This window comes from Pseudoliparis swirei, chromosome 18 (genome assembly GCF_029220125.1).
Source record: "Pseudoliparis swirei isolate HS2019 ecotype Mariana Trench chromosome 18, NWPU_hadal_v1, whole genome shotgun sequence".
NCBI classification, from domain to species: domain Eukaryota; kingdom Metazoa; phylum Chordata; class Actinopteri; order Perciformes; family Liparidae; genus Pseudoliparis; species Pseudoliparis swirei.
In genome coordinates, this window is record NC_079405.1 from 24,105,342 (window position 1) to 24,249,520 (window position 144,179).

The 144,179-nt window shown below is 42.9% G+C and overlaps 1 protein-coding gene across 1 annotated transcript; it reads left to right on the forward strand.

The window, feature by feature from the left end:
- The first annotated feature begins 20,599 nt into the window (after window positions 1–20,599).
- cntn3b (contactin 3b) lies at window positions 20,600–75,924 on the forward strand. Its single transcript, XM_056437971.1, has 23 exons — window positions 20,600–20,618; window positions 26,606–26,736; window positions 29,088–29,223; window positions 38,495–38,670; window positions 42,324–42,422; window positions 45,589–45,792; window positions 47,870–47,972; window positions 48,357–48,541; window positions 49,376–49,512; window positions 50,892–51,021; window positions 51,643–51,793; window positions 53,740–53,867; window positions 56,103–56,278; window positions 59,188–59,305; window positions 64,980–65,138; window positions 65,291–65,440; window positions 67,038–67,108; window positions 68,028–68,262; window positions 68,698–68,807; window positions 70,490–70,676; window positions 71,497–71,609; window positions 71,720–71,885; window positions 72,419–75,924. Exons 2-23 carry the CDS (start codon window positions 26,682–26,684, stop codon window positions 72,508–72,510), a joined length of 3,081 nt encoding a protein of 1,026 aa, XP_056293946.1. The 5' UTR covers window positions 20,600–20,618; window positions 26,606–26,681; the 3' UTR covers window positions 72,511–75,924.
- Window positions 75,925–144,179: the final 68,255 nt, after the last annotated feature.

The following is a 144,179-nucleotide window of genomic DNA, read 5'->3' on the forward strand; positions in this document are numbered from 1 at the left end:
CTTTTACACACGCCGCTTCGCTCCCCCCGCTACAAAAAAGGCTGGAAAAATGGCAACATTAGCCCCAAATGTGATAACATGTCTGGATCTGAAAATTAATACATGCAAAAGAGCATAACCCAGGGGAGAGGCAGTATAGATGAAACGAGCCACTGACCCAGATACAGTGAAAATGTGTACAGAACCTTTAATATTCTGCCCGTAATGACCGCATCTGACTTGACACGCAGATGACCTGATTCATAACGATGCTCACGCCGATCAAAACCAGGTCAATCTCACATCTTCTCACACACACACACACTAACTTCCACAACATGTTGCCGGTGTGGCCGTTTTTCAGCGTGAGTGAAGAAGATATAGCTTTCTAAAAAATTATATAGATTTTTTTTTTTACCGCAGATGTAATTAAAAACATGAATTATGGCCTTTGTTCCATATTGGTATTGATGTGCACGCTTGGCTCACTGGTGTGGCTGCAACACTAAGTATAAAAGGGACCGTAATTAACATCTTAATTTCACCTGCGTTAACCCTGCAACGCGAAGGGCCAACTTCTCACGAACTGCAAGTCAAGAAATAAAGATGTGGAGGAACAACTCTTTCCAAGTAGCAACTCGTTCCCAGTTGCAACACTTTCCCAGTAGAAGCTTTTTCCCAGTAGCATCTCGTTCCTAGTAGTAACTATTTCCCAGTAGCAGCTCTTTCCCAGTAGCAACTCTTTCCCAGTAGTAGCTCTTTCCCAGGAGCATCTTGTTCCCAGGAGCATCTTGTTCCCAGTAGCATCTCATTCCCAGTAACATCTCGTTCCCAGAAGCAACTCTTTCCCAGTAGCAGGTCTTTCCCAGAAGCAACTCTTTCCCAGTAGAAGCTTTTTCCCAGTAGCATCTCGTTCCCAGTAGTAACTCTTTCCCAGTAGCAGCTCTTTCCCAGTAGCAACTCTTTCCCAGTAGCAACTCTTTCCCAGTAGTAGCTCTTTCCCAGGAGCATCTAGTTCCCAGGAGCATCTTGTTCCCAGTAGCATCTCGTTCCCAGTAACATCTCGTTCCCAGAAGCAACTCTTTCCCAGTAGCAGGTCTTTCCCAGAAGCAACTCTTTCCCAGTAGAAGCTTTTTCCCAGTAGCATCTCGTTCCCAGTAGTAACTCTTTCCCAGTAGCAGCTCTTTCCCAGGAGCATCTTGTTCCCAGTAGCAGCTCTTTCCCAGTAGCAACTCTTTCCCAGTAGCAGCTCTTTCCCAGGAGCATCTTGTTCCCAGTAGCAGCTCTTCCCAGTAGCAGCTCTTTCCCAGGAGCATCTCGTTCCCAGTAGCAGCTCTTCCCAGTAGTAGCTCTTTCCCAGGAGCATCTCGTTCCCAGTAGCATCTCGTTCCCAGTAGCATCTCGTTCCCAGTAGCAGCTCTTTCCCAGTAGCATCTCGTTCCCAGTAGCAACTCTTTCCCAGTAGCAGGTCTTTCCCAGGAGCATCTCGTTCCCAGTAGCAGCTCTTCCCAGTAGCAGCTCTTTCCCAGGAGCATCTCGTTCCCAGTAGCATCTCGTTCCCAGTAGCAGCTCTTTCCCAGTAGCAACTCTTTCCCAGTAGTAGCTCTTTCCCAGGAGCATCTCGTTCCCAGTAGCAGCTCTTTCCCAGTAGCATCTCGTTCCCAGTAGCAGCTCTTCCCAGTAGCAAGTCTTTCCCAGTAGCAGGTCTTTCCCAGGAGCATCTCGTTCCCAGTAGCAGCTCTTCCCAGTAGCAGCTCTTTCCCAGTAGCAACTCTTTCCCAGTAGCACAGGAACAAGGCGAGTGGCTCAAACTGCGACACGGGTTTCATTGAGTTTCATTGTGAAGGCGTTTATTTTTGGGTATATTAAGATATATTATTAAGATATATTACGGCTCCTATCATGATGTGTTCAATATTGTTGAAGGAGATTCTTTAATCGCAAAATAAATATTACCGTATTATTAGGTGAATTATGACCGTTCAACTTCCTCACACTCGCTCTAAGCATCTTATGAAACATCATTTAAACGACTGATGCCAAGATTTCTTCATCAAATTTCAATTTATTACAAATTAACGATTTTTTTATCATTTGAGTTATGTGTGTTTTTATGTACATAACCACGATAGATGACAATAAATAAAAAGCAAATGAATAACATTTAGAACGGATTTCACTGACTTCTAGGTGGTTGAAATAATTGTTTAGGACAAAAAAGTAATTCTTGAGCCTTGCTGCCAATTTTAGTTTTAAGAAGAAAACTGGAGTTTGCTTCGACAATTTCAATCTCTTTATTTCAACTGAAGCTTGTTATTGTCCCTTCTCTCAGCGCTGCGCCAACTCCAGGTGAAAAGCTCTTTTACAAAGTGTTTTCTTCCTGCGTTCCATCTTCACAATCTCCCTGCTCGGAGGTGTATAATGGCTAATGTTTTCCAGACAGTCTAATTTGTTTTCCATTTTATCTCCATCTTTATGCCTCCCTAACCTCCCCCTATAACCCGGAACCTTTTCTTTCTACTTTTTTGCACTTAATAGGGATTCACTGTTTGATCGGCATGACTCTGCAGCACTTTATGAGTTCAGTGGTCATAAAAATGTCACTGAAGTTCATGTTCAGGTCAGTGAAAGCCACAATATCACTAAAGAGTTGGACATATTTCAGCTTCGAGCTTGAGTTTCTGAAAACGGATTCTTGTCTCCGAAGGAGTGGCTCAGTAATACTGTAGGAGACAGGAATGATAAAGATCACGAGTGTGAGGAGCTTATGCTTCCCTACAAAGGAAAAGTGCCGAAACATATTGGATAAAAAAGAAAATACGACCAGAATCTTTTCTGAAGTTTTCTGAAAATTAAAACCAGGGACACTGACAGTTTGGCGGTCAATAAATCGGGAGACATTTCTGGTTTTATTAATTTTTGATGCATATTGATGATTAAGATTATCGTGAGAGATGATGTCGAAAATTGGGAACTAACTAAGTAACTTTCATTCTTAGAAAATCCTAGTTTACAGAGCCAAGGTGAGTGATGCTATGGTAAACTATTGTTCTCACAATAAAGGTTCAATAGTTTGTAATGTACACAGACCAACAAACAGTCACACTATGGCCCCGCCCCCTATTCTTCAGGACGTAATGTCATGATCCGTCATTCATCGTGGAGGCTCGCACGTTTTCTTGTGTCTTCGTTTGACAGAAAGACACAACTTGTGTTTGAAACCCCGAACTAAACCAGCAGTATACACTGATATGGAAAAACAGCTAAATGGCAGGAAAAAAAACTGTCGTCATTATTTGGAACACACAGGATTAGTCTACCTCGTCTACTGTAATCAGACAACGCAGAGCATACATTAAAAAAAAAACACATGCTATTTTATCACGTCTGAAAGTTTTAAATTTAGAATATTGTCAATTTTATGGAACTTCATGGTGAATTGAAAATTTGCTCAAAGATTTTTTAGAGTTGAGGAGCTCTACAACCTAATATTTGTAGGGGTATCATTATCCCCAGTTGCTGTAACAGAAAAAGTATTTTGAGGCACATTTTTTCCAGTGGTTTTATTTGTACATTCTCCCCTCCATGAGTTCTTATTTCCCCATGAGATGTTAGAATAGAATTATTCTCGTCCTGCCTGCTTTTTGTGGTCGTATATAAGAACTTTCGGCCCCAATTTCCAGAATGGGACATTGAAAGCCACAAACAGCTGTTTTATGCTTTCCCCAGCTGATTTGAGCAAATCGTTCAGTATAAAAAAAACTTATCTATCCTCTGATAGTTCTATGGTCTTATATGATTGCCCATACTCATATATGTAGGCCTATTATTTCATTGTGAAATACCCATGTGGTTATTTGCCAATGGTAAATGATGCTTTGTTTCGTTACCACAATCTTGAGATCTCAAATAGTGTTTGGGGTCACCCTAGTATGAAGTATTCCTTTAAACTGTTTTTTTTTTAAATAAGGCGTTCTATTTGTTATGCAATTGGTCGGCCGATCTGCAAAAACGTCAACTTTGTTTTCTTTTTTACGTCACTGGCTCTTATTTCTGCCGTTCCAGTGGGATAAAGCATTATTTATATGAAGAGTGAGATTTTCCAGCCGAAATTTGTGGTTGCTACATGGAAGCATTCTGCACAGTAATGAAAAAATAATGAGACTTCCTGCCTAAGGGCATCAAAAAACTATGAATTAACAAGCTTCAACATGGCCAATGACAGAGTACACCCATCAGCCAGTATACGTTTCCTCGTAAGTAATTGTGTGATTCTTTTGCCACAGTGTTTATTTATGCATTTATGCATTTATGCATGCTCAGAATAAGAACTATTTATTGTATTGTGCATGCAACACAATTACATGTGCATGACTAGCACATGTTCCAGCATCCATTGTGGGCAATTATTGGCTTATTGTTGAATAATGAATCACAATGAATCAAATGTGTAGAGCATAGTGTTATCTTTCACTTCGGAACAGCCTGTTTTTGTTTTCTTCTTCTCAAAAATAATGATGATGGTTCCTGATGCTTCTTTGACTTCGTCATATTTTTAACAGAGGTCATAATAAGTATAAAAAATGTTTTAAAAAACCTTTCCATAATCACGTGATGAGCTCTAGGGACTGTGACGTCCCAGATATATCCGTTGTTTCTATTTTAAAAGGCTAGTAGGTCATGTGCCTCTATCAAGGCACGTTGAAGCCGTGGAGCAACGAGATTTTTAAGGCAGGTATTTAAGTCTTTGTTGATCGCCCGGCAACCGCATGGTGTCGACCTCCGCCAAGAGAAAAATAGATGAACACGTAACTGTGTGAAAATCTTAATACATTTTTGTATTTTTTTAACCATCAGGCAAACCAGATGTGGATTAGTGAGCTTTAAGCTATTTGTCTGCTGGTTGTTGCTTCATTTCTAGCGCATAGAAGTTAGCGTGGTATCATTCCCATTAAAATTGACAAATTATGACATTTTGTCTCTCAAAATCTAACTATTTAAAAACTGTATGTTAACATTAGTACACACAACATGCAAAGGGTTGCCTTTGGATAATATAATGATTGTTTGTCAACCACCTTTAGAAAAAACTAAACATAAGTTATTTTGTCAGTGTGCACAGGCTGCCGGCTAAATTGTTGACTGTGAAACATTCTCTTGCAGTTATTGTGTTTTGCTATCTGACTGTCTCAATGTGATCTTTTTATTGAATCTGCATCTACACTGAAAACGTGCTCTTGCATCGTTTCTTCGGCATCACAGCTAACCCCGCTGACGGCTTCTGTCAGAAAGAGCCGCAAGCGTCATAGCAACCGTTTTGACAACAACACATTGATTGACTGTCACACATACAGACAACTTCAGTGTGTTGAATTCAGACATGTTTTTTTACTGGGTGAGTTTATTTGTTGAACATGACAAACATCGAAGCTGAAAACTAGTATAAAGTCAAACGTTCCTCTTTTTTTTCAAAATAATTTCTTTTGCTTCAAGGAGTAGCTATTTACTTGTGTTAGCCAATTCAACGGTGCGCTTGTTAAAGCAGCTCCGAAGGTCCCGTGAAGTAATCCATCACCAATATCCGAATAAATGTCCATGATTGTCCATGATTCACACCAAAAATGTTCCATCATATAGATATATATGTGAATATATGAATATTTGGGATCGGCTGTAGCTCATGGGGATAAGTGGTCGTCCCATAACCACAAGGTACCCTTGCATGTTGAAGTGTCCTTGAGCAAGACATTGAACCCCCGGGCGCTTCACTGCAGCCCACTGCTCCTTAATAACTAAGGATGCGTCAAATACAGAGAACAATTTCACCCACGGGGGGATCAATAAAAGTGTACATTTTTTCTTTTGTCTTCTGGCACTTTTCAAGCATTCCAGATTCAAAGATGGACATCATTTTTTATAAATATAATTCACAGTATATATTACCCAGCCTTTAAGACAAAATAAAATTTCGAAAGTCAGGCTGTAGCCGGAGGTGATCGAGCTGTTCACTTCTCCCGTCTTCACATCCCAAAACATACATTGGTAAATAAATGAGTGCCCCACCCCCCCCCCTTAAAATGGGTGTTGCAGACGTCTGTATCTTGCTAAGTTTGGCAGCCTTCTATGGAAAGCCAAACAACAGGATAGAAAAGTGCTTTATGATAACAGAAGCCAATGCAGGTTGTCAGCACTTTGCCAAATGTCGATGTAAAGATGCCAAGATGCTGTCTCAGGTTTGAACAATGCCGGTCTACACAAAGAAGGAACAGATCAAGCATGCACACACTCGATCATTCAAAACCCACGGATGTCAAATCAACGCCGTCTCTTGCAACATTAGTGAATAATCAACACAGTGCCAAAAATGTTTCCACATCTTTCAAATATTTGGACTATTATTCAACTGTCAAATCCCATCAAACCTTTTTAGAGTAATCAACCTTCATTGAAGCGTAGTAAAAACAACCTTTCTCAGAGTTTACATTGGTGTGTTTGGGCCAACATGTTCTGATGACATCACACCGAGTGTGGAGAAAAGCTCAAACATCTTTGGAAATACAATATCGTGAACAAGCTGAAGGTCTGACTCGAGTCTTCATGAATCGCTCACTCAGCCAAAAGTTAATTTGAGTCATTAGATAAAGATTTTTGTATTTGTTCCACTTAATTAGTTTGATAATACGTTAATCGATGCAGTTTGGCAAACCCAGAGACACACAGACACTAATGCACACAACTTATTTATTCTGTCAGCAAAAACTCCATTCAAACCGTGCAGTGTTTCAAACGTGTAATGAATTTGTATGTATTTTAGAACTTTGTCAGCCAGACATAGCACTAAAAGTATTTAATTGGCTCTAATTGCTACAATATTAATTTAGACAAGACGCAGCATGTGAGGTTGGTAAAAATCCCATCCAGCCCCCGGACTATGAGCACTGGCGTCCCCCAGGGATGTGTGCTCGCCCCACTGCTTTTCTCCCTCTACACCAACGACTGCACCTCAGGGGACCCGTCTGTTTAACTCCCCCCCCCCCCCTTCCCCTCTTACCATACTCAACAGCACTGTGTCTGCAGTGGAGACCTGCCTCACGAGCTGCTGATCCTGTTCAACTCCGCCATCATCCAGTCTGTGCTCTGTTCCTCCATCACTGTGTGGTTTGGATCGGCCATCAAGCAGGACAGAGTCAGACGACAACAGATATTCAGATCTGCAGAGAGAACTATTGATTCCAGCCTGCCCTCCATCCTGGACACTCCAGAGTCAGGAAACGGGCTGGAAAGATCTCTGCAGACCCTTCACACCCTGAACACGAGCTGTTCCAACTCCTCCCCTCAGGTAGGCGCTACAGAGCACTCTACGCCAAAACCAGCAGACACAGGAACAGCTTCTTCCAACCGGCCGTCACTCTCAACACTTAATCAGACACCTTAGTCTGCACTAACATCACCAATGCATTGCCATTGTTGCTGTTTTTTAAAATATATTCTACATACCTGTTGCTACTCTGTTGTCTTTAATGTCATTACCTTCGCATTGAAAATGCGGAAGGTAATGTTTTGATCGCCGTGTATTTATTTGTATGCGTGCGTGCGTGTTATTCGCATAACTCAAAAAGTATTAAACCGAATCGCATGAAATTTGGTGGGATGATTGGTTATTATCCGGGGACCATTTGATTAGATTTTGGGATCGATCGGGTCAAAGGTCAAGGTCATGAAAAGGTCAAAATCTTATTTGTACCATATCCAATTTGTATCCAATTGGCATGCAACTAATGCCAACATGTTCATAATGCTATGCCCAATCTTGTGATATGCGAAGGTTTGCTCTCTCCCGAGTGCCCGTTCTAGTTATATATGTATCTTGTTATTTGTATATTTCATGTATGTACGACGAGAGTCAAATTCCATGTATATGCACACTCGAAATCTATTGTAGGGCCGACATTAACAACGCTTGACTAACTTCCAAGTCAGATCAGACTTTAATTATTGGATCAGACTTCAAATGGTAAATGGATATCTGATCTCCTTAAATCACTCCAGTCAGGACTCTCAGTTCCCAGAATACTGGGCTCCGGACTGTCCCGGAAGTGACAATTAATTTAGCCAGCCATAGGGCCCTTTCCGATCACACTCGTATAATAACCTCCCTGTGGACATCAAACAGTCTGATTCAAGATTACATTTTTCATTTGAGGCGGCATTGCAGCGTATTTCCATCATACATTCATTCCGCCGCAATTTCCTCATAAATTGCCTTTCTGTAATATATTTTGTGATGAGGAGTATTCTTTGCAAAAATAGCTAACATTTTTTACAAGGTTATTTGTATTCTTATTGTACAACAGGGTTGCACAACACAATGCAGTGTGTAGTCCCATTGTACAACATGTCAAAAAACAAACACACAAAAGAAAACAATATCATATTTGGGGAGTGGGGAATGAATTAAGGATCCTCACAGCCTGAGGAAAGGAGGTGCTCTGAAGTATTGTGGTCGTGCGGCTGATACTTCTGTATCTCTTGAAGGAGGAAGGAGGAAAACCAGTGTCACTAGCTGGTCAAATATTATAAAACAAGCAGATATTTGTGTCTTAATCGCCTTTTTGTTAGTCCAATTCAAAAGTAGTTTCAAGTATTGCGCCACACCCTTCCGGGAATGTATTTTTCCTGTTAGCTTCATACATATTAATTGTATTCATGACTCTTCATGGGCTTCTGACCAAACACAAGAACCCCACGTTCCCATAATATTGTAACGTCTTTCAAGATGTCATGAAAGTCAAATGTGCAATGGTCTTGGCAGAATTTTTCGGTGAAAGGACAATGCCAAAAAAATAGATAGCTGTAAAACGGTTTATGAATATTAATCACAGACAAAGCAATGTGTTTTTTTATTTATTCAATATGTAGAATCCTTAACCTTATTCCCTGTAACTTAATTCACAAGGAAGCATCCAGACCTTCTTAAATTAGATATAGAAATTACAATTTCAGATATGACATATGCAATAAAGACCACCTTTCTTTTGAATAAGACGTGGATAACAATATTATTTTTTCCTGTCAGCTGGGTTGGGATTCTTTCTACTTTCTGATGTCCAACAAGAGATTAAGCAGTGAAAACAATGTGCCTCTGTGGACCAGCCTCCTCCGTTGTCTATCGTGCTTGTGCTGTGTTAATAAATCAATTTTATTTTAAAGATCTAAAAGGAAAAAAAGGATTTAACAGTGTCTTCGCGGTCTATTGCCTTCCTCACACTCTGGCCCCGCTTCCTCACAGTGTAGCATCCGTGCCAACTTTTAGTTTCATAGATTTTTTTCAACTAAGATGCTACTTTTAGTGCATTTAAGCTCATGTATTTTCTTTCCACGTTTGCTGTGGCAAACATAAACCCCAGAGATAAACCCATTTTCATACGATGCATAACGCATTTACATTTGCATTTTAATAATCATGTCACAGCTAAATGATGTACCCTTGTCTTACTCTATTTACCAGTTTGTCTGGTATTCAAGTGCATTTAATGGAAATATTTAAGCCATTCCTGACTTTAAAAAATGGTCTGAAAATACATGACATATATCAGCTATGGCCAACGTGTTGGAGAAAAGCAAAGTAGGCCCAATTAGGTTTGTGTGTTCCACGTTACAATTATACACATACAGCATATATCATGAATACAATTACCTCAAGTATTGCACCTCTCTGCGTTCTATTCAGATATTCTTCTACAGCAGTGTTGATGTAACATGGGAATGCAACAATGTTGGTTTCTATTTTTCACACTTTTTTCCCTTTTTCTCCCCGACTCGTTCAACCTTTGACAAGTTCACGGCGAGATGTTACCCACATCTGTTGGCTTTTTTTTCTTCCTTTGCAGCACAGACCCCAAAGTGCACCAATAAAACACAAAGTGTTATTCTCGCTGGTGGATGTTGTTATGCCTCCAACTTTTAGATACACTGGCAGTAACAACAATGAAAGCCGTACTGTAAGCTGCCAAGCCCGCAGCCCAGAGAAACTCTGCAGAACCTCAGTCAAAGCTGTGTATCTCACTGGGAAGCACTGAACACCTCCAGGTGAAGTTCATCTTTCTGATCACTTTCCACTTTCTTTTTCTAACTTCTCTCCTCACACAGTGTCCTTTAAGAAAATGCTTCGACTCGAATGGAACCGCGAGACATTTCCGCTTTATTACCTGAACTGCTGCCGCCCTTAACTGCCGGGTAAGCCAAATGCCTTTAGTGGCAAGGCAATGTTGTATTTATTTTTTACTCGTACAATAAAAAACAATGCAATCTTTATATATTTATTTATTTTCCTCACCGCGAACGACCAGGTAAAACTGTTCAATCCCAAGAAGGAAAAGAGTGCCAACCAATACTAATCAGACGTGTAGCGTTTACTATTCCATGGACTCCCTTTGCTCAAGCAGGCGCTGCTGCATGCTTCAGGTTGCTCCTTAACGGGAAGTGTCGTGTTGAAGTGCGGCGAACTTCCAGCTCGCCAGCCTCGTGACCTCTTTTGAAGTAGTTTATTTGTCTTCAAATCTGATTTGTGATCTGTTCATGCCCACAAACGACTCCTTAAAGCAGTGGTTCTTAACCTGTGTTTGATCGAACCCCAGCTGTTCGGCGAGTCACTCTCTGGGGTTCGGCAGGGGTCAAGACACACAAAGTACAGCCCGGTTCACACGAGCAATGTCGGGCCGTTTTTGTCAGTCGTCAACAAATTGGCTGCCAACATTTTGGCAGAACCTCATTTTTCTTCGCCGTGTTATGCGCCAGAAGCATTGCGAAGTCCATGGACTGACGTGAATGGAATAAATAGACCAGAGGGAAAAATTCGCCCGACACAATCAGCGTTGAGATGCTCCGCCCCTCTAAACTGACGTCGTGCCGTTGGTGAATCTAACTAGCTGCTGCTACTCTAGTAGCGCTGGAGGCAGCAGTTATTCAGCGAAAGTCACCAAGCTGTGTATGTATACATATATATCTATATATATATATATGATATTATTGTTGTGAACCCAGGCACAAGGGTGTACACAACAAGAATAAAGCGGAAATAGTGGTTATTTATTCCATGGCGGAAATTATAACTGTTTCCACGGAGTAAAGCCACAGAGATAAGCCACGCCCCCTCTGAGGTGCGAATGAAGCGAATTAACCACAAATAGTCGTGCGAGTAAAGCGTTGCGAAAGCGTGAACGCAGCATTAGATTAAAAATATTTAGATGCTTCGTTAAAAATGTGTAACACAAGATAAATTCAGCCCACTCGTATTATTCGTGATGGCCCTCATTGGCCCTCATTGGCTGCAGCGGATCACGCCACATTTGATATCTGCGCTGCAGGGAACTTGGTGCGCTCGGTCGTCGACTTGTGGCTGTTGTGATTGTGCGTCATTTGTGAATTTCTTTTAATCTTTCAATCATACTATGTCGAGCAAAACAAGAAAGTGGTTGAACGAATATGGATTCACGTATATAAAGGAACGTGATGGGAGTCAGCGTACCTAGCCAAGTTGAGCAATTCTAGTCTAGCACCGGAATAACTAAAGGAACGCTTTCTCAAGCTGATGCATGATGGTTCAGTACGGCCAATAAGGTTAAGGGCAGCACGGTGGCTCAGTGGTTAGCACTGTCGCCTCACAGCAAGAAGGCCCTGGGTTCGAATCCCAGTCGTTCCAGGTCCTTTCTGTGTGGAGTTTGCATGTTCTCCTCGTGCCTGTGTGGGTTTACTCCGGGTACTCCGGTTTCCCCCACCATCATAAAGACATGCTCCGCAGCCTCACCCCGGTTCGTATGGATGTGAATGAATGTTGGTGGTGGTCGGAGGGGCCGTAGGCGCTGATTGGCTGCCACGCTTCCGTCAGTCTGCCCCAGGGCAGCTGTGGCTACTGATGTAGCTTACCACCACCCGGATGACTGTGTGTGTGTATGACTACTGGACTCTGTAAAGCGACTTCGGGTGACTTGAGAAGCGCTATATAAAATAAATGATTATTATTATTATAAGGACCACTGCCTTAAAGAATTCCTTATGTTGGTGCAACAGCTCTTATATCAACTCAACACGTTGTTGTGGTGATGAAAGAAAACACGGAGAGGCACGCCAGAGGTACCAAAGTGATGCAATTTGCCTAAAAAAACCGAACCTCTTATTGCCAGAATCATAACTCGATCCAGAACACACACTGTGCATGCGGAATCAGGGATTTCAGTGCTTCCCGTCAAGGAATATCCAATTAACCTGGTGATTTGAATCATGCTGCTATATATTAAGATGTGATATGAGTAAGAAATGAGGCCTGGGTATTTCCAACATTACTAACCCATTCTCACTCATGGTTTGTCAAATGCCGAGGCTTGATCGGTGCCCCGGCGCTCCAGGCTTTCAACTATAACTTCAATGTTAACCCAGTTTTAGACAGGTGGCAGGTGGGACACGTGGAAGGGGTCAAACAAACAGAGGACATTCACCCAGGAGACTGCTGTTAGTGTCCCGTGTGAAACCGTGTCAACCTTGACTCTTATTTACCTTTTGTTGTACTTTATGGTGCAGTGTGCAGGAATTGGCTCCTGCGAGGTCGTAGATTGCAACAAACTATGGACTATGTTGCGGCCAACGCGAGAACACAAATGGCCTTATGGCTCCTTCTAAAGTCACAAAAACACACCCATTTTCAGTGTCAGGTGATTATACAGTAAATGAAACATACTTAATATATTCTACTTCTGCCAATAGATACCTCGAAATGCTTTGTGTGTCATCTGTTACGCAAGAAATATACATATTCTACATAAAAAACACTTATTTAATACAAAAACACTCTTTTTAAAACCTAACCAAGTTATTTTGGATAAATACTAAATAAACCTATGTTTGAAGTGGCAACGCCTTCTCCGACCGATCCAGACCTGACGTTACAGGGCACAGGTGTCAAACACAAGGCCCGCCAAGTCATTTTATGTGGCCCTGCGACAGCTTGAAAGACATATGATCATCTTTTCTTTTAAACGTTTTCATTTTTTTTAGAAATTAGTATTTATTATTTTGTAATTTTTTATTTTGACGTTAATTTTTGTATGCAGCGGAGTGCCGTCTGTCCACTCTCCTTCATGCTGCGTTCACATCAAAAGAGAAGCGAAATCTGAGTTTATTCGCCGGACTACTTTCGCGCTAGAAGCACCGGAGAAGAGGCGTGGCTTATCGCCATGAACACAGTTCATTACCGCCGCCCACCACGGAAGAAATAACCACTATTTGTACGTGTTGTGCAATGCGTCAAACGTCGGACCACCAAGCCCTCGTGTCCGGGTTCATAATATTAATATTATACATTATATTATCCGTGGCCGCACACAGCTTCTCCAGGAACTGCTGTCTGGATGATTTTTCGATGGCCGCTTCCAGAAGATAAAATTATCCCCCATAGTTTCTGATTCAGGCGGAGCATCTCAACGCTTGAGAAAGTGTTTCCAATAGCCGCACACACAGGACGTGTCGGTGATCCCTGCCAGCAGCGCCCTCGAGTTTGACCAGAGCACACTGGGGCTTGTTTAACGAAGACATCCCATCACTCCAAGCTCAAGTGAACCATATATCTGTATTTGTGTATTTCCACATCGTGTGAAAAGACAATAATGAAGCAATTTAATCGAGGAGCACATAGTTCTACATCATGGGTAGCCTATTCAGTTAAAATGCCACGAGTTCCATTTAGAGAGAATTTCCTCATACACAAATGTCCGGGACGTAATACAATATTTACTGTCAGTTTTCAAATTGGACTGGATAAATTCTAAATGTTACATACTCTAATTAAATGAATATTCTGCTCTGGTTTTCAAGTAAAATAAGTATAAATATTCATAGGAATAAATCACAGAAATCTTTTTTTTAAATGTGCATCTTAAAATAAAGTACGGAATTGCCCTGCAGCTTTAAATTCAGTTCATTCAGTTGTGAAGTGATGTCGCCCAAAAGATCCACGATATTACATATGTGTCATGTTTTAAAAAGATAAATTTGTGTGCAGGGACTTTCTTTGTGGTTATTAAATCCACTTCTTTCAGCTCTTTAATCCTCTGTGTTAATATCATTGTAGGATATTAAATTACTGTATTAGGATTCTGATCATATTGGGCTCTTAGGTTTATTTTTCTGTTAAAGTGTGTACATTTGATCGGGTACATTTGCTCAAACAAATTATGTATGCCTTTTCCTCGTTTGTAGTGGCGCTTCACATCGCCGCTTTTAGAAATCCCCACGGTCCCTGAACATATGAGCCGTACTGCTTTGGAGCTGCCTCTGGGAAAGCTGAACATATCAGAGTCTTTCCATTCTCCGTTATTAAAGACTTTGGTCTCGCTGTCCACTTTTCTCTTCTTGGATATAGTTATGATACTTTTTAGATACTTTTCTTGGCCCATGTGAAATGACTTCTCTGACTCTCTCTCTCTCTCTCCCGGTCTCTCACGTGTGCATGTGTCCATCTCGCTCGATACTTATCGGAAAACACATATTTGATTGGCCGAGTAGCATCACGTGAGATGATTCACAACGCGTGTTCTTGGTCCGTGTGTTTCCTGACCGCTGAGTGCCGTAAAGCCTAGAGAAGCTGTAAAATATAAGCGTTCCGTCAAAATCTGATAATCCTCAATTATCTATTGGTCCAGGTCCAGATAAAATGTCATCTGGGTCCGGATCGTGGTCCGCCTATCAGTGACCCTCGTCCTAAAGCATGATGGGTGGGGGGGGGGGGCGGGGCTATAAAGAAAGAAATTCATCCCACAATTCAAGATTCAAGATTCAAGATTCAAGATGTTTTATTTGTCACATACACACACAGGGTGTGCAGTGAAATGAAAGTGGCAATGCTCAGCAGGAATGTGCAAGGGCAACAAGTACACACTATTTACAAATAAAAAACAACACAATATTTACAGTAAGTGTGTGTGTGTGTGTGTGTGTGTGTGTGTGTGTGTGCCTAAGAGGGGCAGTTGTGTGGGTCTATGTGGGGGTCCTGGTGAGGTCGGAGTTCACAATCCTGATGGCCTGAGGAAAGAAACTCCGTCTCAGTCTCTCTGTTCTTGCAGCGTGACTACGGAGGCGCCTGCCTGACCGCAGCAGCTGAAACAGTCTGTTGTTGGGGTGGTGAGGATCCTTCATGATCCTGCCGGCTCTGGTTCTGCACCTCCTGGTGTACAAGACTCTTTCTCGACTCCTGAAGTCTTCACAGCATTTTCTCTTCTGTTTTACATATAATTTTTTACATTTTTAACAGAACTTAGTCATCCAACCATGAAACACTGATATGCACCTCTATCCATTTATATAGAGAGATATTTTGGGTTTGTTATTCCATGAAAATGACTGAATATTATTTGTTATAGTGCCCGATAGATGCCAGATCATGGCTTTTAGACAAATGTACTCCCTAATGAGAATAAGAATATACGACTCATTCAATAACGACTATACCATAAGCCCGTGAATACAGGAAGTGAATACCAGGCAAAAACAATGTTCGGTTGAAAGGGTTAATAACCAGCCATATACTTGTTTTCTTTTCTGCCTTCATCAAAAAGGTGACATCAGTTACGTAAAATATTTTTTGAAGGCAAAACATTGGTGTACGGTCTTATGTGGCCAGATTCCTTTACCAAACATTCATCTTTCAGGCCTATTAAGTCTCAAAAGTTGGTTTACACAACTTTGGGCATCGCTGAATATTCCTTTTTGAAATGTACAGCGTCACCCCAACATTTAATTGTAAGAGGGAATTTTCTTTGTGTCTGTCGAGGAGCTCTGTGACCGACATCATCTTTCTCCGGGAGACTTAAGCGGGACTTCTGCTCTGTGAAACGGATGCTCGTACGTGCAGAATGGTCTCATTACTCATTCCGCCGCCTTCGTTACCCCCTGGGGGTGAAGGTGGATTATCTGCAGTGTGTGTGGCAGCCTCCCGTCCCTCCTGACCTTGAACTGCCATATTATTTATTTTTTTACCCCTCTCCCCCCCCATTCCTCCATCCCCCACCCCTTACTCCCGCACACCTCTCCACAACCAATACGATTCCAAATGACCTTAATTAATGGCATTTCACCTCGTCTGTATTTTCCATCAGTCCCTCCCAAAACCCCCCCCCCCCCCCCCCCGGAGTTCTCCCGGTGCACAGAAACATTAAATATTCATATCTCCGTCATTTTAATATTTAAGTCAATCAAATGGATTGCAGCAGATAAAACTAACAGCAATTATCTATGCAGTGATAGGGAGATTTATTTTGTGCGCTGAGTGACAGTCGTGGAACTTGGTGCCACATGTCTGCCTCTTCTTTGCATGTTTAAAGAAAACAAGTGACGACAGTGCGTCTTTCAAGGCTCCCCTTTACTTGAAAGAGAATCGTTAGCACAGCTTGCGAAGCGTTTTGACGAAGAGATTTCTCCTTTTAACAAAAAAGTGACACGGACCCGTTCACAATGGCTGACAACTTTAGAATTATAATTGTGGATCGAGTGGCTATGAGAGCTAAATATCTGGCTCTATTTCAATTGAGATTTAAAAAGGTGCAATGTGTCAGATCTGGGCTGGATATTTTTTAAATGAACTAAAATGATCAACAGATTGTGAACTGAGTTCAGTCTGGACACGCCCACATATCGTGTTGCAGAGATATCATCGGAAATCATCATGCTAGCCGGCTAGCCCCGCCCCCTCCTGTATTATCACTGGTACCTTGGAAAACCGTGGATCAGTCGGAGCAATCATCCTTCAATCAGAGGATCGGCGGTTCGATCCCCGGCTCCGCTAGCCTACGTTGATGTATCCTTGGGCAAGACACTTAAGCCCAACTATGCTCCCGTAGCTGTGCATGAACGTATGTATGAATGTTAGCTCCTCCTGATGGGTAGGTAGCTCCTCCCACCACTATGTGAATGGGTGTGAATGGGTGTCACGTAGTGTTAAAGCGCTTTGAGTGGTCGGAAAACTAGAAAGGCTCTATACAAGTAGTCCATTACCGTTTACCATAAGCGGTAATAGCTGCCGACTTATTATAAATGGCTTGTCAATAATAAATTCAAGGTCTCTGTACATTTTGATAGTTTGAATTTGGATCAGATCCAAAGTGGCGGAAACAAGAAACAACTCGTATTGTTGTTGTTTGGTCCTCGTTGCATTTCACTGATTATCGCTCTGCTGTTAGTAATTGTAAGAGGTGGAATGCTGCCAATTATGATTTTGTAGTATGTGGAATTCCACCCTGCACCTTTACCGATAATCATCCTCAGGTGTTTTATTCCACGATTGTTTCCGTCTCCTTGGACACAGGACGCACTGCAGTAGATCAGAAAGACCGCGATGTCCCATTCCCCCTGAACTTCTCCACGTGTCGTAAATCAGAGCCGGGCTTTTGACCCCTGTGTGCTTCTTCTCCCGTGAGTCGGGGTGTACGATGTCTCCATCGGGACGAAATCGTGGTCAATTTGGTCAATTGACCCCAGAAAGGAATGGGCAGAATCAATTATTTAGTAGAATGATGAACGATATTGGTTTCCGGTATCGGATGTATTTCGATATGATGGTTAAAAGGTCTGCTTCACTTATCGACGGTGATAAATCAGCGACCCGCTCGACATATGGAGCTACGTAACTCAGACTATATTAACTTTGGCCACTCGGGGCTCTTGGAATCCAGACTGGTGAGCAGTGGCGTCGCAAAATATTGGGCCCCCTGCATATGCAGGCCCAGTGAGGACCTTTTTTTATGATCCATTGTCACGCCTGTACAAATTACCAAATCATCAAGTTAACATGCATCTGTAGTTTTCAGGTCTCCAGTATATCCACAATACAATTGGCGGAAAGCCATCCTACTCTGCCACCTACTGCACACAGAGAAAGGATAACTATATATGTCATAACATAAGACTTCACTGGAATCATGTTCTTCACTTGAAGAAGGAAACGGCAATTGTGTCGTGACACAGAAGGAAGACGACTTGGAAACTTAAAGGGCACAATACCTATATATATATATATATATAAACACAGTGGCCCATATTGGCTTTGGTTTCTGTAAATCTCCGATGTTTCCACATTTCATATCAACATGACTTGGTTAGGTTTGATAATATATCATATTGTTGGTTAAAAAACTTGTTTTTTAAGCTTCTGCTCGAAAAAAAACATACCCAAACTATCAAAAGGGTGTATCTCCTCTCCCACAAGGCCTATTTGAATAATGTTGGTGTTATAATAAAAGTAAACCCTTGTTATAATACTCCAGATGTGTAAATATTAGCCTATATGTTACTGGTTAAGTGAAGTGAAGATTGCACAGAGGTTTGCCTTGTAAAAATCACTTATTATTATGACTATCTCTTTGGAATGATGCAGCTGAAAGGTTTAAACTTCTTCAGAATCCCAGCACAATATATGAAGAGTATTTCTGCAAAATTTGACATTAAAAAACTTAAGCAGAACCAAATTAGAGCCTTGTTAGTGAAGATAGTTTCGACGAGGTCTCCAAAATGGGCATTTGGGCACATTGGTAACCATCTGTGTCATTTGAGTTGTCCCATGTACCAAACTATATATATAACTTTTATATTACAAAAAAAAACCTGACTCCTCCCTCCACGTGCTTCCAGGGACTTCGTTTGGTCCAAGTAAGAAGAAAAAAAACATTCCCTCGAAACACAGCTGGCAATAGTTGCATTGGAATGTGTTTTGTTTGCTTTTTTTTAATTAGAGATTTTTATAACTACATATTTAGAAAAGAGTGGCCTAAGAATTTACTCATAATGCTAATAACGGAAAAGTTCCAGAAAAACTCAGATCAAGAAAAACTTCTATCCCGGCCGTGGTGAGTGGACCCAAACTGTAAAAAACAACCAGACAGGCGATAATAATCCACCGTATAGATTCATCAAGGCAACAAGCCACGTCTGTCACATTCTACATTGATTTTGATCCTGTAAATAAATATTGATAAGTGCATCTTTAATTAAAGAAGACCTGGAATCTAATAGATCAGATGTGTTGCATCCATATTAGCCCACGTGTTCACGAGCAGGGGGCAGAATGCCCTTGCAGAACTAATGAACAATAAGTAAAACATCTGTTTTTGGAATAGTTGCCTGTAAATCAGTTAACTTTATATTACCCTCCTGTGTCTGTACTTGTCGGTGCAGCAGTGCTCCTCTCACTCTATAAAGGGCTCATGGCTTAGGAATACAACTCGTGGACTCATTCGACAGCTAATAAAGACGACTCCTATATTTAATATTTCATTTCACATGTCACTTTCACACACATTACACTTCAACGTACACTTACAGTACCGTATCTATACAGCAGTTGTATCTGTTTGTGCACTTTTATTTTATACCATTGTAAATGTAATGTTTAAATCCTTGCACTATGTTGACAGTTATTTGTCTAATCTACACAACAGCCGCCAAGTCAAAGTATTCTTTGTGTCTAACATACATATTATAGAAAATAAATGTTTCTGATCCTGATTCCTGAGGTGTGATATAGTCAATGCATACACATACAACGCTTTTTTTGTGGCTGAGTTTTCTTTTTTTTGTGGCTCAGTTTCTTTTTCTTTGATCAGCAGAAGCTGCCATTCACAAAATCTACTGCAAAAAAAAACCCAACTGCATAAGTATTTACCACCCAAACACTACAAGACGATGATTGAGAATGGACATCCCCCCCCACACCCTTTATGCCTCCCTATTCCCGATTCCCAGTAAAATTCCCTCTCGATCTGGGCTATTGTATCACGACAACATAATATCCCCGAGAACAAACGTGCACCCACTCCAGCAGCAGAGGAATGGCAGGTGCCCACCACAGGCGGGTGGCGCATTACTGTGCCGCCGAGATGGGTGTTTTTTTCTTCTTCTTTTTTTCCTTCTCTCTCTCTCTCCCTCCCCCCCCCCCCCCCCCCTCTCTCTCTCTTCACGCGTCACCAGTGGGCGCTTCTTTTCCTGCGTACAAAGAGAGCAGAGCCCGGGGATGCGCACAATGTGAAGTCTCTCTGCGCTCAGAGGCTGTCGGCTGTCCTCCTCTCTGCTCTTTTTTTTCTTCCGTGGCAGCATCTCGTGGAGAGCGTAAACACACGAGGAAGGTTCTCGGGGAGCATCCGCGGTGTGCAGCGCGGCGCGGCGGCTGCGCGCATCGTCCTCGTGCCGGCAAAACAAAACAACAACAACAAACAACAAAAACTCACTGTTTGTGGAATTTCTAAAGCTGCCCGAGCTTCGTCGTTAGTCGTCCCATCTTTCCCCCCCCTTTTTTCTCCTTTTCTTTTTTTAAGGACGCAGAGACGCACTATAGGACGGAGCAGCGCGAAGTGCGGAGCGTCAAAACGCGGCCGGACCACAGAGCGACCTTCCTCCTCCTCTTCTTCTTCTTCTTCTACTTCTTCTTCTTCTATTTCTTCTTCTGTTTCTTCTTCTTTTTTGGGCTTCTGGTGAGGACGAGAGTTGCATTGAGCAATGTTACCCGCTCACTAGAGCCACGAACAACGCGTCTACGGACACTGGAATTACAATCAAAGCAGTTTAATGAAGAGGAGAAACAAATCTGCAACCTAAAAAAACAAGTACGTATCCATCCAAGAAATCCCCACTGCGCGTTATGTGCCTGCCTCTTAACCGTTATGTTTATTATGCAAGGATAGCTCAGTTATTTATGTTGGTTTCTGCAGAGAGAGCATAAACAAGTTCATTTGAATTCACTTTTTCTTTTTAAAAGCCTCATCCCTGCAGGATAGATGGCTTCATGGAGTGGTCTGATAAAAAATAAAAAATAAATCAGAGAAAAATGGGTGGGGGGAGGGTGGGGGGGATTGCATACTGCTCGTGGTCACACTATGCATGATGATGATGATGATGATGATGATGATGATGATGATGATGATTGCGAGTCTCAAATGATTCGAGTAGTCCTACTGGGATTGGTACCGCCGGGGCTCGTTTCCCCTCATCTAGGACAAAGTCCATATGGTGCTGCTCTGCTCAGTCACACAGAGAGGCAACGACATCAGGGGGCTGGAGAGAGAGAGAGGGAGGGAGAGAGAGAGAGAGAGAGGGAGACCGAGAGATAGAGAGAGACAGAAAAGATGCCCGTCTAACTTGTTTAAACCACTTATCTCAGTGTCTGCGGAGGGAAACAGTCTGACTTGTGTTTCTTTCGGGTTTTTATTTGTCATCTAACAGCAACGATTATGATACTTCCTTCTGCCGAAAGAATTGTTCTCAAAGATCTCACAAGGATATAGTTGGAGCCAGAGTGATATTATAGAGAAGTCAATGCAAAACGCTCTGCTTGCATAAATATATATGTGTGTTTTTTTTCTTTTTTTTCCTTCCCCTCTGGAAAAGCAAATATTTGGCCACCAGTGGTCTGCACACAAGTATTCTTTTTCTCCTTCTTTTCTCCACCCAGCTGGAAAAAGAAAGAGAGCCCACAACAGTGAGAGGAAAATGCTCAGAGAGCTCCATCTTCAAAAGCATTCTTTATTTTATGTTATTATTATTATATTCAGCCGGGATTGTAATCGCTCTCCCCTCTATTCATGTTTATTTATAGCTCCCTTGCACACATAATTTGAGCGGTAGCCAAAGGAGAGGTGAAACATGTCTTTGAAGCCATGCAGCAAATTATTCCGTAACGGAGCATTTGTAGCACCATTTGCTTCGAACCCCCCCCCCCAGATTGAACCAGAGTAGCAATTATTGTTCAGCCATCTCTTCTGAGAAAAGCTGTGACATGGATTGAATAGCAATATAATATGAACAAAATAAATAAAAAAGGCAAAAAGCCTCCATCTGAGGGTCTCCCGCTCCTCATCCTTGACCCCTCCCACCACCACCACCACCACCACTACCACCCCTCCCAGTTATGTGTTTGTGTCTGTATCTGGGATGAGGATCATGGGGGATGTGGTGGTGGGTGGCTGATGATGGGGTTGAGAGATGGATCGTCGCTGCTCCCCTCTCTTTTAAGTGCACTTACTCTCCTGCCCCCCCCCCCCCAGCCTTGTTTAACATGGGGGGGGGGGGGGGTCCTTCCAGGGATTTGTGTTCTTTCTTCATTTTCGCATGAAAATACACAGCTGGTCTCAGGGTCTGCAGAGCCTCCCGCACCCAGATGTTGCACTCCCGCTGTGGTTAAACAGATATTTTACACACGCATGGCCGAACGTTGCGGTGACACTTTGTGCGAAAACATTTCCTATTGTCGTTTTTTTGGGGCTCGAGTGACATCTCACGAGGTACATGTCCAAGGGGCTGCTGTGTGTTTGGGTTTTGTTTCCCCAGCCTGGGAATGAAACCTCAGGGGGGAGAATACACACGTTCAACCGACCCCTAAAGGAATGACCGTTGAGAACAGCAGTCAGGTCACATTTTGTGTGTGTTCTTTTTTGCGTGTTTGCAACCTGAATACTTTTAATTCATAATGTGACCCAAGTCACTCACCTGGGAGAAGGCACAACTTGTGATGCAACCGGCGGAGAAACAATTACCCCTACCCGGCTAAGTCTTCTCACTCCACAAGTATTTTGGCTGTGGACATTAAGCTTCTGCCTTTTTATTTGTTCATCACTTCACTTTGTTTGTTCAGTTTATAGTTTTTGCTTCTTCTCTCCCCTCATTTCAATCCTCCCCGGCTCATGCTAAAATAGACTTAGTGCCAGAGTCAACCTCCGAAAGGAGTGAATTAGGAGGCATCAGTGCACGGTTGATTCACGGGAATTCTTCATTCATCGGCCCAAAGCACAGAGCGGCTGTGTATTCAGATCGAGTCCGCCCCCACACCCCACCCTCATGGGGTGCATGGCGGATCCTCCACTCCCAGGATCTCCTGCAGAGCGCTTTAACAGAGACAGCCACGAGAAGGCGATAACTGTGTGCGAATGAATGCATCAAGTGCCGGAGTGAATTCATATAACCATTGTGCCACTGGTATTCAATTTATTTTTCTTCTTCTCCTTTTTTTTCTTCTGGCACGCATGATGTGATATATCTTGATCTCCCCCCACTCCGTGCACCTGCTTGTGATCTGAATACAGACCTTGAGCGTGCACACCCCTGTGATAGAGAAAACTGTCTCCTTTTCCCCTCCCTCCATCCCTCTCTTTATTGGATTCTTTCGCAATTATGCTGCCCTCGAGGGTTTGGGTTTGTGTGTGTGTGTGTTGGGGGGGGGGGATGCATGCCTTTAACCAACTTTCCCATCAATTATGTGCCAAAACAACAGCCCCACTAACCAAGAAGGCATCTCATTTACTCTGGAATGTGTTTAGTCCAATGACTTCCATTCGGTTTAGCTTCTGCGGAGATGAAAGTGCGATGCCTCATTACATTTTGGCAGAGCAATCTTTTGCTCATCATTTTTCGGCTGGGAAAGAAAAACGGCCGCCTCACCTTTGTGGCGTCATAGCCCATGAGAGGATTTTTTTTGTGGTTTTCCCTGCATCCACTGTTCTTCTTTTGTTTTTAAATCCTGTTTCTTTTGGATTTGCTAAAGCTTTTCGCTTATATGCTGCTCAAGGTTTTGAGCTTTTTGAAGGTCAAAAGTAAGAGAATTTCTTTCTTCAATTTTTGCAGCTCGGAAATGGCTTTGGTGGCGTCACGAGACACTTAAGCTCTCCACCGAGAGCCACTGCATAGCTGTGTGTGTGTTTGTGTGGGGCGGGGGGGGCGACACACCCTTGCTACATAACGTCTGGACAAACTGGCACATTTATGTGTTGCTTTTTTAATCAACCGTTAATTCAGCCTACGTCTTTTCTCTAAAAAACTGAAAATGTCACTGCAGGTTTTTAGTTTTTTTTAACAGACTGCAGAAAATGAAGCTGTGCTCTGGGGGGGAAAACATTCATCATATCAGCACAGAGCTGAGTAACACCCAACTTGCAAAAGATAGTCTTTTTTCGAGGAGATTTTCTTCTCGGGATCTTGGGAGGCTTTTTTGGACGGGTGGGATGTGATGACGAGGTTGGATCGTCCACAAAGAGGATGTCAGTTAATGCTGCACTCAAACTGAGGGAAAAAAAATGCAGCATCCTTTTTCTCTTTCACTTCTCTTTCGCTCCAGTCGAATCTCTAACCATTTAATCCAATGTGATGTGTTTTTAAAAGTGGCAAAACGCCCCCCAAATTGTCAAAGATGCCAGGAAATACACTCTGGAGCTCGCTGTGACTGCAATTACACCAGATGCGGGACAATTACTGGCACTAGGACGGTGGTGTTAAGCCAACACTGGGCATCAAGTTGTGATCAGGCAAATGGGATGAACCCCAGCCCCATCTCCATGAGATTATGTAGTCAATGCTTTCCATGTCAAAACCCAGATCACAATCCTGTAGTTACTAGTTGGTTTAAACCAAGCGAGTGGTTTAGTATGTTTTAAGAGTTCCAAAACTAGCCCAGGGTTAATCCGCATAACAGGGCTGTGTTGTAAGGATGAGGGCCTGGGTTGATATCTTAATCCGGGGAGGCGTATCAGTTTCCACTTAGTGTGATGTAGGTCAGGGCATGAGCAAAGCCCCTCCTGTGCCACCGATACTGCACTTACAGTCTCTGGGGCTCTTCGTGAGAAAAATGTAATGGGCGTTGAGGTCATTGACGGGATATCTGATGCAGGTGAGTGTGTCGGTGATGGGGGTGGGAGGAGATACCTGTGAGGATCACATCTTCCATCGCAATATATGTTCACGTCGAGATGAATTGAAAAGACTGGAGTATCTTTTTTGTGTGGCTTGTCTCTCTTGCAATACTACTTTAAAGCAGTTCTACCAATTTATGTTAAACAATGCACCAACACAGCCAGATATATCCAGCAAAAGCGTATCATGTTCCCATAATGTTGGGGAATTTAGCCGGGTTGAATTGAATAAAAAAAAGAATGGTAAATATCAGAAGCTCAGAGGTCGATATATCTTGACTTTAGTCATACTTGTATGGTTCAAGTGCCAAAACCGCTGGATCCTCAATTCCCAATAATCGAAATTGTCTACCTCACACCAGCAGCATATTAAGAAATACTTCTTTCAAGTAGCATTGGGGAAGTATCAGTCCATCGTGAACACTTTATTTGTTTATTACTTTTGCGTATAGGTGCAGTGCAGTTCAAAGAACGTCACAGATGACTCTCAAGCTGGATATAAGAAAGAAAAGTTCTGCAACAACAGAAATGACAACAAACAAAACAATTAAGTAATTTGACAATGTATGACCATTGCAATAAAATGAGAAAACATGGAGTTAAATGGAATTAAAAGCTATAATAACATTAATAGTAAATCAGCATGAAATACAAAGTAGATTAATTACATAACAATTAAATAGAATACCATTTCACTTATAAGTGAATACAATAATCAAAGGCCTGGGTCATAGGTAGGTTTTAAGCTTATAAAGAAATGTATTGCTTACCGACATCACTTTACCAATGACTCAACAAAAATAAGTTTTTACTTTCCTTTCACCTTACTTTGCTTCACTCAGCACAAAGCCTGCATCGATAGATTTTGCAGTTTGGTCCTACTGGGACAAGAAACGCTGCATATCGGATGAATCCGAAAAACAACCCTTCCTTAGTTCGAATGCATTTGCCCCCAAAGTAGCTCCGGAGCCCATGCTTGAAAATTCATGCTGCTCCCTGTATTCGCCGCGCCTCTGCTGCCTTACTGTGAGTAACTAGCTGACGGGGATGTATGAGGCAGCTGCACTTGACAGAATCAACAAACCTGACCTTTAACCGCCATTATTTCTTTATTTCTTTACCCCCACCTGGAGATAAGCAGCAAAGAGATTAGCAACTGGAAGTAGCCACTTAGACTCTGTGTTACTCTCAAACCGGTTACAGCCCAACACGGTACTCTTCCGATGACCGTAAGGCTTATGACATCGTCGTCTTTATAGAGATGACACGCAACAGTTTTTGCAGGCTGAGTAGCAAACTTGATGTGGTAAACTGTTGGACTGACCCTTTTAAATTGCTTGCTGGAGAAGGTACAGGGTGCCTCGCTGGCAGGGAGACGTACCATTTGTCTTGGTTTCCTACAACGCCTTTTTTATCGCATCTCTCGATCTTAGAAAGTGATGCGTCTGTATCGAATAGTCAAAAGTCCGTTAGCTTACATTCAGTCGGCGACATAAACCTTTGTTGAAGTGAAGTGGCATTTCGTGGCGTCTGTCAGCTTTTATTCGTAGTCAAATGGGAGAAGGGAAGGATACACCTTTCCAGGTCAATCATCTCCTTCCCCAATCCTTTTTAAAGCTTCTGCGTCAAGCTTGTTAGGCGGGATGACAACGTATCCATTTAGCAGCTGTTTCTTCTTCTGTGCCACCTGAACACATTCTCCCCGCCGGGCTGTACCCTCAAGTTCTTTTTTGTCTCTGTTTCTATCCGTCTTCCCTTCCTCTCCACTTACTCATCTCCTCTGGATAAAAACGAAGCAATTATGTAACTTAGCAGTGCTATAATCATGTATTTATTTTTCATGCTGATGAATGCCTGTCGTATCTGGCTCAAAATGTCATATTTTAATCACATGCATAATTACTTTCCCCCCTCAGATTAGAATTCTTGCATTCAAGGGAGAGGATTCACAAGCAACTGGATGAGAGTCTTATTTGCCCTCGGCAACTAAAGATGATGTTACCATGGAAACAAATTGTTCTGCTATCAATCACTGGATGCCTTGCAGGTAAGATGTTTCAACACACATTATGTCTTGCTGCAGTCACAGCAACATCTCTGCTAATTAATTTGTGTGTTTTTTTCCGACGCATATTCATCAGAGGGTGATGTTACCGCCGTGCTTTTTTTATCCTCTAGTGGGCTAAACGCGTGCTCTTAAAAGTCAAAGGTTAAGAATATAATTGTGATACTTAGACAGCAGTGTTTATGTGAGAAATTTCATTTTATGCAATAGTGGGGAAGAGATGTAATAACCCCTGAGAGAAAAAACTAAAACATTGTTTTCGACAAAAAAAGCAACTGATTAAGTTGCAGTCTTTCCATACACAGCATACCCAGCGTCCTTTGCGCACTCTGACAGCACACTGTCAGGCGCAACCGGGCGTCCGATCCCCCCCCCCCCCCCCCCCGCATTTTAGCACAATCCACTTGCCGCCGGACCTCATTCTGCCCTTGTGTGGCCACCGAGGGATTTGAGAAGAACAGACACTCCACCAAAATGTCAACCCTTGTTCGAATGACATTGTAAAATCACAATGAATGATATTCAAATTGGCTCATGGGTAATTCACGCCTCGGTACTCAAGGGAGCCAGATCCAAGAAAGCTTCACCTTCCTAGCGGACAAGTGTTTTTTGACCAGGGCGCCTATAGGTGACCGGCTCTCATCTCATTCAGCGTTGTGATGGAAACCTCTTGACGAAATCCCTACAGCTGATAACAATCATTATGACATCTGAAGTGACGCGCTCTATATTCCCACAAAAACACTCCCGACACCTCAGATGTTTTTCGCCTGCACGGCATTTTGCTCAAACTCGCATTAGGGAGAGCTTGTTAAGCCGAAACCGCGAGGCGAGTGAATTCTGATGTGTGTGCCGTAGAGCGGGTTCAATCATTTATGAACAGATCGCTCCAGTACGTTTTTTGAAATGTGTTAAAAGTTCACAACATTTTCAGGATTTTCTTTTTTTTGTTGCCGTCGGTTGATTCGCAGATAATTACAACAAGAGTTGCAATGATTTCGTTGTCTTCTTCCCTTCGTCTACCACACGGCGGAATGCGTGTTGGTTTTAACTTTCACTTTCGTAGAGCAGCTAGCCTCGTGCTGCACAATTAGCAGTAATTGGGCCTAGTCCGGCCGTCTGTTGGCTCCGCTTTCCTTTAGTACCAGACTGTGTTCCACATCCTTCCCTCTAAGCTGCTGGAGTGCATCCTTATGGCCTCAATTAACAGGTGCATGCAGAGTATGACTTAGACGTTCTGAAAATAGACCACTCAGCTTTATTTATCAACCATGTCACTTGCCGGGAAACGTTAATTGTCGTGGAAATACGTGGACAATTGGCTTTCTAATTCAGTGGTCAACTATACGATCACATTAAGTCCACATTATTTAAATTGCTGTTATTATGATGTTTTTTTTCTGGCAAGTAATTAACGCAGCACACCTCTGTTTAGTTGAATCACACACACAGACACACACACACACTTCTACGATGTGAGCTCTGTCCAATCGCATTAAAGTTACCCAAACCCCCGAACTAGCAAAAATATTTACACAGTAATCATTTGCATTGTATGACACGTCTGCGGTATATCTTTCTGTTGCTTTTTTTTTTTTTTTCTTCAAGCGGGGAGATTAATTATACCGGACAGTATAGCAACGATATGATGATTTAGCATGATGATAAAGTGACACAGCGAGGCCCACTCACGATGGAAAACAGGCCTGGCATGCAACATTGCAGGGAATACACATAAGCGCCATGGTCAGTGTGTCAGATACTGAATGTGTCAGCAAGAGCAATTAATGCCTAACAAGGGTAAATGGGATTTGGCTCTTCTTAGCGCAAGATATGGAAAGGACGTATAACACTTCTTAGGGGGAATGAGATTCTTTACTTGGGAAAGAACAAACCTGTTCAGATGTGTAGATGTATCTATATATATATATATATATATATATAGATATATATATATACATATATGTATATATATATATATCTGTATATATATAGATACAGATATATATTATATATCTATATATACACATATATATATATAATATATGTATATAATATATATCTATATATGAAAATATATATATAAAAATATAGATTATATCTACATATATCTATCTATATATATAGATAGATATATAGATATAGATATATATTGAAAAATGAATGTACACTGAGTGTCAGAACGTTGCTGTATTTCAGCAAGATGAACTGTTTGTCCTCTCCTCTTTTGTGCTTTGGCTGCATGCTCCTCAGTATTTTCTCTCACGGACAAAGAGACCATTTATTTTTGCTTGTACTACCATAGACCTTTCTCCCCTTTCCCCTTTCCCCAGCCTGTACCGAGGATGTCATATTTCAAGGGCCGAGATGGAGGACGGAGCCGAGCGACCTGATTTTACCGATCAACTCCCCGGACCAGCAGGCCACCGTCACGTGCGGGGCAGAGGGGAGCCCTCCCCCGCAGTACAGGTACATTACCACTTCAATGTGGCATATCCGCCCACCAGCCTCCCTCGCCACGCGTCTTCCGCATATCGCACGCTGCAAAAGTCGTTTGCTGCCTAATTGCTTTGCGAATCTCCGTTTGCTCGCTTGCGCGGGGAAATCAAAGAGGGTACTGATAGCGGTGATTGCTATCGATTCGTTAAAGAACATCGTTTTTTGGACACAAATGCTCGAGAGAAAGAGAGAGATTATGCACCATCCGACTAAAAGAAAAGACAGGCTTCAAAGAGCCGCTAGCTAATTGAGCATCCATTTCTAATTGGAAAAAAAATAAAAGAAGCTTATCTATCTCAAGCCGAGGCTATGATGTAGAGTCAGGGCCGCGCGGTGGTTGATGAATATGCCAACAGCTCAGATACGAGCGAGGTTAACTTTAATAATGATAAGATTTAAGCCACGGCCCGGGCTAAAGCTGATGATTTATGATATGGTGCACGGCTTAAGAAATCATTAGGAGAGAAAAAAGGAAATTCCAGCAACTCATTCCCACCACGGGCCCTTTGATATCTCCTCGGCGATTCCCTGGCGGTGAAGTACAGCCCGCCCCGGTTAAAAAAAAAAAGCCGGCAGCTGCCGTTGTTTTTTTTCTTTCTTTTTGTGCGGTGGATTGTGTTTCGGAGCTTGGTCAGCAGCGTGTAGATGCACTGCAAGCAGGGAAGAGGAGGCAATAACCTTGTGAGTGACATTCTGTTAAATGCTTACATCTCCTATAATGCTTCTGCCTTGCAAAACATGGATCAGGCACAGCAGCGCGGGGGGTGGTTGGTATCATTGTTGTGCCACCGGATAGTCCGTCGAAGGACAAGCGGACACCATCACTTGCCATATTTATTCTACCCGCGACCAAAAAGCCTTCTGAACTTGTGTTGAACAAAAGGTTTTCTCTTTATTTTTGTTTGTTTGTTGAGGGACATTTTTTTTGTTTTAAATGAATACATTTTACCCCGTGCTTCTTATCTGAATCAAGTCTTTCAGGATGGAGGGTGTTGTATGTTGTACATATTGTAAAGTCTCACTTTATACATTTTTAGTAGAGACTGACATTTCCTTGACTTGAATTAACCATAGGAGGATTTAAGAGTGAGTTGGAGGATTTGAGAGTGCCAAATATATTTGTCAGGAGAAGGTGGCGACCCAAACAAAGCTAAAAGGATGGATAATAGTAGACTTTGAATGGTCGGGTCCAGGGATATCACGAGAACCGACACTTTGAGTTTACTGAATGTTGGTACCACAGGTACCAGGGGTCAGGATTCGAGCCTAATGGCAGCACACAGCAGCACCGTCCTGTTAGGCTAACAGCTCAAGTTAAAGTAGGTTTCATTGAGGTACATTATGATGTTCAGTAAAACATCGTTTTTTTGCGCAAATATAATCTTTTAAAGTTTAGTTTTAGGCAAGAAACTTGAGGCAGATCACTTGTTTTTATTTTTTCGGAGTCAGGTTACTGTAACATAGCTCCAAATTAATGCATTATGTTTATGCCATGAGTCGGCATAAAACATTGGCCATATCAACTTCACAACACAATGATTTATTGTGAAGTTAACCCCTAGTGGCCCAAAACAGACAAAACTAATAATGCCATGCAGCTTTGTTTGATTTAAAATTACAACATTGACATTTTTTGTATGATTTGGATTAAAACACGTGACAAAATGTTCACCATCCACCCTTAAAAAAACTTGTTTATGGCTCAGATTTTATGTAAAGCTTTTGCTCACCTTCATCTTGCTCCTCACGTGAACCCCGTGGGACTCCTCTTGCCCACTTGTCATTTATCCTACCTGGATTGACAGTTCTGGTAATGCTTTTAAAGACACAATAGTTTTACCCTTAATCTAACTTTAAGGAGGGAGTCTTTGTTTTTTTGGCGCTTCATTTGGGTTGCATCATTTTTTCTGACACTGACCGTGGCTGGCTGGTTTCCAGCGATGAGAGGACTTTCTTTTGTCCTGATGGTACAATACCGAAAGCGTCAATTCTTGGCAATTTATTTCCCCAACACTAGATTAGAAGCTCAAAATGTATAGATTGAAAAAAAAGATTGCCTTCGGGAAGTGGTCACTGTCTGACTTTCACCAGGGAGTGCTAACTATTGCCCTAAACCCTGCAAATGAAAAGTATTTGTATAATTGGATATGCGGAGCGAGAGAGGGTATTACATTCGGAGCTGCACACTTAATTTTCTCAGTTACTGCAGCTATTAAGAAAAAAATCATCCATTTGGTTTAATAGCCATATAAAAAAATTAGGTCACCCAATATTGAATTTGTCAGAAAAGATGATATTAACCCTTCTCAGGGAGCCAAGGTAACATTGAGGGTATCGATGTGCCCGCAAAAGGGTGTTCCAGCTTTCCCGCATATCCTGAGGTGATGAAATGTAGATGAAATATAGAAATAAACAGTCAGATAATATTTTAATCCAGTTGACAGTGGACAAATACACCAAATGTATTTATTGGATTTCCAGCACAGCTGCAATGAACCATTAATAGTGGTAACACCAGGTAAAAGTTGTTTATTTCATAAACATACAGCCCTCATGGACCAATTTGTGTCATTTAGACAATGTATTATTAATGTAGATCACCACACATTAACATGCTTCATTTACTTGTCAAGAGGAAAGAACTGAAATATATATTTTGCTTTTAATCCCAAACTAAAATGTTTCCTGTTTGGGGATTTCAGTGCCAAAAATGCCTTTTACAGATCTTTACAATAGTATATTTACAGTAGTAAAGTACACGGAATAGTGCATCTTTATAGTAGAATATTGTATCATATTATTCAGGGGAGAAAATACAAATGAAGGAGGAGGCTGGAGGTATTCCATCTTTTTTTCCTCACTGTCAGCAAATGAAAAGAAGCAAACAATCCTGTTTCCTTTTTTCTGTGTGGCTCTCACCTCCGAGCACTTTGGTTCCATCTACGTGTTTAAAAATGGCTCACAAATAATGACTTTCTTCAGAAAACAAGAAGCTCAGTCATTTCCTTAACATAGCTCAGCATAACACACATCTCAAACCAAAAAGGGTCTATTTTCAGCGGGGGAGGAACACACATGAGAGGCTCCAGTGAGTTCTCCACGGCAGCAGGACGCCATATCGGGTCGTAATAAACTGCGGCGCTCGTGTTCAAAAGCGTAACAGAGTAAACTCACTGATGTGAAACTCGGGCGAACACGCCCAGATTTGTCAACACAAAAACCAACGCCCGAGTAGGATCAATACATTGTTGTTCTTTTATTATAAGGATTGATCGACAGTAAAACAAATTTAAAAAGTAATATCACCAACCTAATATCTTTTGTCAGAGCAATATTTAAATGTTAACTAGAAACATCCTTGCATAACTACCCTTGTGATTTACTGACATTTGACAGTGATATGGAAGTGGAGCCTTTAATATGCTGTTTGACGAGTTTTGTAAAATCCCATCTTGTTGCTTTGAATACTAAATTAGAGGGAGAAGCACGCGCGACCGAAATCAGAACACCACGTTGTGTCGTTTGTGTCCGGGCTCTCTGCTAGTCGGCTTCATACGGTCTGATTTCGTTTCCATCACATCGACTCCCCCCCCCTCCACCACCCCTCCGCCTCGCTGGCGCCATGAATATATGAACAGGGAGCCCTGACAGTTCTCCAGTTGACAAATAGTCCAGTGTAGCGCCAGAGCACACTCCAGGGCTGCGAGCGGTGCTTTATGAATACACCTGTCACTGTGTTTACTATGAATCTGCTGTAACACAGGATCAAGGGCACAGCAGTGATTGGAAAGGGGGAATAAAAAAGTGCTCTGGCTGGTGTCTGCCACCGTGTAATGTGACTTCGGGGCAGATGTATGACTCTAACTTTTGTTTATGGGTTTCGGTACACGATAGCAGGAGCATAAATAGAACTGGGAAGGTGATTAGAAGATGTGTTTTTGTCCCTCCCCCCTCCCACGTCCCCCCAGTTGTAGCATGGAGCCAGATAGCAGGGATGAATCCAGAAATTGTTTCGGATCGGATCGATTTTTGGCGGGTGGGGGGTGGGGGGGGGAAATCATATGAATCTTTGAGTGTATGATATGGTTTCAAAACCAATGGCATCAACTGGAAGTGCAGATTAAAAGACTTTTTAGTTATTTAAGCTGTCTGCTCGAAGAATATGCTTTTATTTGCTTATTTGGCTTTTACTTTAAATAAAAAACATTACAAATTCAGGCTGCAAAATGTAATTATTAATATGAAAATATAATGTCAGTATAATATCCGCTGGTAAGGGTTTATGAATGTGTGCGTATACATCCATTTATAGAAGAAAAAAAAGCAGCAGCAATAATCAACTACACACATTTACAGAGAGTACCCCGGTCAGCAGTTGACTTTCCATTATCGGCTCCGAGCTCTGCACGTGTGTGTGTGTGTGTGTGTGTGTGTTTGCGAACAGTATGCAAACTGTGTGGTCACTGCCGTCTCTCTGGGTGTCTGGCCTGAAGGAAAAAAGGCAGGTGAGCCAGTGCTGCGGCGCGATCCCCAGTCTATTTGATGTGGAGAGCTCATGCAAAATTGATGTGAACCTCAAGGTCACGGGGAGTTCATTCAGAGCACGCTCAGATCAGCCAGCGCCCCGGAGCACACCGCAGCACACAGCGCCGTTCTCCCGGAGTCTGTTGGACTCGCTGTATGAGCTCCTCTGCACCTGACGCGGGGTCAGAGACAGCTCGGTTCGGGACGATGCCTCACCGATGCGAGTTTGAGAGGGAATTATAATCAGAATCAGAATCGGAATCGGCTTTATTGGCACATACCTGGAATTTGAAACGGTTACACTTATGCTCTCGTCGTACATACATGTGATTTACAAATAACAGGAAGTCAAAAGAATAGCAAATGAGGTAAATGGAAGATACTCAAACACACGGAGGTGTCGTGCCCCCCCTTTAAAAACCAAACAATGTCTGTAATGGTGATAATGGTAATGGCCTCAGCGTGGGTATTGTGAGAATTTGTTTTCATGCTCAAGTTCAAATCCCCTTTTGAGGAATGAAGAGGTGGAAGTATCCAGAAAAAATTTCTCATGGTCGGTGGTGGGTAAAATAACTCCGTAATAGTTATTAACCTTTCATTGGAATATTCGAGATATAATCTCAGCTCCTTAATCTGTCCTAGGTATCGCTACGAGTGCTATCTGACAAGAGCCTGAATCACGAGGCAATGTCCCGCCCTAGTTAGCAAAACCGCTTCCTCCTTCTTAGCCTGCCGCCCCCCCCCCCCCACCCCCCGTCCCCATCCCCACGAGAGAGCGCAAGGTCAGAGGGGTCGTTTAGTCTGATCTGCCTCGATCATTGATCATTTATCTGACTGAGGTCTTGCCAAGTTAGAAGCCCTGGCTCCGACCATGACTCACACATACAGTAGGTGCCTCCCCCCCCCCCCCCCAGGTGCGGCTGTGGTACGTCCCGATCGCGACGCCGAAGCTGATGGCCGCCCCTCTTGACGATGATTTTCATCCCATACCAGAGGCACCAAAATTCACCTTAATTCATCAAACTACTCGAAATGAATGAAATAACGAATAAAAATAATTTACGACCACACAGTTTTGTAAGAAGCCTTCGTGAATCACTTCCTTTCATTGACTTGTTCTCCATTTATGACTTATTATAATTCACGATGACTCGGCGACTTTTGCTGTCGGTTTATCACTGAGGCAGGAGGTCAGTCGCACGGCGGGTCTCGCATTTCGAAAATCGTGGCGCTTTCATAGCTGGTGGGAAAACATTGGAAAAGGCAGCGTAAAATATAAAAAATATGCACACCAAATTTATACAGTGCGGCCGAACGTCCGTGAAAAGAGCGCTCCATCCAGAGAAGACTTGCATTTCTCATTAGTGTTTTCTGTTTAATCCAGTTGGTGTATAAGCATCTCAGCTGGGTCTTATAAAGATGCCGTGTACGGCGCCTCGATCTGTCGTTTCTTCACATTATCCGAGTGTGAAGTCTAAAAAATATTTTTTTATGCCTCTCACTCTCACCATGTGGGAAAATACAAGCGCTTGTAATGTCACAGAGTGAAACCAGCGGCGGCTGCGATGTCAGAACCGTCCTTAAAAATAGCCCCGTTAACCCCTCGAAGGCCATCTTGCTTTACCTCTCATTACTCGCCGATCTCCCCCTCTGTCCAGGCTGCCCACCATCCTCCCCCATTAAGTTCAATCATACTGGGTGGCTCCAAGTCTAACAAGCTTCCCATCCTTTACATTTAACCTACTCCTCCTCCTCCTCCTCCTCCTCCTCCTTATCCCTGCACACACACAATAACCCTCCTTTTTCCACGGAGAGGAAAGAAAATCGAGAAACATTAGGACTTCTTCCCGGAAATTACTTAAAAATGTAATTGTAAACCGTGTGTGTTTAACTAGAAACGTTCACATGGCATATCCGAGATTGTGTTTTCCAGTATACTCCTAGAAGCATAAGCTTTGCCATGATAGTGTACATACATAATATCATTGTTGGGACAGGGACAAAATCAGTCAGATTAAGTGACAGACGGTAAGATGAATAATGCAAGCGACAAGATGACAGACAGCTTCATCTTTTATCGTCTGTCAGGCAGGCGACTGGGGAGAGCCATGACTGGCTTTAAGACTGCACGCGGCATCATTCTAACAGCCTGCTCGTTTGCCTTGGAGGGGGAAGAGAATGATATTGATTTATATATTTTTGCCCTTCATCAACGGAATTGTCATTTCACGGTCCCGTCACAAAGGCGGATGGATATGTGATAAGTCGTTGTTTCTCAAATTCTATAAGGAAGTGAGAAAAGTCATTTTTTTCTTCTGTCTTAGCGCTATGAGATAAAGTCCTGTCACCCCTGCGAGCGCTCAGAGGTATCACTCAGTTTGCATATCCGTCACACATACGCGGCTGTCACGCCCCGGCAGACTGTAGATTTGCCTGAATAACGTCTGGGGATGTTTTCATTGTTCAGCAAGAACATTGTTCAGTGTTTTTGTCTTTGTTGGTCGCGGCGATTAATAGCCGTCACATCCTGAACTGAGCATGCATGACTAAATATCCTTGTGACCTTTCTTTGGAGGGTGTGTAGACAATGCAATGTGAAGGTGTCTAAAATTAATAAGTCAGAGCAACAAAAGCACAAACATGAACTCATTAGAAAGCACTCAGAGAGCGCATGACTCTGCCAAAGCGGCACAGACTTTCAGATTTTTTACATTTCCAATCTGGATCAAAATATGTATCACACTTTTTTTTGTATTTAAGTAAGTGCAATGATTCATGAACACAGAGTAACATGAGTTTGCAAACATGTTAGCGGCTCTGTGAGGCTGAATTTTGGCACACTTGGCAAACATACCTGCTAAACATCAGTAGGTTAGCTAACGTAAGCTAGCGGCTCTGTGAGGCTCAGTGGCTCTTGAGCTGGATGCTAACGTAAGCGTGCTAACATGCTCCAAAGGAAGATGCTACACTACTGATGTTTAGCAGGTGTAATGTTTGCCATGTTAACTTTAGTGTGTTAGTTATATAGCAGCCAGCTAAAACATTCAAATGTAGTTTAATAATAATAATACTATAATATAATATGTAATAATGGAACAGGGACAGAGCCCGTTTTGACTGCATACTTTTGCTATTATACACATTGAAAATATTACAGAAGTGATTCATGAATACGTAGCCTACTAACAAGAGTCTGCAGACATGCTCGCGGCTCTGTGAGGCTGTATTTTGGCACAGTGGCTCTGGAACTAAATGCTAACGTAAGCATGCTAACATGCTCCAAAGGAAAATGCTAACCTGCTGATGTTTAGCGGGTGTAATGTTTGTCTTGTTAATCGTGTTACTTTTGTGTGTTAGTTCTACAGCAGCCAGCTAAAACATTCAAATATTACCGCATCAATAATAAAAATAACACTAACATAATATTTAATAATAGAACAGGAACGCCTTTTTTGACTGCATACTTTTGCTAATATACTCATTGAAAGTGAAAAGTCTATATTGAACAGATGTTTTCTACGTATTTTCAAATTGTCATATTGTTAGTTATTGAATAGAATATCTTATTATCTGTGTTATCATCGTAGATATTTCTAATTGGCACTAAACACATCAAACAGCTGAGGCTGCTATTTGTTTAGATAGTTCATGAACCACAGTGATGGACAAAGGTACATTTTGATTTGAAATGTCATGTTTTTATCACCAATGTTATTACAATGCATCCTGAAGTTGAGAGGAATGTGTGTGTATCAATTGACTTGTCAATCCATCCAGTTATTGTTGAGAGATTACACTGAAAACCGCAAGTCTAGATTAGTGAACATTTTTTTACCACTGTTGTGGCGCTACGTAGAAAGTCAGAAGATGAACAAAGTAATTGGGATTCAGCATCGGATCACCAATGGCATCAGGATGCATCCTCTGAGGAACATGAACCACAATACCGAGTATGTTACGGTTATCCATCCAATATTTGTTGTGACATTTCACTCTAAACCATCAACCTCATTTTGGTGCTAAAATACAATGCAGAGGATCACCATAGACATTATGATACATCTTCTTGGGAACATCTTTCAGAATATGTTACGGTAACCCATTCAGTAGTTAGTTTGAGCTGTTCTGCCAAAGTGGTGGACAACCTCTAATGTGGTTAAAAACAGCAAAATAAAATGTTAAGTGCTCCCTCAAACTATGCTATGATTCAAAATTGTGTGTTTAATTATCTGCACATAAAAAACGTATTCCTAAGGCCATGCCCTCATTTTCTACCGAATGTCAATACACATTTCTTTACATTTTTCCAATATTCTGCTCGCAGACTGAAAAACCAGAACCAAAAATAGAACCTCCTTGGAGGTAATTAAACAAGGATGAAACTAAACCCATTTCATTATTACCACTGCTCATTGCTCAGTTTCGAAATGTTGCCTCCATCAGAAGAAAACTGAAAGAGCGAATGAAGTCAAACTGTTGAAAACTGGCAGCCGTGGCCGTCCTCAAAATCAAGAAATGTTTTTCTTTCGTCCTAAATTGTTATAATGTATATTTACAACGTCCCAATTTATCTGCTAACAATACAGAATCCTTCTCCTATTACTCACCTTTTATCTCCTCAGCATGATGCGACCGATCCAATCGATCTTTGTGATAAACACTGTGAGCGCGCCTCTCCAGGGGGCTCAGCCACTGATTGTGTTTGCGTTTTTTCCAGATGGTCACTAAACGGAACACTCATTGATCTGGGGAATGACTACCGGCGTCACATGTCTGGGGGCAGCCTGATCATTAGCAACCTGGACAAGGACCAAGACACCGGGGTATACCAGTGCGTGGCCTTCAACACGTGGGGGTCCATCCTCAGCCGCAGAGCCAGCCTACAATTTGCATGTAAGTGATCCCACAATTGCTCGCACGTTTTTCTGGCGTGACTCTGACACATATTATGACATCCTGGCATCGCTTTGCAATCGGCTGTTCATCAGTCGTACGTGTGTAATATTGCTGTGGCCCAGGCCTTCTTTTTCTTAACCTTATTACATTCATTAATGCCGATTTCTCATTTAGATTGCCTGAGAATAGATTTTTCGAAAGGGGAGATGGAAATCGAATGAAATGTCAGATGCAACAAACACTCGCAGCGGGTGAGGCCGCTTCTGACTTCCTCTGAACTCCATTGATTCTCATTAGCGGCTCCAACTCGTGACAGCATCTGTCTACGCTTGGTCCGAAATTGACTCATACTTTTACCAAGTGACGGGGCCAGCCCCTGTGATCAAGACTTCAACAGAGACGAACACGAATGACCCTTAAGAGGCGTTCGCATCTCTGTAATCGCCAGATGTTTCTGAGTGTTAAACATAGAGCAGATTGATCGTGGATCGGTGACAGTCTGTCAGGCTGCCGCTCAGAACACAAAAATGGCTCTGGGTTAGAAAGTGATGCTGTGGCGTTTTTCGTCCTACGGTACCTTTCAGACAGGCAACCGTCGAGGCACCTCTCTGCTCTTGATCAAGCATGCTGACTATTGATCATGTCCCAAGGATAGAGAGCATTTCACTTCCTCTCAGGAGATGGTATGCCATTATCCCTGCAGCCAGCAATGCATCTTACTTGTGGGGACCGGGTGAAGAGCCGAGCTGCTTGACATTTATTGTCTTGCCTAATGCGCAGCGAGGGAGGTCTAGGAGATCAGCTTGGCCGATACTCTGCATTCCCGTGTAATGAGGCCACTGCCCTAAGATAGACATGTCGTGCCTTCCTCGCTGCTTTACTTGCCGTCAAAATCAAGCTGCGACGACTTGAAGGTCGCTTGTCCTCCCCCGGAAACCACCGAAATAATGCAGAGAATGAAACACGGAATTGCAATCGGCATCATCAGCATGCAAACTGTATTTCTGATGGGTTTCGTCTTCTCCCACATTGCTTTGAAGAACAATCTAGTTGTGTTCAATCAGGGTTTTATGTTCATGGTTTTGGAAATCATCATCAGTTTTGGGAACATTGTGCTCATCAAGTTGTTTGCTGTGTGGCCGAGCGGAAAACAAGATTATTGTTTCTTTACTGACCTTGACTTCTCAGTTCTGCTCGGCCCAGAATATAACTTGGGATAACTTCACACATTCAATTCAATTCAGGTTTTTTCATACAGCCCAATATCACAAATTAAAAATGTTTACAATCTGTACACCTACGACATTGTAATTAAAATAGTTCTTATTTCATAGCGTTCTTACCTAGTACCCACATTAGCCACTGGGGCAAAATTTAGCTTCAAGATTTTTGCCTGATTTCCATTGCATGGTTTGGCTTTTATGAATAAAATAATGTGGTTGCCGTTAATGGCGTGACTATTTAAAATGGTCTACAGTGTTTTTAACCATAACTTCTATTATCGGTTCAGGTCGCTTGGACCCTTGCAGGGGAATAGTAAGTAGTAGTTTAGTTGTTGGGTGGGCAACGGACCATTGCCATCTCAGAAATAGCCCTGTATTCAAAGAAGAACTGACATCTTGTGTAATTATAACATAAAAACACATATAACTATAAAATATAACTCAATTAAATGAAAATGTTCACATTTCTTTGCTATTCGTACACTGACAGCGAGTTCACCTCAGCTCGATGAAACCCTTTGGTTATAATAAACGCCTTAATAGCTTTTACAAGGTGACAATGTGTCAGAGTTGCGTTAACAATACTGCTTTAAATAGCCAGTTGGAATGTTTATAACCTGGTTGTTATCACCTCACTTCTCAGTTATGTTGTAATGATGTTCCCAATTCTCACTAATTGCCTGACAGTAATACAGTAAGAGATGAAAACTGTCGTTAAAGCTACAATAAAAAAGCACATTATAATAAAACCGATACCTTTTTCTTTCACAAAGCACATTACGACTGCTGCATTGTGTGGCCTCTACAGCAGGTACAAGTAGTTTGCTCAATAACATTGATGGTCACACTATATAACTGGGATGCGGGCGGCGCTATTGCCCCCAGACCAATCATCTTTGAGCTGTAATGGTTGCTCTGTGTAATCTCCAAGCCAGCCATTCTATTATTCGTTCCTCTCTTTTTTCTCCTCTGCTTACAAAGGAATCACTGCAGCTACAGTGAGTTTGGCCTCTGGCTCTCAGAGTTACAGTGTGCGGTCAGTTCACTCCAGTGAAGACTGTTTTTCTTCTGCTCAGGGGGCTGAGGAGGGACAGAAGTGTAACCCCCTCCAGCACCGAGCCCGGCTACATGTCCGCAACTCCTCTGGGCCATTTTGAACGATGGTCCTCCTCTCCCCGTCCACGAAGTTGTAATTTGTAGATCTCTGATTCGCCATAAAATCGTGGCTGTTCTAATTTTCATATGATGTTATGCTGGAGCTTTTATTTGTTTTAAATCAACGCGATATCGTGAATGTCTTTAAGAGATGGACTCTGTGTTTATTAATGATGTGGTCACACCAAAAGCGTTGCGAATATTTGCAACGCTTTGCTCGCGTGAGTTCACTCGCTTGGCTTCTTCGCATCATTCGCGCCTTAGAGGGGGCGGGGCTTATCTCCTATCTTGATGTGAACGCCGCATAAGACATCCTGATGAGATCAGGAGGACATGGCATCTGTCTGTATATTTGAAGTCGGGCGTCTCCTCCTGTGGCCTCCTCGGCGTCCTGCCGTGACTTGGCTCTGTCTGACTCCGCTGCGGTCATACGAGAGCTACTCATTAATCTCACCAACACTCTGTCCCACTTCTCGCCATAATCTTCCCATCCTCCCTAATTTCCCTTATCGGTCACACTGACTTTTCTTTTGTTTGTGTTTGGATGGCTTACTCTCGGCTGTTAGCCAGAGGGTGCCGACAGAGTGCAGAGTGGCCTGCGGCAGCTTCTCTCCATCAGTCATAATGCCAGGGGGTGGTTTATCATCGCAGGTTTTTATTTTTTTATTAATTTATTTTTTGGTCTCCCAGCGACCGCTCATTCATTTGCAAAATGAATAGATAGATTGTGCCGAGCGTATTGATGGGGTGAGCTAATGTTTTTAAGTGCGACATTACACCGCATTTAATAATGATGCTACTTATTGCTGCTGGCACTGCAAACTGTCATTTGTCATGCACACACTCCCCCCCTCTCCCCCCCCCCCCCAGCCTCCTCACACCCCACGTTTGCTCAGTCCACACCCCACTGCTCATTCTATCCCATTCCAGGCTAATCTTTTTCGCGGCGCAGCGTCAACACGTCGGGTCCATCGATTTCATCAGCACCCCGAGATGCCTTTGAAAGTGTCGAAGGCTGTCGGGAAGGTGTCCCAGGGCAATCAATGATGCCCTGTTAAAGTTCTACCGCTCAAAATCTAACATCAAAAACATGCCTCAGAAAGTCAGTGAAGGGTGTCTTGGAAAAAAATAACTACGTTCAGAACTTTGAAATATAGACGACATCAAAATAAATAAATAAAACACTTTCTAGCCATTTGATACTGAGCTCAGTGCCGTTGATGGTTTTACTTTCTTTTTCTAATTCCATTTTGATCTCGTTTGACTCATCAGATCTTGATAACTTCAGAATTCAAGCGGTGAGGAGCGCCGTCAACGTCCGTGAGGGCCAGGGAGTGGTTCTCCTCTGTGGACCGCCTGCACACTCTGGAGGTAAGCTCGCTCTATCTGGGTACGCCACCTTTTTTGTGCCTCTTATTTAAACATGACCCAAAACGAATTCCCTCTACCCTGTTTCACAAGGCTATGTGCAGTCGAGGTGCTCCTAATTAATCAACCTTATTTGGTTGTGGACCTGTCGTTGGTTGTAGGGATTCAGCTGACTCATCTTAGTGACGCCTCAGTAGGGTTCGGTACCGAAAACCAGTGCCAATATTGCACCGCGCATTTCGGTGCTTCCTTTCGGTGCCTGAGCCGATTGAAATTGCAAAAAAACTATTATTATGAACTTCTCTGGTGACTCCGCCCTGTCAGCAGGTAACGACAGCCTATCATTTAACATCGGCATGCACCGTGTTTCACTGTCTGCGTGAGGGGAGATGGGGAGACCGCTCCCCCTGAAAATGTGAAGACCGATGATGACAAGACCAGCCTGAACTCAGATTAGTACCATAACTTTGATTGCATGTCTTGCATTCACAAAAGTAGGTTAACTAATAATATATTAGCCATTATAACCACGTTTAATCTAGCTTGTAGCTAGCTCGTAGCTAGCTAGTAGCTCGCACGACAGTCTGATATCCGTTTTTTTTGTCAGTGCTCCATGTGAACACCTTTTACAGGGAATATGGCCGAAGAGGTTTTTAATGTCGTCATTTTTAATCGTCGTTATGTGCTTTTTATTTTTTTTAAAGTATCGGTTCAGGCACCGTTTAGGCACCGGTATCGTTTTAAAAGTACCGGTTTAGCACCGGTATCGGGAAAAAAAACTAAACGATACCCATCCCTACGCCTCAGTGGCAAAAGGCCTTTTTTAAATCGGCAATGCTAATAACAAGCCCCGCCTACTCTGTTGCGCGCCACGTCTCGCCGTTTGGTAGATAGATAGATAGATAAATACTTTATTAATCCCCAAGGGGAAATTTGTCATAGCAGTAGCAGCACCAATAAACTAAACACACGAGAATGAAAAATAAAATATAAAATATAAAAAACAGGGATGAAAGATATAGATGTATACAAGAAGTATACAAAGTAAAATATAAAATAAAATATATATGTATATATACAACATATATGCATACACAATACAATACTAATGACTAAAATTAAATTAAATATAAAATATAAAAATATTAAATATAGACAGTTGTTGACATCCATTGCAACGCTTGGTCTCGTTTTGAACCGCGGCATCTGCAGATTAACTCCACACAAGATGTGTTATGACCCATGGGAGAGATTAACAAATACAACATGAATAAATCCCAGTTTTTGTGTTATCTTCGCCACCATCATGAGCGTACGGGAGCCCGGAGGCGCCACTAATTAAGATTCAACTCCCAGTGTAGAAGAGGGAAGAGGGGAGACACTTGCTCAAGATCTGCAATCTAATGAGTGCACATTGCTTCCCCGTTTCTCAAATTAGGCTGAAAGAAGAAGTTTTACATTTTGTTGCTGAGAGTTAGATGAGAAAGTTGATACAGTACCTCTTTTCATATCTGTCCGTTAAATATGAAGTTACAGCCATCAGCGGGCGAGCATAGCTTACCTCAAAGGCTCCAGTATGTACAAGGGCAAACCGCTTTAAAGCTCACTAATTGACACCCTAAGTCTCTTTTGTTAAACCCTGTACAAAAACCAAAGTATTTGAACACTGAGGAGTTTAGAGGGCCCTAAAAGGACAAGTTATTCCACTTTCATTTATAATGGGTGAAACAAAAGAGATGCAACGTGTCGATTCGTGAGTCTTAGAGGTGCTGATAAAAAATTGCGTTACCCTAGGACAGAGCCAGACTTGCTGTTTCCAGTCTGTATGCCAGGCCTCATAATTATGCACCGCACATAAAAATAAAAAATAAAGCTCTAATTGTTCAACTGAGAAGCTGGGACCGTCATCTTTAAATAAGAGGCCACAAACAGGAGATAAAGACGCGGGGCTGCTCCACCTCTCGGAGGACACGGACAATGGCTGCTGCCTGGCTCGTCTTCGTATCGATACAGTAGCTTGCACATCGGAACAACCAATTTAGTTCGCAAGGGAACAGTTGCATTGTACAGCTGCTCTATGGGATAATGGGTCAGAGTACTCTGTGTGAAATACAGTTTGACAGCTTTTCCTCTGACATCGGCCGGGGCTCATACGCGGTTGGCTGCTGTGACTGTGGCGCCATTGTGTTCGGTGTTTTTTTTCTTTCTTCTCACAGAAGTGAATGAAAGTAAAGCAGCGCGAGCATGCGGTCCCCTTTCTTTCCTTTTCTCGCCCTGCTGTTCCTTCACCTTCTCTCCCTCTTTTTTCCAACACCTTTTTTTCTTCTCCTCTCATAAATGATGAAAGCATCAATTTGCTTACGAACGCCTCGAACGCCATTGAACTTTATCCAACACCTACGGTATATAAAAGCACCTTCTCTCCCCGGCTCTCGATTCTCTTTGTGGACACTTTGAATCCCCCCCCCCCCCCCCCATGACCTCATTCTTACTCACATCACCCAGATATAGAAAAAAAAAAGTACGACAAAATTGGCACGCGCAATCGTGATTGTGTCACCGTTTGTTGACTCAGCTGTTTTTAGTGCACGACTCGCCTATTCTGTTGCACTGAAGCCCCGATGTTGTATTTCCACTGTCCTCTCGACTTAAAATCTGCTCATTACAGCGGCGTGGGTCAGATGGAGGTTCTGCTGAGTCTGAACTTTGTGGCCCCTGCTTGCCTAATCAGAAGCGGCGTCGTACCTGCATCGCTGCTCCCAGCTTCGGACACTTGAACCCCACACACTTCTCGCCGTCAATTCCACCCATCCCTTCCCGTTCGTCCACGTGCCCGCCAACGAGCCGACCGAGTCTCTCAGGGACCCGGGGAATGGAGGCCACGTGTCGGGGGAGGGCCACCGACGCGCCGTAATCCATTTTGTTTCGCTCCCTTTCCCCGGGTCTCCCATTGCTTCTGCATTGATGGCTATTACATTTGCCATGCCTTGGTACATCTTCCCAAGGAATCTGAGATAAGGGAAGGAAAATGAGGTTCCGTACTAAAGATTTTCGGCCACACCAGGGGGATCTTCTTTTGGAGAGGTCGATGTTACTAATACAGTTCCTGTGCAATCAGTGTTTGAGCGAGCAGTAATGGCGATTTAATTGTTTTCCTTTTCCATTCCAGGTCTGACATTTGCGTGGATCTTTAACGAGTACCCGTACTTTGTCCAGCAAGACAGCCGTCGATTCATCTCTCAGGAGACGGGGAGTCTGTACATCTCCAAAGTGGAGCCTTCAGATGTCGGCAACTACACCTGTGTGGTGAACAACTCCGTGACGAGGGAGAAGGTGCTCAGCTCGCCCACACCCCTGGTCCTTAGAAATGACGGTAAATTATTTCAATGATATGGGAACTGAGTGGAAAAAACCCCCACAGTTGTTACATCTTCATGTCCGCATGTTGCCATTTGTGGTTGTGAGAGGTCTTCGACTCAGTAGGCATCAATTTGACATTACGTCAAAATTAAAAACTGGGCTATCTTTGATTGAGCTTACTCAGCATTATTTGTTCATATTTAAATATTCTACTTTATAAGAAGTCACATCTGAATTTTTTGATATTGGACTGTTGACATCTAATGATACGGTTGACAGCTCCGCACTTAAGCTGCCTGAGCTCATGTTAACGTTAACATGCTGACAGGACGGCTTTGAATATCGGACGTCTCAATTTAAGCCGCGGCATTTCATATCCTCTTCGACAAGACGGTGGGGCGTGCTTCACATATACACTGAATTAAATTCAGTTGACAAAAGGTTGTTAAAAAGATGACTTTTCAGAAAGGGTGTTTTTGTTCTACCTGATGCCTTTTATAAAGGCTTTTTATCCCTCATTGCTATATACATGTTATCAAACCCTTTCACAGATCAGATACATACCATTCTATTCACGACTTTTGGGTTGCCAGGTTGGTCGGTCTTTATATTCCTCTATTCCTCTATATTCACGACACTTTCTGTTTATTAATAATTTACATTCATTAGTGCTGATTTGATGGCTTATTAGAAAATGAGTACCCCATAAGCATTACCAGCATCAATGGATTGACAATAATTACAAGTGGATTATTACAGAATAAACCAGCCATGAACGGTAAAGTTGCGCAACCCATACGTTGATGTTTTCAAGGACTTATGATCAATAAAGCCTAAGTAGATAATTTGTTAACTGCTATTGATTGCAGGACGCCTTATTAGAATGCGGTGCAATGTTTCCCTTCAGTCTTTCTGATCTCAGCGTCTCTATTCAGCCATTATTTCGAATTATCAGACCATTGATTTGAAGCACAAAATGGCAAACTGTGAAGGCTTTCGTGAGCTAGAGTTATAGTTCAAATTAATGTTGACGTTTCCATATGGAAAAATGCTGCATATCACTAATAACTAATCATTGAGATAATCAGCAACACAGTTGCTTGAGAAAAATGTTTTTAACATTGTGCATTTTGGCTAAACCGCAGCAAATTGACAACGGTCTGCGTGAAAAATCCAACATAACAACATATATAAGCGTAAATAAATAGCCAGCGCCCATTTCTTACAAAAGGTTGTGTAACAAGCGCAACAATGTTACGCAACAAGTGTAAAGTCACAGCGGTCTCCTGGGTGAAAGTCCATGTTTGGTTTGACCCATCATCCTGATCTCTGACCTGCCCTCAGTGGAGTATTGACACGCTCGGGTCGAGCTGCGAACGCTTTACTTTTCAACGTCGTTCGCGACCTCTTGGTCTAAAAACATGCACCGGTCCCCAAATCATCTCCTGCTGCCAGATCATGGGTTTGTACTTGGTAATCGTATACGGGAACCTACTCCTATCGCTGAGAAACAGTATTTGACTCGTTCCGTAAATGAAGTCACATTGCCACAGGTGATGAATCTCTGGTCCAAGTCTTTTCCCTGATGTGTTCTCTAAATCTTTTATAAGCCACGTTTTTCCCCTTCAGTGGACACTTTTTCTGGACATGCATATTTTTTCTTGTGAGCCTGTGTCGCTGCGTTACTACTTTCTGTTTCATCCACAGGGTTTTTACGGTCATGGAAAACCTAGAAAAGTAATGGAATTTATAAATGGCTATTTCCAGGCCTGGAAAAGTCCTTGAACATTTTTTTTTATCACAAAACTTTTGGAAAAGTCATGGAAATGTGGTATATTCATAAATTCATTAACGCAGTTTGATAATTAAAAAAAACATTTATTTAAATATTTAGTCTTTTATTCAAGCTATTGTCTCACCCATTTGTCATTCAAGGTATATACTCTTGTATACACTGAGATTTCACAAAATGTTTGGTCATGGAAAGTCATGGAAATCCATTGGTCAACATGTGTATGAACCCTGGATCCAACACGTGTACAATAGGTGAGCCTTTAATCCTTGATTTTCATCTCGTCTCCCTTTTTTAGGAGTAATGGGCGAATATGAACCCAAAATAGAAGTTCATTTCCCTGATTCAGTCCCAGCTGCAAAGGAATCGGTGGTGAGACTGGAATGCTTCGCTCTGGGAAAGTAAGTCCGCCTCACTGTGTGTGTGTGTGTCGGTGTGTATGTGTGTGTGTGAGTGTGTGTGTGACATATTACGTAGGCTCATTCGTGCATGAATGAGTGCTACTCAAGGTGATTTAGGGATGCGCGACCATAACATTACTCACTCTCAGATTAATCAATCTATAGGAGGGCAACATGAATAGACAAGGGGGAAGAAATTAAAGTTATTTTTAAGAGCTTCTGAAATTAGGGTAATCCCAGTTTGATTTGCAGGGAACAATAACTCACAGGGCTTTAGCTCCAACTGCTGTTGCCGTGCGCGCTTAATCAAACTTTGATCGCCGGGGGAAATGACAGTCGACCACCACGGGAGCTTTTTTTTCCAATGTCTGTTTTGTTCTGCAGCCCCGTCCCAGAAATAAGCTGGAGGAGGACCAGCGGCATCCCTTTCCCCAGCAAAGTGAAGATGAAGAATTCAAACGCCGTCCTCGAAATTCCAAATGTCCAGCAGGAGGACTCGGGGATGTACGAATGCATAGCGGAGAACAGGCGGGGCAAAAATGCCGCGCGAGGTCGTATTTCATTCCACGGTGAGCGAACCGCTTCCAATTGACAAGGAAACGCAGGAGGGAGCGAGAGTCTCCATTGGCACAGGAAACATGCATGTGATCAGCCACCTTAACAGGATCCCCTTGACGGGAAGCCTATTTGTCTACTGCTACAATGAAATGAAAGTTCAGGCTTTGGATTCAAGCTCTAAAATATAAATAGTGAATGTTATTGTAAAGGAGCCACATTTCCAGTCGATATTTAAATCTGTGGACCAGCCAGCCTTCCTTGTGTCGATCAAATCCCAAAATTGCCCAAATTTGTCAAAATGGCCGTTTTGGAGACCTCGCCTGAATTCTCTTCACTAAAAACCTCTCTAACTTTGTTCTGCTTCATTTTTTGAAAGTCAAACTTTGCAGGGAGAATGTTAACATATTTAAATATGATTTGTGAGAGTTTAAAACCTTTAAACTGCCTCATTCCAAACATATAAACATCCTAGAAGTGCTTTTTTTCAATTCGGACCTGACATTTTAATATTTTTTCTGTGTGCCATCTTCATTTACTCTTACCCAGAAACATATAGACTGACATCTGAACAACATTTTTTTTATTTATTAAAAAGGTAAAAAATTAAACAAATATTAAAATAGCCCTAGTGGTTGCAGAGATACAGCCTTTTTAGTTTGTCTGTGTACTTTTCGGAGCTGAGGCCAAAAAAGAGCTTTGTGTTCAAAAGGTTAAACTTTGATGATTTAATGCAAGGCTGCTTTTAAACGGCTTCATGATTTCTGATACCGGCGTTTGCTAATCCACTGCTTCTATAATTAAAAACACATGTTTGAAGATAATCCCCCTGTTTTTTTTATTCCAAGCTAAACCTCACTGGCTCCAGACAATAACGGACACGGTGCTGTCCATCGAGGAGAACCTCTTCTGGGAGTGCAAGGCCAACGGAAAGCCCAAACCGTCCTACAGCTGGCTGAAGAACGGCGAGCAAGTGACGCCTGAGGTATGGAGATATGTTGACGCAGTGAAAGCAGATGTTTCTGTTTCGGTTGCTTACTCTGAATCAAAAAATGAAGAGAAACAGTTTAAAATATGAATTGTGAGCGTACCCCTGCTCTGGATGAACGCACATTCTGTATCAGAACTGGATTTGTATGACAAGAATCAACCTCTCATCCATTTTTACCACTTGCTCGGTAGAACTAGCGTTAATTAAATTCAAGGAGTGCTCCTCCAGTGCTTTCAGAATGGGGCTGACAGGCACACCTGGTATCTGTATCTAAATATATCATAAGTATAAGAACATCTGATCCAAGGGCCTTTGAATTTCTACTTGATATTAACAAGCATTCACTAATTCATTTTTTTAAACCCTTTTCATATCACTGAGGTAAAAATGCCATTCATTCTCGAACACACCGACCAAAAAACTGCCAGTTTCTTTTTTTTTTGTCATCAAGAAAATGGTCCTCCCAAGCTGCAACTATTTCGCACATCATGCCAAACCCAAGATGTGTGTGTGGCAGCTGTCCCCAATCTGGCCTCGGCTGCTGGCTGGTTGGTAATCAGTCAGCTGCTCTGACTGATTGGCAATCAGTCAGCAGCCGATGCTGCTTGTATAAAAGGGCAGCAGAGCTGGAGGGAGAGGAGGAAGTGAGCAGAGGCGCAGTGTTGCGGTCTGCTCGGGGTGTGTGTGTTGCCGAAATAAAAGATGTCATCGAACGAAACCTCTTGGTGCCTGGCTGAGCCTTGGTGCTGGTGGGGGAAACCCGCGGGTAGCGGCGTGAGACCTGCTACAGTGTGAAATAGGCAGATTGCTCCTTTTTAAACCAGCCACTGAAGCGAGATAATGTAGAATGTAATCATCGGTAAACACACAAACAGATTTGGGTCGTCGGTGTCTGTGCGATAAGGTGACTTTGTGCCTCGCTAATGTGTTCTATTTCACCGAGCTCCGGCTTTCCGAATGCGAATATAATTAAGAGAGCGCCGAGAGGAAGGCCCTCCCCCCTTCCGCCTTGAGGATGTCTGACTAGCTCACCGGGTTAAAAATCAATCCGAGTCATCATCCGAGCTGTCGCCGTAGTTTTTCCAGCTGAGCGACCCCGGCAAATGAATGACTTCTTAATGTGCTGCCGGTGCTGTTGTCAACATTGTTTCTCTTCTGTGTTTCCAAGATGTCAGGTTAGCGGCTTCCACCGCTGCCTCCTCGTCTCTTCCCCCATTCCAAGCTGAACATATATGCTCTTTAAGCCTCTCTCTCTCTCTGTCGTCCTCCCTTCTTCACGGTGCACCAGTAATTGCTGCCGCTGTGCTCGTGGACATAATAGGCTGGCCTTGCAATGGATATGCAGAACTGTGTCTCTCTCTCCTCCTCTTCAGGGCCGGCTACAAATCGAAAACGGGGCCCTCTCCATAGCCGTGGTAAACCTGTCAGATTCCGGGGTGTATCAGTGTGTGGCGGAAAACAAACACGCCATTATTTATTCCAGTGCCCAACTAATGGTGTTAGGTAAGATTGCATCCCTCCCTGTGCTTTTATCCGTCTGTGCGTTTGATCATCTCCTGAGATAAAAAAAGAATAAAAAAAGCAAACTGCTATTGCTCTTCTCAGCAATCAGTCGGCTCTCATTTGATGTCACTACGGGCTCTGCAAGCAAAAAAAGAAGAAACACAAAAATGAATCTGATGGAGTGTCTCATTTTACTTTTGGTCCTTTCATCGTATCGATTTGGTCTACTACAAACGCGTCGCTCTGTGACATCGTGCATGCTTTCTCATGTAGATGGGTTTATTGATTTATTGACACTTTGATGACTTCCATCTGACTGGCTCGAAGAGGAATTCAATTCCGTCTTGCTACAAGTGATGACACTTTAAACGACGGCTAACAGAAATGCGTAAAAGAAGAAAAAATGCTCGGGGTGGACGTTTTTTAAGTGGTGGATTATGCGTGGAGCATCGAAAAAAAAGGGGCATGGGCTGGCAGGTGGGTCGGTATCGACCTTGAGCCCAATAGGCATTTCTGCTGAGTTCACGCTGAGACGGTGAGCTTGTCGATCTGCAAAGGTACAGGTTGCCGATATTTTTGTTTTTGACCTCGTGCCTTTTCTTCTTCTCCCACGACGCTCAGCTTCGCCCCCCAGTTTCTCCAGAAGTCCATTGAGGACCCTGCTAAAAGCTCGCTCAGGCAGCGAAGTCACTCTTGAATGCAAGCCCCAGGCCTCACCCCCAGCAATTACCCAGTGGAAGAAAGGGAACGAGATCCTGCAGAGAACCGAAAGGTAGGAGAAAAAGAAGAAGAAAAGTCCAAGTGCATATTTTTTTCCGAACTGCTTTTTTTATTCGTATTCACTGCGAGCTTCGAATTGTTTGAATAGTGTGTTTTGGGATTTGTGCAGATGCATAGAAGGGAAGGCTAATGAGAAGATTGAGATAAGGAAAACCCCACCCGGCGGGAAAAATAGCAAATGGCTATTATACAACGTGCATGTGCAAATTTTGCTGTGTGTGAGCGATGAAGTTGCCAGCTGGTCAGATCAACCCCAGTATGCATGAAAGGTTTCAAACCATTAACGATTAGCAAACGGAGTTGCCGCTGAATAGGAAGGCTTTTACAATCGGGGAAGTAAAAAAAATAAACACGGAAGCTGTCGCTCGTGCAAACAGAGTGTGATTCACGCAATCCCCAAGACTAAAAAAAATGTCTTCTGGCAGATTTGAGAATCTAACAAGATTGCGAACACACACACGCAGACATTATATAGCAGCCGACGAGCAAACTTTTAAGGCGCCACTTTAAGCAACGCAAAGTGGTAGTTTGTTGTCCTCGCGTCTCGCCGAGAGGCTAATTTGAGCGACTGCGAAGACCTCGCACAATGCTCCAGGACCAATTAGAAAGGAGAAGAAATCCAAAAGGGAAATCACAGGCGGGGAAATGACACATTTGAAAGCAATACATCCGTGCACTGACTTGTCATCAGAGGAGGAGGAGAAGAAAAGCGGTGACTAATGCTCCCCGCCTCCCCCACACCGCCGCTGAAAGTCGGAGTATTCGCAAACAAGCCGGATGGTATGAATAAAAACTGGAAAACACAGCGCAGGGAAGAAATGCTTTTCTGCCGTCTGAATGACGCCCATTGTTGCTTATTCAAAAATAGGTTTTTGAAAGCGAACAATAGGAGCAAAAGAATCTTGTCAAGGCAGCAATGATGCTCCTCGCTGGGCTCGAGCTGCATCCAAAGCTGCAGAAAATTGGGGAAAATTCCCGAGCTGGAAGTGACATTGAGAGACTACGTTGGCTTCTCACGCCGTGTGCTCAAAACACGAGGTGTGTTTGACTGCAGCATGCTGTAAATTGGAGCAGTGGAAAGATGGATACATGAAAATTGTCACGGAATAGCAATAAATTAATGGCACTCATACTCAGATTATGAAAAACGCATTTCCGATACATATTTCCCTCGTGGCGTCGAGACATGCAGATCATTTGAGCTTAATTTACTCATCGCTCAAAAAGCCTGTAAAAACAAATACATCCTCATATTTGGTCGTTCTGGCTCTAAATCCCGTTTCACTCTGAAACTTTCGTTCACCCTTAAAAGGATGGATTTTTTTCACATTAACACAACATGAAAGTTCCATGTAGTAACTTTAATGTAGCTTTAAATCAACAATTTCATGTAATTAATTGTCTTTTTAATGGGTTTTTTGCCAGTCATTATACATTGCGTGCTATTTTGTGGGGTAATACTTGTGTACTCCCTCACATTATATCACACTTGGGTTCCCAGCGTGATGCCGTCCTCAGTGACCTTAGCAACATTAAAGCCTGTGAAGCACATAAGATTTATTCATTGAGTTATTCAGTGTGGCTGTTTGTAAAATATCTCCCTCATTTAATAACGTGTCCCAGAGTTTAGCCTACCACTGAGACGAGGTGATAGGTCACAGCGACCGCTGCTTTCCCGCCGCAAAGAATTTCATTTTCCTGAGGTTTAGCGAAGAGCTTTCAAAGCACCACGAGGGTCAAAATGCCTCCGTCAGAAAACTTACAGTAGACTTACGACATGAAGACTAAAATATGAAAATGAAATAACTGTCACATGGGAACAAATGTTTTGAATATCTGCAAAAAATAGAGACAAATGCAGTATAATGACTTAAGTCTAACTTTACACTGTCCACCAGTTAATATAGTTTTTAAAAAAGCATTTCTGCTTCCACACAGGATTACTTTGCTTCCCAACGGGACGTTAAAGATCGCCAATGTAACCCGACGGGATGCAGCCAGCTACACGTGCGTCGCTAAGAACAAGTTTGGGACGGCGAGCACGACCGGGAGGCTGCTCATCACCGGTGAGTCCATCAACACCTCCCCCTTTATTGACCTGTTTATTGCTCTACAACCCGCCCTACTTCTGTTCATGTCATTATGCTAAGCTTGTGTTATGTGTGCAGAGTTGCCTCCCAAGACTCCCGGTGACTTTAAAGACAGTCGGTTCTAGATTTTCCAACGGAAGAAGACGAAAGCAGCTTTTTGTTTTCTTAATGGCAACCATTGAGCTTGACAGCTGAAATACCAGCTCTAGTTAGGAGCTTTTTAGCTGACGCTTATAGAAAGCGACGTACAATAAGTGCATTCAACCATGAGCACAAACTCAGGACAACAAGAATCGAGAAAATAAAATGTTCTCAAGAAAGCCAAACTACAAAAATACCTTCAGTAAGTGCCATCCTTGGACAAATTCAGTGGCACTTCAGTGTGCCACTGAATTTGCTAATATATTTTATTTCAAGGTATAGTCGGAAAAACGTTTAATTTAATTTAATTATCTGTAGCTAGCCTGACTATTTCCACATCTGAGCGTTGGCTGAAAACTTCTCTGGCTGAATTATCATTATTTCGAGGTGACTCGTATGAAATGACCCACAAACGGTGCTCAGTTCATCTGGCTGGTTAGACCTCTGCCCAGCACTGTGTGGGCGTGTATAGACACAATTGATTGACTATCTTTCTGAGTGTCTTGTTAGCTTTTTTTTTTGCACCTGTTAGAGTCGTAGAAATGACACCTTTATCATCCTTATTGGTAGATGAAGATTTGTAACCTCATGAATTCTACCCACAAAGACCACAACGGGGGGAAATGGCTAGCTTGGCTATATCAAACATGAATAAATATCCCGACCAGTACAATAGATAGACGAGTCATTTTAAAGAGCTTTGAGTGGTGACGCCCACACATTCAAACATTGCAGGAAAATAAAGTGTAAACATAACAAATAGCTTTTTGACAAGGGTTTATGTGTCAGACCATTGCTTTAACGGGTCAGTTACTTGCTGAAATCTCTGCTGATTGCCAGGAAATTGTTTCCAACCAAGAAATAGTCCGACACATGATCCCATCAAATCCGCAGATTTGTTGTTTGGCTGTCGTTGGTGACCGGCTAGTTTCTAGTCTTTGGGCTGAGCTAAGTTAGCCGGCTGCTGGCAGGTTGGAACTTTTCCTGCAGACGGTGGCATCGATCTTATCATCTTATTCTTAGCAAGAATCTAAATGTAAACAATTTCCAAAACCTTTCCTTTTAGTATGTATTTTATGGCCGCCTTAACGTACTATTTCAGTGCTCTAATAATGCAAAAAAAAGATATAGGCTAAAATGTTGTCGAGGGCATGGAAATAAAATAGCAGCATTGCTTTTGTAATAAATGGTAAAGTCAGTCAGCCCAAATATTAGAGCACAGTATAATGAGGAAAGATATTTAAAATATACTCAACACAGTTTAGATGTTAACTATTCTCTCTGGTATTGCTCTTTATGCCGCCCCCACATACAGTCTTAGGAATCCAAATCTTTTAAAGTCTTGCTGTTCCCAGGTATGGCCACAAGGCTTTGATTCAACATCCAAGGGATGGATTCAGCTCATGGACAATTTCCTTTCCTTTCAAAATAAAGGTCAACCATTTCTTGTCAATTTATGGCTCGAGAGGAGAGTAGCTTTTATTTACATTGAAATATCTATTGCATGTGTTCACGTTAATAACCAAAGTTATTGTGAAATTAATATGACTGGTCTACATTCTGCAAAAACAGCAGCACAAACATTATCCTTGATTTAGTCAAAGGTCATTATTTATGAAGGCAGTGACATAACACGTACATGTAGCCCTCCAGTTTTATCTGTTGTGTGTGTGCGTAGCCACCTGACCTATTTTTCTCATTAGCTTCCATTCTTTCCACACACTGACAGCTGAACCATTTAATGTCAGAGAATTTAATTACAGTGACCTTTCCTCAACAAACTCCAATCCCACCACAGCCACCAGTGGGATTGTGCTCCCATCTCTGTAATCCCGTTTCAAACATTTCCCCCCAAATTGATCCCAGAACATAAAGTGCGAACCTGATATGTCATTAAATGTTGCTAATGGAAAGGCTTGGAATATAAGTGCTTATTAAAATCAGGGAAAGCTACACATTTAATTCAACGCCTCTGAGAATGCCAGTTGCCGGGGTCACTGCAAGGGTCAAAAGCTTCCCCGCGTCAGCGTGAAATTAACACGCGTACGCCGTCGTCTGTTGTCCGGCCAGAGCCCACCAGGATCACCGTGAGGCCCACGAACATGGAGATTATTGTTGGCGAGAGCATCGTGTTACCCTGCCAGATCGCCTGCGATCCGGCTCTGGATGTTTCCTTCTCGTGGGCGTTCAACGGCCAGCTCATCGGCTTCCAGAGAGACGGCGGTCACTTCGAAAGAGTGGGCGGGGTGAGTCATCCCGAAGCATCATTCCGGCTATTCTCGGATTAATTGGTACACACTGCGTGATGTGTAAGGGTGTGTGCTCCGTTGCCCTGCTGAGGTCTTCTTCGACAGCAGTAAATACCGCGAGCAGAGAAACGTACGCTGAGACGTAGGAGAGCTCCACAGTGGTACGAAACATAGCCTCACTGAACGTCTGTAACGTCTGTATTATGGGTCCTTATTGGCTGTGGGAGCTTCTCCGTGTTACACTTCTAAAGATATATCAATGAAATGCCATTTCAGTCATGAAGAGGGCCTTCATTAATAAGGTCTTTAGACTTTATTCATCCCTTCAACGTCTGGCTCTCTTACCTCAAGGGAGAACATGTCCTTATCATCTTCCTCTGCCAGAGTTTAATTTTGCATACCTATTTGTGAATCTTAAGCCCCCCCCCCCCCCGAAAGAATTAAGTAATGAGCTACCTGGCATGGCACCAGTAAATGTCCATTTGAAATCCTTATTCTTTCATATAATGATAAGTGAGGACTCCCGGTCGAATATTTGTTCCTTTTGATGAACGGCAGAGTCGATTGTTCAGAGCTTGTCGGTATGAAATTGCTTTAAGTATGCCTCTTTTTTTTTTTGGTGCTCTTTAATCGTGCCAGCCCCGTGGCCTAATCGCTGCCATTCACGTGGTAAAGGTTGACAGGATATCTGAATGCCCTCTCAGCGTCGCGGACACGGCAAATTCATATCTCTATGAATGCAAATAGCAATTACTAATGACATTGAACTAATAAAATGAGATATAGTTTTCACAGAATCCGTTTCCCCTGTCCAGAGAGATTACCAGCCCCCTGCTCAACAGCTTCTGATGAATTAATTAACATAATTAAAGCAAATCTGCCTCATCACGGCCTCCGTGCCAAAGGAAGGACGCCTTGCTCTCTCGGGGCACGAGCTCCCAGGTTTGGCCAGGTGGCGGCTGACATCAGAGAGGGTAAAATCAGACATGGCGGAGGGAGGGGGAGATGTGAAAGGAAGGGGTAAAAGAGAAAATAGAGCGAGAGGGGTCGTCTCTTTTGCCCCGTGGGGCGCTCGGAAGTGCCATTCCGCTCGGCCTGGTTTGTCAGGTGCCTTTAGAGAGGCGCCGGCGTTGCTGCGGAGGGGAGCTGTGATCACTTGCCGCCGCTGGGGGAGGCGGGTGTGATGAAATCCGCTACGACTGCAGCGAGTCTTACCTGGCTCGCCCCCCCCCCCCCCCCCCCCAGGTGACTCTATTTTTTCCAAAAGCAACACATTTCCTTTCACGAGCCGACGTGCTTTGTTACAGACTCTTGGGGAGGTGACTTTCAGAGGGCTGACAGGATAATGCTGTTACACAATGTGTTATTATAACACTGCAAATGACTTTTTTACACCTCGGCAAACATGTTGCCATTTAAAAAGATAAGGCTTGTGATATGCTACATTTTTGTTGTTGTGTTGATACCAACAGAAGACCACTATTAAATGATCGTGCCCGACGTTTTTCACGATAAGCAGGATATTACAGGTTCATGGGTCTAGCATCTAATCTTGACTTGCCAGTGCGTTAAATTAAAGATGAATTGTGACGATAAAATGTCTCATTCTGTCTCGTCAAATGCAAGCTGTCCTGCCGGCAATGCACACTTCAAACGTGACTCAAAAGTGACACGGCGTATGTGCTAATGTGTCCACGGCCACTTGCAACGTGTATTGTTTCATTTAATGTTGCAATCTGAAGAGCTGGTTTCTAGAAGCGAGTGGCAGAACAGTGAGAATTGAACACTTGGGTTCAGACATTGTGTGAGGCCTCTCCCGGTGTGTTCAAGGCCCACTTTTGACTGACGCTCCTCTCACAACTTCCAACTTTTGTGTTGTGTTGTGTGCAAAAAGTAATGTTCTGTGTTCAAAGTTTGCTATTGCTTGTTCCACTGTGCTTGTTGAGCTCCACGGCTGTCTCAAAGTTATTAAATGAGTACAATAATATCTGCACGATGAACATGGGCAGCGCAGTTGATTTTGAGTCGATCCCACATAAGCAGTCCTGCTGCTGCGGATACGAGACGAGACGTAAGAGAACCAAATATGTATTAATCCACCGCTGAAAATAGTTCCCAACAATATACCCATTTATTCCTGTTTGAGCAGTGTTTGCTAAAAAAAAACACATTGTCTAACTTTTAGACAGAATCAGTGTCGGCTATGCTAAACACTGTTTTCTGTTTTTTAAAAGAATATTTATTTAAAAATGAGCTCGGGTGTGAGCAACACAAACAGTGTCGGGAAAATGTTCCCGAATTGTGAGCCGGACAAAGGCATCTGTTGTATTTTGGTCTTTTAATGAGATTTGTTGACAATGAGAAAAGCATAGAAAACACCAGCCGCTCACGCAGCCACTAATAATACAAATCATGTCAAACGCAGATGAAAAAGATGACTGTGTGTTTTGCCGCGTTCCCTCACGGCCACCGCGTGCATCTCCGGCTTATGTGAAATAATATTTGCTCTTTACACTGGGAGTTATCCTCATATCTTGCTTGAGCTTATGTAATTACAGAATAATTAGGATTGCCTAGCCAATTAACTCTGCTGTGTTTGTTCTGTGTGTCCCGTGCATAGCTGGTAGCTGTTTGTAGGGGGCTATGGAGGGGGTGAGGGGTTGGCAGCGGCTGGTTGGTTGGGTAGCGCCCAAAGGACAGCCAAAAGCATTATTTGTGCAGACTACATCTGCCATGTATGTCGGTGTTTGAGGAGATGCGCAAACCTGTGGGCCTGGAGACGATGTAAATGTGCGAGGCATTATGAATGTTTCAAAACATCCTCGAGCCAAAAGTGATGAAATAACGCTGCGTTATATAGCCTCGTGTTTTTTTTCTTCTCCAACCGTCATATTCTCGTCTTCCAGAGTATTTCGGGGGATCTGATGATTCGGAATATCCAGCTGAACCACGGGGGGAAATACGTCTGCGTCATTGACACGGATGTGGAGAGCCTGTCCACCTCAGCCATCTTGGTTGTCAAAGGTAAGCGAGCCAAAAGGATTTGCGATGTCGAGCTCGTTTTCACATGCCGCCGCATGAACACGCCCTTGTACCTCGGCTGTGTAAATAATGTGGCGTTGAAGCATCTGCACAAGTATTCAAAGAGAAGGTTGTTTTTACAGAGCGGGGATGTGAGGGGAAAAAAATCCTCCACGCTTCCTATAAATATATACGCTGCTGCGGCGGCTTCTGTTTACATTATACTGTATATATGTTGCTGAAATACATTTGAGGGAGAAAGAAAAAAAAAGGACACACACACTTATTCTGGCATGTGCGAATAAGGATCTGGCTCACTTGCTTATCTCCGGTGATTTACATTGGTATTCATGGTGCCCTTAACAAACTGTAACAGAGGTCCCAGGTGCTTCGGGAAGGCAATTTTTATCACATAAAAATGGCTATAATTGGTTCATTTACACATGGGCAAAATATCATGGAAAGCATTTGAGTAATTGGGCAGTTGAGCAAACAACAGCAACAAGCTAACGAACTCTCACGGACGCTCGCTCCCGTCTCTCTGACTCCGGCGTATTGACTCCTTTTTTCCCGTTTTTCTCACGGATGACGCCATCCCCGTTGGGTAATAGTCACTTCGTAGCCCTACGCGCGAAACCAACAGTGACTAAAGAGTCCCACTCCCCTCCCCGCATGCACACCCGCCATGGATGCAGCCCTTAAATATTTGAGCAGTGTTTGCTAAAAAAAACACATTGTCTAACTTTTAGACAGAATCAGTGTCGACTATGCTAAACACTGTTTTCTGTTTTTTAAAAGAATATTTATTTAAAAATGAGCTCGGGTGTGAGCAACACAAACAGTGTCGGGAAAATGTTCCCGAATTGTGAGCCGGACAAAGGCATCTGTTGTATTTTGGTCTTTTAATGAGATTTGTTGACAATGAGAAAAGCATAGAAAACACCAGCCGCTCACGCAGCCACTAATAACACAAATCATGTGGCGCCGTACGTGATGGCCGCTGTGTTGCGAGCTCCCGGATTTTGTAGCAGTTTTTTTATATTTATTCTTCTTATTGCGACTATTTTTGCACAAAACGTTAGCAGCCGGTTAACGTACGACAGATGCACACTTCTGGAGATTGGATCGGCAGTTGCTCGCCGCCTACCAGAGTTTTTCAACTCTTACTCGGACGTCCCGCCAGGAACAGTAGCGGAACTATCTCCGTCCATTTTAGGCGCGATCTCACGCAAACGTCGCCGACGGAAGGGGAAGCGAGCTGGCGTGCTGGTTAGGCTGAGACGTCGAGCCAATCGACCCCCACTACCCACCATTTTACTGGCAAATGTACAGTCTTTGGACAATAAGCTATGCGAGCTACAGGCTCGTATTCAATTCCACCGGGAAACTAAGGACAACTGCATCATCTGCCTTACGGAGACATGGATGTCGGAGGATGTTGCCGACTCAGCCATCGAACCGGCAGGATTTTCCGTCCACCGCGCGGACAGAACAAAGACTCTCTCTGGTAAAGATCGTGGAGGGGGGGTATGTCTCATGATAAACAGATCTTGGTGCAACCAAAGTCATGTACATACTCTCAAGTCGTTCTGTTCCCCGGACCTGGAGTACCTAATGCTCTTGTGTCGACCATTCTGGCTACCGCGGGAGTTTACAGCAGTCACCGTAACTGCTGTGTACATTCCGCCTCAAGCTAACACGGACATAGCGCTGAAGGAACTCTACGGGGCGATCAGCGAGCAGGAGTCGGCACACCCCGAGGCTGCTTTTATTGTGGCGGGGGACTTCAACAAAGCGAACCTGAAGAAAGTTCTCCCGAAGTTTTACCAACACATAAAAAGCAACACGAGGGGGGAGCGGATTCTAGACCACTGCTACACTCCCTTCCGGGATGGATACAAAGCCCTCCTCCGCCCACCGTTCGGCAAATCGGACCACCGCTCCATCCAACTACTCCCCGCCTACAGGCAGAGGCTTAAGAAGCAACCAATCGCTGTGAAGGTAGTGCAACGCTGGTCGGACCAATCGATGTCTTTGCTACAGAACTGTTTTGAACGTGCGGACTGAGATATGTTCAGGGTCGCGTCGACAACAACGTCAGTGAGTACGCGTCCTCAGTCACCGGGTTCATCAAGAAATGCATAGATGACGTTGTTCCTACCAAGTCGGTTCGGATTTATCCCAACCAGAAACCGTGGATAAATGGCGATGTTCGCGCTGCACTCCGCCGCGTAACACCGCCTTTGACTTCGGGAATATGGCGGAATACAAAAGAGCCCGCTACGACCTCCGTAAGACCATCGGCTCTGCCAAGCGGGAGTTCAGGAACAAGGTGGAGGAGAAGCTCAAGAGCCATAACGTGAGAGGTGTGTGGAAGGGCTACAGACAATCACGGACTTCAGAGGAGAACCAGCGGTGAAGAGAACTCCTCTACCTCCCTCCCAGGCGAGCTAAATACATTCTTCGCTTCGGTTCGGCGTGAACGGCAGCTCCGTCAAGGCAGCGCCGCCGAGGAGACCAGCCTGCTGATCATCTCAGAGGCCGGCGTGCGCAGAGCCTTCAGCGGGTGGACATCCGGAAGGCAGCAGGTCGACCACATCCCGGGGCGCGCCCTCAGAGCATGTGCAGACCAGTTGGCAGGAGTCTTCGCAGACATCTTCAACCTCTCCCTGTCCCAGGCTGTTGTTCCTGAGAGCTTCAAGATGTCCACCATTGTGCCTGTCCCCAAACACCCCAAGGTAACCTGCCTGAATGACTGCCCTCACCTCGATTGTCAGTAAATGCTTCGAGAGGTTGGTCAAGGACTTCATTTGTTCCATGTTGCCTGCCACGCTGGACCCATGGCAATTTGCATATCGTCAAAACAGATCCACCGACGACGCAATTGCCATGGCACTTCACACCGCCCTTTCCCACCTGGAGGGGAGGAACTGTTGTGTGCGAATGCTGGTTGTGGACTACAGCTCAGCGTTCAACACTATTGTTCCCGCCAAGCTCGACACCAAGCTCAGAGGTCTAGGCCTGCACTCTACCATGTGCAGCTGGATACTGGACTTCCTGTCGGGCCGCCGCCAGGTGGTGAGGATGGGCGGTACCACCTCAGAGCCGCTGACCCTCAACACAGGAGCCCTCAGGATGCGTGTTGAGCCCTCTCCTCTACCCCCTGTACACCCACGACTGCACGGCCATGCACAGCTCCAACGTCATCATCAAGTTTGCTGACGACACAACAGTGTTGGGGCTGATCACCGACGACGACGAGACAGCCTACAGGGAGGAGGTTGGATCACTGGTACAGTGGGGCCAGGAGAACAGCCTCGTCCTCAACGTCAAGAAGACCAAGGAGCTGATCGTGGACTACAGGAAGCGGAGAGGAGAGCACACCCCCATCTCCATAGACGGAGTTGCAGTAGAGAGGGTCAGCAGCTTCAAGTTCCTCGGCGTGCACATCTCCGAGGACCTCACATGGACCACGCACACCACTCACGTGGTGAAAAGGGCCCAACAACGCCTGTATTTCCTTAGGCGACTGAGGAAATTCAACATGGCCCCCCGCATCCTCAGAACATTCTACACCAGCACCATCGAGAGTGTTCTGACAGGTTGCATCACCGTCTGGTACGGGAACTGCACCGCCCTGGAGCGTAGGGCACTACAGAGGGTGGTGCGGTCGGCACAGTACATCGTTGGAGGTGAGCTTCCCTCCATCCTGGACATATACACCAAGCGGTGCGTGGCCAGGGCCAAACGGATGCTGAAAGACAATAACCACCCCGGCCACAAACTGTTCACCCTTCTACCGTCAGGCAGGCGATACCGCAGTATCAAGTGCCGCACAAACAGACTGAGGGACAGCTTCTTCAGTCAGGCCATCAGGCTGCTGAACAAGGACTGAGACCCTCATTAACACTACACACAGAACATATTCTGTGAATATCTATGGCCATGGTGTATATTTTATTACATTGTTTATATATATATATTGTATATATATATTGTATGTATATACATATATATAGTCTCAAAAAAAGTGTATATTTTATTACATTGTTTTATATATATATATTGTCATGATGTATATTCTATTACACTGTTTTATATATATATTGTTAATACTTTCTTCTTTTTTGTGTGTGGATATTGTATAGTTTATTCTCATTCTTATTCTTTTTTTAGTCTGCTACTGCTGTCGGGTGTTTTGCACATAAGAATTTCACGAACCGATTATACTTGTATAAAAGGGGATGTGACAATAAAAACTTGAAAGTTGAAACTTGATGTCAAACGCAGATGAAAAAGATGACTGTGTGTTTTGCCGCGTTCCCTCACGGCCACCGCGTGCATCTCCGGCTTATGTGAAATAATATTTGCTCTTTACACTGGGAGTTATCCTCATATCTTGCTTGAGCTTATGTAATTACAGAATAATTAGGATTGCCTAGCCAATTAACTCTGCTGTGTTTGTTCTGTGTGTCCCGTGCATAGCTGGTAGCTGTTTGTAGGGGGCTATGGAGGGTGAGGGTTGGCAGCGGCTGGTTGGTTGGGTGGCCCAAAGGACAGCCAAAGCATTATTTGTGCAGACTACATCTGCCATGTATGTCGGTGTTTGAGGAGATCGCAAACCTGTGGGCCTGGAGGATGTAAATGTGCGAGGCATTATGAATGTTTCAAAACATCCTCGAGCCAAAGTGATGAAATAACGCTGCGTTATATAGCCTCGTGTTTTTTTTCTTCTCCAACCGTCATATTCTCGTCTTCCAGAGTATTTCGGGGGATCTGATGATTCGGAATATCCAGCTGAACCACGGGGGGAAATACGTCTGCGTCATTGACACGGATGTGGAGAGCCTGTCCACCTCAGCCATCTTGGTTGTCAAAGGTAAGCGAGCCAAAAGGATTTGCGATGTCGAGCTCGTTTTCACATGCCGCCGCATGAACACGCCCTTGTACCTCGGCTGTGTAAATAATGTGGCGTTGAAGCATCTGCACAAGTATTCAAAGAGAAGGTTGTTTTTACAGAGCGGGATGTGAGGGAAAAAATCCTCCACGCTTCCTATAAATATATACTGCTGCGGACTTCTGTTTACATTATACTGTATATATGTTGCTGAAATACATTTGAGGAGAAAGAAAAAAAAAGGACACACACACTTATTCTGGCATGTGCGAATAAGGATCTGGCTCACTTGCTTATCTCCGGTGATTTACATTGGTATTCATGGTGCCCTTAACAAACTGTAACAGAGGTCCCAGGTGCTTCGGGAAGGCAATTTTATCACATAAAAATGGCTATAATTGGTTCATTTACACATGGGCAAAATATCATGGAAAGCATTTGAGTAATTGGGCAGTTGAGCAAACAACAGCAACAAGCTAACGAACTCTCACGGACGCTCGCTCCCGTCTCTCTGACTCCGGCGTATTGACTCCTTTTTTCCCGTTTTTCTCACGGATGACGCCATCCCCGTTGGGTAATAGTCACTTCGTAGCCCTACGCGCGAAACCAACAGTGACTAAAGAGTCCCACTCCCCTCCCCGCATGCACACCCGCCATGGATGCAGCCCTTAAATATCGAAGAGGAGCACGGTGGTCTAGATGTGTAACGAGGGGCAGACGTCTTAATGGGTTTCGATGAAGGGAGTGCTTCTCGGAACCTCATTGTCTGATTGACTCCAGGTCCACCGGGTCCTCCGGACAAAGTGGCCGTGGAGGAGATCACAGACAGCACCGCTCAGCTTTCCTGGACTCCCGGAAGGGACAACGGCAGCCCCATCACCGGCTACATCATCCAGGCCCGCACGCCTTTTACCGTGGGCTGGCAGGCTGTTGACTCAGGTACCATGGGAACGCTCTCCCCTTTGTCCCCCTTTTGCAGTATTTGGGATCATCTGTGGTTTATTTTTATTTTTTCGGCGTTCAATTTGACTCCAGTTGTGCGGACAACCTGATTTTCTAAAGAACGCGTCGGTTTTTTTCTCACTTCGCAGTGCCGGAGGTGGTCAACGGGAACACGCTGACGGCGACGGTGGTGGGTCTGAACGCCTGGGTGGAGTACGAGTTCAGGGTGGTGGCCCGCAACATCGTGGGCCTGGGAGAGCCCAGTCCGGCCTCAGCCAAGACCAGGACAGAGGATGCCAGTACGTGACACTAAAACACTTCAGTGGACAAAAGCACAGATTTGCAGTGATTTTAAAGTTATTTAATACCAGGGAAATCTAGTTTTTTTTATTCAAACCTTTATTTAACCAGTTGAATCCCATTGAGATTAAAAATCTATTTTTCGAGGGTGACCTGGACAAAAGAAACACGTAGTTAAAAACACAGAACAAGACAAGATAAAACAACTTCAAGTTAAGAGACAATGACATAACCGAGTCAATTTGAGAAACATTGACATTTTTGGGAACCTGCCTCCATTTCTCCTGATGAATTAAATATTTCAACCACAGCACAGCTGGAATTAATGTATGAAATGTTCACATTTTCGGATGTTTTTTTCATTTTCATGGAAGCAGAGCAACAGTGCTTTTACACCATCTTTGAGGTGGTGTGTCCAATTGCCTGCTCAAAGTGTTCTGGGGTGAGACGGAGCTCATCCCAGGGCCAGCCAGGAATATAATTGCGATGGTTTACTAGTCTGGTGTCATTTAAGTTAAATACTGACCAATCCTTGCATTGCATTGTCAGTAGATTTAAAAAATAAATGAAGTTTCCAAAACCTCAGATTATTTTCAGTGACATGTGATGAACATTATCGGTATGACTGCATAATTGACACGTCAAGCTGTAATAATTTCCACTTACTTGGTGTCACACGTGTCGGGGTGAATGGACAATAGACGGCACTTACGTTGAGCGTTGCTGCCATCGTGTCATATTGTGAGAAGCTCTGTGAGATTAATAGGAATTAATCATGAATCTGGTAGAAAATGCTCACATTAACAGTCAAGCAGTGTTCATAGTTTTCTGTCTTTTATTTTATGAACAATAAATGCTAAAATATTCATACGTTGCACTCGTCGGATGATATCGTGGCAGTGTTTAACGGTGGCATCTGAGGTGTGATCAGGTGGATTCAAACAAATTGATAATTGGTTGTGACGAAAAAACACACAAATATGTGAGTGTTATCTCAAAGAAGAATCTTTCTCTTCTCATACATTTGTGCGATTTTCAATCGACCCTTTTTCCAAAATAAGATGACATCATTCTGCTATTTGGAAACCCCTAATATGCCGTTGCACGAGGGGCTCTCCATAATATCGAGGTATTTCTTCCAGGAAATGGGAGCAGAATACCGACTCCTTTCCCAACATCCAACCTGAACACAACCATGCATGAGCATCAGATATGAGTGCAGTTACCGATATGACACATTAAATGCGATGCTCCACTTACTATAGGATACTAAAAGGACGTGCACGAGTGCTCCTCCACCTACACTATCAGCTCTGCCATCGCACTGCGGCGCACAAACAAGTCACGAGTGGGGGAACAGGAATGAAGCGGGTTTTGTTGCCGAGTGACAGATCTCGGCTTGGGTGTTTATGCACGGTGACATTTGGGGAAATATCGTTAATATCGCTTTTCTCTGAAATGTTTGTATCTGCACAGTGAGGGAGTTGGGATGTGGGAAGACGTCTGGTCACGAGGCTACAAATACAGTTTGGGTTTTTCATTGAGCTTTTTGTAAACCGTGTTCTAATTGCTCCCCTCTGGGCTTTCACCCCTCAGTTCCCGACACGGCTCCCACTGATGTCGAAGGTGGAGGCGGCACAAAGACTGAATTAGTGATAACATGGGAGGTAAGTCATCATTCACATTTTTACTGTTACATCCGTTGCCGAGTGATGCTTCTGCTTAATTGCGCAGAATTGAACGGAGCAATTTTATGGGACCACATTAGAGAGAGGGCACCTCGGGCCCAAGTGCTCTCTCTCTCTCTCTCATCTGAGAGCAGGGACGGAGAGCCTTCGCTCTAGAGCAGTGGTTCTTAACCAGGGTTCGATCGAACACCAGGGGTTCGGTGAGTCACTCTCAGGGGTTCGGCAGGGGTCAAGACACACACAGAACAGCCCGGTACACAAGAGAAATGTCGGGCCGTTTTGTCGGTCGTAAAAAAAAATGTGCCTGCTGAAATTTTGGCAACACGCCGGTTTTCTTCTTTCCAACCCTTTTCGAGGACGGGAGACGTGAAAACTAAAAAAAGGAACCGACTTTGTCGCGATAATGATACGAGAGTGGCATTTTCCAAGGTAATGCCGCGCATTTTTGACCTTGTATCTGAAAGTCAACAGCAGAAGTCACATTGATTTGTGGCAAAAATTCATTAAGTTATGTTTTTGTGTGACATTCGCGTTTTATTGGTTGAACACAGTGATTTTGTGCACTTATTTGTACCTGTGTTTTGAAGAAATCCTATTTTATTTTTCCAATCACGAAGGGTTCAGCTGATGCACTGATGAAGCTTGCAGGGTTCTGTACCTCCAATCGGGTTAAGAACCACTGTTCTAGAGGGTTTTCGCTCTTTGGCCACAATCGCGTAGCCAACGCAGGAGGAAAAAACGACGAGGCAGAAGGGCAATCCGAGAAGGGAAAACGGCAAAGGAAAAAGGGCGCCGCGTCTAATCGCGGAGAAGCCCGCGTGCGGCGCAGAGACGGGCCTGTCCGTTTCTTCGTCCGTATGCGTTTTAATATCACTATAGTTCTGTGTTTCGCTCCCAGCCCGTTTCCGAGGAACTGCAGAACGGCGAGGGCTTCGGATACATCGTCGCCTTCCGGCCCGTGACCTCGATCACGTGGACGCGAGCGGTCGTCTCGGCGCCCGGCGCGGCGCCCTTCGTCTTCCGCAACGACACCATCCCGCCCTTCTCGCCGTTCGACGTGAAAGTGGGCGCGTACAACAACCGCGGGGAGGGGCCCTTCAGCTCCATCGCCACCGTGTACTCGGCGGAGGAGGGTAAGCGCAAGCGAGTGATGCTTAAATCGGCTCTAATCTCTCTCCTCACAACTGTGACCTTGAATAGCAATGATGAAATGAGCTCTTTTTTCTCGCCCTCTCTTTTCTTTTTACCCCTGTGCTGTTATTTCCCTACCCACTCAAGCTGGGAATGTCAACCTGATATTAGTTATCATGCTGGTAGATTACAGTAAATCCTCGCAGACACTACCACGCCGCGCTGTCAGGGAGGTATTCTCTTCATTGAATTTGCTGGGCAGATAGTCTTCCCTGATGTCAGTCACAGATCCCATTAAAAGAGAGTGGGGGAAATGGGTTTTCTACAGGTCTATTCAGGTGCCTTTCTTTTTGCTACTAGTGTGTGTGTGTGTGTGTGTGTGTGTAATTGTGTTGGAAGAATTGGTGGGATCCTCACCAGCGCTCAATTTTCTGCAGTCCCCAGTCTGGCTCCTAAGAGGGTTCGGACTAGAAGTGTGTCTGCACTGCAAATTGAAGTGATCTGGGAAGCTCTCCCCGCCATCTCGGAAAGAGTGCTCGGCTACGAGGTACGATATGAACCACCGCGAAATGATTATTTTTTCCTCTTTCTCTTTTCTCCTTCTTCAAATTATATGATAATTGAGTTCTCCCGTGTGCCCTGTTCATGCAATCATAACCATCCTTTCATTGTTCTGAAAATTAGTTTTCTTGAAATATGCTGCGAGATCTTTTCATGTGAGGTTTGTTGTTTTTGAGTGTTGTGGTGTCACGAAATTACCTCAAAGCTATTGGTGCAACAACAGCCAACCCGCACAAGGAACATAAAAACCCTCGTCCTTTCAAGAATGCAAAGAGGCCTTTTTTTTTCTTCTTTCTCCCACCTTCCGTTGCTCTTTCAATATCTGTCACCTCTGGCCCTCCGCAGAGCTCTCCAGTTGCCATGGCGGTGGTCACATTGTCCTTTTTAAAGCAGAGCTTGATTTCTCCCAACGCCGTCCTCAAGTGGATTTAAGACGCTCGATCTCAATACGGCACCGACCGCGTGGATCCCGAGCCGTGCGACGGCGCTCAGCCTTTAATTAGACATTGTAAGGATTGATAATCCAGCTTCAGTTTAATGCAATCACCGTTATTACCGCTCAAAAGATTACATTACTGGAAGCAGAGTCCCGCCCACTTACAACTTCACATCCATAACGCATTTGAAATACAATAACTCTCCGCAGATGGAACGTCAGGAATATGCCTGAGGGCGGACTTCACATTTCGATTTAATTATTTATCGACTTAATTTTTATGTCACTTAATACCAGAGGCATGAATATTGAAGATGACCCAAAGCAAGCGATCAATTAGTGTTATTTTGCTGTATCAAACATCGCTTTACCTGCAGCCTTAATTGGAGACAAACAGCCTTGAGGAAAAGCATCTTCAACAGAGCACGTATGGCTTTGTGGAAAAAAGAGAAATGGTTGTTTGATACTGCAAAGTCATTTGAAGTATTTAGTCACATTTATCCATGAAGCTCCTCAATTTTAATTCAGCCGGCTTCCGAAAACAAAAAGTCAAAAGCTGAGGCTGGTTTTACGGGAAAAAAGGCAATTATCCTAAATTCTCCATCATGTGACCATCACTAACGCCATGTATATTTGGTGTGAGAGGATGTGCATCAGTAATCCACACGGCATTTCAGTTTTCACGACTAGAATATATTTCAATCATGCATCACGAGAATCCGTCCATTTTAGATTGTGACTTTTATTACCTTCGCATTGAAAATGCGGAAGGTTATGTTTTGATCGCCGTGTATTTATTTATTTGTATGCGTGTTATTTGCAGAACTCAAAAAGTATTGAACCGAATCGAATGACATTTGGTGTGATGATTGGGTATTATCCGGGGACCATTTGATTAGATTTTGGGATCGATCGGGTCAAAGGTCAAGGTCAAAGGTCATGAACAGGTCAAAATCTTCTTGAATCGCATGAAATTTGGTGGGATGATTGGTTATTATCCGGGGACCATTTGATTAGATTTTGGGATCAATCGTGTCAAAGGTCAAGGTCATGGAAAGGTCAAAATCTTTTTTTTACCATAGCACGATACATTTTTGTCCAATTGGCATGCAACTAATGCCAAAATGTTCATAATTCAATGACCAATCTTGTGATATGCGAAGGTATGCGCTCTACCGAGTGCCCATTCTAGTTTATTCCTTTTGTTGTTTGTTTGTGTGTGCACCCAATAGGTTATGTACTGGGAAGACGACACAAAGCCCGACACTGTTGGCAAAGTGCGCATATCTGAGAACCACAAGCTGGTGAACGTCACCGGGCTGAGACCCAACACGGTCTACTACCTGTGTGTGGCCGCATTCAATACGGCTGGCCCCGGGCCGCAGTCGGCGGCCATCAACGCCACCACAAAGAAACCACGTGAGTCACTCTGTGGGAGGGGGGGTGGCATCGAAATCACATCCATGAACCGCGCGAGGCCTCCTCTCGGGCGACAACGCCTCAACGTGACAACCGAAGCGTTTCTTTGGCTTTGTCGGTCGTGCCCGTAAAATTCTTTCCGTTTACATGGGATGAAAAAGAGATGTAATCAGTGGGTCGAGAGGTGCTGCAGTGGCAGCTTAGCTATTCAAAATGTCTTCACAAACATGTGGAGATTCAACACCCTCAGATCTTCTGCCACTTAAGTGGAATAAATTAACCGTGGCTTGCTGGTGTGTTTTGTGACACCGGGGTAGCGAAGGAAATAGGATGGAAAATAGCCCTTAAAAAAAAACCTCATGCAAACAGTCCAAACACGAGCAAATTAAGACATCTTCACCGAGTTGAATAAAACATCTGCAGCGTTGAGAAAAAAGCCGGCAAATGAGAACTACAGAAACACGGCCGCATCATCAAACACGCTGCAAACTAGCTGCATTTATTTCTCTTTTTCTTCTTTGTTCTGTTTTCTTGTACTCGTTTCTGAATGCCGTGTTGTTGTTGTTAGTGTGTCGGGCTCTCAGGGCCTCCATAGCATTCACTCTGACTTAATTAGTGGAGGTGCTCTGCTGCAGCCTCAATTTATAATTGAGATTTTTTTAATATCTTAATCTCACCAAGTCGAGCCCACTGTGCTTCATGAAGCAGGAATATGTAAATGATCACATACATGCATTGATTGAGAAGACGCCCCCCCCCCCTCTCCCTACAGGAAATAGTCATGCAGCTTTTATTGTACTTTAACCATATCCTCTTCCAGCTCCAGATCGCGCTCCGCTCAACATACAATGGACCATGATTGGCTCCACATTCACGATGCACTGGGATGCGGTGGTAGCTATGGAGACGGAATCGAGGGTCACCGGATATTTAGTAGGTCCAGATTCACTGCAAAGCTCCGCTTTGTCTTCAGAATTCAGGGTCGACGCCTGTGGCCTGAACTAATTTCTCTCCGCGTGGCCCCGCCCCTCCCCTCCCCCAAGGTGCTGCTGAGGCGACACCGCTACAACGACCTCAAAGCCATCCCGACCGACAAAACCACCGTGGAGCTCAGCCTCTCCGCCAACGACAACTATCTCATTCAGATCAAGGCCGTGAGTGAGGGCGGCGAAGGCGCGGCCAGCGAACCCATCCACATCCAGAGATTAAGTGAGTTCAGTCTCGTCCCTTCACGTCGTTCTACTTTTGACCGCGGATAAAACGGAGGGTTCAATGATTCAGAGGGGACATATAATTTGGCTTCATCGCATCCCCTTCCACCCGCGTATGTAATAGACTTATTAAGAGTGCAAGAAAAGCAACCTTTTTAGAAATGCGTGCGCGGCGTCATCCATCTCTGCCATTGGGTTATTATTCCTTGTTGACTGGCTGCACAGCGCCGCGGCATATGAAGCAGTTCCCGACCCACTGCTCTGCAAAATATGTGAGGCGGCCCAGTTTGTCGCTCTCCTCTCTGATATGATACAAACTTTATCTTCCCAGGCTGCTTTGAACAGCCCCTCTCCTGTCGGAAGCCAGTAATAATGTAGATATGGGGGGAGAATAAAAAAAGATGATTTATGATGAATTGTCGGAAATTTAAGGGGGAGGAGGGGATAGCACCGCAGAAGTATTTTGTTGTTGTTTTTTTTGATCTGAATGGTTTTTCTGGTTCTTAACTAGCTGCTTTTTGGGGTTTGCAGACATGGGAGCGCGGGGCTCGGGAGCGATCCGCCTCAGCCCACTGTGCCTCTCTGCGGTCCTCATCGGCGCCCTGCTCTGCTCCGCCTGGTGATGTCTAATCGGAGCCTACAGAGCGCCCTCCCTCCTCCTCCGTCCCTTCAGTCAGCCTGTGCACTGGACTGGCACGAGGCCCAGGCTTTCAGTGGCCAGGACCGGGGAGAGACTGGAAAGAACCGGACTCCAACAAACTCTTTAAAGGGACCACGCCACCTTTTTATTTTTGAAATAATTTTATTTAAAGGACCACCAGATGGTTTTTTTTGCGTGCATGATAACCTTTCAGTATTTCTTCCTGCGTCATAAGTGCCATTGTGGGTTTCATTTATTTTATTTTTTTTAGAAGTTATGATGTCTACACGACTTAATCTTCTTAGTATCTTTTGTAGATACTAATGCCTTAAAAAAAACAATTGTACACATACAGTCCGTACCAAAGTAGGTGATAGGCTGCTTGCTTCATGGTTTCTTTAATACTCACAATAATTTATCACCCTCTCGTTAGTTGACTTCATCCGTATGTTATTGTCTCAAAAATGAAATTTAAACTAAACCAGTTCCATAGACAGAACATCAACTAATGTCCATATCACATATCACATTTAGCAGCTTTTGCCAAAAGAAACACCAATTGTAGGCTTAAAAAAAAGACTGACAGATATACAAAAGATGCATAGAAAATTGATCAACTGTGCCTCATCCCACTTTTCTCTGCAAACTGAAATAATATTAAGTCCGTTGGAGAACCACAGTCTCCTGAGTTGAAGGCCCGCCCTACAATAATCTGATAGATCTTGGCATTCTGCCATCTCTTGCTCCTCTAAATAATAAATGCCCATCACACTGCGCGTTCTCAGTCTGGCTTAAAAAGCCGGGGATTGCAGAAGATAGAGAAGTGTGCTGTCAGATCCCGCGTGTGCTGTTCCTCCTCCACATTTAGACAACCCCTGTTCTAGATGCGTATACCATATCACATGTAAACACCCCAGAAGACCAGCTGGCCCAGTGCACAATACACTTGCAGCATAACAGTGCCTTCACAAGAGCTCACTTATTTCTCTCTTTCTTTCCTTTTCAAATAGCTTAAGGGGGAAAGAATCAGGTTGCAGAAGAAGGCATTGTTTGCTGTTCTCTTTCTGAAGATGTTTGTCAGGAAGGAGAGTAAACTCAGCATATAGAGGGAGCCCGTTATCGGAGACTGTATGTTGATTACATTTTCATTGGAACGAGCACCGTTTTTACCTTCGACTAAAAGGGTTGGAAGCTTTAGGAAAGCCGCAATGGATTGAGATGTACGGCGGGAATTTCAATCCCAGTATTTATGGCCTGTGGTTTAATAAATGTATGACTCCATCCCAAGCATAATTTATGGGCTATTAAGGCATCAGAATAATTGAAGCTAATACTGCGGTGAGAGTGCCCTGACTGGAAATGGAGCGAAAGGCACGGCTGACATTCTACCCCCACCCCATCACCGCCCATTGGACACACACCAGACTGAACAATAACAAAAGAGCGTTGCTACTCTGCTGAGGGGGAGCTACTTTTCACTCCCTTTGTATCACGTGGATGAGTGTCAAAAACCAACCCAAGAAAGGCGTGATTACTGGGGTCCTAGAGGTGTTCCTTCGTGGAGGTGGAAGGATACAGTCGAACTGAACTGTTACACATTACTGTGCCTTTGCCGAACATGGGGCTGTGCGCGGCCATGAGCTCAGAGGCTGTCGTCGTCTGTATTTTGCACTCTTATTATCCCACCATCCCCATTTCCCCAAAGTCGAATGAAAGCACAAGGAATTGATGCAAGGTGACTGGACGTCCTCACTTAGCCGCCTGAACAGGTGTGCGGTCCCCGGGGGTGTCGTAAAACGTCCAAGCAGCCGACATAATCAGGCTGTCTATCTGCTCCTTGGCCGGTTTCATAAAGCTCTGTGCTCTTTGATTAGGTCGCTGCAGACCAGTCAATGAGATATGGATTTTCTTGCCCCAATATTACAGCTGTCACAATTCAGCTGCTTGATTGACTTATGGCCGCCATCCTATTGCACTCGTTCTGTTGTGCTAAAAGTTAATTGATGTTTGAAAACTACTATACGCCCGAGTGGACAACTTCAACTCCATTTTTCTGTTGTGTTTTCTGTTCACTTTTTACTCGAAATCTCACTGTAATTGCGCTATTTGTTTCGCCAGATTTTTTAAAGGGTATTTTGGAGTGCAGTGGTAGATTGTGATTTTGCATTGGAGCAGTGACATGAAAGTGATTAGCTGGTTGATTTGTTTGAGTTCCACATCAAAGTAATAATGTATCTTTCTTCCCAACAGCAGAAAAGCCCAGTCACACCAGCATTTTCAGTTCGAGGAGCCTGAAATCTCCAGTCCATGTCAACAAGGCAAAATAAATCTGTGTCCATTTCTTTGTGACGTAACCATGAGCAAAACATCCTGACAAACCGGATCGTCCAAAATGGAGGTAGCTACTGTAGCTAGCCAGTTTTTAGACAAGTTATGAGACGGGCTTTGATGGTACAAATATGTGGAATAAACTGTGAAAACCTTATGTCCTGTTATATACCAAGCTAACCGAGCAACAATGAACTAGCTTGCTCGCTTGCGGAATTTGTCTTTTGAATGAACAAAAAGACTGACTAGCATTTTCCCTGTTGTCTATCGTTTAGCCGCTAGCGCGCTAGCTACACTAGTTCACAAAGGAGCCCTGCGAGAATTCATGACGTCACCGAGCCTCGAGCAATGCCCGTTTCACAAGGACGTGCGGTCGTTGTACTAATTTCTGGTGTGACCGGGCCTCAAAGAAGCTTGTGTTTGCAAATACTTGATCCAAGTGGTGTTAATATTTCCATTATTATTCAAATAAGGTAACCTCATCGCAAGGTGGCAGACTCATAGGTTATTAATTAATTAATGTGTGGCAGTTTCTCAAAGCTTTCTTAATTTTTATATAGTTGTAATTCAGCCTAATTTTTCTTACCTCTGCTCATAATCACAGAAAAAAACAAAGCTATTGTTTCTGGCCTTGTGCTTTAATAAATACAACAAAGTACAATCTAATGGAAGTGAAGGCAGTGATTAGAGGTATCAGCTGAAATGGTTGAAGTATACTGATCACAGACATATCTATTTATATCCACAAGGTCTATTATGTTAGGTTGGTTTCCGTGATTGTTGTTGCTAGAAAGGAGTGTACCTGGTGTGGTGTAAATAGCTTGCATATATTTTTTAAACATGACCATCAAAGATAAACCTTACTGCTTTTTATATAGTGTGTTCTCCGACCTTAATACTGGTGTATTAATCAATGATCTCTGTGAGATACTGACATGTAGAGTGGCATTTTCATATTGAAAAGTAACTGTTTTGTCTTGTATACTAAAATTTTGCATGTTAATCATTGTTTGTGACTTTGTGTTGGATTTTTTTCTAAAACTATAACTTAATAAAAATGTTTATTCCAGCCAGTTCGCTTGTGTCTGCCTAACTCATGGACCCACCAACTGCTTTCTTCCAGATGCAAATCCCAGGGGACATTCCAAGCCACAAGATCAGTTGATTTATGGTAACTTTATTATCTATAGATATGGTAGAGAATCTGCAACTAACAGTTCAATATCATTTAATTCAATTCAGTTTATTTTCTATAGCCCATTCTCACAAATTACAGATTTGCCTCAGAGGGCTTTACAATCTGTACACATAGACATCCCCGTCCCAGAACCTCACATCGGATCAAGAAAAACTCCCAAACAAACCTTCATGGGGAAAAAAGGGAATAAACCTTCAGGAGAGCAACAGAGGAGGATCCCTCTCCCAGGATGGACAGGTGCAATAGATGCCATGTGTACAGAAGGACACAAGAGTTAAAACACATTCAATGAATATGACAGAGTGTATGAATAATTCGTAGTAGGCATGGACCACGATCCAGACCTCCATGATCCATCAGGCAGATGGAGGTAGAGAGGAGGAGTGGGCGGAGCATCAACAGGGCCATGGCATAGTTGGTAGTAGGCATTTTCCACGATCCTCTAGTTAATGCATGTAGATATTATTAGCTGAACCTAACCGCTTGCTTTTTACTTGAGCAATGTGTCTCACATAGGCTAGCCACTAGTGCTTACTCCTGAATTAACTTGTGATGAGTCAACGTTACCACAAACATGGGGCCAGGAAGTACTATTCCACTATCTTGACAGAGAAGTAAAAGCGTGTGTCAAAACTGGCTGCCTGGTAAAGCCTTCGGAAGAATTCAGCCAACAACTTCTCTCGTTCTGGTAGATTCATTCTCTGATCACAAGCAAAGTGCAAGCGCTCGCTGCGATTGCGATCACACCGGGAGTCTCTCCTACGACACACAAGTTGATAGGAAAAGAACACTCTCTCTCTCCCAAGCAAAGTTCAGTCTTTAATACCCAGATTGTATTGGCGCTAGACTGTCTAGGAGGAGAATAATCCTAAAAAATCCATCTCCTCACCCCTTTTCACAGGACTGGACGGTACAACGGTCTCCGTCCCCCTCCCTCATGTAACAATACTGATAACATGCGTGAGTTTTGTGTTATGAGTCGCGTATCTATTCTTGAGGAGCAGACTGCAGAATATTTCTTTTCAGACACATATTTCAGCTGCTACGTGTTGTTTTTCTGAACCTGAGAAACCTGACAATAACATAAGAACCTTCAATTTTTCAGATTTATATTAACAGAAGGTACGAAAGTGGTTACGGGAATATAATGACATTGCGAAACAGTTGCGGTTAAGTTTAGGTTCAGGCAACACAACTACTTGATTAGGGTTAGAAAAGACATTGTCTTTATGGTGTAAATAGCTACATGTGTTAGGTAACTTAAGCTGACGTAGGTGGGTAACGCTGACAGTAAAGAGACATGAACGCTGGTCCCCGAGGTGAATGTCCTGTGTTTGTTTGACCCATCCACCTTGACACCCTGGGAGAGAGACAAAACTAAAAGGCTGGTTAGTTTCTGGATCTCTAGGCAAATGAGGATGCAGAAATTTGTAAAACGATAAACCAAAAAAAAAACAATGACATTATTCCATTGCGAATGGTAAAGTAAAATCCAAGTCAAGTCCTCAAGACTAAGCCAGAGAAGCTTGAGACCAGAGCAGGTCCGAAGGGTATTGAGGCTTAAGATCAACTGGAGACTAAATGTGCTTCAAAATCTCATTACATTTCACAAGGATTAGGGGTTTTCTTCAGGATAAACTAGGATATAAAGCTGTAATAAAAACAGCTCATGAAAAAAATTCATGATATATACAATGGAAAAATCTAATGTATTGAACAGTGTTTAGTTTGTTTTTGTATATGACCAATATTCCAACAGCTCTTTCTGAAATAAGACAGTGAGGAGAGTCAATATAAATCATCTCTCAACAAAATGGACTCAAGCTGCTTTTTCAATTACAGAGACACAACAGTTGTATAATATGCCTACGGAAAGAAATGTTATGTATTCAAGGTCATTTATATACCTTTTGTGTTACTGCCGAGGGGAAAGTTAGCTAGCTATCCTACTTGATGATACGTCTTCATCGGCGTGAGGATGTTCAAAGTGAAACCAGGAAAGTATTATATTATTTTAATTGGATGTTTTTCTTTTATTCCCGTGAATCCTTGAGCGCATTTCGATATAAAAATAACTTGTTTTGAAAATAACAAAGATTTAAACGTTCAACATATTTAAACCATTTCGTCAATACCTCTGCGACCCACTAGACGGCGGTCTGAAGCCCACCATTGGGCCACAGTATACAAGCTTGACCACGAGAACACACAGGTGTTTCTTCAGGTCAAACCCCTGAGAAAACCTGGATCTGGGTAGAAATGACATCTCATATCAATAATTTTACCCATTTTAAAGCACTACATAGTGCATGAGAAGACCTATATAACTAGAGAGCCTGCCGTTGAATAATTCAATACAGTCAATTTTCAGTATTTTTGAGATATCAGGTGGAATCTCACGGGCAAATGATGTGTATTATCTCTAACATCAATGATAGCATGTTAGCAACGCCTGATTGAAGTAAAGGTGCCACCTCCCATAATGGAGGCAGGAACGGCAGAAAGCCATGTGGGATTGTGTGGATGTGGGATTCACACATCAGTGGCAAGCAGGCCCTTTTAGTCAGTGAGATCTAAACAGGCTTACTTTATGCCACAACATTCTGTAGAGCAAAGGAGTGTTCCAGAATATAATCACCCGATTCATCAAAGGACAGCTTTGCACTGCCTTCTTCACTGTGCATTTTACCCATCATTAGCCCCACACAGGCACGGTATCTGTGAAGAATGGATGTTTCCTTATTTCTGACCAGAGGTCGTCTCAAAGTAATACACAAGCCCCGTGATTCCAACTGTTTGTATGTGAGAAAAGGTCGGTTATTTGCTTTCACCCGTTGTTGGTTGCCTTGTTCTTTGTTTTGTTTTTTTGCAGTAGCTTTCAAGGAGATGCGTTCTATAATTCATGCAAAATGATCTTCCCTGAATGTCCTGTTGTAATGAGAAATATATGAAAGCATTTCTTTAGAGAGCCACTGTCCATGCCCCTGTGGTCTGTTCTTGTTGTGAAAAGAGATATTTCCTTCAGTGTGTGGGTAAATTGTTTTTAAGATATGGTGGCAAGCACAACAGGAGGGCTGTTTCATTAGTTCCACAAACCACTCACGTAAAAAGGATTTCAAGAAGAAAGTTCATTTAATGTTTTTTTTTTACAAAATGTAACGGCAGTAATTGCTCTGCAGTAGCATTCTCTGCATATTGTAAGCTGTTTGAGTAGTACATTTATTATGGTTGAGATGTTTATAAATGACCGAAGGTCACTTTTTGTTCTCTTCTTTATTACTATGTATCAAAGTTTAATAATTGATTAACTATAATTGGAAGTATTTTTCTCACATAACTTTTTATAACATTCAGTATAAATGGGCATTTCAATTAGAAAACATTGTTTCGTTTGTATGGTATTCAGTTTATTTTCCCTGAAAAATATTTTTAAAATATTTTTACAAAATATGAAGAGTTCAACCTTCCACAAACATTGCTTGTTGATTTGAACGTATTTGCAAGATTGATGAAAATGGAAAAATATCAACGCAATTGTGCCTTAACCCGAGCTGTCAACCCTCCTTTTGAAGCTAGGGCTCTCCAAAAACATTTTCTTTGTTAAATTTGCTGAAATTCTATTAACATCCCAACAGCTACCAAATACAATCAATCAATAAATCAAATGCTCCGACAAAAACATAGAGAAAGAAATGTGGTAACGTAATCAGGATTCTTCCACAGGCTGCTAGCTCGACAGTGTGTAGTACTAACGATAACCACGTTTATTGCTTATATAATCAATTTGAGGGAGTGGCTTTGGAGGGAGATCTGAAAGGACGGGAAGTCCAATTTGCGGACTTGGAAACTTTCTCGATCAACTGTTGGAGCTAAAGGCTAGCTACTTTCATTGGAAAAGAGTTGGCGGAACCAGGCTAGGTGTTTTGTTTGGATCAACCGTACACGTGTTAGTTTCTCAACATTACTCACCCGATCTTTAGGTTGGCAAATGTTTTTTATTTACCTTCTTGCCGAGGGTTTCACCAATTGTGAAATATACGACAACAGCCGGCTAACACAGAAAAGCTGTTTGTACACCTTGGTTTTTGTATGGAATAACTTAAGATATAATGTGTTAAAACTCAGTAGCTTTGCAGTTTCACATCTGCTGATTCTGTTCCTTAAAGCCTTCTATAAATGCAGTTAATTTACCATTCGCAGTCCATTTACTTTGGACAGAGCCAGGCTGCTTTGAGGCATTTTGCTAGCCTAGCTAACCATCTGCTGGCGGCAGTTTCATGGCCTATCTCAGGGGCGTCGTTAGGCCTATTTTAGGGGGGCTTCAGCATTTTTGTGATGTCATTAACTTAAACTATTGTTTCAAACAGGAACATGTTATTTATAACTCTAACATGCTACATACTGTGCGTGCGTTCTGATTTGTATGTTTTCTCCTCCATCAAATAATCCAATATCCTATCATCATACTTCATATATAATCCCCGGGCACTAGGACCTTGGGGAGGCTGCTGCGCTGGCTTTCTCACTCTGCCAAGTAACATCTCTTGTCAACGACAGCAACAGCCAGGAGTTTAACATAAAGTAAATGATGCACGGAGTGACCTGTAAGTCCAGGTAGTTACAGAATGTGGCTATCAGTAGTTCTTTACGATTGTTACCTGCTTACATTTAGGTTTACTTGAGGCAAATGAAAGTGAATAACAGCTAGCTGTTAGCTATTTTGTTAGACACTGTCGCCAGTAAGCGAGTGTGAATGAGCAAATTCTAAATACAAGAAACAACTATCGACATCTCTCTATTCTTTTCTTTAATATATATTGTTATTATATATTTTCCATTGAATGGTATATTTGACACTGAACTGGTCCAAATGAACATAAAATATCACTCTGTCCTTGAAATACTGTCTCCAACAATGGATATCCGGGGCCCAAAAAAATAGTCAAATATAAAAATTAATCATACATACTTTGAATCCCACAAACGCCCCTGGCCTATCAAATGGACAGCATTGGGAGTGGTATCAATCTCATCTTCTTATACCTAACATGAAACCGAATAAAATTATTAAATCTCTCACAATTCTGATCTATTCCATTAATACTGTCTCCCCTCCCCTGTGTTATAACTCATTCCCCTCACCTGTCCTGTCTGCACAGCTGCCTTGCATCGACTCATCAACTGCACAGTCTATCTGCGCCGGTTCTCCGTCGACTCATTGCCGCATCGTTTGCTCCGCTACGTTGGTGGTTCATATCCCAGGCCGCTTGAATTGGGCAATCAAGTTTATTTCTTTTTTTCCCCCGACTCACTTCGAACCTGCTTCTTTGTGTCACAGGTTTACTGCCTGCCTGCTTCTCCCCTCTGCAACCTCACCATCGTCCAGCCTGGACAGCCATTCAGCCCTGTGCCTCAGTCAGCCATCTAACCACCATTTCCTGTTGACCTGTAATGAATCTCCTTAACCTTCACTTACCTTTAGTCTTTCTTTGGACCTATCTGTACCACACCACACAAACATACCTCACTGTGGGTTATCACAAATATAAATGCACAGTAAAGTAGCACAACTCTTATCTGTCAGTGTTATAGAGTTTAAATCATAAGATGGCAAACATTATAACATAAAAAACGTAAATAAGACACAAGCAAGGCTCAGTCCTTACCGATGCCGCAACTCTCCGCAGGAAATATACCTGCATCAAATGTAAACAATGATTAAAATCCGTCTGTGTCCGTGATATTTTCACACACCAAATGTCGCATCATTAAGAAAGTGAACACTGACTACTTCACTAATTATAGACCGAAATGTCTACTTTATCGCACGTAGTTGGTGTCAACCTGTACAAAAAAATAATTATGATATCTAATAAATACTCTATATATAGTGTATTTTTTATGTTTTGCAACTTGAAGGTGTCAAACAGTCTTTGTCTGCTCAGTCAAAAGGCCATTGAAATGTAAAACTGTGAGGAGGACATTATATGTATACCTTCAGGCAACATCCACTAGACTGGAGATACAGATGAAGGGCTCTGCCACAGTGAGTTGGCTATTCATAGATTTCTTTTCAACAGCAGCACTGCTCCTTAGCTTTGTCCCCTGGGCTTTATAGATGCTCCATCAGTGTTAGCTAATTAGGAGGGTGCCGGTTTTTTCCCTCCTTTTTTTCTCTCTCTTCTTACATGCGACAAGGAAGGGGACACAAGAGGGGGGTTAGAAATGAATCGTTGAGGTTTATTAATGAGGGGGTTTCTGCCCTGTGTGACCAGAGAACAATATGAGAGAGCGGCCTGACGCAAGCTGCATCCATCACTGTGGAGACTGCGTGGGGACACCAGCTGAGCAAAGCTTTTAGAGGAGATTTTTTTTTGGTTGGCATATGTGAAGAAAAAGGAAAGTATCTCAAACATCAAATGGTACATTTGGATGAGATGTGGATGTCAAATAATAATATTAGCTATCGTTGAAAGGCTGCGTATGTTCAATTTGAATGGACGAATGTCTCTTCAAAGAGCTCCTGAATGTCAATCTGGGAGGCTGTTGGTAATATTTACTCCCCCACTGAGCATTCAGTCTGCAGAACATTTCCCAGAGAATCAAACCTGGAAAGTGCAGATTTTATCAGCCGGGTCAACTGATAAAAAAAAAGGTGTGTGAGCTAATATTCAGCACAACTGAAGATGGTAAAAATACGGAATTTCTGCGATATCTCATATGAGATTTTTTATTTGTACTTAGTGCTCAACTGATCTGCAGTTATGCCCGAATTTAACATAACCAATGTCTCAATATTATTATCTTTTTAAGTCTACAGCCATGCTCGCAGCTCATGGCACATCTGTGCTTTTCGCTTAATGCTATTATCAGCATGCTTATCAGGACTTTGTGGACTGAGTCGGGCATGTAGTCTGCAGCGGGCGTTTAACGGCATTGGCTACTGTTCACTTTTGTTGCTGGATGCTGGATTTACTAATGTTACAACCAAACTGTTCTTCAGTACCTTGGAATTTAACGGGCAATAAGCGGTTCTCGAGACGCTGCAAGCAGTCTCCCCAAACCAAACAAGCATGCGCTCCAAGCAGGTACACCCTAAACGGGTGTGACCACGACACTAGTGGTGACGATGACTATATCAACATGCTAATATTCAGCATGTTCGTCTTGTTTAAAAAATGAGTTTGGCCCGTTATCTTGCTAATTTTCTAACTAGCACTACATGTACAGTACAATAACCTGCTGTTGGCATTAGATTGCGACCTGACAAGTCAACATCTCTACAGAATGACAGAAGAACCATCTTATACTTGTGTAGTCCGGACCAAGTGGCGAACCAAGCAGGAAAACACAATTAACAGAGCTTTTTCAGAACAATTACCATTATTGGAAACGAAAGCACAGGGCAAAGTGTTGTGCAATACTGGGAAATATGGACATGCTTGTATAGTATATTAAGAAAACAGAAAATTAAATAAATCTAGATGAAAATAAGGGAAATTGTTAGTTGCGGTGATTGCACAAGAAGAGCAAGTGTGGTCAGTTGTGGCGGCCATTTTTGTTTTGTGTGATATTGTATAACTACTTTAGTGCAATGGACTGATGTAGTCTTGGAATAAATACAGTACAAGCTGTAATACAAACAAGACGATGGCGCGAGAGAGACATACCGGGACGAGGTCATCCTTTCACCTCCGGCGAGGTCTCCTCACGTGGGAGCTTTGACTCACTGGGAGCTCCAGCCCAAACCACCGAACCCAGAACGCGGATCTCGCTGAGCTTAAGAGGATGAATTCAAGGCTCCTTCCAGGAGTCAGATGGTCAGGCGTGTAGGGCCAGGAGACGCTGGCTCCGCGCCGGCAGTTTCTGTGCGTGACTTCATAACCGTTGGCAAGTCCTGCAGCAACGGGGGCCACCTCGGCAAAGTGGGACACTGCTTTCTGTCTTAAAACCCAGTGCCTTCAGACGACTGTTGGAAGTTGTACGGTAATGATGAGGGAATGAATTGACCGTAAAAAAGGGAAACAAATCTTTTAACATTTCCTTTGACTCAGAGATCAAGATTGATTAAAGTGCTCCATAAAAAAGACTCAATGCTAGTCTGTGTTTCTATCTGTAAGGGTCAGGTAGGTTTCTAAGTAGAAGGTTTGTACTTAAAACCCCAGGACCAGTGAGGGGAAATCTAAGCACGGGAAGTGAATGAGCAATGTTTTTTTTCCCTCCCTCAACGACTACCATCGCACTGCCCTTGTTATAGACACTTAACCCCCATTTGCCCTTGCGGCGCTGCTCTGTGGCCAACAGCAGAAGACTGTGCCGGGCAGTTCCTAGCAGAAAATGTAAGAGAGTGAGTGGGAAGCGTGGCAGCTACCATCTCTGCACAGATCAGGGATAACAAATTAGAAAAACAAGGTTAGCGTCTGCCTCGGAATGCTAACAGCGTTTTATTTACAAAGGGTGGCCTAGATCTGATAAATCGGGTTTTTCAGGCTCACTCTGTGACTCCACAAGGACTTGGATGTAAAGGGATATAAAAAAAGAAGTCGGTGCAACATTCTTCTGTAAATTTCTAAAGGTACAGAAATGTTAAAAAATCCCTTTAATTCCGTATCTTCACATCTTAACCTTCCTCTTGTGTTAGGGTCGGCACCGACCCGTTTTAGGTTTTAAATGCATGAAAGAACCACATAAATTTGTTTATTTTCATCAAGGCTTTTTGACTTTGTCAGGAACCTCTATTTCAACAAAATAAAACAAAAACATTTTGTTTCACTAAATTATGAAATGCTCTGGTTGAAATTATGACCTTTGTGCTGTTAGGGTTATAAAAATAAGATTATAAAGCAATAATTAGAGCCCAAACTGAAATCATAAGTGCACTGTCAGCCAACACAGTGACAGCCAGCTCCTCTCCCAATCATGTGAGCTTTAGGGGATTCTCATTTTGCATTGTTATCTACAGAATCTACAGATTTACACAGGTAAAGCTGCGAGTGGCATCCCTGAGAAAAAGGAATACATGTGGTCCTCGATATGACTACTGGACTGCAGGGTCACAATATCACTTGTGACAATTTCTTTACCAGCTATGACTCAGGCCACCTGATTCTAAAAGAAAGAGGTGTGAGGTCTGCCCAAGTAAGGACAGAAGGACACACGCATTGTGCTTCAAACTGCAAGAAATATCTCTGCAAAGAACACACTAAAAGTGTAACTTTTTGCCACACATGCATCTAAACACACACATACACATGCAAGTTCTTGCACACAGAGACTTTTACTCTGATTTAGTTTTTTATTAGTTTTGAAACTAGTAATTGATTTCTATTGGTTTGATTTGCTTGATTGGTTGTTTGTTTGACCTGGCAAATCTATATTTTGTGTTATGACTTCTTCTGCTTTTTATTTTGTGTTTGTATTCAAGTTCTATTGCTGAAAAAAATACTTTTTAGCCTTTTTCTTGAAGTAAATATATATGGGTCGAAATTGACCCTAACACCATAAATGTTACTATAGTTAATAATATTAAAATTAAAAAATAAATAAAACAAATATATTTCAGAGATGTGTTCTAATACCACTCAGTAATAGTCAGGGAACACAACAACCCTTTATTTATTTAAATTATTCTCTTGAGGTTCATTTTACCATTTTTAAAATTGAAATATGGTATACTGACAAAGAAAAGGCCTAGAAGCCCACACCAAAAATATTAAAACCAATATTTTCATGGATAAGGAAGCCTAACAAGGTAACCAAGAGATGAGAAACAAATTGGATGATAGATAATTGTTGTTAGTGTATTTTACAGCTGATTTAAGACACGGGTCAAAACCGACCCGTTAACATAAGAGATGGTAACAGAAAGCTAACACAGGAGGAAGGTTAAAGGTTAGTCTTGATTTGTATACCGCCGTTGGCAGAACAGTCTCACCACCCGAGCCCCTCAGTTCCTGTTTTGAAGCCGTCTGTAGCTGTAATACATTTTTAAGTTTTATTCTACAAAATAAAAGATGTAAATAACATTTGGTTGCGAACTAGTGGACAAAACATCACTCTTTTAAGACATTAGACGAAAAGTACATGCACCTCAAATGCTTCAATGTATGTGTGCTGTGAGTATAGAAGGTCAGTAGAGGAGGGCATCACCCGTAAACTGTGATGGATGTTCGCAGCAGACGGTTTAGGTAATTATTTTAAAGCTGTCGGCCTAATTTGTATCTTTTGCCCAATTACCAAAACGACAACAAATATTGCGTGTTCAAAATGTACACATTTGAGTGATCAGACATACCGATTGTCACTCAATGTATTTGTGGTTTGCAAAAACATATAATCCAAAAATATAATTTCTGCCATTTGCTTATTACTCGTCTCAAATGGTATTTGGTCAACACTTGAAAAAGACGTTGATTTCGTCAAATGTGTTTTGTGTGTATAGGAGTGATTGTCTGGAAACACATCATCAGAGAAATGCTTAGCATAACAACAGATGAGTGACGGCGTGGCCAATCACATCCAAACCTCCGCCACTAGAACATCACGCCACTCGTGTAACGGCCACGAGAGATCCTTGTTTTTGTATTTCTTCAAAGCCGCCCTCTTGTTGTCCAGAATGATCTACTTCATCCGCTCTTGAAATCGTTTGTCTCTCCCCAATCCGTTTGAGTGGTGTCCTTGTCCTTTTTCTACCTTTTGTGTGACAGGTGTTCTTCAGCGTCGCCTCTTGTGTGCGTCATTGTCACCTTTCGTCTTTCCAGTTATTTTGGGCCGTCGAGAGGACGCCCTGCGGCTCCACGACTTCGCCGATCCATATTCTCCACCTGCGTTAACATTTGACCTGATATTGTCATATTTTTGTCTTGACTGTATTGCTACCCCCATATTTTAAATCTGTGTTCCTGTGTTCTCTCTCCTTTTGCCGTTATTTGTGTTTATCTAAATCAGGAGTGAGGATAAAAAGCAATTCTGTTATATATTGGATTAATTCATAACATTGTTAAGACTTGACTGGTTATATTTACCAATGATAATGAACTACAAAAATAGACCCAGGTTAGTTATAAAAAGGATTTAACCTTAAACAATATTGGATGTCAAGCACATCAATATACTGCACATGTTTTCACTGGGAAATGAATAATGTTGAGTCTGATCTATTTGGAGGTTAATGGATCTACCTGGGAACTTCAATGATGCAATACATAATTAATTATACAATGCCGGGGTTAATCCTCTGAGTCTATATTCGTTATCAATCCAGCCAATGAACAGAAGCAACTGACAGTTAAAAAAATTGCATAAATAGCTGTAACTCACTGAGGAAAAAAGATGTATTTGCATCAAACTTTACAGGCAGCTCCAAAACACTTAGAATACTTCCCATTTTTAAATTTAACTGGGCATTTTCTTTTGTTTATGTCAGATATGGTATGCCTACACAAAGGTAACGCATGATGGTAACGTACCACTGCAGCAGAAAGGAGAGGTTATGCCCACCTGTGTTGTATGACACAGTAAAAAAATTGGCAAAAAATATAAAACTGTCCAGATTCTGTTATCTTAAATGACCTAATAGGAGAGAATCAAGTTGATGTGTTTTCCATTGGAGACCTAATCACTTCTAAAAGTAATGTCAACGTGTAACACGAGAAGTGCCTTTTTGAAAAGAACAAACGTTGGAAAAAAAGCAGCTGATATTTCCAACACATGTACCCGCGGTCTTTGCTTCTCAACCTGTCTAATTGCATTCTCCTGAACATTTGTTTTTTATTAATATCCCTACGGTCTTGTACTGCAAAGCAGTGAAGAAAATTCTACCAGCACATTCACCAGCGTGATCAAGACAGTGATATACGATCTCCTACATCCTTTATAATATTTCTTTCAACCATGAAGACATTTCTGCTGACACAACTTAATTAATCTCTCCCTGGATCCAAGCTTTAAGGCGCTGGAACGATAAACTCGGTCCGCACTGATTTCGATGAACAGACACATTCTTTTGCGTTGATATTTATTGAAACCACCAAATAATGCACAAAAGCGGTCAGGTTGGTGAACCCATTGGTGTATGCCTGTTTCTCATATATAATACACTCAATGTGTTTGATTGCATCTGCAGTTAAGTAAAAGTAGATTTTTCCGGAATTCCTGGGAAAGTCTGCTCAGGATAGAAAATATAACTTTTGGAAAAATCTTATAAAAATAGTTACAACTGTGGTCGTAATGTTGTGACTCTTGTTGTTATGTTGCATTACGTTAAGTTGTCATTTTTTCTGACCTCAACCCAAGTAGTTCTGTTGTAACACCCGGTTCTGTTTCTCCTGTGTTCCGTGTCTCCTATGTCTCCTCTGTGTCTTCTCTGTCTTAATTGTTTAATTCCCTGCACCTGCCCTCAGCCACTCTTGTCTCGTTACTGTCTGATGTCGTACACCTGTGTGTCCCCCCCTATATATTGTCAGTCTTTCCCTTGTCTGCTGTCAGATTGTCGTCTCTAGTTCCGTGTCCTTTTTCCCGTCGTCCTGTCTGTCGTATCTGATCCTGCCTGCTTCGACCGACGATCCTCTGCCTGCCCCTTTTGGACCTTGTTTTTTTGTAAACTGTTTTTGCCTCATTAAAGAGTGCTTTTTTTAAATGTATATTGCGTCCAGCCTGTCTCTCTGCGCCTGAGCCTCACCCCGTCACAAAGACCTGACATCTGTTGGCTTTCTGCAAGCACGATACGAGGCTTAGATGATAAACACATATTTTTCTTCTGCTGTTGATTTCCGAACCATGTCATGGATCACAGCAGCTTCATGTCAGATGTAAATCTACTACATAACCCCTGAGTAGGCTTTAATGACACTTATACAGAATGTATACAATAATTCCTAATAGTTATCTCCACGTGCACATTTCATATTGCTGAATCTACTTGCAAAACAGATTTAAAAATATGTATTAACACAACACTTGTTCGTGCGTGCAGTTATTATATGCAGCGCTCACAGTATAGCCCTGTGAGCTCCATGCATCATAGCAAACCATTTACACAGTCTGGTAGAAGTGTGACAGCTTTAAGAGACGTGCACGGAGAATTTATACAGGCATATAATTGAGCAGCTAGCATAAAACCAGGGCCTGGCATATGACATATGTTAATATGTCGGTTATTTTTCTGCTCTGTAATTTGCTCTCTCTCGCACAAAGGCACGGAGCAAATAAAATATGTATTTGAGTGATTTGGATTATATATTTCTATCAGCAGCATGCTAAAAGCAATGGATGGCGTGGTGATTAACAACTGCTGTTATGTTAAATCAACGCGTGTCTACGAGTGTAATTCCATTTATATATTCTTTAACAATACATCTGTCTGCGATGATGAATGTTTTCCACGGAAATTAATAATATTACTCTTGTTGTAATTTCCCCGGTTTGTTCATCTTCGCGGTTCTTCGGTCTCGCTGTGAAACCTAATTTCTTCGGTCTGTTGCCGGAGCTCATGTCGCCCCGAGGTTTCCTGAAGACCGAGGTGCCAATCATGGAGCCCATGGTGGTAAAAAATTAGGTCTGACACCGGGCACCAAGAATCCCTCTGCTGGGTGTGTCGCACCGCCACTTTATAATTACAGATTAATTAAGCCACTCAAACACAGATGTGGATTATGTATGCTGATGGAGTCGAAACTATCAGTTTGAATGTATGAGGGACACTGGGAGGGTGGGGGGGTCTCTCTGCAGCTTTCATGTGCATCTGCCAAGATGTGTATATCAGCACAAATATCAGGCGGCAGCTGCTGATTATGGAAGCGAGATCCAGCTCCACTATGTCGGATGAACCCCCGTAGGCAGACGGGAGCCTCGCAGGCTGCTGCCAGCGGACACTGCAGTGAGCTGTTGTGTATCATTACGCTAATTTCATCCCCAACAACCCCCTAGAGTTTAATTTCAAAATATACAACGCTGAGGTGGGTGCAGTTTGCGGCGGGAAGAACGAGTCACTCATGTGTCACACACATCTGTTTCATTCGGAGTCGGCCGTTAATTGAAAATATATATATATATTTTTTTGTTTACATCATGACTCATGCACACGCTAATCTGCCCCGGAAGGATCTGAATCAGCTTTATTGGCTCCGGTTACACTACATTTTACAAATAACAGGATTAATATTTTTTAAATGACTGACGACAACAGAATAGCAACATGAGACTCGTGATGTGTGAATGTGTTATTTGCTGTGGTTTTTCTGACTATTTTGTATCTATTTTTACCTTCGCATTGAAAATGCGGAAGGTAATGTTTTGATCGCCGTGTATTTATTTATTTATTTATATGCGTGTTATTCGCATAAGTAAAAAAGTATTAAACCGAATCGCATGAAATTTGGTGGGATGATTGGTTATTATCCGGGGACCATTTGATTAGATTTTGGGATCGATCGGGTCAAAGGTCATGGTCAAGGTCATGAAAAGGTCAACATCTTCTTTTTACCATAGCGCGGTAAATTGATATCCAATTGGCATGCAAATAATGCCAAAATGTTCATAATTCAATGCCCAATCTTGTGATATGCGAAGGTATGCGCTCTACCGAGTGCCCATTCTTGTTTAATCTGTTTTGTGTTCTTTCCCCTTTTATTTCTCCTTTCCCTTTGTATTGTATCCTTAAAGTCCTGTCTTGTTAATTTGTCAAATCAAAATAAATAGATTTAATTTTAAAAAAAGAATAGCAACATGTATGTATAATATAAACAACAGTGACAATGAATAGACATTGGGTGAAGGTTGGAGGGGGGTCGCAGTGTGAGTCGTTCATTACCAATCTAGTTTTCGGCACAGGGGCTCTCGTGTGGTTTTGACACGGGGGCGGGGGGCTTCCTTGATTAGACTCGGAATCAGGCTTCATGGCAGGACCTGGATTTAGTGAACCCTGTCGGGGCGAGAGAACGTGAAATACGGCTCAAAGTTCCTCCACAGTGCTGAGCCGGTGGCTTCATCTGTTCTGACAGGCTCTTGACTGTGTGTGATGATGAGAGACAGCTCCGGGTTGGAGCTCGGCACCGGCTCTTCAGCTGACAATGTGAATTATGGAGACCCGAAGGAGCCGGAGCACGCACCAGCAGACCCCCACTCCTATTAATCCTCCCCTCTAAAGGTTGCTCCGTGGAGACTCCGAACGCAACTCGGCGCAGCTTCAAACAGTCTCTGCAACATGATGGAGTCAATGGACCCAAGTGCCCCATTGAATTATTTTGCAGCATCTTAAATTCCTTCTGCATTTAAACATATTTCATCCATGAAATTGAATTTAGTTGACTTTTAATCAACCTGGATTTTAATGGCTATTAAAAAGACACACTAAATGGAGCCCCAAAGTGTTAAATATTGACAACAAAAAGATGTTTGAAATGAATAATCCTATCACCATTTTTTTATACAAGAATAAGACATTTAAGAAAGCATTCAATTGTAACGTCATTTTGTTGTGAAATATTTAATAATTTGTATTTTTGGGATTAACACTGGCTCCCATGTGTTCTTCACAGTGGTGTTTTTTCTTTGAGACACTGTTATGTCATCATTTCTTCTGTCTCATTGTCAGCCTAACCCAGGGGTCAGCAACTCTTACAATCTAAAGAGCCATTTGGTCATATTTTCCACCAAATAAAATGTTTCCAGAGCCGCAAAAGCTATTTTTTTTATTATTAAACCTTTGATTAACCAGGTGAATCCCTTTGAGATTAAAAATCTCTTTCAAGAGTGACCTGGATCTATTTGATATCACAGTTTATAAAGTTATATATATATATATATATATATCCACACAAACTATAGTTTGAAATTATAAAACCAGAATAAAGACAAGTGTTCACATTTTATTGCCATTTTACCGGATGTAACAAAATGAAATTCTAATGAAGAGGAGAAGAAAAAATTCAACTATGCAGGTCCCGATTAAACTATATCAAACTAATAACTAAATAATAACACACATTTGACGCAATTTGTCCCTGTGTTCTTTTTTCCCGATCAATTTATTTTACAATAAAGAGTTAAACATGTTATTAGTTGGGAAAAACACAATGTTACCACCTCCAGGATCAGTATCTCACACTTCTCAATTAATAATTTACAAGGTCACGGTCTGGTCATGTTTTGTCAGCTCCCGCCAGCATGCGATGCTGCCCGATGAATTATTTAGATCATATCATATATTCACTTTGGTTACACTTCTGAAAGACTCCCATTGACATCGCCATTCCTTCCCAACGTTTGGTTCGACCCTGACTTGAGCCTCCGTCGAAGAAGACATGAAAACCGAGTCAACCCGTAGAGAAAAAGACAAATCCCGTTGCGTGTTCCTTCGCTAATCCTCCCCATTGGACGCTAAATGCATCGCAGGGCTTAGAACCAAACCACCCAGGCTGAACCGTGATATACAATCTCTGGGAGACAATAGAATCGGTGAGTGTATTTTCTCATCTCATGTATCTGCCAAGTTCACATGCCCACACACACACACACACTGCAGTGCCAACTGCACCCCCCACCGCCGCCCCCGGCACTCACAACCCGTCCGCCACCACAAACCACTATTATATGACAGATTTATTTGTCGGAAGGCGTCGGTAAGAATATATAGAAAAACAACCCGGCTAACTTTATATGAAGCATCTTGCACTTACGGGAAACAACAAACGCTTTTGTCCACACAAAAAAAATGAACCGGTAGAGTAATCATCAATTCTAAAAAATCCAATGAGATTGAGTTCTCGCTTGTAAAAAAAATTAATTTATTGTTGCAGCAAAGCGAATGGATTACACATTACATTGTAGCAGTAAATCTGACCAGAATGTGGAGTCGGTGAAGAGTGCATTGCAAGCGAGACTATCCTGTTGCACAAATGCTGTCAGCTAATCTCATTACTTAGAGAGAGCAGTCTCCACTGTTGGCATGTTGTCTGAGGTTTAACACACCCACTCACTCACACACACACACACACAGAGACACACACATACACTCACACACACCCACTCACAAAGAATGTGTTGCTGTTGAATATATCCATTTCACTTTCAGGACATTTGTATGTGTCGATAGAGATCTTTGCTCGACTCTAATGAAGGTTGCCATTGATTTTACATTCCGGGCATGCTGTGTTTTCCTAGACGTCGGATCTGGATGTTCCAGCATCGAAATGTATACCGTTGCATGCGTTTGTGTTAGCAAAAAAAAAAGAGTAATTCCCTCTTTTTCAGCCTCCCATTATCAATGTTTGTATCTGTACTGAGTCGACACAGCGGCACGCATTTATTCCATTCACTGTGTTGCTGTATGTCAGTTAGAGGCCATCTTTCCCGACTGTCAGGAGCAATAAGATCTTTGCGGGAGAATTACCTAGTCATATCATCGGGTTTTAACCTCTGCTGAATTGAATACGATTCTGCACCATGGAAGGACACATTATTGAATTGACAGCTCCGTAGCAGTGGGAGCCAAGCCTCCTCCCTTCATACGGGCACGATATGCATTTTGATTTCCACGCAATTAAATTACTTTGAAAGCAGTCACATCTCTTCCACTCAGTGTTTTCACCCAACATCAGCATCATCTTTCATTAAAAGCCACTACTTTGGGAGGTCCTCCACTGCACTCATAAATACTGGGGATTATTCAATTGCTGTCAATCCGTCTGCCACCTCATGGATTTACTGCCTTCGGGCGGAGAAGGGGGGGTCATGGGATTCAAGGGGAGAGCTCCTGAAATCTCAGGTTGATTTTCGTCGGGGGATGAGCGGAGGAGTGGCGTATTGTATGTGAAGCACTCTGCAGCAGCCGCTCCAGATGCACTGACACTGGATTCTCTTGCCCAGGGCTACCTGATCTGCACCGTAGTGGTCACATAGATGCCAACAGCCTCAGACATGTAGCTACGATGAATTATTAATACTATATAAGATGTGTGTGTGTGAGAGAGAGAGAGAGAGAGAGAGGCTGGGGGTACATGCAGTCACAACACACCTGGCTAGCGAGCTATTCTTGTTTGCCAGTGGAATTGGGTAACACTCCACTAAAACCACCCCTATTTAAGTAGTATATAAACACATAATACATTATTTACAACACACTATAATGTGGTTGTATGCATTTCTGAGGCCATTCTTTAAGGGTTGATCAATGTATTGGTCAACAATTACAATTCATCCTATACTTGGTGCGTGAAGAATTATGAATGGTTGATGGCAAAGTATAGAGTAACATAGCTGTCATTCTATTAAATTATATTTAATCCAATCTCTCAGCATGTTGAATTAATGCCACTGCTCATGCTAGGATGCCTACACACTGTCAATGAGTCAATGTCTGTTCCAAATCTTGTGCCAATCCATGCAGTAGGTTTGGAAATATTTCAGAGGACAAGTGAGAACTTGAACATTAGCGTCTGTACATCATTTCTTGGCAATCTATCAAATAATTGTTGAGATATTGCAGCCTGGACAGGCCAAAAATAAAAATGCTAATCTTAACTCACGGTCAATTGGTCACATGTCTTGGTCTTCCTAAACACACTGAGTTACTCATTTCTAATGAGTGAGGAAGTATTTATAAAAAAGCCCATTAAAATAATAAGTGCTTCGTTAGTAAATATCATTTGTGAATGGAATAAATGATTAACCATTTTTCACACGTATAGACATTAAATTATAATTCATTAAGTGTTAATAGACCTGCTAAACCTCAGGGGTGACATTAAAGGTGGTAATTATGTATTTGTTTAAGTGGTACGGATGAAAAAGTAACAATTGTGTATATATACAGTATATCTATATATATAGATATATCTATATATATATCTGTATATATACACAATTGTTACTTTTCCTTTTTCGTCATTTTCAGTATATAGGAAAATACATTTTTAAAAACAGGCATTTGGTATTTTGACACCACATTTTTAAGGTTGCAACAAAAAAAATGCGGTTTGAAAACAGTTGTTGAATACGATTATGGCACATTTTGAGGATGTTGGCCCTAAAAAAAGCTTTTTCCCTGCACCTCTTTCTGCCCTTCTGAATATACTTCTGTGAGTGCACTTTCACCTGAAAGGCAAATTATAGTCAAACAACAATAATAGTCTGTCCTTGTTTTCAGCTCCAGAATTCTGCCTACTTTCTCAATGTGACGTGCTCCATCTTGACATACATTACGATGCCAAATATGATGTGCTTGCCAAGTCAGCAGCAGTGCTAAGACTGCCTTTCTATTCCTAACTCAACAGGAAATCTGAATATATTGCAGTGTATGATATTCACGCTGGATGAGAAACTAACAGCATACGAAACACCGTAGGAAACTAGCTTTCTTGCATGTCGAACGACTCAAAAATGTGATATTATGTGGGAGTGTTTGGGTGGAAAACTAAACAGTTCATCCGTGAGTCAATATGAGGAAACTAAACTGTGGCTCGGCTCAATCTGGTTCAATTGTCTCCTTCACAAAAGAGTTTTCAAGGTCAAGTAAAATGGCAGCTGCAGACACAAAAGATTGCTCCGCAACACATATTGTACTGCTGTCTGAGTGTGACATCAAAAGACTTGGCTGCACTCCGATTCATTCCATCATGCCCAAATGCACATGTCAGAAGTCACATTTGGAGCTCGCAGACATTTGAGATCATAAACTGTGAGATGAAATGTGTACTATACTATACGGCAATAGGGTATGGCTCCCCCCCCCCCCCCACCCCGTATTCAGAAAGGAGATGAGGACTTTGGCAAACAGAACCAGCTCTTAGACTTTTCCAAGGGACTAAAGCCACGTTCCCCCCACCCCTGGCAAACACTGCTGATGTCACCCACGGCCCCTGAACCTCTCTGAGCTCTGAATACAGACTTGGCCGGTCTATCAGAGGGCACAATTCCTGCAGTGCAAAGAGACTCCTGTCCGAGGCGCCACTGAGCCCCCCCCCCCACACACACACACACTTCCTCACCCAATATACTCTAATAGCACTCCACTTGACGTGTGAGAAGCACAGCTTGCGGTAGACCAAACAACATTAAATCATTGTTTGCTGATAAAACACTCAACGCAAGGGGAGTCCATCTCCAGAGTGCCAGCAATGACTGCAGATGAGACGGAGAGGTCGATTTCATTACAGTCAGATATGATGGCATTATGTTTATTGGAGAGACAACGGCAACTTTTATTTCCCAGGTTTCGGTTCGTGTTTCTTAAGCCATCGTAAGCTGGGGGTTATCAACAAATAGGATCGGGGACCACTTTGGTTTCGGGCAATAAAAGCCTGACAACCCGGTGAAAGAGCAGAAAGAGAAAGGGGAAAGCAATTCGCCTTTACCTTTTCTTCTCTTTTTTTGCCACGTGTCACGGAATCGGTTAAGTTCGTGAAAGAGTTGCCGGATGGATTTATTCTCATTCCCAAACTAAAGAGACGAAGAGCGGCGTTTTTTGTTTGAGCCGTTCCACCCAAGCTGTGGACATCAGTGGGTGGGGCTTATAGCGCATGCGGTTCTCACACAGCGTTTCGAGCGAACCGAAAAATATAATTATGCGTTATAGTCAATACCCCGAGAAATCAATTTGTATGCAATCGACTTAATGATGAACCACAGGGTGTAAAGACCCTAAAAACAAAGGACAAGGTGGGTGAGAGTGGAGGAGGATGGGTCAAACAAATACTGGTCTGAGAGCCAAGAGACTGCTGGGCGGAAAACTGAAGATAAACTAGAATCTAAACATACAAGATCAGAAGAAACTAGAACGGGCACTCGGTAGAGCGCATACCTTCGCATATCACAAGATTGGGCATTGAATTATGAACATTTTGGCATTAGTTGCATGCCAATTGGACAAAAATGTATCGTGCTATGGTAAAAAAAAAGATGTTGACCTTTCCATGACCTTGACCTTTGACCCGATTGATCCCAAAATCTAATCAAATGGTCCCCGGATAATAACCAATCATCCCACCAAATTCCATGTGATTCAAGAAGATCTGACCTATTCATGACCTTGACCTTGACCTTTGACCCGATTGATCCCAAAATATAATCAAATGATCCCCGGATAATAACCAATCATCCCACCAAATTCCATGTGATTCAAGAAGATCTGACCTATTCATGACCTTTGACCTTGACCTTTGACCCGATCGATCCCAAAATCTAATCAACTGGTCCCCGGATAATAAACAATCATCCCACCAAATTTTATGCGATTCGGTTCAATGCTTTTTGAGTTATGCGAAAGATTTTGACCTGTTCATGACCTTTGACCTTTGACCCGATTGATCCCAAAATCTAATCAACTGGTCCCCGGATAATAAACAATCATCCCACCAAATTTCATGCGATTCGGTGCAATACTTTTTGAGTTCTGCGAAAGATTTTGACCTGTTCATGACCTTTGACCTTGACCTTTGACCCGATCGATCCCAAAATCTAATCAACTGGTCCCCGGATAATAAACAATCATCCCACCAAATTTCATGCGATTCGGTTCAATACTTTTTGAGTTTTGCGAATAACACGCATACAAATAAATAAATACACGGCGATCAAAACATAACCTTCCGGCATTTTCAATGCGAAGGTAATGAACAGCATGTGAGTCACAGCAAAGGGTCTGAGTACTTATGACCATGTGAGATTTCAGTTTTTCTTTTTTAATACATTTGCAAAAATTTCTACATTTCTGTTTTTTTCTGTCAAGATGGGGTGCTGAGTGTACATTTATGAGAAATAAAATGAACTTTTTTTATTTTAGCAAACGGCTTCAATGAAACAAAGAGTGAACATTTTAAAGGGGTCTGAATACTTTCCGTACCCACTGTAAGTAAGTTGTTTCCCGAGAAGACAAAATGGAATTTGAAAAGACTTTATATACATGTAACCAGTGGAAATTGACACACGTTGCTGGACTTTTGTACAGAAAATGAGGAGTAACTAAATGAATTGTACTTATATAGCGCTTTTCTCGTCTTCCAACCACTGAAAGCGCTTCAACACTACATGAGAGCGGGTTGATTGATTGGCTTCTGAACTGCCCGCAATCCAGTCGAGGACAAAGCACCTCATTCGAGCTCCGTCTACACATGAATGTATGCAACACGTGTCATCTCCCTTCCTATATTGTGGCCAAATTGATCAAACATCTCATAGAACGTGTCCAAATTGTTGATTGTATTAAATGAAGAGTTGGGGAGATCCTAGAAAAAGGGGGAATTTTCCAATAATCTTCATTCCATATATTCACTTGCTTTATTTTAGTCAAATAAACAACCATATTTGTAACAGTTATATTTGCACAAACACTTTGTGTTCTATCAAAAAATAGTTATTAGTCGCCAGTGGGGTGCTGCAGGCTGAAGGGTGCACACATTTAGTACACATTGAACACAGGTTGCCACGGTGCCGGTGGACTCCGTGGTGTGTTCAATTGCTTAGAAAGCTTCTTCGGTCATGTCCACCCTAAAAACGCCTACACTGTTTGTGTTCTGAGACGTGTTGTGTTCTGGTAGCATTTCGTTGGCTCTACATTGTTTCCTGTCAGTTTTCCCCCTCATTTTATGCTCACGTTTTTTTTATTTTGAGTTTCCTGTACTAATTTGTGCGTTCCTTATGTTACCCACATGTAGCGTTTCCGTCTTTATTCCATTTCCCTGCCCGCTCCAGCTCTGCCTCGCCTGGTGATTATTTCCTTGTGTATTTATATCTGCTCTTTGAGTCCTTTGTCAGTTCGCCTGACGTCGTTCCCAGTGTTGAAGCCGAATCGTTGCTCCTCCTGTCTTATTTTCCATGGGTTTATTATTGTGAGTTTAAAAAGAATGGGTCTATTCTTCAATTCCTGACTACCGCCTGCTGATGTTTTCTCACTTTTGGGTCCATCTGCTTGCTTCAGACATGACAACAGACCTTTAAATACAACATTCAGACCAAAATGCATCCAATAAATACTCAGTGAACGCACGCAAGTCAAAAGATTAAAAAGAGAACAAGAAAAACGACAGTTTCCTCTTTGAGTTGGAATTAATTGGATATAGTTAATGGAAGTCTGAAGGACTTCACACAAGAGGTGTTTGTTGTGTTTTTTTGTCAATATCTTCTTTTGAACTGTTTTTTATCAAAAAACCTTCACACTGCAAATAAAGGAAATAGAGACACCAATCAATAATGCGTTTAACTCTGACAAAGGCAGCGCAGGCCAGATCCACTTCTCGGGTCTTACCTTTCACAATAAAAGCTCTTGACATACTGTATTTAATCATATATTTGTTATCATCTTACATTTTACTGAAATCTGTTGTGGTGCAAGAGACTCAGAAACCGAGCTGAAACAGCAGCCGGCAGTTCTTCATTGCATCAACATGCCGCTGTCGCTCCAAATGAAGCCTTGGATGCATGAAGAATGACACCGTTTCTGCTCCTGCAAACGGCTTTCATGGTCAATGGAACACGCGCTGAGGAATTTATCGACCTCGGACACAGATTAGACATCCACATGAAAGGTGGGGAGTTTAACCTTTAACGTTGGTCCGTGCAAGCTCAGCGGAATTTCCATGGGACTGTCGTTTGTCATTTAGCATCTTAACCTCTTCGCATTCCCGTATGCTAAGCTACTATTGCCATGTCAACTTGCATTGCGGTTAGGATGGAAACCGGGGGCAACAATAGCAGGTCTGAGTCAAACCCATGTTAGTTTTGTTTCATCCCCTACTGTCTGCCTGAAATGATAAAGTACTTGCCTGGAGCTACATGTTTGAAATCAGACTGCACCGGCCACAGCACCCGGCTCCGGCCCCGCCAATCGCTATAGCGCAGCGGAGAAGAAGAGCACGATCTGTGGAAATATTGGATTTGGACGTCGGTTTTTGCCTCACGCTAAAAAGTTATCATTTCTGGTAGAAAGAAAAAAACATTTGTGAGATCACTAAAATACAGATGCAAAGCCCCTGGGGGAGAAGTTTTTTTTTTTTTTTTAGCCCTTGAAGATTTGGACCAGGACAGAATCACAGAGTAACAAATGGGTTCTCCGATGGGGCTGGTGCTGGTGCTGTAGCCTATGAGCTGAGGGATCACAGCGGGGATTTGGATTAATCTTTTGAGGACTGTGTGCATGTCTGCGCGCGTCACAGTCCGTTCATATCGCTATCTGCATTATTTCACCGAGGACTCGAGTGTTGGACCAACAGATCGACAGACCAAATGACCAACACCGGCGTCAACAGAGCGCTGCTGCTAGAGAGGCTAAAAATACACTTGTGTGTGTGTGTGAAAGCACTGATTCTATTATCACCTCTCTCATCTGTCTTCTGTGTAACTAAGTTGTTGGGTTTTTTCGATTAGCTTTTGATACGTCTGTGTTACAAAACACAGTCTTGTTTCAAAGATTGCTATATTAAATTGATCATAACCTGCTATTACTGCTTCCTATCCATCCAGGGGCACCACAACCTCAGACTAATGTCGACAGCAGTGGTTCAGAACCTTTTTGTAGTGATGTACCCCCTGTGAAATATGTGTACAGCCAAGTACCCCCTAACCAGCGCAACACATTTTGGGTTTGAATATGTTGAATATTATTTATAGTATTTTGTAAAGGATTTTTTAATGGATACTAATTTTAAATATATTTAGAAAAATCTCACGTACCCCCAGGGGTAAACGTACCCCCATTTGAGAACCACTGGTCTACAGTATACTGTATATCGCCTCTTCTCTCCAAAGATCTTGGAAAAAAGCCCACCAAACTAATGAGCTATACTCTTTTGCCGTAATTCTCTGAAGAACTTTCAATCGGCCTCTCGTGCTCCTTTTCCCGCCCTCAGCAGCGAGACAGATCCGCTCAAGGTGATGAATGGCTCGCTTTTAGTTACGAAGGTGGAAAAATCCTGTTTTAGTCTCTCCCAGATCTTGGAGCAGGTTTTGACACGGACCATCATTCACTCCTCCTCACCGGGTTGGCGTCTCTGCCACTGCTTTAGGCGGCTTCCTCTTCCGTATCTGCACCGAACTTTATCGGAGGCCACTAGAGAGTTCAGGTCATTGCTGCGGCATCCTCCGCAGCTCCACTCTGGGTTCAGATCTTTTCAAAATATATATATAAATACCATGGGGTTCTGACATTCCATGCCCTCCTCTAACGCACTTTTGAATCATTAGAAACTTGGTGTTTATCGCTTGAACATACTATATAGCTAAGATATCTTCTTTCAGACTAGGGGAGAGAAAACATCTCAAAACATCTTTTTAGATTTCTCGGAAATTTACCAAAAGTTAGCATTAGTTAATGCCTCATTTGCATTTTTAAACATACAATTTAAAAAATGATTGTTTGGATGCACGCAATCAACAATGGAAGTTTCGTAGTGGTATCTATTAGTAAGATTTGTTCAACCCCATTCACTTCAAGATTCAAGATTCAAGATGTTTTATTTGTCACATACACACACAGGGTGTGCAGTGAAATGAAAGTGGCAATGCTCAGCAGGAATGTGCAAGGGCAACAAGTACACACTATTTACAAATAAAAAACAACACAATATTTACAGTAAGTGTGTGTGTGTGTGTGTGTGTGCCTAAGAGGGGCAGTTGTGTGGGTCTATGTGGGGGTCCTGGTGAGGTCGGAGTTCACAATCCTGATGGCCTGAGGAAAGAAACTCCGTCTCAGTCTCTCTGTTCTTGCAGCGTGACTACGGAGGCGCCTGCCTGACCGCAGCAGCTGAAACAGTCTGTTGTTGGGGTGGTGAGGATCCTTCATGATCCTGCCGGCTCTGGTTCTGCACCTCCTGGTGTACAAGTCCTGCAGGGTGGGAGTGTGTCCAATAGTGCGCTCAGCCGAACGCACTACTCTCTGCAGAGCCTTCCTGTCCTGAGCGGAGCAGTTGCCAAACCAGGCTGTGATGCTTCCTGTCAGGACGCTCTCTACAGCTCCAGAGTAGAAGGACTGAAGGATCCTCTGGGAAACTTTAAATTTCCTCAGCTGCCTGAGGTGGTAGAGGCGCTGCCTTGCCTTTCTCACCAGAGTGTCTGTGTTTGTTGACCATGTCAGATCCTCGGTGATGTGGACTCCCAGGTATTTATACCCGCTCACCCTCTCCACAGTAGTCCCGTTAATCCCGTGATTACATCTGATTATTACGTCTCAAATCAACTTTTATTTCATCACTGAGCTTTCTGGTCGATCCTTTCTATATTCTAAAGGTTTTTTTACAATGGGGTTTTGTTCATATATCGTTTAGAGTTGGATTTCTAGGAACAAAAAATCTTAAAATCATAGCAATTTTTTTTTTTAAATGGCTGTTTTCTGTTATTTTCTTATTTACTGAGTGAAACAAGCTTAATTTACTTTGCTACCCAGCAACACCTGATGAAGTTGTTTCCGAGGTGCAGACCCTTACACCTCGCTCATCTCGACTGGACAAGTGCCGTGGTCGTTGTTCATTTAACCCAACGCACACCGCAGCTGTTGCACACGTTCACTTTTTTTGGACACGTTTATTAAATCCCAATCACTGTGAAACAGGGCAAGGCATGCACACCAGCTTGATGTTCAAATGTATCAGCTGTTTCCATATTGTATTCCTGCTGCTCCACCCGTCTGTGAGACCTGTGGCGTTTTACAGCACCTGTGTGTACCTGCGATCCATCATCAACAGCGATATCTCATCATTATCAAACATCCAAAAAGATAATCATGGAAATTTACGGCCCTCATCTTGAAACAGAATTTACAGAATGCCTCACAGTAAAAGGAGAAAATGAAAACGTAGACAAAAGGAAAATGCTTGCAGTGTCATTAAAAACAATCAGGAAATGAAGCACACACAAATAGGTGTATAAACATGCCTTGCATTGCTTTTAGATTGGACCGATCACGTATTTATTTACTTTCTTTCTTCAAACTTAGCTCACTAGAGTACTCTGTATCCATGAAAACATTCGTGAGCTCCTCTTTTATAATTACCTGCACATGTGTGGTAAATTGCAAATGGACGCGTTCTACGCATATTCATTTTGTGGCACATCCATCACCTTGAAAAACCTTTAAAAACCGTGTCTTTGGTTTTGCTTATACTTAATTTCTGGTTCGTATCTCATTTTGATTACCTTGTTTAGAGGGTATTTCTTTTTCACCCGCCGTGTGTGTTTATTTCATGCTCACTTGTTATTCAACTCGGCTCCAAAACTGACTGCAAAATGTAAAGATGCTATCCAAGGTCCTCTCATTAAAATGTTCACACCAAAAGTCACAACAGCTCCGTCGACACGAGGAACAATATCCAGAGCTCACGATGCCATCGGCATTTGGCTTAATGGTCCCCAATCATTGTCTCTCTACGTGCACAGGAATCGACATTGCAAAGCACAGGGACAGCTGTGGTATTATTATTGAATCACGCTGCCCTGTTGAAATCAATACTTGGATTTATGGGCAAGTCTGTAACACATTTTCACCCTCACCTCCAGACTGGAGGGCACCTTAATTGCTGAAATCTATTCCTCCGATTAGACATAATTCACACTGGGCATTCTTTAATTCACTTCTAATTAAAGAGGCAGAGCTGTTTAATTATTAACACTCGCGCAACGATAAAAATCAATGGCACATTCCTCCGTTTTATAATTCAGAGACAAAAGTGAAAAATCTGCTGGTGGTCCCCGACGCGATAACATTTACTCAAGACAAGACACAGTGTGCACTGCAGCACCGGGAGAACGTGTGAACACGACAAGTAAGATGATTGGATATCCGTCACATGAAGCGGTCGATGTGTTAATTAAAGTGAAACACATTTGCATAATAGCAATGTAGACATGTACCCTCATTGTATGACCCTATTTACATCTGTTATTAACATCTGGGTGGCCCAAATTGTGATTGGAGCTAGCACGCTTCTCCACTGGATCGCCTCTAAACAGAAATAATGTTAGCACGGTTAGGAATGCCACAGTTAGCCTATATATATATATATATATATATATCTGGCATCGGTGTAGCACCCTGAAATATGTTATGTCATATATCTTACCGATTTAATTAAAGTGTGTCCATTCTCATAATTTACTTTAAATGTGTGTTTAAGTTCATTCATGTGTCGTTCCTATATTTGAGAGAGTTGATCACCTGTTCACATACTAACTGTGAAAGGAGGAGAGTGCTTGTTGTCCCTTTGGACGAGAGCGCTGTCTCTTTAAGAGAGGGGTGTGTGAAGGGCAGGTGCGGTAAGCAGGTTGAAGACAAAACAACGTACGCTTGTTTTAACCGGGAACTTGTCAAATAAAAGTTGCAAAACAAGAACGACGTGTTTCTGCACAGTTAATTTTAAGGGTGCAACATCTGGATCCATCACTTTGCATGTAGCGGAGCTCCCGGGACAACGCGTCATTCATTCCCAACTCGTCAAATAAACCTCCCGGTCAATGTTACATGTTATGTAACGTGTTCCGTATTTCTGTTGCTCTTTAGGCTACGTCACCGGACTCCCTCCTTTTGCTCTCGCCATATCCATGAACCTTATACAGCGTCATAGTTTGGCTGTCTAGGAATAGTGCTGGGCCATTGTTAGGACACGCTAGCCTAAAGACTTCATCATCAATCCAAAAAGGGATTGTAAAAAATTTATTTCATACGACACAAACCCCTCACAATGAGTCCTTTGTATTATCAGACTGATCCATTCAGGCCATATTGCAATGTGTAATCCTCAAAGGAGATCATCATTTTCTTAAATGGGGATCAAATTCATTGTTTTTAGTACATGCTTAAAATGAACGGTCAAATAATTTCTGTTTAGTACTTTTGTCAGATTCTTACCGGCCTTCAGGAAATAGTCATCTGCTTACACTTTGAGTCCAACACTGAAAAAGACTCTTGTCTTCTCCCTCCTACTGTTATATGTTAATAAACTAGCCGCCAGTGATCCAATTGGACGCATTGCAACCTTAAACTGACTCAAACGGTTTATTGCCAACTACATTACACATAAAAGGAACCTGGTGGTCTGTTAAAACAAGAATGTTAATAGAGTGTTATGTGTATAGAAATTGTCCTGGGTTGCAAGTGTCTGTGTCAGTGGGGGCTCTATTGATGAGCCCAACTGCTGATGGGAATAAACGGTATTTGTGGCATGACGTCTCGGCCCCGATGGACCGCAGCCTCCTGCCAGAGGGAACGTACTCAAGTCGAGAGGTGTAGGCTACAATATTTCCACAAGTTGTGGAGGGACGGTAGATCGCAGCGAATCCCGCGTGGTGTCATCCACGAACTTCCGGAGCTTGACGGACTGGTGACTTGAAGTGCAGCTAATGGTGTACGTGAAGACAAACTGCACTCCAAACAAACCCTCCCCGTGAGACAAAGTTCAGCTTCAAGCAGTGCAGGGAGGACTCTCATACATACTCGCTGCCCTCGACACTTCCCGTAAATGTTGAAATGCTTCGCTTATGTAGTAATATGAGGATCGCCTCATTATTATAGCAGTCAGGCCCAACGCTTGACAGCCTGTGCTCGACCATCTTTTATATATGTATGAGAGTCCTCCCTGCACTGCTTGAAGCTGAACTTTGTCTCACGGGGAGGGTTTGTTTGGAGTGCAGTTTGTCTTCATGTACACCATTAGCTGCACTTCAATAATAATTGCATTGGATTTTGATCTTCAAGTAGTTTCCTAATTCTGCTGCCGCGTTGATACACATGAACATATGAGTGGGTGGATTTGTGTGCATTTTCCTCGACACAATAATCACAGATGTTATCAGCTATATGTCGCCTAAAGCTTATTTTTTTAGAGGGATTATCCAACACAAATAGCTTTACTTACTCTCAATTCCCATCCTCTTTACATGCCCTAGAGGTGGCAGCAAATGATTGGAGACCCGAAAAGGTTAAGTGAACCAGGGCTTTGAAAAATCCCTCCGGGTGCAGGATGCGAGCCCAGAAATGTGGAAACATAGGAAGCAACAGTGACTAACTGAGCATGACGACATCTCGGAGCACAACATACAGTACTTAACACGTTCAGGGTCATAGCGGCCCCTCAAGTGTATCTTGCATCACTTCCCTTGAAGCATGTTTGTCTGCCAGCTCTGCCTGCATCATTTTTCACTTTGATATCTAACAAATCCGGCGCAATCACGATAATTACAATGATAGTTGACGCCTTATTTCTTCTTTTGGGTCAAAGCAAAAAGCATACATAATGAAATGTCATCATCCAGATAATGTATCCATATAGATCCTATGTTCAAAAGTGAAAATGGGGCATCGGCGTTAGCTCCAGAATCTGTTAGTGAGAGCAACCGCCGCTGATATATATTTATGTGGTTTTCAAAATTTTCCAACAGCGCTCTGAGCACATTAAATGGGGGGATCGTGCATCGGAGGAGGCGATCAGAACAATATCATCATTGTCCTGGCAAATAGCTCAGTTATGAAAATCTGTGCTGATTTATATATATATGTGATTGTGAAAAGGATCAGACAGTCTGCATCAGAGGACAGGAGAAAGTGATCTGCCATTACCTTTTGAAAATTGATTTCCTTTTTTTGGGCCTGTAAATAATTTAATATGAGATAAGCTTTTGGGTTTGAAGTTGGCCTCTGAGGATTCGATATCCCCTCGGACAGTTGAAAGGTTCAGTTTGGAAATGCACCGATGGCGGTCACAATACGACGCTCTAAAGTTTTGAATAAAACTAAATAAATCTTTAGATGATTAACTACCATTTTCAGCTGCAGTCAACTAAGTGATGTGCACACAGGGAAATAACCCTTATCTGTACATGATGGCAGCCATTGTGTAAAATCATCAAGACAGCATGCAAATTGACAATATTGTTTCGGCAGCTATCTTTTTTAAATACTTTTTACGGATAAATGAATTGAGGGAAGAAGCTTTTGGCTCAAACACACCATCGGAGAAGAAGGCTTTAAAATGATGGACGATTCAGAGCGCAGCTATTAGGTGGCCACGACCTATTAATGATGCTAGAACCGACTGTCCATGTTGGAACATCATCATTGCCGCTTTAACTGATTACTCTCAAACACGGTCAAACCTTTTTTCTCTCTTTTTTCCCCCTCCTCTATCCCCTAAACGCTGCGTCTCCATTAGGACTATGTAATGCTCCAGAGATTGCCTTTTCTAATCACATGTGTCACCGACACCAGCACACATTTGTCATGCAGAGTGTACACCATAAGCCCAATGTTCAGGCATTACGCTGCAAGCTCCGGCGATGCATTACGTTAGCCGGTATTCCGTAAATATTGGCCTCGCAACACATTTTTTTCAGAGACTCTGTCCATATTACGAGGTGACAAACAGATGGGATGTGCGAGCTATAAAAAAGAGGCCCGGCTTAAAGGCTGTCAAATCAATCCTGGTAGAAGTTGTTACTCTGCCGATGCTAAGCGATCCTTTAATTAAGCAGAAAGGCAGCTCCATCTTTTCCACTTCGAGCATCCGAGAAGAAAGAGTCCACACTACTCAAAAGGCTCCTCATTATCAGCAATAAAGCAAGCTGTGTTGGATCATTCTAATCGAATTTCAACGACAATTCAAAATCGACGTAGCAGGTGTACCGGCGTAAACATTGCTTCTGGTTGTTGCATTGTTAAAGTTGAATAATTGTGTACTTTAACAACTCCCAAGTAATGATAACAGAAAAGATAAATGTGTTTACTTTTCAAGTGCAAAATAGTTTCAGGAGGAAGGGAAATAAAAGCGCAATTACAAAACACAAAGTACCCTGAGAGCATCTGTAGCACAAAAGTCTTGCAAACAACTTAAGAAAGAAAGCAAGAAAGAAATCCAGCAATAGATCTGTGTATTTACAATATCAATACACGTATATAAAAGATATAAAAGCAAATGGATGTGCTAAAATGACAAAACACTATTATGCAACTATTATTAATGGTGGATCTATAAAAATACGTTTTGAAACAGAGGCAGTGCAAGCCGACTGAATACTAATGCCTCGTTTCCACAGCAGGACTTCGCTCACTTTTGCTACCCTAAAAGGATTCTCAGCTATTCTTAATGGCGATGCTAGTAATGATTTTCTCCAATTAGTGCTCTTGCATTGTTTTAGTTGTAGAATCGGCTCAGCTCACGCGGAACATCAACCTAATAAGCGTTCTTAATGTGTGAACGCTGAACTGCTGGATGGAAACATGGCTTACTTTTAACTGCTCCAGAGCTAGCACGGCAACAAAAAAATCCATCACCGCCTGACTCTAAGTAGGAACCTCATGAACCCCTGGATCTGAGAAGCCTTTTGAAACAGGAAGGAGTAAAAACGTCATCAAAATAACCAATTAGCAGGCCATGTTAAGTCTGGTATGTGATTTCAAAGTGGATTCGGAAAGGAATTTGAAAGTGTACTGCAAAGCGGTTGAGGTGGTGTATGCTGGCTGCAAAACTGTTGCCAAACAACAGTTCTAGTGTTGAAGCAGGTAGTTTTAAGGTCAAGGGAGAAGAACATAAACACATTCATTATTTCAGCAGACAAAAAAGCTGATGTTGAAATACTCCTTAATTTGTTAAATTAGGACCAGTGGTGTAGTGGCTAGCACTGCAAGCGGCCCCCGGGTTCAGATCCCGGTCTGCACAGTCCTTCTGTGTGGAGTTTGCATGTTCTCCCCGTGTCAGTGTGGGTTTCCTCCGGATTCTCTGGCTTCCTCCCAAAGACACGCAGGTTAATTGGACTCTAAATAGGTGGAGGTGTGAATGGTTGTCTGTGTAAGGCTCTGTTCTGTGTCTACTCTATACTCGGTGTCTTCTCTGTGCCTCTCCTGTCTCCTTGATTGTTTCATTCCCTGCACCTGCCCTCAGCCACTCTCGTCTCGTTAATGTCTCATGTCGTACACCTGTTTCCTCCCTATATATTGTGCCACTCTTTCCCTCGTCTGTTGCTGGATTGTTGTCATTTTTCCATTGGCCTGTCTTTCGTGCATATTCCTGATCCTGCCTGTTTCGACCCTGACTGTCTGCCCCTTTTTTGGACCTTGGTTTTTTTGTGTGTAAACTTTTGCCTCATTAAAGAGCGCCTTTTGTTATTCACGTTGAGCCCTGCCTGTTTCTCTGCGCATGAGCTCCTGCACCTCGCTACCCGTGACGTCAGGCGTGACAGTCTGTCGCTACATGTCATGGGGGGTATCCCGCCTTTGCCCAATGGCAGCGAGGATCGGCATCGGTCCCGCGTGACCAGAGAAAGGATCAGCGGTTCGGATGATGGAATGACTGAACACATTTCCAAAACCACAAATCTTGGGATTATAAAGAATAAGGAAACAAAGCAGTGGTCAGGCTCTATGATTGGGTCCTCTGTGTTCAGAGGTTGTTTCAATGTATGTATCTATAGAAAACTCTTGAAATCTCGAGGGGAACTAAAATGTAATCTACATATTTTTTAATAAATCGGCCTTCAGTTTAAGGACCAAATTACCTCTTTACACTGTGCCTAAAGACAATGGTGCTTCATTATATAGATAGCTAAGATTTTGCTGCAATCGTTAATGTATAACACATGTAAGTATGTATCAAATGCAAGTACCTTTTAAATTGTACATGTGCGAAATTATGTAAAATCCATGAAGACCTTGGACCTGAGATGGTTAAAGCTACTTGATTCATAAAACAGCAATGTAGTTGAACTGGAAATAAAAAATGCTTTGCTTAAAAAGAGGTACATATGTTATGTAATGTAAAAACAAACTAGATTAAAAGAAAATATTCACATAAGCCCACTCCTCATTATGACAAGTAGACTACATAGGACTGATGCTCTGCACTTTGAGCGTTGCATGTTTAAAAAACGGAGCCATCTCATCTGAAGTTATAGGCATATGGGAGCCCGGGTGGATATAACTAAATGAATGTTGGACGATAAAAACTATGCGTAACGTACTTACGGCAAGTCATGTCTACTGAAGTTTGCTTGGGCTTCATTTTAGATGAATAAAATATGTAGAAGATGTATTTTCCAGGAAATTAGACACATGCCTGCCTCCAAATTAAAAGTGGCAGTGGCACAAAAAGTTGAAATTGTGACAATGAAATAAAATGCCACCATTAAAGATACCGAGCTTTTGAATTCATTTAATTTCCAACTGTAAATAGATTTAAGTGTTTTTTTATTTTAATTGGTTGGTCATATGAAACATAACACCAAATTGAAATTCTCATTATTTCACTTTGGCAATGCTTGCCCTGTTTATTTCACAGAAATGATTTAAAACACTGATACCAATTTTGATTGATATCAGCCTAATTAATGGGCGTTATAAGTGGATTACAATTCTCCAGACTTTATTCACAAAGCCCATTCAATCGGCTGATATCATCAGAAGTGGATGACATTTATTCAAAGTAGCATTCGTTTAGATTGATGTTGACTTCAAGATATATATCACATCAGGGGAGGGAGGGGTTCTAGCAAAAACTCTCTAATTCCTTAATGGTGCACAATATACCCTGTATCATCATTTTTGAGTTTCATAAGAGTGACAACTGCTGATGCTCAGTCTGATTTTAAATATTAATCATACCATTTGCCAGTTAGCACTAGACACTAATATAATTTGTCATTGACCGAAGTACTGGACAAACTGACCTGATGGTATCATTAGAAGTTATTTTGTGAGAACACTCTGTACCAAACGCCGTGCCGATTCAGCCAATAGCTGTCAAGATATCTCACACAAAACCAAAAAATGTCAGACAAAAGTTTGGTTTAGAGTTCCGTGGTTCCTGTACATTTTAACCTTGTGCCTCCAGCTCCACCATTACATTATCCATCTAATACAATTTCATACCGGACATACCACTGCACATTCCCTCATACTTCAAATTTAAATACAATTGTCACTTTCACATTGCACTAGTTTAAAGTACTGTTATCTTTATTTTATATCATTCTTATTCTATTGTAAATGTAATAAGTCACTTATTTGTTGCAATGTGTTGATGGTTATGAATTGTTTAATGTTTTGTCCAATGCTATGCACCACCGGCCGTGACACATTCCATGTATGTGAACCATACTTGGCAATAAAACAATTCTGATTCTAGGAGATATACATGACCTGATAAGTGAACGATTATACTTACTGATGGTACTAAATGGAAAGCCAGAATATTGTGTTCCACAAAACTAAAACTCTTTACCAAACTACCAGCTAACGGCTCATGGGCAGTGTTGATGTTTTACATTTAGCTTGAAAGATTGAATTAGCCTTTCACTTGCATTTAGTTCATGTTCTGCCTTTTCAAGCAAGGCTAAGTTTGATCTGTGAGTCAGCCATAAGTAGATTTATATTTAAGATCTGTTAAGATGTTCCTATAAACGATGTTCAAATATTACTGATCTTACAAAACCCAGTACAATGGGATCATGGGACAATTGAAATCTCTAAAGTGTCTGAAGGTGAGAGTGAATGAGTACATTTAACATACAATTCTGTGCTAGTACAGGTGGAACTCAAGGGTGGGCATGGATGGATAGATAGGTAGGTGCCAAAGATAGGCAGGTGACATGTAACACTCGTCGAAGGTCCTCACGCAAGTGAGACGATCACATTTTTAACACTTTCTCCTCATTTTCTAACTTCCTGCTCACAGCCTAAACTGAAATTCACCAGCAGATGTCCAACTAATAGATACATGTCTAACTAGGAGGTGTGAAGGCTTAAGTCCGTCACCGCGGACGCGTCCTCATTCATCTGTTTCGGCAGATGTGGTGTGTAGGGCTTCGGGAGTAGGGCTTCTGAAGTCTCTGGTGAGAGAAACATAGGGAAGGAAGGGCTCTTATCGCTGTGCCGGCACTGTGCCGCACTCCCACACATATACGTTACACTGCTCCTGTGTTGCAACCTCTAATTTTACAGGCTGAGAGACAGCAGGTGTTCAGGACAGAGTAAACAGAGGGGAAGTTGGAGAGGAGGGGATCGTTCGACCTGCTCCAGTCTGCTATTATATTGCTCCCCGCTGGACTGAAAACAAGAAGGCGCCTCTCTTGGTATGCAAAAGCTGTTTCGCTTCCATCGCTGTCTAAGTACCAGGACAGTGCCCAAGGTCACACTTCCAGGGTAGGCTTTTGCAAATGTTGTTCTACCCCGGAGGCGTCAGTCAGCGAGAAAATTAACGGACACTTTGTTGTTTTTCCCCCCCCGTGTGTTCCTGTGGGAGAGATGGCTGACTGCCACGCTGATCCTGTCTTGATCTTCTTCTCTGAAAAAAACCCCACTCCATAATTCAAAAAAACAGTTTACCCTCTACCCAAAGTTATGTTGCAGCATAAATAACTTGTTTCTCAATTAAAGCTGTACGTGACAACTTGGCCCACCAATAGCACCTTGGACAACAAGACCAAATGTGTTAATGCACTCTGCTGCATTTGTTAGACGATAAACAATCGTCTGCTTCTTGGTGATCTCAAATATAGATATAATTTATTTTCATTATGAACAAAGAAAAAATGGTAGGCAATTATGGGCAATTTTGAAGGTGTAGTCAAGCTTTTTATAATTTACTTCAATTTATTGGACTCTGAAGAGACAGATTAAACAAGACTACGGACAGAGATGGGATGTTTACTGAGGTTTGCCGCCCTTTTGTTGGTCACGAAACAGTTTTATTTGGCCTTGTTTATGAAAGCCTTGCTCAAACAAAATGTATTCTAAGGTATTCCATAACATATTTGATATATACAAATAGCTTCTGCAAGTGATTTATTGTTGCCGAAATAGCATCCGAATTTAAAACCTCTTGGAGCCGGTTGGAAACACAACCACACATTTTTTTGCAGATATTTGATGAAAGGCCAATTATTTAAACCGTACCTGGCGATGGTCATAGATAACGAGTCAAGGGATAGCAAAAGATCGTAAAAGTTCAAAAATAAAAATGTTATACTTTTCATATACATTTACACTAAGAGTAAAATACAGCATAGAGCTTTACAGTAGATTTGTGAAACCCCTTGACTGTGGGGGCTCCACTGCAGTGGTGTTGCCGGCTCAGTCCAATTAGCATACTGTCAGATGTCATCTAGTTGGTCTCCACTCGCTGCAATGACCTTTAGCACAGTTTGAACTTTCTCGCTTGGTAAATATACAAATCCTACGTTGTTGCATGCTGCTATTTCTTTGGCCATCTTTGGCTGACATTTCCATGCGAGTCACTCAGATGTCCGTTTGACTTTTTTTATTTTATTTTTCTTGCCTATTTATCTTATTCTGGGAAATATAGTAGTCCAGGATGGCGTTTCCTTTCCAGGCTACATTAGTAGTGTGTCCCCTGCACAGAAAACTTACCGTGTATCGCAGCGATCTACTTTCGAACTCATGCTTTGATTTAAAATTATATTTACTTGTTGTATTGTTTTAGCCATGAAATCAACCATAACCATATATTCTTAAATATGTTAATAAGAAAGAATTTATGAAAGGTACATTTCAGATTCATGACATGTTTTTGAAAAGCAGGATTATTCGTACCCTTGTTCTTAAAATTATGATTTCCATTGTTCTCGTAAATGAAAGGTATGTGCCAGTTGATCCGAATTAGAAGGGGAATGTCCCGTCAATCACCAGAAAAAAGCCATGCGTTTGCAGTGCTGTGTGAAAAGAGAGAATAAACTCAAGAATGCTCACACCAAAGTCTAAAGAGGGTGGACGCATGCAAAACCAACACTAATACATGCTCCAGAAGAGAGTAATAACAATTGTAAATTGATCCGATTGTTATTAACCTTTTTATTAAGTTGCATCTTTTAATTTGTCTGAAAACTGGAGCGATAATGTATAAATCACTGACTCATTTGCCTCCTAGCTATTCAAATGGGTAGTTCACTTCGCAATAAAAAAACAAATCTATAAAAATAAAGTGGTAAACAAATGTAAAACTGAGGGATGCTTATTGAGTATAAAAGGTTTTTGTGTCTGTTTTGTTCTTGTAAACTTATTGAAGAAAGAGCTGCCTATTAGGTTGGTATAATAAGCTTAAGTTTCAGTTCTTATGTTTTCACTTTAATTTAATGCCTTCATGTTATTTATTTATTTTAGTGGACCGTCGGTCTGAAGCCGCAAATCTTGTTTTTTGGCAACCAGAAGTGGAGGGTGGAGCTCAGTACACATGATGGGGACCTGAAAAGGGGGATAGCCATCTGTCAATCACATGGTAGTCCCGCCCCAAAGTGTACCCTGCAATATTGTATATTTTACTCTAAATGGACAATAATTTACAAAAGTGAACATCATGTGCTGTATTAAAGATGACTAACTACTAGAGATTGAGACCATAAACTCGTATAATGTTTATGAATTAAGAGTGAAGGAGGGTAATTTTCTCAAAGACTTTTTTTTTTGCAACCAGAAGAGTAGCCCTCTGATGGACATTAGCACAAATGCAGGTTTATGGACCCTTTTCAGACCAGGAGGTGGATCCTGTGAGTTGCCAGTGTGGCTTTTGTAGTGCGGTTAAAAATATACCAATTGTATGAAGCTGAAGCCCAATTGTTGTATTTCCTTGTGTTTAACCAGGGATGTCATGTCCTATCACACATGCAAAAGCCAAGAATACATTGCAGACCAGCAGCTCCTCTTGTCCAGTCAACAAAGGCCTCGTTGTCATTTCCAGCCATTGACATCGAGGCTGCTGACTGTCGGAAGGCATCTCCTGTAAGCCATGTGTTACGGCCTCTCGGTTGTCAGGCCGCAACATACAAATAACTAGAATGGGCACTCGGTAGAGCGCATACCTTCGCATATCACAAGATTGGGCATTGAATTATGAACATGTTGGCATTAGTTGCATGCCAATTGGACAAAAATGTATCGTGTTATGGTAAAAAAAAGATTTTGACCTTTCCATGACCTTGACCTTGACCTTTGACCCGATTGATCCCAAAATCTAATCAAATGGTCCCCGGATAATAACCAATCATCCCACCAAATTTCATGCGATTCGGTTCAATACTTTTTGAGTTCTGCGAATAACACGCATACAAATAAATAAATAAATACACGGCGATCAAAACATAACCTTCCGCATTTTCAATGCGAAGGTAATAAGGGATACAGCTCAGGGGGAACAAAGGAGGCGAACAATAAGGTGAAATGCGTCAACAAATAAGGATTTATTAGCACAGTTAAGGCTTAACAAAAGGTAAACTAAAACAGAAGCAAAAAGGCGTCAGGGTCTCCAAGACCAACACAATAAAACAAAACCCCAATGCTAACTAGAAAACAAAAGATCCCAATGACCTACCAGAGAAGAAAAGAAAAACAATACTGAGCTCCCTGACTGACCACAAAACAGGAGAAAACGGTCACAACAAAAATGGTAGAGAACCCCGACACAGCTTGACCCCAAAACACACAAATGGTGGCCTACACTTAGGCACCATGCCACAGAATGGTCAAGCTCAGAGGTGAAGAGAGAGCGAGATGCTTGCTTTCAGGCTGCATACAGTATATGTCCCGCCAACTGATTAGGAGATGCCTCCTCCCAGGAGCTGCACCCTCTTCCTGGAACAGGGCCGTCTCAGTCACGGGACGTAACACCATGGACATAACGATAAAGATGGTTTCTGCGGTTCCTAGCAGAGAGTGTTTGCATGCTGCTAGCAGCTGGTATGAAAAGGTCTGTAAATGCTTGAGTAAGCTGTCAAAATTATGTGATCTGGTATTAAACCTTTCGTGATATACCGAGGACAAAATGAAGGTGTGCTAGCGAAGGACATTGCTCTCTGTTCAGAAAGGACCTGTGAGGGAACAAAACAAGTGTGGATTTGTTCTGAAGAATCTCTTCAACGGCGCTCTCATACATAGCAGGTCAACGTCATTTTTGTATATGTTACCTCCACGCAGACACGCCCCCGCGATATGAAACCCAGCCAGACTGCGGTCTCAAGGATCCTCTTTTGCATTCGCCTCTCATCTCTTCGTGTTTCAAATCTTTTCTCCGTCAAGGCGGATCTTTCAAGGTTGAAAATCAGTCCACTTAGAAAGAAGTTCAACGACTAGACTGCGTGGCAAGCTGAGCTTGTGCCCGGGTTTTTAAAAATGTTATTATCATCTCATAAGTGCTCCCGCAAACACGGCTCTCCTAATATATGCATTAGGGATATGAAAATTCATGTTTGATGATCTTCATGTATAGATGGACCCTGATACGTAGTGTGCTGCGCATATGAAGGAATACTTCTCGTCTGTTAAAATGCGAGATCTCAGATAATGTGAGTTGTGTGACGGCAGAATATGAAACAAATTAACTCTGAAAATGAAAAAGGTTGCTGTGTAACGGGATGACCTTAAAACCTTGCCAAAAAAACCCGCTCTCCTATTGGTCTCCAGAACCTCAGCTCCTGCTCCTTTGCCTACGAGTTAATTGGATGTCGGGGCCTTTGGACGACAGATTTCTTCTCCTTCGGGGCTAATCCTTTCGGCCGGTAGCACGACTCTGTTAATGTGCAACGCTGGCGCTCCACCCCCCCCCCCCCCCCCCCCGTCTTTTATTACATTACATTACATTACATGTCATTTAGCAGACGCCTTTATCCAAAGCGACTTACAATAAGTGCATTTCAACCAAGAGTACGAACTAAGAACAACAAGAATACAGGAAGTAACATTTCCTCAACATAGTCGAACTACAAAAGTACCATAAGTAAGAGCTATTTAAGTGCCACTGAAGTGCAAATCTGTGTTTTACTCCAGATATAGTCGGAAAAGGTGTGTTTTCAGTCTCCGACGGAAGATGTAGAGACTTTCTGCTGTCCTGATGTCAGTGGGGAGCTCGTTCCACCACTGAGGAGCCAGGACAGCAAACAGTCTGGATTTCGAGTGATTAGCTCGAGGTGCAGGAGTCACAAGTCGATTGGCTGTTGCCGAGCGGAGCGAACGTGCCGGGGTGTACGGTGTGACCATATCCCGGATGTAGACGGGTCCCGATCCGCTCAGAGCACGGTACGCCAGAACCAGTGTTTTGAAGCGGATGCGGCAGCCACCGTAACCAGTGGAGAGCGCGGAGGAGCGGAGTGGTGTGGGTGAACTTCGGGAGGCTGAAGACCAGTCGAGCTGCCGCATTCTGGATGAGCTGCAGAGGTCGGATGGCCTTAGCAGGTAGACCAGCCAGGAGGGAGTTGCAGTAGTCTAGGCGTGAGATGACCAGAGCCTGGACCAGAACCTGTGCCGCCTTCTGAGTAAGATAGGCCGTATTCTCCTGATGTTGTGCAGCATGTACCTACAGGAACGCGTCGTCGCAGCGATGTTGGCTGTCAGGGAGAGTTGACTGTCTAGTGTCACCCCGAGGTTCCTGGCAGTCAGGGTAGGGGCCAACACAGAGCTGTTGAAGGTGGTCGTCAGGTCATGGGTGGGGGAGTCTTTCCCTGGAAGGAATAGTAGCTGGGTCTTGTCAGGGTTGATTTTCAGGTGGTGAGCAGACATCCACTGAGAGATGTCGGTCAGACAGGCAGAGATTCGTGCCGCCACCTGTGTTTCGGACGGTGGAAACGAGAAGATCAGTTGGGTGTCGTCAGCATAGCTATGGTAGGAGAAGCCATGCGAACGAATGACAGAGCCGAGAGAGTTTGTGTACAGAGAGAAGAGCAGGGGACCCAGGACGGAGCCTTGAGGAACCCCAGTAGTGAGAGGACAAGGATCAGACACAGATCCTCTCCACGTTACCCGGTAAGTGCGGTCGTTAAGGTAGGAAGAGAAAAGTGCGAGTGCAGTGCCTGAGATCCCCAGGTCCTGAAGAGAAGAGATAAGGATCTGGTGGTTCACGGTGTCAAATGCTGCAGAAAGGTCCAGAAGGATAAGGACAGAGGAGAGAGAGGCTGCTCTAGCAGTGTGAAGCTGCTCAGAGACAGCCAGGAGGGCAGTCTCTGTCGAGTGGCCGGCCTTGAATCCAGACTGGTGAGGGTCAAGAAGGTTGTTACTGTGGAGATAGGAGGACACTTGGCTAAAGATAGCTCACTCCAGAGTTTTGGAGAGAAAAGGAAGAAGAGAGACCGGTCTGTAGTTGCTGACTTCAGACGGGTCGAGCGTGGGTTTCTTCAGGAGAGGGTTGACTCTCGCCTCCTTCAGAGAGTTAGGGAAACAGCCAGTTGAGAGGGAGCTGTTAATAAGATGGGTGAGAAAGGACAGAAGGTCACGAGCAATAGCCTGGAAAATGGGAGACGGGACGGGGTCAAGGGCGCAGGTGGTCGGTCGGGCGGAGGTCACCAAGCTAAGAACTTGATTGGGAGACAGGGGGGTGAAAGAGGAAAGAGAGGGGGATGAAGAAGTTAATGTTGGTGAAGTGATAGAAGATGGATTTGTAAAGGAGGAGCGTATGTCGTCTATCTTGTTTGTAAAGTAGTCGACAAAGTGGCTCGGCAAAAGGGTGGAAGGAGGAGGGGGACAGGGGGGATCAAGGAGGTTGGAAAAGATAGAGAAGAGTTTTTTGGGGTTAGAGAAGGAAGACTGAATTTTGGTCAGGTAGAAAGAGCTTTTGGCTGCAGAGATAGAGGTAGAGAATTGTTTGTTACATCATCTACAGTCTTGCCACGCAAAGTCCCCCCTCCCCATGCCCCCACCCCAAAAGGGCCATGAGACCCTGAAACATGCACTAGATCTCTCTCTCTCTCTCTCTCTCTCTCTGCGAGCCTGAGAACCACGGTCGTTTTTCTCTTATTCCCGCCGAGATGCATTTAAATCAGGTATGTGACAGTTGCGCCTGTGCTCATGCCTTGAATACAACAAACGTGGCGAGCATGGATGCTGAAGAGCGGAATGAAAAGACGGGGAGGTATGTGTTGGGGGGGGGGGCCTTCGGAAAAAAAAACATGCTTGAGCTGTAACATCTGAGAAATGTCTACTCGTGGCTCAACAGAAACGGATGAATATAAATTGATTTGAAGAGCACTCCCACGATGCGACGTTGCCACAGGGTGTACGGACCGGGTGGAGAGGCAGAGGGGGGAGACGTGGGCCTCGGAGGGAAGACAGGAACACGGTTTTGGATCGCTTCCTTTTACAGAAGCGATGTGAAAGGCCCGGCGGTCTATTGATCCTGACTTGTGTCTAAATTAATGGATAGCTTACGGTCGCCTCTTTGACAGTGTCTAAAATGTTTTCCCTAAAGTTACCTGGAAATAGGCATGGCCTCTGGTCGAGTATTATTGAATCTCACGTCACAATCGGCTTCATCAAAAAGCTAAAAAATATTTTTTTTCAAAATTCCAAACTTGCCTTTCAACTCAAATTTGATGAGTTTAGTTTCATTTATCACGATCAGTTGTGTCTATTTTAAAAAAGGGATATTGTAAAAACACTGCATACAGATAAAAGAGCAGGTTTAACTTCGTGTCCGTCACGGGTCAGAGGTCACCGATGATTCGTTTGCATTCTATATATGTATAACTTCATCTTTCAATGACATAATAAGACATTTGATTGTGCTCCTGAACCCCGGTAAACTGCAGGTGTAAAAGATGATGATGCACTGAACTGAAGTAACACCCTCTTCAAATGGATACCAGCTCCCGTCCAATCAGCAGGCTTTCTTTTCCATCAACAATGACATCGATCTGAGGGGGGGGGAGAAAAACAACAACAAGGAATTCTGGGACTGTTTTCAATTGCGCTTCATTGTGTCACACTCATGGCAAGTTTGTCCCCTCCTTTTATTCCGGACCAAAGTCTCTCCAATTAGATTTAAAATGCAACCACGACTCTTCCCTCCCCAGGCATTTTGTGAATAGAATTCTCCCAGGGCGGCACATATTATATCTCATCACTGACAGCCGGGTCACCTGGGACTCCAATCAGACGATCTGAACACTTAAGCAATTGGCTTCTCTCTGACTGCCTTACAGAGATTGATTGGGTTCGGGCTCCCCGAGCACCACTTTAATGTCAAACACATAATGCATCGGGACAACTTTTAGGGTTAGAAAACATTCAATCTTTTCACATTATTCAGCTTATGATAGTGTTACCCACACAGGATGCAATTTGAGTTTTCTCTCTTTTTCCTCCCTGTTTGTATTCTTGAACGGTTAAAAACAAAAACTTTCAAGAGCCCAGCACTGAGAACCAGATGGTTTCCTAATTTGGATAATCGTATCATATGTGGATAGGATAGATTTCAGCAGTGTAGAGTGTGACCAGAGTCATCAATAATATTTATATATTTTTTAAATAGAGGAACATGGGTTGAAAAATTAATTAATATGAGATGAGGAGCATTAAAAACCCAAATGCATCAAATTAGTTACATGATTAAAGTTTCAAAAGGCATTTAATATCCCTTAATGGAGTGCTTTTTTTTTTTAAGGGTGGCCAAGACATTGTCGTCCCAATTGATGCCATCAATGGTGATAGATTTTTTTTTTAAAGAGTACAAAAGGCTGTTAGGGGGCTTGTTGGCTGAGTTTCCCCAAGCCAGCTGTGAAAACCAAAGCCTGGCCTACCTCCGTCACACGCTGTTCTGCCTCCATCCTGCATCTTTATGAAAGGAGTATCACGATAAATTCAAGCCAAAATAAAGAAATAAAGCTCATTTTAATGTGTCTTTCCGAGTCGCGAATCCAGGATCAGATCTCAGTTGAATGAAAGGGATTTGGTCATCACTCCCGTGCACATTCTCGGGAGAAGTTTATAAGTAAAAAAGTGGCGTTCACATTTATGATGGCCTCATTTGAATAGTTTTCAAGGTAAAACTACCTCGAATCTCATTCTAACAAATAATTAGAAAGACGTGCAAGAGAAAAGCGTTTGTGCATTTTGCGGTGTTTATATATTTTTTATTCTTTTCCTGTCAACCATCTCTCAGCGAGATGTATCTTCCGATCCATTGAAAGATCACAAGATAAAGGCAATAACGTATTCCTATTGTTGTTTACATTTCTTTTTTGATCTCTGTCTCACGCCTATGAAAGATACTGTGATGATAAACAACCTAAGATGAGAGACAGCTGGTGGTTTTTTTCCAGTTATCTACCACAGACAATTATGATAATCATTATTATATTACCCGATATAGGAAGCTTTCACACCTCCAGTAAAATGTGAGGCGCCGTTCAAATAAACTCTATAGCTTTTCGCCTGTTTGCTTCCGTTAGTTGAGGGCCGCTGGGAAAAGAAGGTGCTTAGAAATGCTGATTAGTGGCTTGACAACAGTAAACTTCGAGCTTCTACCTGTGTTCTAGAGCAATGCTTCTCAAATGGGGGTATGGGAGATTTAAAATAAATATGTATTTTAAATTGGCGTGCATTCAGAAATCCTTCGAAACATTGTTATTTAATGAATATTAAATTCATTCAAAGTGTATTATGTATATTCTATAATAAATAATACACTGACGGCACAGCGTTGTGTATTACATGTTTTTTTCCAACCAAAAATGATGTTACATGAAAAATATCACTGAAAAAAAAAAAAGATGAGAACTGCTGCTCTAGAGGGCATGGACACATGACACATTCTGTCTTTTATTTTGAAGGACTTGCTGCTGTCCCTCCCCCCCTCGTGAAACGACCGCACGTGTTGCCTCTTGTTCCTCCCGTTTCTACCCGCTCGTCAGTCTGTTACGTACGCGCAACGAACACACGAGAATCAATAAAGTGGGGCGTGACTCTGTGTCAAAGTAGGATTTTTCCCCCGACGTTGTGCTGAGTCTTGTATTTATTTTTGCTGCCCGCCGTTGCATCGGTGAGAGTGACCGGACGCCGCTGTGGTGCATGCACTTTGGCCACCAATCTAGAGCGGCGGTGAAACTTTTTACCTGCCGCGCAAGCTCGACCAAGCCATTCGGCAACGGCGCATTAGCGAGGCCGTGGTGCCGATCCGCTTCGATTGAAAAACAAGCTGGAAATATTTTAAGCGCGTCGAAAAAGAATCCTTCAAAAAGATCTCACAAGGTCCCTCCGAGCTCACGGCGGAGAAATGACTAGCTTGGCTCTCCTTGAATTTCAGATGAATTATCAATCGCATTCCTTTCATCGGGCAATATCTGGAGGGTTTCTCTACTTTCTTCCAAGCTCCTCGTTGCTTTTTACAGCAAAAGTGTGAAGTGGAAATAGTGAAAGTGAAGAGGCAGAACTCATAGTGCAGCTGGAGCTCTGTGTTTTCTGGCATCTTGTTGCTTGTATACGCAGATAGAAGGGACGGTGGTTTTGCTATACATTTAAATAACATCGAACAGGAAATCTAATATTCAACATCCACTTCTCTTTTTATTTTTTTAAAACTTCATTTTCATGCATTATGGATGTCCAAAAGATGAGTCCTGTGTCCATGCAGTGGCATCAAAGTGGGCCCTTTAATTCTCTCACCCAATTCCAAGGTCACCGTCCCGGTACGTGAGCCACATTCAAAATAAAATAAAAAAAATAACGGCCGATGGCAAAAAGCTCGGACGCGTACTCGCCGCGTCCCGCTGGGGAACAAACATAAACTACGGCTGTTAGTGGTGCCGAGGCTTCCCAAAGTGTTCTTGCTAAAAGCAAGGCCCCGAATGCTTTGGCTTTCTCATGCTGAGACTCTCCGCCTCATTGTCTCGCTCTTTCTCTCCCACTGCGTTGCCCAACGATAATTAGTGCAGCGCGGTCATTGTGCGGCCCCATTCGGGAGGTGAAAATGAGACCACTTCAGGCTCATTAGATGTGTATGTTTGCCTTTGATTAGGAGGTATTTGTTTCCACCACCCCCAACCCCTCTTGTTCAGGCTTTTACAGTGCACCTGCTTTCAGTGGTTGTATGGAGGGCCGCTTACTCGGGTTGAAGCAAATAGACTGTCAACAGTCCTCACAGGGACCCTCCATTAGGCTGTCTCTTTCAGCCGCGCACACACACACACACCCCGGAGGCTATGAAGCATTTTGCTCTCTTACCGCCACAGACTTCTCTTTCATTCTTTGTCCATCTGAAGAAACGGCCCCTTCACCCTCTGCAGCTCCGTCTCTGCCTTTTTATTGCTCGGCTTTTTTTCCTTCCTCCCAGAAACCGTATTTACATCAGCCTCTCTTCTCGTGATGTCAATACATTACAATGGGCTGGAATAGGAGAGGAGCCCGGTGTCGTCAACCATGTATGAGTATTATTGCGCCATCAACCAAATCTGATTCTGATTATTGCTGTTGCTCGAAAGGCAGGAATATAAGCGAGATTGCATTGGCCGCCTCGAGACCTAGAGATGTGGTTCTCAACCCCCCACAACAGGTCGCAAGCACAGGACTGATGAAGCAAACACAATTTAATATGGCAGAGTTACGCTTTTTCAAACTTTACTTTTTATATTTGAATAACTGGATCTGTTTTCCCTCCTAAACATTATTCAGAACGAAACACACTATGATATCATTGTATTATTACCATATGATATTGCATGGTGAGGACACAATCTCATAGGGCTGATATACATCCATATGTCAACTGTGAGCAGTATTTCATCAGACATGTTGTTGTTGTTTCACATTCTGTTCGTCCCCCCAACATGTTGAATGAATAGATTTGGATATATTGCTCGCCACCCAACATTCAACATGTGCGAGGTCCCATCGCACTGAGAAGTTCGTCCCTTGCATAGCAGCTGCTGTATTCGATGTCACGAGGATCGCCCGCGACGCGAGAATCCATCTTATCCGAAGTGTTTGTGTTTTACCCCCGAATCAAAAAGAGTTTGATTGACAGATGCTTCATCCAATCGCCTTCCGAGTAATTCTTTTAAAGTGCCTTCCCTTTCCAGTTTCCAAAGACGGCTTGGTTCTGTGTGGCAAACTCAGATTAGGTCAATTCTATTCAATTCCTGGCGAGCTCGGGTAGCTAACGTCCACCTCCCGCGTTGAGGCTAGCCGGATTCTGCCTTTAGGAGTCTGCTGTCTCTTTTTAACGGGGCTGTAACTTCTGCACTCTGTATATTACCTCATAACAAGGAATAACATATTGACTAATGTGTGGAGTAACGTAAAGAATGCTGGAATGAATTCCTCAACTATTTGCCCACCCACACGGGCAACCAATCAAGTTACAGTACACACAACCAAAAAGGTCATGGCCAACAGTAACGCTGGAGGTGCTGTCATAAGACATAAACATCTTATTTACGCTTGACTTTTAAGTTTAAGGGATCACAAGCCGAGAGGGTCGGGAATCATAACATTTCACACTTGGATATAATTGATGCAAAAAGAACTGGGACGGACAATCCTGTGAGCAGAACACTACAAATGCATGCATTTGCATTTTCTGAAACCTGTTTCAAAGGCACTTCCTTTCTTAATTTACACGCAATTGTGAACATAGTCGAATGCACATGAGGAAAGGGGGAGTGTTGGAGGCCACGACCTTGAGCGCCGGTGGAGGGAGGACCCAGGATTCCAGTCGTTAAGGTCAGTAGAAAGCTTTTTGTGCTGCCGGTTATAAATCACACTTAAAGTTTCTGCTAAAAATAAAGTATCAAAGTGAATGTCCAGCTATAAAGTGCCTCCGTCTTGGCTGTTGATCAATATCTTGATGCCCGGCGACACGCAATTGGTTCTGACTCGTATCAGCAATATCAAACAGGGAGTCGGCAATGCTCGCACAGGCCTTTCAACAACAACAAAAGCACAACTAGCAAATGCGCCACTTAAAGCCCGAACAACTCAAAGCTTAAAATAGAAGGCTTTTCTGCTGGTCTGCCATCCATATGTCTGCCTTTAACTTCCAAGCACTTTGCTGGTTATAGAGCCGAGGGGCAGCGACCGGTTTAATCCTCTCCACTTCTAGATAGAAGACATAAAGCAGATAGTGAATAAATAACACAATACGTAACATACCAGAAAAGTAGGGATGCAATATGCTACCAAATGTTCTTTTTCTTTGGACTACTCTCGGCAGTAATGCCAATGCAAAGAAATGGCCCTATGTTTAGAAGTATACGAGGTCTTTTGTTCTGATACACAAGTGTAATGTGCTCCGATACTCTGAACAGGAACAAAAGGAGGGTGAAATCAGAGATTTTTGTGTGATCGGTTCAGGAGTTCCAAGGATTCTTTTTTCTCATTAACAGACTGCAGGTCTGAGAAGAAGCGATCAGAGCTCAAAGTCCCAACAGCACTGAGGAGCTGCTTGAAACTGCCAGGAGCCAACAGTCTCACTCGGATGTGCCGACAAAGGAGGCGAGAGCATGTGGAAAAAGGGGGAGAACGACGCAAGATTAATTGCTGTTGAAGCTCATTTAGACCCTTGATTCAGAAAATCACTGGCGCAACCCCCGGTTCAGTCTATTTATTTCTTTTAAGACGGTGCAAATAATAAAAATCAAGATGGTAAGACAATCCTGAGGGAGGCTACCAAAAACACAGCCAGGCGTTTGATGCGTGAAATATGACGAAACCGGTGTTATCTTTCGAATCGACGCATCCATTAATACGTCTCCTTCAAAAATAGAAAGCAACGGGCAATCTGTGGGATTGTCTCTCTCAAGGCGAGCCCGTGCAGTTTCAACTCGATCGAGCTTGCTGGGTTTAATTTTCACCCAGTGTGAAAAGTCACGAGTCGCATCCAAATTTATGCAAACAATCAGGATAAGAGCTTCATTTTAGGGCCGGAATGCTCGCAATTTATAGGAGCGAGTAAATCAACATAATCGACCAACAGAGAAGGCATCCAGCCGTACCGTGAATTCCTTCTATATTCCTCATTTTCACAGTTTTGTTTTCCCGTATTGGTATTACGTCACATCTCTGTCTCCTCTTCACAGACGGAGCGCTGTCTGTTTCCCGTGTTTGCGAGGCAGCACACGTTTTCCGTCGGGACCTGGGTCCGACGAAATCGACTCCCGATACATCCATCACCGCAAATTACACGTTCGGTAGTGCTGATTCCCTCTTTTGGACTAATGAAGTTATATGCCCCTGCACAACTAGCAAGACGCCTGCTAATGTCTTTTAATTTGCAAAGATAATTACAACAAGGAACGTTCCACTTGAAAATCCATACAGGGTGTCAGACGGAGCCAAAATCGACCAATCCGCTCGGCTAATTATTTCTCCCTTAAATCCTCTAATGTATAGACACATCCCAACGGGCTAATGACACTGATCAAATGTTTTATGCAGTAATAAAGCAAGTCAGGCTTGGCGAGATTTGTTTACACGGTATACAATAAGCATTTCCATGCATCTGCTTATGAATACTAATGCGCCTCTCGTCGCTAGTATCCAGCACTTTGTTTAGGAAATACCAACATTTGCATTTGATGCCTCAAGGTTCAAGAAGAAAACCAGTCCAGGCTTCGCCCCAACACGGTGCAATCTGCAAGAAGCCAACGTGACGCAGGCTGTTGATCACGGAGCGTGTTGTTATCTTAAGGTTAAAGATGCTCGCACGCCCGCTCGCTCATATGCATACAAGGCGAGTGTGTGTGTGTGTGTGGGGGGGGGCAAACAATGGAGGCGCGGGGCTTCATCGAGACTTAGTGGCAAGTAGGGTCTAGACATAATGAGTTTAATAACGTACAATGTTCATTAAAACATAGCTCAGAGCCTCTCCAGAGGTGTCACTTCTGTCAGATTAGTGGCGCTGAGGTACGGCTGGCGCTGAGCAGAAGCAGCCCATATGGTCCATCTGCTTGACAGCGCTATGACCCACAACAGATGTGCTGTATTTTTTATTTATTTTGTATCCTCTTTCCCGATGTCAGAATCAGCCTCTTTGTCACACCTGTGTTTTCTCACAAAAGCACACAATAACAGCAACAAACGACACTGTTGGCGTCGCCCTCTGACTCGACAACGGATTATGGACGGGCCACAGAATACATTTTGACTTAATTCGGAGGACTGGCTTCCTCGTTGTTATAATATTGGCTACCGAAAGGAAAAAGATAAATCATCCCCGTGTGATGTTTGCATGCTAACGTACCAGAGAGTAACGTTGGACTCTTAAATCAGGATGAGGATGTGGCAATGTGCAGCCTTGTCTCTTAGAAATGACACACTGCGAATGTCATATTTTGACAGATGTGATTTGAGAAACCCGTTCTCACTACCAACCAACGCTTGGTCAGTGCCTTTCGGCGTCTCATACCGTCAAACCTTTTAGTGATTGTACGAGATGCACTGAGCTCTTTACTACCAAACCAAACTGCGTCAACACTCAGACAACTGATATCAAGTTTAAAGAGAGTTTGACAGTGGACACAGACGCATATTCATTCAGCGAGTCTCATTTAACCAGTTGTTCCTGAGTTCTGATGCGTAACTTCTGTTCTTTACTCACACCAGTTTTATTTTATTTTATTAAACCTTTATTTAACAAGGTGAAAACCCATTGAGATTTTAAAAAATCTCTTTTTCGAGGGTGACCTGGACGAGACTGGCAACAACACATAAAACTCATAGTTACAACAACAAACGTAGAACAAGACAAATTAAAAGAAACTAAAAGTTAAGAAACGGTGACATAGCAGAGTTAATTTAAAAAACATTGACACGTTTGGGAACCTGCCTCCATTTCACGTGTCGAGCGTATACATACATATATATCAACCAAAATCATAATCTTTCCCGGAGCCTAACAAAGTAGTTTTGTTGACCCCCATTGGAAATGTATTCATAAAAGACGCCGCGCACGTAAAAAACCAGAGAACGTAGCCGCTATACGTCTTCATAAGACAGTTCGTACATTTCTGCATGTTTTCAGTCATTCTGGGTAGAAAATGAGCTTGAAGCAGCTGCACCGTCGGAAAAAATATATTTCCCTTGTTTGTCGACCGTGATGAAAATGTAATGCCTCTTTTATTAACTGCTGTAGGGAGACAAGTACTTTCCAGATTCCGTCATCATGCGACATGACATTCTGTTCAGTGTTCACATGCACACGGTTCCTCCAGTACAAGCATGTGTAATCTGTGAATCGCCGTTTTAATCTAACGCTGAAATGGCAGGCTCTGATGTGGTGGCACATTTGTTTGCCTTTTGTTGAGTCTCTTTAAGCTGAAATGAGGAATATTGAAGAAAAAGTCTATACTTTGTATAACTTGTCTATATGAAATCGTTTATCAGAGGCACCGGTACATAGTCACTAAGAGTCTCCTCAAGGATGCACTGAAGAGTCACTGTTCACAAAGCATGGATATAAGAGGGGTGGGGGTGGGGAGGGGTCAGGAGGGAACATGTGGCTACAGGTTGTGATACGTAATCAAAGGATCCGTGGGATTCATAACACCTAAGGGTCTTCGTCCTGTCTTTAGTTCATGACACAAGTGATTAATTACTTGACCACTTCACAAGTAAAAAGATCAAATATAACTAAGAATATATGAATTCCACCGACGTCAATAATGTAAAACTACTATGCAGAGAGGTAACTGATGGAGGTGAATATATAAAATGGTGATAGAATATATACTATATGCTATCAAAATTTTGAAAAAAAATGGGATTCATATGAAAATAAAAGACATTTCCAGTTGTATTGATCCCTGTGGGGAAATTCCTCTCTGCATTTGACCCATCCTTAGTTATTAAGGAGCAGTGTGCTGCAGTGAAGCACCCGGGGGTTCAATGTCTTGAACAAGGACACTTCGACATGGAACTAATAGGGAGATAGATAGATAGATATATACTTTATTAATCCCCAAGGGGAAATTTGTCGTCACAGTAGCAGCACCAATAAACTAAACACGAGAATAAAATATAAAATATAAAAAACAGGGATGAAAGATATAGATGTATACAAGTAAAATATAAAATACAAAATGAAGTATATATATGTATATAAAATGAAACCTATATGTATATATATATACACACACACACACACAAATATAATACAATGACTGTGCAAAGTATACAAAGTAAAATATAAAATACAAAATAAAATATATATGTATATATACAACATATATGCATACACAAATACAATACAATACTAATGACTGCAGTGTAAAATTAAACTAAATCTAAAAATATTAAATATAGACAGAGTGTGCAAAATGCAAAGTGTTTGTATGTGTGTAGTGTAAATGAAAATGAAATGTGTGTGTATGTGTGTAGTGTAAATAAATGAAATGTGTGAAGTGCAGATCAACATACAGAGTGGGAGAGTGGGAATTGAACCGGGTACCTTGTGGTTAAAGGGACAGACCACTCTCCCCCATGAGCTACAGCAAATATGAGAATCTTGAGAATCATAACTTTCGCCAACCTTGTATAATTCTTCAAGATAACCATAAAGACAGCAATCATGCTTTAGCTGCTGCAAGCGGACATTGTAGAGGAGTCAATGTATTTCTGATACAATGTGTATGAACAATGGTCAATTTTTGCGAATACCTTCATTTAAATAGAAGAAATTCATATGTTGGTCGAAAAAAGTATGAACTGTCGCTGTTTCTCTCAAACATGCATCTGCTGTTGCAAATGAGTTAATGAGTGTCATTTCTGGGAGTCGGGCTTGCGATGTGGACATACAAAGCAACACACAAAAACATACTTTCTCACTGCTTAAATGTGTGTTCATGCTGATTTACAGCGTAATCCAGAGACTCCTGCCAACACTCTATCATGTATGCACCCAGTAAGCTGTCTGTAATTCTAGCTGGATGGAAAGCAATTTCTTTGGAACATGCAAAGTGCCGCTGATCGGGTTCAATACGGACTCTCCCATGACAATTGCCACTCTGCTTGCTGGCAACCCCACAGCTTGAATATTGGGTCATGTGCCACATATGAATGTGAGATTACATGAATAAACCTTCCACCAGGGAGTACCATTGATCCCTTCATATATATATATATATGTGTGTCACAGGTATCATGCAGACCGTGCAATATGTGGAACACGGCACACACAGCCGGGATGATAGAGCCAACATCTCTCGGCGGTGTAGATTTCAGACCAAAAACCTGAATATTGGAGAGCTATAATACATGTCTAGCTTTTATGGATATAAGTGTCTATCTTAAGTAGCAGCTGTCTGCTCCCGCTAATCCTTCTGCTTGATTTAAATGTCAATACCTCCTTCATATGTACCCCAGCATGAATCTGTATGGATAGAGTTGGCGGGAGTGACATCACGGGGGGGGGGGGGGGGCAAAGGGCGAATGGATCTCGGTGGACGATCGCCGTGACAGAGGAAGTGGCGATGGACCGGTGGCAGTAACGGCAAAGTACATTTGGTTTTAATGCAGTGAAATGCCATCTGGGAGAAGCAGGGTGCCGATGGATTAATCACCTGAAGGTCCATTCCCCGCTCCCCGATTATACACCGAGATTCTTCGGTGGCCCCGACGCAGATGAAGCCCCGAAACCGAGCTCGATGCCTGAAAGGGGCCTGCCATGCAGCATGGTTCTTCAGTAAATGTGGAGACGGAAACTGGAGGCGGTTAATGGATGACCTAGGGGTGCACACAGATATATTAATGCGAAGGGAAGGGAGGAAGCTGCCAGGGGAGGATGCCACTCTATTGGGGTGTTGTCTCGCGGAGAGGCTCAGAGGGTCGAGATTTATGACGTCTTGTTGGAAAGCATGCGGATGAATTGATTGCCGCTCTGCGTATATATGTGGGACAGGCGTGTTGGGCTGGCGCAAATTCAGCAGGGAAAAGTAGAAATCACCCGGGTGCACCACCATCGCTGGGAGATTAATTTTCTCGCCGCGTCGTCGTATTTCCGCCTCTCCCTCGAGGAGACACAGGTGCTCTGTTGTTTGAGAAGGGAGTAGGAGGGAGCCGTGCCTGTTTGAAGTATAATGTGTTCATCAAAGTGTCCCTCTTAACATATTCTCCTCACTTTGATGTGCCACGTTTAAAGTAGTCTTGCAGCATCAGCCACTGTGCCACATTGAAAGTATGGGATAAATTGCAATTAGTGTGTTAGTGTTTTTTGAGGAGCGCCCATACTTAGAAGTTGGTTCTCCAGATCAATAACCTTGTTAGCTGAGAAGAGGCGGTGCACTGTTGCACCTTCGCCGGGCTCAGAATTAGCCATCGGTGGCAAAGGAGGGAGAAAAAAAGAAGAAGAAAAGGGAAATCTATTCAGGCCCAACGTGACATAGATGAACAGTGTTGTGTTGTGGATGGAAGCGAGGCAGACACATGGAGCAAATGTAAATTGGAAGATAACACTGGGGCGGGGGGTGGCTTTAAGCACCTGGAGCAGAGTTTGTTGTTGCGGACCTTTTGTAGTATCTGCCTGTGGATAATAGCATTAACACAAGTTGAAATGTCAAACAAAAGGGGCCCAGTGGTCTCGGGCACCAAGACTTTATTACCATGTAACTGCAAAACACTGGGCATGAATCCAGCCAAGGACCTTCATCACAGGTCATTTTCTGGTTTATGTTTCCTTGTTGCCCTATCTTGATAATATATCTGATAAAGGTGAAAGACAAATTCATATTATCCTATGCATTAGATAAGGGAATAGCAATATTAAAGGAAGCAACACCTGATGTGACCATACTGTACTGGCCATGCATAGTTGTTGTAGAAATGTTGATATTGACAGAAGTGTGCGATTGACAGATGATCAGATGGGTTTAAACATACCCCATGTAGGCCCAGCACCAATTAGGACATAATCAGATGTCTTACTTTCCTAGAGGTAGCTAATTCCTGCCTCTTGTATTGCTTTCTAGAGTCTATAAGAAAAGACCATGAACAAAGGCCCATACCCCAAATACCAAATACCCCAAAAAGTTGTATCAGGTTGAGCGCACCAAAAGAGCACCTCAGACCCTGAGTCATATCCCATAAATCAAGACCGCTTTCCAGCCTTGCTTAAGCGGGTTGTATATCAATATATGATGCGACAGGTGAGGCTAGCAGTTGCAGCCTTCGGTTGTCCATGACAAGTGTTGATCTTGGTCGGCTGCGCGGTCGAGGCGAGGTGCCCGCAGATTGAGAGCCCCTTAAAATGGACTTTAATGGTATTCAGTCAAAGACAGCACTCTAGTTGTGGTGTAGGAGCCTCATCAGGATGCAACTGAGGATAAGAAGAGGGTAAAACAATCACCTCAAACTCACATCACAGTTCGACTTCTCGGTTCCACTTTGACCTACCCTACTTGCATTTAGGAATTATCACCAGTATTTAGTGTGCACTCGTTTCTGTTGTGTCAAAATAATCTGGCTAAACTGTTATTTCTTATTTGGTGAGTACATGTTTTTAAACAGAATTAAAAAATGTGCCCATGCACCAAAAATAGATAATCTTCCGACTGAGCTGTTTATGTTTAATGCAAATGAGCATTGAGCTGATATTCTTGTTCACATGCAGCTTATGGCGGACTGCAGAGCCTCCCTCTTTATTCATCCAGCAGCCTTCTTGAAAAGGTCAACTGTTGATATCAAAGTCTTTCATAATGCTTAGAAATTGGTGTGTTTTCTCCTTTGGACCAGAAATGTGGACTTTTCATTTGGGCAACTGTCTCTACCCGTGGCTTTAAAAAAAGCTGTTAGGGTTAAAAAATATGCTCCAAAACTCTAATAATATTGGCACATCCCACTTGTTTTAATGTCCTAATGTGTTGCTGTTTATTGCATAATACTCTACGACTACTACTCTACTAGACTGCTAGTCTGTACTGTCTCATCCTATCCTTAATTCAGCTTTGGCAGGAAGTAGAGATTCTTATCAACCTTGATCTTCACAAAACTGGCAGACACAGCTGAAGCTAATTATCTTCAACTCGGATGCATAACGTCTTCAAGCGGCAGCTTTAGCGTCAGTGAAAACTCGCCGTATGAAATCTTTCATTGGAGTCTTTCGTTGGAGTCAAGACTCGGAGGATAAAGACATAGGAGTCTTTCGTTGGAGTCAAGACTCTGAGGATAAAGATAGGAGTCTTTTATTGGAGTCAAGACTCGGAGGATAAAGACATAGGAGTCTTTCGTTGGAGTCAAGACTCTGAGGATAAAGATAGGAGTCATAATCAAAACTACAAATTAGGACCAAATTTGTAATACACCGTCATTGTTCGAGGGGCAAAAGAAAAATAAAAGCGAGTAATTCCCTATTCAAAGTAAAACCTAACAGAATCCCTTAACTGTTGAAGGAAAATGCACCAAAAAGTTTTGTAAAAATAGAATATAGACGATGAAAACAGACAAAGTAAGAATCGTTAGACAGCAGCAGACAAAGCTGCAGAGGGGCCTCGCACGGGATACCTTCAGAGGTGTACAACAAATACAGAACCCGGACAAGATAAGTGCGCGGCTGAGAGCTTTCTTCGGTTGTCGGCGGCGGGCTTGAGATACAATGTACTCTATTAGCGGAGCAGCTCGCAATCAAGAACGAGCGCGATGACGAATACAAATCTGCGAGCGGAAAGTAGATCAAATCAGACAAAGCGGAGATGGAGGGCTTTGCAGCGGGGTGAGACGTTAACATAAATGACATCTCAATCACTGTCTGTTGCCGCCTTCCTGATCCCCCATCCCAATGCGCTCCTCCGCGCGAAGCTCCATCTAGTCTAAGTCCACTAATTAAACCGTGATTAGGTTCCACTAATCAAACTCTGTCGGATTCCTCGATGCTCAGCAAAGTCAATTACATCATATCTATGTATTTGACTTTCTCGTTCCATTTTTTTCTCATATATACGGTTTTTTTTCCCTCGCCGTTTTTTAAATTAAAGCGAGAGCCGAGTTGCATTGAGTCAGACTTAATCAAGTGGAAACTACCAAAGCCCTGTGACTCTGCAGTAGGCAATCTCTCTGAGCCTCTCAGCCTACTGCTATGAGCCGTGGCTTCATCAGGCTTACGAGCGCCGCGTCATATCTGCATTACCGCTGATGGAAGCCGCAGCACTCTGAAAACACCTCCGACTGTCTGACTAATGAACTAGGTAAGGTCCAATCCACAAAAATTCAAACGGGGGATGGGGGGGAAGAAAAAAAGACATCTCGTTGCATCCCCACGAGCGCGGCGGATTGCCGTATGAATGATTTAAACGAGCATCTGCACAGGCATTTCGGCTGTCAGCCGTCAGGAAATGAAAAGCCTGGATTGGCTCGTAGGACCCCGATGAGAGACCGTGGCAGGCTGGCTGTTCTGAGACAGAGAAGCGGAGGCAAGCGTGGAGACCAGCTGTCGACACTCACTGCCGGCAACGTGACAGCGTGGCGATACGAGGCCCGGGGGGGGGGGGGGGGGGGGGCACAGAAGGATGCTGTGACAATAGTAGGAAGGAAACCAGCTTTTCTCTCTGTACCAACTGCAGGCTTGGCGTTCTCCGAGTCTGCTCCGCGTGCTTTATATCCGCTTTCACGTAGCTCAAAACCGATAAGGCTGCAATCTTTGCTGCATCAGACGAGGCCTTTTTGTGGCTTCCTGCATCATCATTTTCACACTTCAAAGAGAGAAGGGAGGAGCTCACTCCTCACATTTGCTCAATAACTGTGCCAAAGCACAGGCGGTTTGATGTGCGCTCACTCGGCTTGTCAAAAGGCTTAAGATCCATGCCCTACATTTTCTGGGCTTTTTCACTTCAACGGGCGCGAAAAGGCACGGGCAGTCGTCTTCTGCTTTAGAAATGTGTTCGCAATACACACAGCTGCACATGCTGATACTCCAATAATTACTGCATTCACACTGTGGCAGAGAGAAAATTTGTTATTTCGTCTCAATTTTGTGATCTGACGTGACACTGATCCGTTGATATTGTTCTGGTTGTGAACACGGCCAACCCGCCGTGGGTGCAGGTTGCAGTTCTTTCTTTTTTTTTTTTCATTTGTCACATCAAAAAAATATATATATATTTGATTTGACGTACAGTATAACAAAAAAAGGATAAAAAAGATAACGCAAGAGACGACAAATGCCGAAAAGGCTCTTGATGGGTCTCCTCCGGTTTGGATTAAAACGATCGAATAAACTTATCTTATTACAATTTGTAATCAATTGATTCCAAAAACAAGTCATTATCATGCTCAAAGAAAAGTCTCACAGATGAGAAATATGAAATAAAAATAAAATAATCAGAGTTATTTAATTGGAGTTACATGTGTTTTTATTCTAAGACCGTACTAATATTTAAACCTTAACCGTAAACAAGCTTTAATTGACACAACCGCGGCTCAGAAACATCTTCTTGTCATATTAAAATAAGTAATTTTGGAGAAAGATTGTGATATTTGAACACCCAAACAAAATACCTCCTAAACAGATTTACCTTTATTTGAGATTTATTCCACTGCCTTTCTCTTTTAATATCCATGGCCTGTCATATAGTGTTCTACGGCTTGGTTAAAAATAAATTCAGTTCTGATCTATATTAAATGGTATAATATGTCTGGTGCATGAATATTAATATATATATATATATATATTATTATATATATATAAGTAAACTTTAAACATTATTGTTCTAAGAAAGTTATATATCTGGAGGTTGGGGATGATTCCTGGAGTTTGGGGATGATTCCTCAGATGAGTCAAAAGGTCGAAGGTAACCAAAATGTGTTCGAGCAAGCAAAAGATGTACAAGCGCAACATCTCCGCATCGCTGCCAGTTCACATTGGTATCAGATGCCTCCTAGAATAGACTGGCGCCGCCATCCAAGAACATCAGATGTAAAGCAGCGATTCAGAACTGAGCTGAACGTAGCCAAACACACCCACTCAGGCGCAAACAAATGCATGCATGCCTTTATTCCACTGAAACCCTCCGTTAATCTTGCAGACGGCCCCCCGACGATGCCACTGGTTATCAAGAAGGGGGATTTATAGTATGGCAGATGCATGGCACACGTAACCCGGCTGAGTTGAAAGCAATCCGAGATAAAAAGGTGATTTCGGAAGCTCAGACATATCCTAGAAGCACGGCACTTCAAAGGGGGAAGCTACACATCATCAACTGTACTGTCTCTCACTGCCGGTGGAAACGTATTCATGAAACCTGTGCGCAAGCCAACGTCGGAGAATATAGCTGAGGACAAGCGCGTGGGGGCAGATTTTTACGTCTAAAACACTCAACGTCTACAGCAGAGGTCGGGAACCTATGGCTCTTCCGGTGACGGCATATGGCTCCCAGACAATTTTGTAGCCTCATGCAGCACCAGGAGTCGCATTAATAGCAAGACATATTTAATTTATTATACGTTAAAAATACGATATGGCTCTCAATGAAATATATTTAGAAATATTTGGCTTTTATGGCTCTCCCAGTCAAAAAGGTTCCTGACCCCTGGTCTACAGGCTAGAAGGACGTGTGGCTGTAAAAAGGTTAATTTAGAGTCAATTAGACCATAAAGCAAGGTCTGCTTTAGGGCAGGCTTACTGTGATTGACAGGTTGATGTTGCTTCCAGAGTTGTATATGGGCGTCACTCCCCCGCATTCCAGATATGGTCTCATCCATTCATCGGATGCAAAAAAATACAACGTGTCGTATTCAAAGATGGCGACGGCGAGGCTTCATAAATCCATAACTAGTTTATGGAACTAGTCACTTCCACTTCTTTTACACAGCCTATAATTCGGTCATCACATTTTTTTTTTCCATATCTGTTGATACCCACCTCCATTATCTTCTGCTGCATTCATGGATCGTCACGTTACCAGAGTTGGGATGTGACGTGATTATGAGCTTTAACGTGGAAACGGCATGAACGCTACAAAGAAGTCGTATTTCATTGCTGAGAGTGTTTAAACAATGATAGCTGTTTTCATGAGAAGGTAGAGCAAAGAATCATGACATACGTATCATTTAAAACATGCATGTTAAATATAAAAACTAACTTGTTGCTGCACCAGTACATCCCCTTAAACTATTCAGATATTACTTTAGCTGACATGGAAGCAAGGTTAATGCTCCTAAATAACTTTTCTAATCAGGTCACAGCAACATACTCTGACAACCAAAGGAAATATTACAAATTAAAAACTGATGTGGAGTTTGTGAATAAATTCTAAGTTTCAACCCAACATTTACTGTGTCTGTGTTGAATGACGTCAGCTCAGCAAGTGGAGTACCACCATGTCCGTTGCTGTTCCAACTTGAGGGGCCGTTCACGTGAATGTTCCCAGTCAAAATCATTTATTTCCGATCATATACATGACTGCAGCATTCCAACGCCTTTTTTCTTTTTTTGCTTTAGGTTTTACGGGAGATGGTGTTCATCACGGGCCACAAAAAAGCTGAAATAATTACCGAGCAACAATATGAGATTGTCTTTAAAAATGTTTTCATGGAAAGCAGTGATGGTAAACCACCGGTCCTAGACCACTTCGAGAAACGGTCTTGTTTCCAGTCCAACCCTGGTGCGGTTCCACTACAATAAGACTTGACACCTTGCTGAAGAGAACATTCAGAATCTGCTCAATAAAGTCCACAAAAAGAGTGGCATTGAAACCAAACAAGAGAACACAGAGAACGAACCAAAAGTGTGAAATGAGAGTTTTTCCTCTATATTGCTGACCTAAAATATGCTTCATGGGGGTCGAAAAAGAAGTGGATTTGGACTCAAGGCTTTCACAGCAGGGCTTAAGTCCACAAAAACATCTGCTGCAGCACAACCCACTTGTCTTTTTCAACTTTCTAAATATAGAGGCATGTCGTGTCAATCCTCCACATGACACATTTGTCCACACTGCTGCTTATTTCACTTGGATTGGCAAATGAAAGAATTCCAAATGTTTTGGTTTGAGTTGCTGTCTTAGATGCTCTGAAAAGTCATTAATGTTCCATGTGATGTCGAAGCACAGGACGGCGCTGCTTCGGATATTTATGTGGAAATGACATCATTTCAACCTTGATTTTCTACTCATGCTTCTTCATTGTTTTCAAGGAGAGAAATTGAGATGGCATTAAAAAGACCTTTAGTCCTTTGGCCTGAATTGATTGAAGTTTTATTGCAAAAAAAAGAAGAAGGAAAAGACGATGGAAAACTAAAATATTTGTGATTTACTCGCAAAACAAGTTGTGTTTAGCAGATAGCAGTGGAGGTGTTAAAGCCTCTCTGCACACACTAGACTTCATCGATCTTGTATCCCTTCGTAACCAAGTATAGATTTTAGATCTCCTTATTAAAGCTGTTAGTTGTAAACTGAATGGTCCCTCCTCCCCTATAACCTTGAGCAAGGTAACGAGCCAACCACAAAGCCGGGGCGGGCGGAATAGTTATTTTTTTCTTCTTCTTCGGATGGAGCTGAAAATGAGATTACCTGAAGGGATCAGCTGCTGCCGAAGCCGGATCTTTTTCTCCGCAAATTTGCCCTCAGATATTCTCTCGGCATCGTTGTCGCTCCGCTTGTTGTCAAATTTCGACGCGCGTCTCTTCGTGGCGCCCATACGCATAATCACTCCTGTGCGTGAGGCCCAGTCAGATAGCGTTACCTCCGTTAGCTCATATTTGAGCGAGCCATGTTGCACGTGTTTCTAAATGCGGTCGCGCGGGGAAAAAAATATAATGCATGCTTTCCTTTATGATCGATGTTATTATTCCGAGGAGTAATAATCCTCTGATTTGCGGTTAGTCTGTCATTTCCCTCAAGGGCATCAGGGGCGTTATCAGGATCCACATTAGACTGCCAAGCGGCCACATTTGCGGCGAGGACCCAAAAGCATTACTTGTCTTATATAACCAGATTGGAAGATTTTTCCAATACGCCAGTTGCCAGATGGATCCTCGCACATCTTAATGGGTCATTGCCTGGACGGGTGATCTGCATCGCAATGGCGAGCAATAAAAAAAAAATGAAATTTTCAAGGGCATTTGTGGTTTTGCACGATACCACAAAAAAAGCAATCAATGCAAACAGCGTTTCGTTGGTGGTGGTGGAGGTGGTGGTGTTGGGGGGGGGGGTTGAGGGGGAGGGGGAGGGGCTGTTCAAGGTTAGCCGAGGCTGGATTAGAGCGCCGATGCCACCAGTCAACTTTATGATGCAGTCCCGCCGGGGGGTGTGGGGGTGTGGGGGTTGCCACACTGATGTAATGTGAATAAACAGGTTGAATGACGGCAGGAGAGAAAAAACGAAGGGGAGAGAAAAAAAGAAAAGAAAAGGAAAACGGTGTCAACTCAATGAGCCGTCCGAGCAAGATTTTTTCGGGGGGGGGGTGAAAGTCGAGGGTGTTCCGTGCGTGACCTGTGCGAGTGTCGGCGTGTGACCTGAGCTGTTAAGCGGCGTGCTGTGTATTTGTAATATAAAGGCGCTTTTTTTTTTTAAGCACCAGCACACAGAATCCTACCCACTAGCCCACTTTCCTTATGCTGCTGCTCTCTGTATGCAATCCCACCTCCATCCCTCACCGGCCTATTCATTTTTGATACACCTTATGTCCTCTCGGGAAGAGGTGTATTCAACTGTGTGGAACGAGATCCGGCATCAAAAAAGCTTCTTTTTCTCAGCACAGTGCGAGCCTCTCTCTCTCTCTCTCTCTCTCTCTCTCTTCCATGATTTCCAAAGATGTACTTCATAAGAGATGGCACGTCCTGGTCTTTTGGCGCACTTTGTGATACCCCCCCCCCCCCCGTCTTAAGACGGATCATTCTCGCCTGTCGGAGGGGGCTTTTACAACCGAATTACCCGCGTCACCGAGAAACTCTTCTGTGTGCCTGCCGGTCACTGGGAAGCCTTGGATGAAGCGATACAGGCCCAGACTTAAAATATATATTCAACCGAGCGGTCGCATTGGATGCCGCGCATCCGTTTAACTTCCATGTCTCCATTATGTCCTCACTAGAATATACACTTTTATTAATCCCCAAGGGGAAATTAGTTCTCTGCATTTAACCCATCCTTAGTTATTAAGGAGCAGTGGGCTGCGGTGAAGCGCCCGGGAAGCAACTGGGGGTTCAGTGCCTTGCTCAAGGACACTTCGACTTGCAACTAATGGGGAGAGCGGGGATCGAACCCACAACCCTGTGGTTGCGGGACGGCCCTCTTACCCCACTGAGCTAAAGTGCAGCTCATTAACTTCTACAGTTAATTTAAATACAAAAGAAAGCCGGCCCCCGGAAAAACGAGAACACCATAATAATAATTTCAAAGTACATTTTTATATGTATCAATCACATTTGGGATATTTCCAACCGGCCTCCTGTATTTGCACGGCGAGGCAGGTCATGGGAACGCTCGGCGAAAGGGAGGCGGGGCTCCACGTCTGTGTTTCTAAGCCGCTGATGCGTGACCTCTCTTTCACACCCTGCTGATTGTTTACTGGGCTTACATGCACATACTTGAACAGGGATGATCCCTCCTGCCACACACAGTACTTTCACTGCCCTCCAGTGGCTCTCGAATAATAGTACGAGTCAGTGTGTGTGTGTCTCTCTCTCTTATTCACACACACACACACACTCACGCACACACACGAAGCAGCAGCAGCAGCAGCAGCATGCCACCGCCCAAACCGATTCCATCAGCGCTCGCTCGCACACATGCTCCTGGAGCTGAAATGACAGGATCCACAGAGAAGATCCAATAAATGTTTACTTATTCCACCGCCATTATCATCTCAGTTCATCTCATTTGGCCTACCCCAACGGCAGCACATAAATTACTTTCGATGCAATTATGGAAGTAACCAATTACAGCCCCTTGTAATTTCATCATACAGTGTACAAATAAGCAGCGCGCCCGCCATTTATTACTTGGAAAACCGTGTGTGTGTGTATGTTTGAATGCGGCGAGAGATCTCAGCAAAGCAAAACCAGATGTGGTTTCGGAGGGTTTTTTTTCTCTGAAAGCCAAGACCGGGGAGGAATGCACAGCTCTGGCGAAGGTTTTGTTTTTTACTTTTGTGTTGATTTCCTTTTTTTTCTTCACGAGAGTCTGTGTGGTGAGGAAGAAAAGAGGTCGAGAGGTCGAGGAGTTCATTATTGTGATGGGTCTACATGAAGAGTGGCCGAGTCAGGAGGTCACACACACACACACACACAATACCAGAGCAAAAGGTTCTCAGCAACCTGGCCGGAGGGGCTCGGAGCAGCAGGGTGTGTGTGTGTGTGTGGGGGGGGGGGGAGATGGAGCAGACAGCAGGGGGCGTTATTGTGTTGCCGGACTCACATAAGTCCTCGATCATCCCCTGGCCTCTCACACTCTGCCCTCCCTGTAAGTTTGGCCTCCGAGTTACACTGATGATTTCCAATGTCCCCCAAAAGAGGAATCAAATTCTGGCCATTCTGGGTGTGGGGGGAGAAAAAAGAAGAAAAAAGATTTGAGCGACCCGAGCCAACTTCCAGATGCAGCGGAAGCAGAACATTTTCGCCGCCATTGCCAAAACAATATTATCTGGTAAGAAGCTCAAAATCATCCAACCCAGTGATTAAAATATATATTCAGCGTTTCCAACGGAGGTCATGCTCGCCACAGATTTTGATTTCACAAGTTATTCATATACATATATATATATATATATAAATATATATACATATATATACACTACCGTTCAAAAGTTTGGGGTCATCCAGACAATTTCGTGTCTTCCATGAAAACTCACTTTTATTTATCAAATGAATTGAAAATTGAATAGAAAATATAGTCAAGACATTGACAAGGTTAGAAATAATGATTAATATTTGAAGTATAAATTTTGTTCTTCAAACTTCAAGCTCAAAGGAAGGCCAGTTGTATCACCAGCATAACTGTTTTCAGCTGTGCTAACATAATTGCACAAGGGTTTTCTAATCAGATATTAGTCTTCTAAGGCGATTAGCAAACACAATGTACCATTAGAACACTGGAGTGATCGTTGATGGAAATGAGCCTCTATACACCTCTGGAGATATTTCATTAGAAACCAGACGTTTCCACCTAGAATAGTCATTTACCACATTAACAATGTATAGTGTGTATTTTTGATTAATGTTATCTTTATTGAAAAAACTGTGCTTTTCTTTGAAAAATAAAGACATTTCTAAGTGACCCCAAACTTTTGAACGGTAGTGTATATATATATATATATATATATACGCAGAGTAATATGTTCGTTTATTTCAAATCTTGGATCTGAAGGCTTCTAGCGTGTTCTGTTGTGTGCTCGCTTTGTTTCCAGCCGGCCCCCTGTTTGAAATATAGTTGACCTTCTTACTATAGGCATGTTGTATGGCACTTTCTGGAAAATGTCAAGGTCCCTCCCCTTCACTGATGTAAGGATTACCAGGTGTTGACCCAGAATCCATTATCTCCTATTAGAGCCTGTCGTTCATTTTTTTGCTTTGTATTGTGTGTGCGTGTGTGTGTGTGTGTGTGTGTGTGTGTGTGTGTGCCGTTACAGGCTGCGGCTCATTGACTGTATACCACTTTTACTGCTATAGATGTTGCGAATACTAACATTACGAATCAAACTCTTTCTCACTTGCTTCTTGAAGTCGGCGAGTGACGGGTCGGCGCCCGTTGACATTGTCTCGGCTTCGGGCCTCGGGTTCGGCTTTTGGTTCTCGGAGGCAAGTGTGTTGCCTGGTGCTCCGGACCATAAACAATGTATGGAGTGGAGGACGAGTGGAGGTTAGCGCTCAGATCCCATCAGCCAAGCTGGGTAACTGGTTAACACAGAAATTGGAATAAAAACTAAAAAAAAAGTTTAAATATTGTATCACTGCAGAAGAAAAAAATAATAAAGTTAACATATATTATTGGATGCACTTGAAGGCTTCGCTCTAGATCAGCGTTTATTAATTATCTCGTACTAATCGCGTTTGATGTCGATGTTGAATACCCAATATTTATTTTGTTTTCAGTTTAGAGGGTAAGATTTATTTCTTACTGTTATCTACGTTCCCCCGTTGTGAGCGTTTTGATCATGTTTGTGAAGTTAAGTTCAATGAAACCTCGAGTAAATGGGTAAAAATGATGATTCACCAGAGAAAATGTTGCATGTTGTCTTGCAAGCCTTCAGATGTTGATTGTTATTGGTATTTCACTCTCGACCAAATGAGTCCATGAGTCAGAACAGCTGTGTTCCATCAAATACAGGAAGTTCAGTTGCCTGTTTGTTATTAGGAGCATTAACGTGGCTCTGGGACGATTTGCATACTTTTTCTCCAGAGTGTCACGACACGACGGACGACGCCGTCCTTAACTGCAAACTCCCCCCCCCCCCCCCCGTGTCTCGCAGCCCCCGCCATAAGAATTTCCCCTTCTGCACCTGGTGTCTGTCATGCGAGGCCAACACAAAAGGGCAGTTGAGGCGTATCTTTTAAGAGGGTCATGTGTTTAGATTTCCTTTCACTTTTTCTCCCCCCCCCCCCTTGAACTTCTGAAGGATGCGCGTGAGCCCAAAATGCCTCGACAGAGAGAGAGAAACAGAGAGAGAGAGGGAGAAAACATGAAAGCCAGCCACGGCGCCCACCTGTTAGAGCGATTCCAGCGTGCTCAATGCTGTTTTGCCTTTCATTTGGCCGTTTAAAACTTTGGCCTCGGACAGGTTCGTCCCCCAGAGAGAGAGAGAGAGAGAGAGAAGAGAGACAGAGAGAGAGAGAGAGAGGTGTACTGAGTTGTACTGGTTGAAGGCGGCAGCATGTGATCCAAATTTCGAAAAACAAATGATTCCCTCATCACACATTGGAAATCAACTTGTCGGTAGCCAGTTCTTTTGTTTTGGCGCGGGACGGCTGACTCCTGCTCCAACAAATCTGCCACGGGATGCCTCGGCGAGGCGCCAAAAGAAACACGTGGAGCCAAACGAACCGTTCGCCGACTTTCTCGCGAGCGTGCGCACCGAGCCGCGTCGGCGTCCACGTGTGCCGAGCGGAAACCTTTTCAGGAAATAATTGCCCCCCGACACAAGTGAGCGTAACCTTCATGTCCCCTAATGAGGCGTTAACAAGATGAGGTCACTCGCGCTTTTCCCTTTCGCTCTCGGCTGATTGTTGTAATCATTTTTTTATTTTTTTTATCATCATTATTAACCCCTCATTATCCCAATCAGTGCTTGGAAATGCCGCCGCCGCCGCCGCCACTTCTCTTTGATTTACATCCCTACTTCGAGCGCCGTCCGCCCGCTGTCGGCGTCAGCCCCCCCAAAAAAAACGTAGTGGGAAATCATCACTGCTTTTATTTTAAAAAGGGCGTCGCCACACATAGACGGCCGCGTAGCCGGCGCCGCAATTAGCATTCAAACGTTAAACGGAGGATAATGCCGAGTCATTATCGGCGCTGATTGGGAAGGTTTCCTAGTTGTGTAA

What these genes read in the sequence shown, in the direction of transcription:
- cntn3b (XM_056437971.1), top strand. Translation starts at nt 26,682, where the DNA reads ATGATGTTACCATGGAAACAAATTGTTCTGCTATCAATCACTGGATGC. An exon ending in AGGTCGTATTTCATTCCACG is followed by an intron (nt 48,542 to 49,375) that starts GTGAGCGAACCG and finishes TTTTATTCCAAG; the next exon opens with CTAAACCTCACTGGCTCCAG. An exon ending in GACCAGGACAGAGGATGCCA is followed by an intron (nt 65,441 to 67,037) that starts GTACGTGACACT and finishes TTCACCCCTCAG; the next exon opens with TTCCCGACACGGCTCCCACT.